The sequence below is a fragment of the Salvelinus namaycush genome, chromosome 4 (genome assembly GCF_016432855.1).
Source record: "Salvelinus namaycush isolate Seneca chromosome 4, SaNama_1.0, whole genome shotgun sequence".
Lineage (NCBI taxonomy): Eukaryota > Metazoa > Chordata > Actinopteri > Salmoniformes > Salmonidae > Salvelinus > Salvelinus namaycush.
Window position 1 is genome coordinate 58,911,935 of NC_052310.1, and position 144,179 is coordinate 59,056,113.

At 42.2% G+C, this 144,179-nt stretch overlaps 2 protein-coding genes across 3 annotated transcripts in view; both read right to left on the reverse strand.

The window, feature by feature from the left end:
• Positions 1–62,695: 62,695 nt before the first annotated feature.
• On the reverse strand, positions 62,696–117,401 carry rab40b (RAB40B, member RAS oncogene family). Its single transcript, XM_038992097.1, has 6 exons — positions 116,605–117,401; positions 81,274–81,334; positions 77,163–77,223; positions 64,478–64,555; positions 63,707–63,929; positions 62,696–63,558 (listed from the first exon to the last, which is right to left on the reverse strand). The coding sequence occupies exons 1-6, from the start codon at positions 116,744–116,746 to the stop codon at positions 63,251–63,253; spliced, it is 873 nt and encodes a 290-aa protein (XP_038848025.1). The 5' UTR covers positions 116,747–117,401; the 3' UTR covers positions 62,696–63,250.
• Positions 117,402–135,279: 17,878 nt separating this feature from the next.
• The window catches only part of LOC120046685 (cytochrome c oxidase assembly protein COX11, mitochondrial), an 11,669-nt gene continuing 2,769 nt past the window's right edge, over positions 135,280–144,179 (reverse strand). For both annotated transcript variants that reach the window (XM_038992098.1, XM_038992099.1), the window contains exons 2-5: positions 142,644–143,040; positions 142,106–142,261; positions 141,537–141,662; positions 135,280–136,121 (exon numbers count right to left, since the gene is read on the reverse strand). In XM_038992098.1, the coding sequence (XP_038848026.1) occupies positions 135,921–136,121; positions 141,537–141,662; positions 142,106–142,261; positions 142,644–142,976 (816 nt within the window). In that variant the 5' untranslated portion in view covers positions 142,977–143,040 and the 3' untranslated portion in view covers positions 135,280–135,920. The remainder of the gene's footprint in view (positions 136,122–141,536; positions 141,663–142,105; positions 142,262–142,643; positions 143,041–144,179) is intronic.

Here is a 144,179-nt window from a genome sequence, read left to right on the forward strand (position 1 = left end):
TCTAACATCAAGTTATTTAATAGTGAACTACTCCTTTAATGTTTTAATATCAGATTTCTTTCTCCCCAGTATGCATTAGATCAAACACTACAGTATGAAAGGGAACAATCTAACATCTCATGACAATAAAAAAAACTGTTTGACATCTGAGTTATAATCAAACTAATATTTGAAATGGTATGGGTATTCTATTCATTAATAAGTGGCGGATCTTTTTGATAAAAGTTTCATGTCTAAGTTGAATTGATTTGGATCGCTTTGAATAAATTTTATTTACTTCGATTCAAATTCTGCTTCCTGTGGGGTGTATAGTCAATTGAAATTCAATTCAAATGTATGGTTTGAATTGAATTAAATTCCGAAAGAACCTCAACCCTGACAGCCACAGACACACACACTGGGCAGCTTGCCAGGTGGGGCCTAAACTGCCCTAATGACAGTGAGAGGACAAACAGAGCCTTTAGAGTTCCAGCTCAAACATGAGCTAACATTCCAGACATAGTACACCCACCACCACCTCCTACTCTCTCTCTCTCTCCTGATCTCTCTCTCTCCACCACAATCTCCTTCTCTCTCCCTCTATTCGTCTCTCTCTCTCTCACACATTCCCTCCCTTTATCAATGACTATCTATCTTGTGTTCTGTCAACCCCTCTCTTTCTCGTCATCCCTCTATCCACTCCCTCTCTTCATTCTCTGAAAACAATTGCTTCCCTCTCAATAAACGTTGGTGGGCTGTGGTTGACATCACAGTACAGTAAATTACTGCATGTGGACAGACTGTGTGTGTCTGTCCGTCTCTCCCCCTATAGTGCCCCACATACAGATTATGATATTGGGTGTGTGGTAACGCAAAACCCTGCCAACAAAACCACTCTTTTACCATGGCCTGCAGGTGTGTTTAATACTAGGGGGTTCAGACAGACAGACACACACACACACACACACACACACACACACACACACACACACACACACACACACACACACACACACACACACACACACACACACACACACACACACACACACACAGAGATGCCCCCACATACTATCTATAGAAATCCAGCATCAAAAAGGTCTGTTGAATACATAACTTACTGGCTACAACAGGGCAACAGAAATGGCACCCAAAACAGTAGAGCATAACGAGACAGTGAAATGTAACCCAGTCAAGCGTCATTGGCCTTCAATCACCTCCCCTAAAAGGCTGAGTGCGTGTCAGGTTTGGGCGGTATAACGCATATACCGTATACCTGGAGATTTGGAAATAGCCACAGGATTATTTTTTTCAATACCGTTGAAAGTTTTTTTTTTTTAGCTACTTTTTAAATTCCTGCAGTCAACTTGTGCAATACGTTAGGAGATAAAGCAGATTGAGTTGTTCATTACACCTGTCATATTATTTTTCATTATGAAGCTTACCGGTAGTCCCCAGTCACATGGTGTTTGATTACAAGCACACAAAGACGAGAGACCCGGAGCCTTGTGACTCACTCACTGTTGTGCAGCACACGCCAGGTGATCTAGTTACAGTATGTTAGTCATAACTCAATGTTTGCCAGCTAGATATCTTATAACTATTAAGTTAACTGTCAAAAATGTGCTAAATGCTCCGCAATTGTGCATTTTGTTTGCTAATTTAGTAGCTAGTTATCTAGCTAAGTGGTTAGCTTCTTGCAAAAATAAAGCTTCTCTTGGTAACAGAAGAGAATCCCCTCCTGGATCTAATATGTGTGTTGTGCAAACTGTGAGTAGCTTTTTGAGTTTCTTGTATAACTTTGAGCTGAGATGTCTGTGCTGCAAATAGTTTATGTCAGAGACTGTATAAAATGTTTGCAATGCGCTCGTTAGCATTTAACTAGCATTTGCTATGGGATTACACAGGCTCAGTGGGGTTCGAAAATAGCACCCCCTTGTGTTCAGTGCCGGCATTACAGAATATCCCGGCATGGCACAATGTCGGTTTTAAGGTATGATACTCTGGATACCGCCCAAGCCTAGTGTGTGTGTATGTGTGTGTTGGTGCGTGCGTGCGTGCGTATGTGTGTGTATAACCCACAGTCTTTATGTTGGCGCAGCAGAACGATCACTGGTTTCCAGTGTCTCTCCATGCAAATGCATGGCTGTAAACACGGCATAGCACATTACTAACACCCACACACACACAAAAGCACTGGGCACCACAAACAGTCAGACCACTGGGGCCCCTGCAAGGAGTACTGTAGCCTAGAGACTAGCCATAGAGATGCTATTCATGTCTACAACCACACATTGAAAGAAATCATAGAAAATCATTTGCATTTCACATAGGGCTACAGTGACTGGGTGTTTCTCAACTAGGGAGTTTTTCCTTTGCCAGGATACGTGATCAGCAAAAACGATTGGCCCTAGTCAAAACACATGTTGCAGAAAATGTTAACAAGCATATTATGTCCCTACACTATTCTAGTAGGCTAGCCTATAATACATCATTGTCATCATCTTCCTTGTGGTTTTTAATACACAACGACAGGTGTAAATGTGTTCAGAGCTGGACAAAATATATGTCTGTACTTTGATCTTTAAACAGAACTCTTTAAAACACCGTGTCACATTGAAAGAGAGCAGAAAGAGAGTGGAAAAACCCATTGGAAAGAAACGGAAGTATCCCTCTCTTATCCATTCATCTCTCTATTCAGACCTATGGCATTCTCTGTCAGGTGGGTAGACAAAAAATAACCAAGGTTGCATCCCAAATGGCACCCTATTCCCTATATAGTGCACAACTTTTGACCAAAACTAGTGCACTATTGGGAATAGGGTGCCATTTGGGCACAGAAAAGGCTGAAAGATGGGAAACGATCTCTCGCATTATGAACAAACTGTATAGCCTAGCTACAGAAATGTGTTTTAGCACTGAAGCACCCAACTGTTGCTCTGCAGCTGAAGTAGACAGGCAGCCCTCAGACAGTTGACCTTTGCCCTTTTCTTTGCCTTAAGGGTATGTCTGAGCTGCCCTGTTAGGGTCAATAACAGTACACAACAGAAGGGCTGCCTGGATGTATGGCCTCGGTATGGTTTCTGTAGGTTCTCTCCAATTCCTTGTTTTGATGTCTAACGTCGTCTCCATTCACACTAAGCATCTGAGACTCTATTATGGCGGTTTTGCTAAAGAAACATATGCTCCAACACACACACACACACACACACACACACACACACACACACACACACACACACACACACACACACACACACACACACACACACACACACACACACACACACACACACACACACACACACACACACGGTTTGAGAAAATAGACTGGATGGCTTTCTTTGGCCACATAGTAAACCACACAGACATCCATTCCGGTTTCTACTGTTTTAAGGAAGAGAAACACCACAAAAGCAGAAACGACAGAGGCCTTTCTACACAGAGAATACCAAACATTAGGAACACCTTCCTAATATTTTCATGACTAACAGATCAATCGAACTTCACTAATTAGCCTACTAAAAGATGAAACACTCTCCAACCAGCCCTCAGGAATCTGTCCAGGTGCAGCTTCCTAAAGCTAGCTTGGTGGGCGTTCTCCGGTCCGCAAAACTGTTTCTGGATCTGCTCCAGTCTGCGATGCGGAAAAAGGTCAGGAACCCCTGTTCTATAAGAACCTTCTCCAAGAGCAGCTGTAGCTGAATATCAGCCTGATACAGACTCTAGGCCATACGCAGATCCAGATATGACTAAAGAGTCCATGTAAAAGATGATGTAGCACCTGTAAGGTCTCAGGGTCTAAGAAGTGTTCTGAGCCACTCTAACAACGTGGTCCGTCCTTCAGGCTAGCTGCATATCTCTTGCAGATTAAATTTCTTCAACCTTGATTGGATTATGAGGTAGCAAGAGGATACCTTCTCCTTTGAGTGAATTAATGAAGCACTTTCAGCCTAAACGAAACTGAAGGTCAGACACTGACAAGAAGATCAGAAAATTCAGAATTCAGCCAGGCAAAGCAGCTAGGACGACGTTGTCCTTACTTATGAGAATATGCTATGCACTTGCATGCACTGTAGCTAACCTAAAATGTTGCACGTAGCTAGCCTATATACAGTAGCATACAGCCTATATAAGGACACAGCCAGGCAGTGCCAGCCAAATGCCAAGGCAGGTGATAGCACTAAGTGGTGCTGGGCTGGCTGGCATGACTGTGGGCAGACTGAGTCTCAGACCTGGCTGGAAGCCTGGAGAAGTCACAAAATCCCTGTGGCTCTCTGGCAATGTGATTATACTGTAGCCTAAGCCTTGTACAAAAGTATGTGGACACCTTGCTCGTCGAACATCTCATTCCAAAATCATGGGCATTAATATAGAGTTGGTCCCCCCTTTGCTGCTATAACAGCCTCTACTCTTCTGGGAAGGCTTTCCACTAGATTTTGGAACATTGCTGCGAGGACTTGCTTCCATTCAGCCACAAGAGCGTTAGTGAGGTCGGGCACTGATGTTGGGCGATTATGCCTGACTCGCAGTCGGCCTTCCAATTCATCCCAAAGGTGTTGGAGTTGATGTCAGGGCTCTGTGCAGGCCAGTCAAGTTCTCCACACCGATCTCGACAAACCATTTCTATATGGACCTCGCTTTGTCCACGGGGGCATTGTCATGCTGAAACAGGAAAAGGGACTTCCCCAAACTGTTGCCACAAAGTTGGAAGCACAGAATTGTCTAGAATGTTATTGTATGCTGTGGCGTTAAGATTTCCCTTCACTGGAACTACAAGGGGCCTAGCCCGAACCATGAAAAACATCCCCAGACCATTATTCCACCGAACGTTACAGTTGGCACTATGCATTTGGTCATGTAGCATTCTCCTGGCATCTGCCAAACCCAGATTTGTCCGTTGGACTGCCAGATGGTGAAGCATGGTTCATCACTTCAGAGAACACATTTCCACTGCTCCAGAGTCCAATGGCGGTAAACTTTACACAACTCCAGCCAACGCTTGACATTGCGCATGGTGATCTTAGGCTTGTGTGCGGCTGTTCGGCCATGGAAACCCTTTGTGGCAACATTTCACGAAGCTCCCGATAAACAGTTATTGTGCTAACGTTGCTTCTAGATGCAGTTTGGAACTCGGAAGTGAGTGTTGCAACCGATGACAGAATATTTTTTACACGCTACGTGCTTCAGCACTCGGCGGTCCCGTTCTGTGAGCTTGTGTGGCCTACCACTTCATTGAAAGTCACTGAGTGTGTGTGTATGATGTGTTGAAAGTCACTGAGCTCTTCAGTAAGGACATTCTACTCCCAATGTTTCCTATGGAGATTGCATGGCTGTGTGCTCGATTTTATACACCCGTCAGCAACGGGTGTGGCTGAAATAGCCAAATCCACTCATTTGAAGGGGTGTATATATAGTGTAGCTACCAAAGCACTAGCTATGTCTCAACCAAGGGATAGGAGTTAGCCTAACACAATATACAGGCAGACATTCTATTGGGACAATACGTTGTCCTTTCCATAAGGATATTGAAGGACAGGAGCAGAGAGAGTGGGGGGAGGAGATGCAGAGAGAGAGAGAGACGCAGAGAGAGAGAGAGCGAGAGAGATACAGAGAGCGAGAGAGAGAGATACAGAGAGAGATACAGAGAGCGAGAGAGCGAGAGAGCGAGAGAGAGAGAGAGAGAGCGAGAGAGAGAGAGAGAGAGAGCGAGAGAGACAGAGACAGAGACAGAGACAGAGACAGAGACAGAGACAGAGACAGACAGACAGACAGACAGACAGACAGACAGACAGACAGACAGACGGGAAAGATAAACAAGGAGAAGGAGACAGATAGTAAATTGTCAAACTTGCATGGCCTAATTGCCATTCTGCCTCATTATCCTCCAATGGTTAGCTAGAGTCATTATTAGGATAGAGTCCTCCGTCTGTCTGGGACTGGTTGTTCTGAGTCTGATCGATCGCCATGATTGGCAGCCTGAGTGTCACCATGGTCAAGGGGGACCAATGAAAACATAGACCTCTAGTATCCCAAAAACCCTTTCAGTGCTACACAGGCGCTCCAAAACTGAGAACCAGACAAACCAGGATAAAATAGTTACGTCATGAATCAACTCTGTTAACTGGGAATCTGGAAACTAGATTATTCCAGAAGTAGGATATATCTGTGAGCCAAACAGAACTCCTACTGAATGGAACTGAATGAAACGATTAGAACAGTTGACTCACATATGCATTTCCTCTGTAGAAATAGAATCATTGATTCTATTACTGGCCGTGTCTGAATACCCGTACTTGCATTCTAAATAGTAGGCATTTTGGGTATGCGAAAACATTTTTTATATAGTTTGTGTCACGCCCTGACCTTAGTGTTCCTTTTTTATGTCTCATTTTTGGTTTGGTCAGGGCGTGAGTTGGGGTGGGCATTCTATGTTTTGTTTTCTATGTTTTCTATTTCTGTGTGTTTGGCCGGGTGTGGTTCTCAATCAGAGGCAGCTGTCTATCGTTGTCTCTGATTGAGAACCATACTTAGGTAGCCTTTTCCCACCTGTGTTTTGTGGGTAGTTGTTTTCTGTTTTGTGTTGCTGCACCTTACAGGACTGTTTCGTTTTCGACTGTTTCGTTTTTAAAATAACTGCGCTTTGGTCCGATGACTACTCTTCATCCGAAGACGAATTTCGTTACAGTTTGTGAAATTAAAAACAATTGAGTATGCTTTAAATGCCTGGATGTCATACTCATTTTGGCTTTTCATTTAGTAAATTTGCTGCACACTATTAAGGAAGAGAATCATATTTCGAGAGGTACATGTGTCTGATAACAGCTGTACCAAAATGAACAAACTGTGGGAATCAACATAATTGCGTGACACATTCTGAGTAGGATGAGCCTAACATGCTGTTATTTGTTTCTTACTACGTTCATTTTTACAAAACAGCACATTTTATTTACATTTGAGCAGATGCTCTTATCCAAAGCCATTTTCAATAGTGAGTGCATACATTTTCATACTGGTCCCCCATGGGAATCAAACCCACAACCTGGGCATTGCAAGCACCATGCTCTACCAACCAAGCTACACAGGACTAGTACAGTCTAAACAGTACAGTAAGCAGTTTAAGTAGTAGGCAAGCCAGATTTCAGACATAGCTACTGTGATTTCCTTACTTGTCTCTTTTATACACTGCTCCAAAAAATAAAGGGAACACTTAAACAACACAATGTAACTCCAAGTCAATCACACTTCTGTGAAATCAAATTGTCCACTTAGGAAGCAACACTGATTGACAATAAATTTCACATGCTGTTGTGCAAATGGAATAGACAAAAGGTGGAAATTATAGGCAATTAGCAAGACACCCCCAATAAAGGAGTGATTCTGCAGGTGGTGACCACAGACCACTTCTCAGTTCCTATGCTTCCTGGCTGATGTTTTGGTCACTTTTGAATGCTGGCGGTGCTCTCACTCTAGTGGTAGCATGAGACGGAGTCTACAACCCACACAAGTGGCTCAGGTAGTGCAGCTCATCCAGGATGGCACATCAATGCGAACTGTGGCAAGAAGGTTTGCTGTGTCTGTCAGCGTAGTGTCCAGAGCATGGAGGCGCTACCAGGAGACAGGCCAGTACATCAGGAGACGTGGAAGAGGCCGTAGGAGGGCAACAACCCAGCAGCAGGACCGCTACCTCCGCCTTTGAGCAGGAGGAGCACTGCCAGAGCCCTGCAAAATGACCTCCAGCAGGCCACAAATGTGCATGTGTCAGCATATGGTCTCACAAGGGCTCTGAGGATCTCATCTCGGTACCTAATGGCAGTCAGGCTACCTCTGGCGAGCACATGGAGGGCTGTGCGGCCCCACAAAGAAATGCCACCCCACACCATGACTGACCCACCGCCAAACCGGTCATGCTGGAGGATGTTGCAGGCAGCAGAACGTTCTCCACGGCGTCTCCAGACTCTGTCACGTCTGTCACATGTGCTCATGTGCTCAGTGTGAACCTGCTTTCATCTGTGAAGAGCACAGGGCGCCAGTGGCGAATTTGCCAATCTTGGTGTTCTCTGGCAAATGCCAAACGTCCTGCACGGTGTTGGGCTGTAAGCACAACCCCCACCTGTGGACGTCGGGCCCTTATACCACCCTCATGGAGTCTGTTTCTGACCGTTTGAGCAGACACATGCACATTTGTGGCCTGCTAGAGGTCATTTTGCAGGGCTCTGGAAGTGCTCCTCCTGCTCAAAGGCGGAGGTAGCGGTCCTGCTGCTGGGTTGTTGCCCTCCTACGGCCTCCTCCACGTCTCCTGATGTACTGGCCTGTCTCCTGGTAGCGCCTCCATGCTCTGGACACTATGCTGACAGACACAGCAAACCTTCTTGCCACAGTTCGCATTGATGTGCCATCCTGGATGAGCTGCACTACCTGAGCCACTTGTGTGGGTTGTAGACTCCGTCTCATGCTACCACTAGAGTGAGAGCACCGCCAGCATTCAAAAGTGACCAAAACATCAGCCAGGAAGCATAGGAACTGAGAAGTGGTCTGTGGTCACCACCTGCAGAATCACTCCTTTATTGGGGGTGTCTTGCTAATTGCCTATAATTTCCACCTTTTGTCTATTCCATTTGCACAACAGCATATGAAATTTATTGTCAATCAGTGTTGCTTCCTAAGTGGACAATTTGATTTCACAGAAGTGTGATTGACTTGGAGTTACATTGTGTTGTTTAAGTGTTCCCTTTATTTTTTTGAGCAGTGTATAACAAGATTATCTCAATCTGTCTCATTCTAGTCCAGAACAGATCGATGTAACACACTATAACAGGAGCGCCATTTAATGAACATTTAAGGTTTTGCCAAGTCTAGATCATCATTTAACTGCTCCTGTTTCAGCGCTACATGAGCTCAGGTAGCATCACAAATGGCACCCTATTACCTAGTGCACTACTTCTGACCGTGACCCATAGGGATATGGTGCCATTTGGGACGTAGATATTTCCCATAAAAACACACAACTGTTGACTGTTCTGGCAGTGGCTCTTAAACGCCGTAGTAAGGCGTGTCAGTGCCACTGAGGAAAGACATGTCCGATAAACTGGTGCAGATTCTGGAGCTAGTTCTTCGTCTACCTCGTCAGCGTCCCAAATTGCACCCTATTCCCTTTAAAGTGCACTACTTTTGACGAGGGACTCGGCTGTGCTCAAAGGCAGTGCACTAGGGAAAGGGTGCCATTTGAGGAGGAGCCCTTGTGTCTTTTACCTGTACATGGTGTAGCTCGGTTGGTAGAGCATGGTGCTTGCAATGCCAGGGTTGTGAGTTTGATTCCCACGGGGACCAGTATGACGATGCATGCACTCACTCCTGAAAGTTGCTCTGGATAAGAGCATCTGGTAAATGACTAAAATGTAAATATAAAAATGTGTGTGTATGGAAAAAGGGGCAGGCCAGTGAGTGTGCTTGTTATTGTTATGGTGTCAGTATAAACAGAGAGAGTCCTAGTAGGGGGAAGAGGATCTGTTGATGCAGCTGGACTTTACTGACAGAGACCTATTAACACCACAGAGACAGAGAGGAACACTTTGCAACGTTCAGACTTGTAAGCGCAAACACACACCAGAAAGCAACAGAGGCCTGCCACGGGAAGAACACTTGGAAGGCAGAAGAGATATTTCAAAATGCAGGAGCCTTTAATCAGAGAGACACACGTCTAATATCTGCTCCCAGAGACAATGAGCTTCTATTGAGAACATGTCCTTTATCAATTGTTTATCAAAGTCTTGATCATTCAGTAGCCTAAGACGGCACAATAACACATGTACACACACACACACACGCACACACACGGGCACACAATACATTGAAAACTTTGGTTTGCTGTACTACCCTTTTGCCGAAATCATAACGTGGCTCGAGCACCTTCACGAGGTGTTGAAATGCCCTATTCTCAACCCCAGAGAAAGTGAGAATGGGTGAATATCCGCAGCTATAAACCAAAGACAGTAAAAAACACAAACATAGCCTACAAATCGCTCTTGTAATTTGGCGCGGTCAGAATCAGCTGCCAAGGAGAGACGGTGTTGTGTTGTTGTTTATTTGTGTTTCAGTCTTGCTCCAGTTATACCGGGATGATGTCGGCGTAAATGTATCAACATATTTGAGGTGTTGGAAGCTGCATAGGCTATTCTCGTTGAGCGCGGAGACTTAATGTTAACGTTTTATCCACGACTCTCTGCCCATCGTCGTTGTAATCTACTGAGAAGCCAAAATGTTTCCAATCTAGAGATTTAAACAATAATGGAGGATCCTCCAGTCGACCGCACCACTCGCCATCGAACAGAACTATACTGAACAAAAATACAAACGCAACATGCAACAATTTCAATGGTTTTACTGAGTTACAGTTCATATAAGGAAATCAGTCAATGGAAATAAATTAATTAGGCCCTTTCAAAGGGAATGACGGATCTATAACTTACATTTATTTCTATGTTAATTTGGTCGGGTGCCCAAAAAGTTACATATTGCAGCTTTAAGAGTAATATGTATTGGTCCAGAGGGAGTAGTGATGTTTTTACTGGCTGTACTTAGGCCTGTAGAGATTAAACAGGTGATCGGCAATGATTTAAGGCTGCAATGAATAATACAATATATGATTTATAGGTGAAGTTAACTACTAGCCAATATTTATTATAGCGGGAGAGAGAGAGGGAGAAAGAGATAGAGGGAAATAAAAGAGAGAGATAGAGAGAAACTGAGAAGGGGAAGATAAACAAGGAGGAGACAGATAGTAAATTGTCAAACTTGCATGGCCTAATTGCCATTCTGCCTCATTATCCTCCATTGATTAGCTAGAGTCATTATTAGGATAGAGTCCTCCGTCTGTCTGGGACTGGTTGTTCTGAGTCTGACCGATCGCCATGATTGGCAGCCTGCGTGTCACAATCAGGTCAAGGGGGACTAATGGAAACATAGACCTCTAGTATCCCAAAAATAAGAATAGTTCAAGGAGAGTACATTGTGTTTTTTTTCCAGTGATCATCATGTTAGAACATGCTAGGACAAATGCAGATTATCGTGTTGACAAGGATACAGGATACACTCTTGTACACAAGCTACATCTTATAATGATTTTATTATTCTTTCCTTTTCATTGGATTCGTCCCAAATAGCACCTTATTCCCTATATAGTGTACTACTTTTAGTGTACCCTGGGCTCTGGTCAAAAGTCATGCACAACAGCGCATTAGGAGTATGCAGATTCCTTCAGTTTGTCCACATTTTTTACGTTACAGATCTAAAATGTTTTATTTTTTAAAATCCCCTCATTGACCTAAACATAATACCCAATAATCACAAAGCACGATTTTTAAAAATGTTTGCTAATTTATTTAACATTTTAAACAGAAATACAATTTTACAGTTGAAGTCGGAAGTTAACATACACTACGTTGGAGTCCTTAAAACTCGTTTTTCAACCACTCCACAAACTTCTTGTTAACAAACTATAGTTTATGGTAAGTCAGTTAGGACATCTACTTTTTTTTTTCAAAGGACCTTGTGAAGATGCTGGAAGAAACAGGTACAAAAGTATCTATATCCGGGCCTCCCGGGTGGGGCAGTGGTCTAGGGCACTGCATCGCAGTGCTAGCTGCGCCACCAGAGTCTCTGGGTTCGCGCCCAGGCTCTGTCGCAGCCGGCCGCGACCGGGGGGTCCGTGGGGCGACGCACAATTGGCCTAGCGTCGTCCTGGTTAGGGAGGGTTTGGCCGGTAGGGATATCCTTGTCTCATCGCGCTCCAGCGACTCCTGTGGCGGGCCGGGGGCAGTGCGGCCCCAAGGGGGCCAGGTGCACGGTGTTTCCTCCGACACATTGGTGCGGCTGGCTTCCGGGTTGGAGGCTCGCTGTGTTAAGAAGCAGTGCGGCTTGGTTGGGTTGTGCTTCGGAGGACGCGTGGCTTTCGACCTTCGTCTCTCCCGAGCCCGTACGGGAGTTGTAGCGATGAGACAAGATAGTAATTACTAGCGAATGGATACCACGAAAATTGGGGAGAAAAGGGGATAAAATGTATTTAAAAAAATAAAAAAATAAAAAAGTATCTATATCCACAGTACAACGAGTCCTATATCGACATAACCTGAAAGGCCGCTCAGCAAGGAAGAAGCCACTGCTCCAAAACCGCCATAAAAAAAGCCAGACTACGATTTGCAGCTGCACATGGGGACAAAGATCGTACTTTTTGGAGAAATGTCCCCTGGTCTGATGAAACAAAAATAGAACTGTTTGGCCATAATGACCATCGTTATGTTTGGAGGAAAAAGGAGGAGACTTGCAAGCCGAAGAACACCATCTCAACCGTGAAGCACAGGGGTGGCAGCATCATGTTGTGGGGGTGAAGTGCTGCAGGAGGGACTGGTACACTTCACAAAATAGATGGCATCACGAGGAAGGAAAATTATGTGGATATATTGAAGCAACATCTCAAGACATCAGTCAGGAAGTTAAAGCTTGGTCACGAATGGGTCTTCCAAACAACATCTCAAGACATCAGTCAGGAAGTTAAAGCTTGGTCACGAATGGGTCTTCCAAATGGACAATGACCCCAAGCATACTTCCAAAGTTGTGGCAAAATGGCTTAAGGACAACAAAGTCGAGGTTTTGGAGTGGCCATCACAAAGCCTTGACCTCAATCCTATAGAAAATATGTGGGCAGAACTGAAAAAGTGTGTGTGAGCAAGGAGGCCTACAAACCTGATTCAGTTACACCAGCTCTGTCAGGAGGAATTGGCCAAAATTCACCCAACTTATTGTGGGAAGCTTGTGGAAGGCTACCCAAAATGTTTGACCCAAGTTAAACAATTTAAAGGCAATGTTACCAAATACTGATTGAGTGTATGTAAACTTCTGACTCACTGGGAATGTGATGAAAGAAATAAAAGCTGAAATAAATCACTCTACTATTATTCTGACATGTCACATTCTTAAAATAAAGTGGTGTTCCTAACTGACCTAAGACAGGGAATTTTTACTTCGATTAAATGTCAGGAATTGTGAAAAACTGAGTTTAAATGTATTTGGCTAAGGTGTATGTAAACTTCCGACTTTAACTGTATATAAGTATTCAGAAACTTTGCTATGAGACTCAAAATTGAGCTCAGGTGCATTCTGTTTCCATTGATCATCCTTGAGATGTTTCTACAACTTGATTAGAGTCCACTTGTGGTAAATTCAATTGATTTGCCATGGTTTGGAAAGGCACACACCTGTCTAAATAAGGTCCCACAATTTCCAGTGCATGTCAGAGCAAAAACCAAGCCATGAGGTCGAAGGACTTGTCCGTAGAGCTCCGAGACAGGATTGTGTGAAGGCACTGATCAGGGGAAGGGTACCAAAACAATTCTGCAGCATCGAAGGTCCCCAAGAACACAGCGGCCTCCATTATCTTTAAATGGAAGAAGTTTGGAACCACCAAGACTCTTCATTGAGCTGGCCCCCCATACAAACTGAGCAATCGAGCGAGAAGGGCCTTGGTCAAGGAGGTGACCAAGAACACGATGGTCACTCTGACAGAGCTCCAGAGTTCCGCAGCACTCCACCAATCAGGCCTTTATGGTAGAGTGGCCAGACAGAAGCCACTCCTCAGTAAAAGGCACATGACAGCCTGCTTGGAGTTTGCCAAAAGGCACCTAAAGGACTCTCAGATCATGAGAAACAAGATTCTCTGGACTGATGAAACCAAGATTGAACTCTTTGGTCTGAATGCCAAGCATCACATCTGGAGGAAACCAGGCACTGCTCATCACCTGGCCAATATCATCCTTACAGTGAAGCATGGTGGTGGCAGCGTCATGCTGTGGGGATGTTTTTCAGCGGCAGGGATTATGAGACTAGACAGGATCAAGGGAAAGATGAACGGCACAAAGTGGAGAGAGATTCTTGATGAAAACCTGCTCCAGGCTTTGGGATAAGTCTCTGAATGTCCTTGAGTGGCCCAGGCAGAGCCCGGACTTGAACCCGATCGAACATCTCTGGAGAGACCTGTGCAGCAACGCTCCCCATCCAACCTGACAGAGCTTGAGAGGATCAGCAGAGGAGAATGGGAGAAACTCCCCAAATACAGGTGTGCCAAGCTTGTAGCGTCATACCCAAGAAGACTCAAGGCTGTAATCGCTGCCAAAGGTGCTTCAACAAAGTACTGAGTAAAGGGTCTGAATACTTATGCAAATGTGACATTTCCTGGGGGGGTTATACATTTGCAAAAATGTATAAAAACCTGTTTTTGCTTTGTCATTATGCAGTATTGTGTGTAGATTGATGAGGGGGGAAAACTATTTTAAGCAATTTTAGAATAAGGCGGTAACGTAATAAAATGTGGAAAAGGTGAAGGGGTCTGAATACTTTCCCAATGCACGGTATATAGGGAATCGGGTGCCATTTGGGACACAGACATTGTCCTCTCATTGTCCTCTGCATGTCTCTGTGTATGGTTGCAGGCAAGCAGCACAGGCTTTGTTCCAGCACAATAACTCCATCAGTACCAGAAAAGATAGAAAGAGAAATAGTGAAAGAAAGAAAGAAAGAGAACAAAGAGAACAAAGAGAGAGAGAGAGTTCAAGGAGAGTTCACCTGTCTACCAAACTCTTGTTTGGACTTGTCCTGGTTATTATAGTTTGTCTGTCTGTTGTAATACGGTTGCTTTTCCTAAGTGTATCTGTAAACAAGTCTGGTGAAACAGTGCTGTCTGGTTTTTATCTCACAGAAAGATCTCATGTCATAGTACTAGGGCTACTACCACCCAGACAAAACTGGGTTAAAACCAAGAGTTTGCTATAACATCTGCATGGGGACTTCAGATAAGAACTAATCTGACTTTAGGTTATACATTGATGTCAATTCTGAATATTGATTGTCCCTGTATCCCAGGATTTAACGAAACTCTGTCTTCGAGACCCCAAGCGGTGCACGTTTTGGTTTTTGCCCTAACACTTCACAGCTGATTCAAATGATCTAAACTTGATGATTAGTTGATTATTTGAATCGGCTGTGTAGTGCTAGGGCAAAAGCCAAAACGTGCACCCCTTGTGTCTCGAGGACAGAGTTTGGGAAACGCTGCTGTATCCTATCATAAGACGTATCTAGAATATCTATTTGGGGCAATTCCACGGTAGACTCAGATTTTTCCCTTAAAATGTATGCCAAACAAAAATCATTGATTTCAAAGTTCAACAAACCATACAACTCTATGCCACAAGCACTACTTTTAAGAATGTACAGTGACAATTTTACAAAAACACATTTACTGGAAGAACTGTGCAGATGCAAAGTTTGGTAACAGAATTTTGGTGAATCTCCCGCTGTTTTTTATGTGACCACGTTTTCCCAAAGCCCTGACCTCAATCCCATAGAAGATTTGTGGGCAGAACTGAAAAGAGTGTGCAAGCAAGGAGGCCTACAAGCCTGACTCAGTTACACCAGCTCTGTCAGGAGGAATGGGCCAAAATTCACCCAACTTATTGTGGGAAGCTTGTGGAAGGCTACCCGAAACGTTTGACCCTAGTTAAACAATGTAAAGGCAATGCTACCAAATACTAACTGAATGTATGTAAACTTCTGACCCACTGGGAATGTGATGAAATAAATAAAAGCTGAAATAAATCATTCTCTCTACTATTATTCTAACATTTCACATTCTTAAAATAAAGTGGTGATCCTAACTGACCTAAGACAGGGGATTTTTACAAGGATTAAATGTCAGGATTTGTGAAAAACTGAGTTTAAATGTATTTGGCTAAGGTGTATGTAAACTTCCAACTTCAACTGTATTTATTATTTTTAGTCACTTTAACTCTACCTACATGTACATATTACCTAAAATTACTTTGACTAACCTGTACCACCGCACATTGACTCGGTACCGGTACCCCCTGTATATTGCCTCGTTATTGTTATTTTATTGTGTTACTTTTTTTTCAACTTTAGTTTATGTCGTAAATATGTTCTTAACTCTTATTTTTCTTAAAACTGCATTGTTGGTTAAGGGCTTGTAAGTAAGCTTTTCTCGGTAAGGTCTCCTACACCTGTTGTATTCGGCGCATGTGACCATTAACATGTGACCATTTTATTTTATTTTGATGTGGTTTAAGCATTGTTGTGGACTTAGAACATCCAATTTCTTGGTTTTTCTATTTAAAAAAATGTGAACGAAAACTTTTAAAATAAGAAGACGGTGAAAACAGAAACCTGGAGAAAAAAAACCTGGAGAAAACAGAACTTGGGAAGGAAACGGAATCTTAGCCCCCCCTCCTTTACTAAGGTAAAGTAGCCTAATTATACAGTATGTCTAAGCTGAGAAGAGCCCTGAGTGGATTCCCATCAATGCCTGACTTCACTGTACCCTCCCCTTACACATGATGTGTGTACTGTACTAGGCCTACCACAGAGATAAAACCATCCATCACCCCCTTTGGAAATGACTGAGGGAATAAGCAAAAGTGTGTCGCCCCCGCAATATGTTACTCAACACAACTATGCAGAACGCCATTTTGTGTAGCTAATTGCACTCTCAAGTTACGTACTTGTGAAGGGTATAAATTTGGCTTCAGTCAGACTCCCAATGTTTCTCATCCTTTATCAGAACAAGACAAGAGATTTTAATAACCTCCGTCTCTATATCTAACATCAAGTCTGAGTAACAGAAGAATCAGAGGGCATAGCAGATCAAAGCAGCAGCTCTTCTACAACAACAAAAGCAGCATCCTGCTGATTCTCATTAAAATGACTGATACAGTCCTATTCCCTAAGGAGCACACATGCACACACAGATGTACGCACACACACGTATCAGTCTTATCAAAGCTATTTTGTCAGACAATAACATAAACCTAGTCCATCCATACATGCATAAACAATACCAAAATCACTGTATACCACGCTTACAGACAGGGTTTTGGCTTTGTCTTTCCCCAGCCGTATCGGGCAGACAAATCATGAAAACAGTTCTAGGGCAAGTACAGATAGGGGCTACAGAAATTGGTGACTTAGTTTTTGGCATACAATGTGACTGAGTGCTAGTCAGATACTGGAGAGAGAAAAAAGAGAAGAAGAGAGAGAGAGGCTAACCTAATGAAGAGAGAGAGAGAAAAGAGAGACTAACCTAATGAAGAGAGAGAGAGAGAAAAGAGAGACTAACCTAATGAAAAGAGAGAGAGAAAAGAGAGACTAACCTAATGAAGAGATAGAAAAGAGAGACTAACCTAATGAAGAGAGAGAGAGAGAAAAGAGAGACTAACCTAATGAAGAGAGAGAGAAAAGAGGGACTAACCTAATGAAGAGAGAGAGAGAAAAGAGGGACTAACCTAATGAAGAGAGAGAGAGAAAAGAGAGACTAACCTAATGAAGAGAGAGAGAGAGAAAAGAGAGACTAACCTAATGAAGAGAGAGAGAGAAAAGAGGGACTAACCTAATGAAGAGAGAGAGAGAAAAGAGAGACTAACCTAATGAAGAGAGAGAGAGAAAAGAGAGACTAACCTAATGAAGAGAGAGAGAGAGAAAAGAGAGACTAACCTAATGAAGAGAGAGAGAGAGAAAAGAGAGACTAACCTAATGAAGAGAGAGCGAGAAAAGAGAGACTAACCTAATGAAGAGAGAGAGAGAAAAGAGAGACTAACCTAATGAAGAGAGAGAGAGAAAAGAGAGACTAACCTAATGAAGAGAGAGAGAGAGAAAAGAGAGACTAACCTAATGAAGAGAGAGAGAGAGAAAAGAGAGACTAACCTAATAAAGAGAGAGAGAGAAGAGAGACTAACCTAATGAAGAGAGAGAGAGAGAAAAGAGAGACTAACCTAATGAAGAGAGAGAGAGAGAAAAGAGAGACTAACCTAATGAATAGAGAGAGAAAAGAGACTAACCTAATGAAGAGAGAGAGAGAAAAGAGAGACTAACCTAATGAAGAGAGAGAGAGAAAAGAGAGACTAACCTAATGAAGAGAGAGCGAGAAAAGAGACTAACCTAATGAAGAGAGAGAGAAAAGAGGGACTAACCTAATGAAGAGAGAGAGAGAAAAGAGGGACTAACCTAATGAAGAGAGAGAGAGAAAAGAGAGACTAACCTAATGAAGAGAGAGAGAGAAAAGAGAGACTAACCTAATGAAGAGAGAGAGAGAGAAAAGAGAGACTAACCTAATGAAGAGAGAGAGAGAGAAAAGAGAGACTAACCTAATGAAGAGAGAGAGAGAGAAAAGAGAGACTAACCTAATGAAGAGAGAGAGAGAAAAGAGGGACTAACCTAATGAAGAGAGAGAGAGAAAAGAGAGACTAACCTAATGAAGAGAGAGAGAGAAAAGAGAGACTAACCTAATGAAGAGAGAGAGAGAGAAAAGAGAGACTAACCTAATGAAGAGAGAGAGAGAAAAGAGAGACTAACCTAATGAAGAGAGAGAGAGAGAAAAGAGAGACTAACCTAATAAAGAGAGAGAGAGAAAAGAGAGACTAGCCTAATGAAGAGAGAGAGAGAAAAGAGAGACTAACCTAATGAAGAGAGAGAGAAAAGAGAGACTAACCTAATGAAGAGAGAGAAAAAAGAGAGACTAACCTAATGAAGAGAGAGAGAGAAAAGAGACTAACCTAATGAAGAGAGAGAGAGAAAAGAGAGACTAACCTAATGAAGAGAGAGCGAGAAAAGAGAGACTAACCTAATGAAGAGAGAGAGAGAAAAGAGAGACTAACCTAATGAAAAGAGAGAGAGAGAGAAAGAAGAGAGACTAACCTAATGAAGAGAGAGAGAGAAAAAAGAGACTAACCTAATGAAGAGAGAGAGAGAAAAGATAGACTAACCTAATGAAGAGAGAGAGAGAGAAAGAAAAGAGAGACTAACCTAATGAAGAGAGAGAGAGAAAGAAAAGAGAGACTAACCTAATGAAGAGAGAGAGAGAAAAGAGAGACTAACCTAATGAAGAGAGAGAGAGAGAAAAGAGAGACTAACCTAATGAAGAGAGAGAAAAGAGAGACTAACCTAATGAAGAGAGAGAAAAGAGAGACTAACCTAATGAAGAGAGAGAAAAGAGAGACTAACCTAATGAAGAGAGAGAAAGGAGACTAACCTAATAAAGAGAGAGAGAGAAAAGAGAGACTAACCTAATGAAGAGAGAGAGAGAAAAGAGAGACTAACCTAATGAAGAGAGAGAGAGAGAAAAGAGAGACTAACCTAATAAAGAGAGAGAGAGAAAAGAGAGACTAGCCTAATGAAGAGAGAGAGAAAATAGAGACTAACCTAATGAAGAGAGAGACTAACCTAATGAAGAGAGAGAAAAAAGAGAGACTAACCTAATGAAGAGAGAGAGAGAGAAAAGAGAGACTAACCTAATGAAGAGAGAGAGAGAGAAAGAAAAGAGAGACTAACCCAATGAAGAGAGAGAGAGAGAAAAGAGAGACTAACCTAATGAAGAGAGAGAAAAGAGAGACTAACCTAATGAAGAGAGAGAGAAAAGATAGACTAACCTAATGAAGAGAGAGAGAAAAGAGAGACTAACCTAATGAAGAGAGAGAGAGAGAAAGAAAAGAGAGACTAACCTAATGAAGAGAGAGAGAGAGAGAAAAGAGAGACTAACCTAATGAAGAGAGAGAAAAGAGAGACTAACCTAATGAAGAGAGAGAAAATAGAGACTAACCTAATGAAGAGAGAGAAAAGAGAGACTAACCTAATAAAGAGAGAGGGAGAAAAGAGAGACTAACCTAATGAAGAGAGAGCGGGAAAAGAGACTAACCTAATGAAGAGAGAGAGAGAGAAAAGAGAGACTAACCTAATGAAGAGAGAGAGAGAAAAGAGAGACTAACCTAATGAAAAGAGAGAGAGAAAGAAAAGAGAGACTAACCTAATGAAGAGAGAGAGAGAAAAAAGAGACTAACCTAATGAAGAGAGAGAGAAAAGATAGACTAACCTAATGAAGAGAGAGAGAGAGAAAAGAGAGACTAACCTAATGGAGAGAGAGAGAGAAAGAAAAGAGAGACTAACCTAATGAAGAGAGAGAGAGAGAAAAGATAGACTAACCTAATGAAGAGAGAGAAAAGAGAGACTAACCTAATGAAGAGAGAGAAAAGAGAGACTAACCTAATGAAGAGAGAGAAAAGAGAGACTAACCTAATAAAGAGAGAGGGAGAAAATAGAGACTAACCTAATGAAGAGAGAGAGAGAAAAGAGAGACTAACCTAATGAAGAGAGGAGAGAAAAGAGAAACTAACCTAATGAAAAGAGAGAGAGAGAGAAAGAAAAGCGAGACTAACCTAATGAAGAGAGAGAGAGAAAAGAGAGACTAACCTAATGAAGAGAGAGAGAGAAAAGAGAGACTAACCTAATGAAGAGAGAGAGAGAAAAGAGAGACTAACCTAATGAAGAGAGAGAGAGAGAAAAGAGAGACTAACCTAATGAAGAGAGAGAGAGAGAAAAGAGAGACTAACCTAATGGAGAGAGAGAAAAGAGAGACTAACCTAATGAAGAGAGAGAGAGAAAAGAGAGACTAACCTAATGGAGATAGAGAAAAGAGAGACTAGCCTAATGAAGAGAGAGAAAAGAGAGACTAAGTGTGTGTGAATGTGTGTGTGATAACGTCACTTAATCCAGCATAACTGTTATTTTATTACCTACAGTAGCTAGCATTCCAGTAGTGGATACATCCATTCAGTCTTCCCCTATTTTCTCTTAACCTTCTTTAGTCTCTCTCTCTCTCTCTCTCATATATAAGAGTCTTACCATTAATCAGACAGTAGAGATGTATCATTCAGAAAGTATATGTCGGGAAACTCAGGGCACCTTGCCTCCAGGCAGCGTATTCACCCTTCTAGTCTATTTTCTCTCTTCATTAGGTTAGTCTCTCTTTTCTCTCTCTCCATTAGGTTAGTCTCTCTTTTCTCTCTCTCTCGCTTCATTAGGTTAGTCTCTCTTTTCTCTCTCTCTCTTCATTAGGTTAGTCTCTCTTTTCTCTCTCTCTCTTCATTAGGTTAGTCTCTCTTTTCTCTCTCTCTCTTCATTAGGTTAGTCTCTCTTTTCTCTCTCTCTCTTCATTTTAACCCCTTCTGTTAAATTCCTCGGCAATCCCAGACAAGCTCCTCCATCTGTCCCGGGAAGAAAGGGGTCAGGATTAAAGTGTGTGTGTGTGTGTGTGTGTGTGTGTGTGTGTGTGTGTGTGTGTGTGTGTGTGTGTATGTGTGTGTGTGTGTGTGTGTGTGTGTGTGTGTGTGTGTATTTGCTGTACTAGCATGTTTGGCTGACATGTAGACAATGAGTCGACAACCTCAATTATATCTTTAGCCCAGTTAGCTAACAAGCTGACTACTGTTAGCTAATAATAAGATAACTACTGTCAGCTAATAACAAGCTGACTACTGTTAGCTAATAATAAGATAACTACTGTTAGCTAATAATAAGATAACTACTGTCAGCTAATAACAAGCTGACTACTGTTAGCTAATAATAAGATAACTACTGTTAGCTAATAATAAGATAACTACTGTCAGCTAATAATAAGATAACTACTGTTAGCTAATAATAAGATAACTACTGTTAGCTAATAATAAGATAACTACTGTTAGCTAATGATAAGATAACTACTGTTAGCTAATAACAACCTGACTAATGTTAGCTAATAATAAGATAACTACTGTCAGCTAATAACAACCTGACTACTGTTAGCTAATAATAAGATAACTACTGTTAGCTAATAATAAGATAACTACTGTCAGCTAATAACAAGCTGACTACTGTTAGCTAATAATAAGATAACTACTGTTAGCTAATAACAACCTGACTACTGTTAGCTAATAATAAGATAACTACTTTTAGCTAATAATAAGATAACTACTGTCAGCTAATAACAAGCTGACTACTGTTCGCTAATAATAAGATAACTACTGTTAGCTAATAACAACCTGACTACTGTTCGCTAATAATAAGATAACTACTGTTAGCTAATAACAAGCTGACTACTGTTTGCTAATAATAAGATAACTACTGTTAGCTAATAACAACCTGACTACTGTTCGCTAATAATAAGATAACTACTGTTAGCTAATAATAAGATAACTACTGTTAGCTAATAATAAGATAACTACTGTCAGCTAATAACAAGCTGACTACTGTTCGCTAATAATAAGATAACTACTGTTAGCTAATAACAAGCTGACTACTGTTCGCTAATAATAAGATAACTACTGTTAGCTAATAGGGTACTCTAGTTGGCGACCCATAGCTTCATACTGTAGGATCAATGGAACAGTGGTATTAGTGGAACACACACACACCACACACACCCCTCTGTCCAGTAATCTCACCCTGGGCCATCTGGGATATCCCTGATTTGAGCAGAGGAATGAGGGAGCGAAGGAGGGAGGAGGTAAAGATGAAGAGAGGGAGCTAGAGAACTAGCAGATGTTAAAAAGAACAGGATGGTTTGTAAAGGAGTGTGAGCTTTAACATGTGGGGTTATGTTGCATAAGAATGTGCAGGTGAAGGACTGTGTTGTGAAGTTTTGTTTTCAGATTTAAAATTCACCTCTGTTCTGCATGAAACTTCAGTCATTTGTATAGATGTAGTGACAGACTACTAGGGTTATATAGCACGGACACCAGCATGTGTCTAGAAGACAATAGAAATGGTAATATGAGGAGCTATACTAACAATAGTCTTCCTTTAAGGAGGCGTTTTAGGGCAATGGGCGAACAGCACCCATGAGGGGCAAGAACCTCCCACAGCCATATAATTCAAGCTGTCACTGGGGTCATGTAAATTCAAATCAAATTAAATTGTATTTGTCCATGCACTGAATACAACTGGTGTAGACTTTACTGTGAAATGCTTGCTTACGAGCCTTTCCCAACGATGCAGAGTTAAAACATATGAAATAGTAACACAAGAGGATAAAATAAAATGCACAAGAATGGAGCTACACTATATACACAAAAGTATGTGGACATCCCTTCAAATTAGTGGTTTCGGCTATTTCAGTCACACGTTGTTGAAAGGTACATAAAATCGAGCACACAGCCATGCAATCTCCATAGACAAACATTAACAGCAGAATGGCCTTACTGAAGAGCTCAGTGACTTTCAACGTGGCATCATCATAAGACCTTTCCAACAAGTCAGTTTGTAAAATGTCTGCCCTGCTAGAGCTGCCCCGGTCAACTGTAAGTGCTGTTATTGTGAAGTGAAAACGTCTAGGACAGGGATGATCAACTAGATTTATCCATGGGACAATTTTTTGTTGAGCGGATGTTCGGGGGGCCGGAACATAATTACAAATCATTTGTAGACTGCAAATTGACCGCAAGAAGCCCAAACAGATATAATGTTTGACAAAAACATTATCATTTCAAACCTTGATTACATTTGTATATGACCACTTGTCTCTCTATTATGCGTGGAAATACTTGGGAATAGATTTCTTAAATTAAAATTACTTGGAGCTGATTTCCTGGTGTTTTTACAATCTTTTATGTGCAACAATTAAAATGTATTAAAACATATTATTATAAAAAGATTTGCTCAGAAATCTTGGGGGGCCAAATAAAACCACCCATGGGCCAATAGTTCGGGAACCCTGGTCTAGGAGAAAAAACGGCTCAGCCGCGAAGTGGTAGGCCACACCAGCTCACAGAACGGGACCGCCGAGGAGTGCTGACCTCAACCCTATCGAACACCTTTGGGATGAATTGGAATACCGACAGTGAGTCAGGCCAATAACACTCATGGCTGAATGGAGGCAAGTCCCCACAGCAATGTTCCAACTTCTAGTGGAAAGCCTTCCCAGAAAAGTGGAGGCTGTTATAGTAGCAAAGGGGGGACCAACACCATATTAATGCCCATGATTTTGGAATGAGACGTTCGACGAGCAGATGTCCACATACTTTTGGTCATGTAGTGTATATACAGGGAGTACCAGATCAATGTGCAGAGGTTCAAGGTATTTGAGGTAGATAGACAACAGGATAGATAATAATAAGAGTAGAATTAAAAACAGTAGCAGCAGCAAATGATGAGTGTAATAGTGTGTGTAATGTGTATGTATGTCTGTTTGTGCTGTGTCAGTCTGCTTGTGTGTGGGTATGTGTGTGAATCTGTGTAGGTTTTGTGTGGGAGTGTCAATGTAGTGTATATGAGTGAGTGTGTATATACTGTATAGTCTAGTGAGTGTGTATATACTGTATAGTCTAGTGAGTGTGTATATACTGTATAGTCTAGTGAGTGTGTATGTACTGTATAGTCTAGTGAGTGTGTATATACTGTATAGTCTAGTGAGTGTGTATATACTGTATAGTCTAGTGAGTGTGTATATACTGTATAGTCTAGTGAGTGTGTATATACTGTATAGTCTAGTGAGTGTGTATATACTGTATAGTCTAGTGAGTGTGTATATACTGTATAGTCTAGTGAGTGTGTATATACTGTATAGTCTAGTGAGTGTGTATATACTGTATAGTCTAGTGAGTGTGCGTAGGGTCAGTGCAGATAGTTTGGGTTCCATAAATGGACTATTTAGCAGTCTTATGGCTTGGGGGTAGAAGCTGTCTTGGAGCCTGTTGGTCCGAGAGCCGATGCTCCAGTACAGTTTGCCGGACCCTAGTAGAGTAAACATTTTATGGCTTGGGTGGCTTTTTTCGGTTCTTCCTCTAACACCGCCTGATATAGAGGTCCTGGATGGCAGGGAGCTCGGCCCCAGTGATGTACTGGGCTGTCCGCACCACCCTCTGTAGCGCTTTGCGGTCAAGGGCGGTGCATTTACCATACCAAGCAGTGATGCAGCAAGTCAAGAAGCTCTCGGTGGTGCAGCTGTATAACTTTTTGAGAATCCGAGGGCCCATGCTAAATCTTTTCAGCCTCCTGATGGGGAATAGGCGCTGCCATGCCCTCTTCACGACTGTGTGGGCGTGTGTGGACCATCTTTGTTTTTACACTGCTGCTACTCACTGTTTATTATCTATGCACACTTTACCCCTACCTACATGTACAAATGACCTAGACTAACCTGTACCCCCGCACATTGACTCGGTACCAGTACCCCCTGTATATAGCCTCATTATTGTTATTTCATTGTGTTCATAATTTTTAATAAAAAAAACATGTATTTAGTAAATATTTTCATAGCTATTTTCTTAAAACTGCATTGTTGGTTAAGGGCTTAAGGGCTTGTAAGTAAGAATTTCACGGTAAGGTCTACACCTATTCAGCGCATGTGACAAATACAATTTGATTTTATGTTAAGTACTTAGTGATGTGGACGCCAAGGAACTTGAAGCGCTCGTCCTGCTCCACAACAGCTCTGTCGATGTGGTTGGGGGGGTGCTCTCCACTCTTTCTCCTATAGTCCACTATCAGCTTACTGAATAAAATAGTTCACCGTGAGTATGTCTATCGCCATGATGAATCGGCCACCTCCACAAAAATGTTGTGCCTGCATTTATTGGACCTTCTTTAGGTCAATAATAGCGGGTCTTAGTGGACGGCCAGACTAGAGTAGTGTACCAAATGACACCCTATCCCCTACATAGTACACTATCCTATGGGCCCTGGTCAAAAGTTGTGCCCTATGTAGGGAATAGGGTGTCATTTGGGATGTAGCCTGGGCTAGTCTAGGAGAGGACAGAGAGACAGGACCTGTCAGCAGATGGTCAGTCAGACTCAGGATAAAGCCAGACCTCAGCTCCCCATCTATCAGCTCTCTGACCACTGGGCTGCATCCAAAATGGCAACCTATTCCCTATTTAGTGCACAACTTTTTACTAGAGCCCTATGGGCTCTCAATAGGACACGGGTCAAAAGTAGTGCACTATATAGGAAATAAGGTGAAATTTGGGACGCAGTCCTGCTCTATGGCCCTATGGTGACCTACTACCTGTTCCCTTTCTTTCCATGCCTGTCTGATTGGCCCTCACACCTTGACTAACAGTTAAAAATGGGTTTGAACCCCAATCCATCAGACAGAGACAGACAGACAGACAGACAGACAGACAGACAGACAGACAGACAGACAGACAGACAGACAGGAGACACACACACACACACACACACACACACACACACACACACACACACACACACACACACACACACACACACACACACACACACACACACACACAGAGAGAGAGAGAGAGAGAGAGCTTTTACAGCTCCACATAATCAATAGGCATGCTATTCAACTTCATTGACAGCTAACCAGGGCTATACCAGCAAGTGTAGACCAGAGCATCTGGGATTCTGTCATTCTTACAGCTCTCCTGCGGTGATGAACGACTGTAGCATTGACCACATCCTTAACCCCTCCACTAGGGTCAATGGTGATGACATGGTGTATGTGTGTGTGCGTCAAATCAAATCAAATATTATTTGTCACATGCACCAAACACAATGGGTGTAGACTTTTCTGTGAAATGCTTGCTTATGAGCCCTTCCCAACAATGCAGTTAAAAAATATATAAAATAACTAGTAACACAAGAGGAATAATATACACAAGAATGGAGTTATATACCCGGCGTACCAGTATCAGATCACTGTGGAGCTATTTACAGGGAGTAACAGTACCAGATCACTGTGGAGCTATATACAGGGAGTACCAGTACCAGATCACTGTGGAGCTACTTACAGGGAGTAACCGTACCAGATCACTGTGGAGCTATTTACAGGGAGTAACAGTACCAGATCACTGTGGAGCTATATACAGGGAGTACCAGATCACTGTGGAGCTATATACAGGAAGTACCAGTATCAGATCACTGTGGAGCTATATACAGAGAGTACCAGTACCAGATCACTGCGGCGCTATACACAGGAAGTACCAGATCACTGTGGAGCTATATACAGGAAGTACTAGTACCAGATCACTGCAGAGCTATACACAGGAAGTACCAGATCACTGTGGAGCTATATACAGGAAGTACCAGTACGAGATCACTGCGGCGCTATATACAGGAAGTACCAGCACCAGATCACTGTGGAGCTATATACGCTGATAGGGATATTTAAGACCAACCAAAAGCTGGTTTTAGCGTCAGCAGTTGGTTATGGCATGAATTTTGACAGCTGAAACACAGCCTATCCAGCTGTGACACACACTGCCCATATGCGCATGGAACAAGAGCATTCTAATTAGCTTTTTATGCCTGTATACTTCGTATTTAGAAACATTTTATTACAACCAAACTTATTAGAATGGTTCACCTTCCTGGTTTTATGGTGCCAACTCTGTGGTGCGCATGCAATGCAACTCCTGGAGATGTGTGAATACGATCTGATCTGTAAGATCCGATTATGTTCATAAAATATATTTGGGAGCAGTATACAGACTTTCTCTTTATATTGGATCTATATTGGATCCAGCTACTGTGAAAAGTTTGGATGTCCTGTACATAAAACCCTCCATAGTCTGCTCTGTTTTAATGTTACATACCCACAGGGTGTAACGGCTGTCCTCCTCCTCATCTGAGGAGGAGAAGTTTGAAGGATCGGAGGACCAATGCGCAGCGTGGTAAGTGTCCATAACGTTTATTTTAAAACATAAACTGAACACTATGAAATACAAAACAATAATTGTGAACATGAACGAAACCGAAACAGTACCGTGTGGCAACAAACACTCACACGGAAACAAACACCCACAAAACCCAACAGAAAACAGGCTACCTAAATATGGTTCCCAATCAGAGACAATGACAAACACCTGCCTCTGATTGAGAACCATAACAGGCCAAACGAAAACCCCACATAGAAACACAACACATAGAACCCACCCAACTCACGCCCTGACCAACTAAAACAAAGAAAATACAAAAGAACTAGGGTCAGAACGTGACACAGGGAGAAACTATGGTGCCTGTAAGTGTATTTAGACATAGCCTATTTAAAACAAGTTGTTGTTTATTTTTGTTTAGAATTTGATTAGAATTATTCGTTCTCTTTTTAGGCCTTATCAATAATGAATAGAATCTTGCTTATTGACAATGTTTGGCATGTCCATAATCAGCCATAATGTAATTTACAGTAGGAGCCCCTATATCAGTGTGAACGCTATTGAAGCCATGCAATTACTTAGAACAATGTGGACTGCAAAATGGGTTCAAGTTAATGTATTTAGCAAAGATAGGATAGCACTACATTTGGTTATTTCATTTCGGTAAGCCATTTAAAAAACTATAAACGGACTAACATTGGAATTGGAGTTGATTCCAAGGGAATACATAAAAGACTGGAAATACACAACTTGAAGCAACCACATATTTAGCCATGGAGCACGTTCTGATTGGCCAGTCAGGGGCCAAGCCTTAACACACCCACAACTTGTTTGTTCATGAAAACCCAGCCCTTTCACGCTGATAATTGTAGTTGTGAAAATAGCAAAAATATTTCTGACACACCCCTGAACCTATAGCGCTAACGCCTGCGCTTAGATTTACCATTGCATTAGGTTTGTTAAAATAGAGCCCTTCAAATGTTAAGTCTTATCACTCTGAGATACTAAACTACTCGTTTACAAATGGAAAATATTACAGACGGACCATTGCAAAGCATCAGAAAGTAGCCTATTTTTTCAGTCAGGGTAGAGTACTTACACAAGCATCTTCCAAGAGTGAAACTAGCTAAGTTCACTTTGATGAATGCATTACATCCGGAAACTTGGTAAAGTAAAATAAACCACACTGCAAATTAAAAGTGACGGGGGGAAAAATCGAAACAGTTACATATTGGGATATTATTTTGGATGATATACCGTATCGTTTTGACAATATCTCGATATTATTTTTGCGTTAGTTTGCTGTGCCTGCACCAAAAGGCCAGTATTTTTTCTTCATGGCTTGTTCACCATCTACTTTTTAAAAAGGTAGCCAATTTGTTTTCAGCAATTTTATTAACATGACTGATCAACAACAACAAAAATATCATGGCTCCCTCTTGTCCCTGTGCAGCAGACATATGGTGAGCAATATATTTGGAAGTTTGTGGTCATACGCACATCCTTAAAAACATAGGTGCTGGGCTAATAAAGAATACTAGTATAGAAAAAGAAGGCCCGCACACTGTTAAAGCTCCCAATTCACTGCTTTATTGACAACGTTTCGGTCTGAAACGCATCTTCGTCAGGTCAAAAAAACAATATATTTGGAACATCGAATTGCAATAAAATCCCAGTATTGAATCGTATAGAATTGTGACAATCGTAAGAATTGCAATACATATCGTATCGGCACCTAAGTATCATGAAAATATAATATTGTGAGGTCCCTGGCAATTCCCAGCCCTACAAATTCCCAGCCCTACAAATTAAGAAATGAATGCAACAACTAGGCCACTAATTTCCTTTCCCGAGCATTGAAACATTTAGCCCATGAGTGTTTGACTGTTGAAAGGCATTAGCAGCATGTCATGATGTGTAGGGATAACGCTAACCCCATGTGCTACGGACAGTTCCTCTGAGCCTGCCACCGAACAGAGCAGAACAGCAGACACGATGAAAGCACAGCACAGGCACATAACAGCAAGAAAGAGGTTTCATAGAGAGAGAGAGAGCGAGAGAGAGAGGTTTGACTTTCTCCTGGCCTGGATAAGGAGAATACTGTGATTAGCAACAATGCTATGGTAGGCTAACCTCGCGAGCAGTTTGACAGAAATCTATAGAGATAAGCAACACTGAAGCTCCACACTGTGAGGGTGCATCCCAAATGGCACCCAATTCCCTATATAGTACACTACTTTTGACCAGACACACCCTGAGACATATTGTACAGTACCAGCATCTGTGTTTTGGAGATTAGGTCATATTGTTGGGGGTTTGACTACATTTAAATTCAAATTGTCCGACCCCTAGATGGATCATTGGTTGTGGTGGATGGTTGAACCTGATACTGCTATTTTAAATACAACGTTTTTCTTTTGATATAGATACAGAGAACAATATCACTCAGATAAGGGACAGGCTATCAATGCTTCTGCTGTACATTGCATCAAGCCAACAGATACCCATGCTCTGAACACAAACACAGGCAGACGGGCTGCATCAGGAATTGAAAGAGAAAGCAGATGTGTGTGTCTAGGTACTCACTGGTTTTGTTGCATTTAACCTTGGCCAGAAGTTTGTTTGCCAGGAGGATGTCTCCACTCTTCACTGCCACCAGGAAGTCCTGTTCCTTACCCATGACTGACCGCCACACCAGTGACCAGTAACCACACACGGTCCTTACGAGGTCAGTTGTCTCAACCGCGTCTAAGTGGTCCTTGGCAGTCGAGGCCTCAACCTTACCCAGTCAGGTGCATGTTGATTCCTTCGGATACACAATGATGATGAACGTACAGAAGAGCGTCACAAAGCGCCCAAACCAGCCAGTCTGTCTGCCTGCCTGTGTCAGTCAGATAGGAATCAACCAGAACAGCCAGCAGAGAACATTTTTATCTCCGGGCCTAGGTTAGGCTAGGCATCAACTGGGTGAGATGGTGAGATAGGTGGGGTAGTTGGTTGTTAGAGGCTGTGTTCCTCTGCCTTCTGTTGGTTGCTTGGTTTCCAGAGTGTGTGTTTGTGTATGGGGCCTGGTTGTCTGTCCTGATGTAAATCAAATGGAGTCTGCCAGGAATTGTCCTTAGGGCAAGGTGTGTGTCGGGTTCTCAGCTGTTTCCGCCAACCTGAAACAGTAAAACCTACCATTAGAACACACAGACATGTCATCATGAGCTGGGCATTCACTACTATTTAATAAAAGCATTAGCAAAGCACTGAGTGTTATTACAAGTTGTAACTACAACATAATTAAGGATGGGTGGCTCTCTAAAAACCAATCTAATGTGTTTGTTTTTCTTTCACTCAGGAAGCCTATTCACCATGGAATGTTATCTTAGGATCATTCCATGTCGGAATACTACTCCTTAACTCCTTCCACTCTCCTTCAACTTCTAGGAAGTATCTTTTTCACTAGGAGCTGTCTGGAACTCTGCCAATTGTCAGGGAAAAAGCTGCAAACTTTTCCCGCCAGAAGTAAACTGGGGGCTCTGTCCCAAATGTCACCCTATTCCCTACATAGTGTAAGCCTACTACTTTTGACCAAAGCCCTATGGGCCCTGGTCAAAAGTAGTACACTATAATAGGGAATAGGGTGACATTTGAGACGCACACTAGAAGGCAGAAGTGACCGCATCTTAATACCATCCCCCGAATTCTACATCACAGGGGACACAGCCAGCAGCACTTACGGGACAAAACATATCCAGGATAAATGTTTTAGGAGAAAAATACATTAGTCTGGTTTTTGGATTGTGTACAGCTGCAAGTGAATGAGGCATATCTGAGATCACACACAGAGCTGCAGCCACAGATCCAATTAAAATAGGAGTTTTTCTGGGCAAAACAGCAATTACGACGCCCAATGGAGCTGAGAGGCAAAGTGTTGGGCTAAAACACAAAAATATTGTACCGCCATTGTACCTCCAACTGAATGTGTTTTTTTGTGTCACCTGTGCAAGACTTTGCAAAGAAATGTCCTTCTGAAGGGCAATGTTTTCTATTCTACTCTATCCCATTCTATTCAATTCTATTCAAATTCCTCCCATTCTTCTGAAAGGTTGTGCTGGGAGGGACTGTTATTGGTGTGTCTCTCTGTCTACAGCAGGGCTTCTGTTTACCATCAGGTTGTGGGGCTAAGTTATCACATATGCTGTCATTGTAGAGGCTACACAATAATAGGCAGTAGACGCGGTCAAGTACAATAACAGATCACATCATGTTAGCTATGATAATATGGAATGATAGGCGCTATGTATGTGAAGGGAGGAGGCATCATGTAAGGCAGAAATCATGAATACATTTTTATTCCAATCAGAAGTTACCCCATACGATTGCTGTTCTGGATAGCTAGTGGCTAGTAATGGCATGCATGTCAATCTGACACAGACTCAGTCACCTTGCCTGCCAGCTAGTATATGACCATCCTCTTGATTGCCATCAAGCCCAGTACACAGAGTTCAGAGGGTGTCATAACAACATCATACATCATAACAAACTGAGCAGCTGTCCATTGAGGGAGGCACATGACCATTTGTAAACAAACACAGAGCGGCTATAGCTAGAGGGCTTCCCTGTAGTTAGGAAAACAAACTGGTACAGTAAAGTTAGATCAAATAAATGGAACGGCTGGGGGTCCCCGAGGAGAGGTTTGAAAACCCTGCTACACGTCGAAGGAATAGACTAGAACCCCAATAGAATAGAACAGAACATGATATAAATTATTATATTATATTATATTATATTATAATAACGGTAGATCTAACTAGATAGAAAATAACTAATTAATAGAACGTCGGACGTTGCTGCTAGCTAGATTTGGGCTAGTTTTTTCGACAAGTTGTATCAAATTTGCAAATTGGTTAGTCCGATTTTGATTTGTGGTCTTCCAAGACCGCTCAATAATAAACAAACGAAGAGGTCAAAAACAGAACATCTTACCAGTATTGTAAATGTGTTCACAGGTTTTCCGGTCCCTGTTGAAGGATTGGCGGAGTGTAGAGTAGTGCTCAGCTAGCGTTTGTCAGGTGCTTGGAGCCGAGGCTCAAGGAGCAGACCGCACAGAAGATGTGTGTATGAAGAAGTTATGCTGCTAGCGAAACAATATCCAGACGACTTTCTGATAAGTGGTTGAAAGTCAAACTCTGACTTCATTCAGCTCTTTTCCTAATCCTTGTTTTACTGAAGGTCAAGAAAATAATGTGATCCTCGCCAGGCAGTTCGACAATTGTGCGCGCTAGGAGACCTGATCTGACACCTTTTCAATTTAGACTAATCCCTCTGCGACCTCGAGCGGAACGAGCGACTCCTCAACATTTTGGCTCCGCCTCCGCACGCATCAAAACTCTGGGGGAGAATTTCGGAGGGAGACGACTCGTATGCTACTGTACCACATATCTAGGTTAGGATTACCTTACTCCCATACTATCCTTAATCACCAGGGGAGTGAAAAGGTATCTGACTCCGTATCAGTAGTTAGGCTATATGGATAATTTATTGGAGACAGAATGAAGTTGTCCAGTAGACAAGACAAGGTCGGTTTACCATATTGTACCGATCCTTGCTATGAGCCACTTTACAATTCATACCAAGTTTGTTAACCTTATGGTGTTTACCTTTCATGCCTGAGACACGGGTTCGCTTCCTGCTCCGTCAGTTCGCTACAATGGTGTCAGAAGTGGAATGGTGGCCGTGGGGTCTTCGAAGCGCACAGCCCGGTATGTGTGAGGGATCTGAGGTTAGTCAAAACACTGGGACATGCTTTCCGGTTCGGAGGGGCAGGGTACTGATCCTCGCTATATGAGCCACGTTTCCCACCAAATGTGTTAACCCTATTGGTGCGATGTGTAGGATTTTTGCCTTTCACGCTGATGCGCGTTCGCTTCCCACTCCCTCCGTTTGCTACAATATACACGGAGTATACGCACACCCTCAAAACAGCCTCAAATCGTCGGGGCATAGACTCTACAAGGTGTCAAAAACCTTCCACATGGATGCTGGCCTATGTTGACTCCAATGCTTTCCACAGTTGTGTCAAGGTGGCTGGATGGCCTTTGGGTGGTGGACCATTCTTGATACACGCGGGAAACTGTTGAGCGTGAAAAACTCAGCGTTTCAGTTCTCGACACAAACCGATGCACCTGGAACCCACTACCATACCCGGTTCAAAGGCACTTAAATATTTTGTCTTGCCCATTCACCCTCTGAAAGGCACACATACACAATCCATGTCGATTTAACAAGTATCATCAATAAAGGATCATAGCTTTCACCTGGATTTACCTAGTCATTTTATGTAATGAAAAGAGCAGGTGTTCTTAATGTTTTGTATACTCGGTGTATATACATCTTCAAAAGCAGCGTCTATATTCCAAATGGTATTAAAATAGTCTGAAAGAATTTGGAAAGGAATTTATGTGTATGTAACCCAAAAAACATGAATCGACCAGGCCACAGTTTGAAGTTGTGTTTGGTTTTAGCGACACTTGCTGGTATGACGGGGTATCATGAGTAATGCACATGTTGCAGACAATACTGCAGTGTGTGCTTTTAAACAAAAGTAACAAAATAAAATACATGTATTATAATCTTGTTTGAACAATTAATAATTTATAGCTTCTCTTACAGAGAGAATAAACGGTCAGAAGCAGATTCATTAAACCATTTTAACATTTTAACATTTAAAACAACAATAGTTCTTGTATCACTCAAATAATGTTCTGTGTCCCGAACTCAAACATGAGTGTTCTGTGTCCCGAACTCAAACATGAGTGTTCTGTGTCCTGAACTCAAACATGAGTGTTCTGTGTCCCGAACTCAAACATGAGTGTTCTGTGTCCTGAACTCAAACATGAGTGTTCTGTGTCCCGAACTCAAACATGAGTGTTCTGTGTCCCGAACTCAAACATGAGTGTTCTGTGTCCTGAACTCAAACATGAGTGTTCTGTGTCCCGAACTCAAACATGAGTGTTCTGTGTCCCGAACTCAAACATGAGTGTTCTGTGTCCTGAACTCAAACATGAGTGTTCTGTGTCCCGAACTCAAACATGAGTGTTCTGTGTCCTGAACTCAAACATGAGTGTTCTGTGTCCCGAACTCAAACATGAGTGTTCTGTGTCCCGAACTCAAACATGAGTGTTCTGTGTCCTGAACTCAAACATGAGTGTTCTGTGTCCCGAACTCAAACATGAGTGTTCTGTGTCCTGAACTCAAACATGAGTGTTCTGTGTCCTGAACTCAAACATGAGTGTTCTGTGTCCTGAACTCAAACATGAGTGTTCTGTGTCCCGAACTCAAACATGAGTGTTCTGTGTCCCGAACTCAAACATGAGTGTTCTGTGTCCCGAACTCAAACATGAGTGTTCTGTGTCCTGAACTCAAACATGAGTGTTCTGTGTCCTGAACTCAAACATGAGTGTTCTGTGTCCCGAACTCAAACATGAGTGTTCTGTGTCCCGAACTCAAACATGAGTGTTCTGTGTCCTGAACTCAAACATGAGTGTTCTGTGTCCTGAACTCAAACATGAGTGTTCTGTGTCCCGAACTCAAACATGAGTGTTCTGTGTCCTGAACTCAAACATGAGTGTTCTGTGTCCCAAACTCAAACATGAGTGTTCTGTGTCCCGAACTCAAACATGAGTGTTCTGTGTCCCGAACTCAAACATGAGTGTTCTGTGTCCTGAACTCAAACATGAGTGTTCTGTGTCCTGAACTCAAACATGAGTGTTCTGTGTCCTGAACTCAAACATGAGTGTTCTGTGTCCCGAACTCAAACATGAGTGTTCTGTGTCCTGAACTCAAACATGAGTGTTCTGTGTCCTGAACTCAAACATGAGTGTTCTGTGTCCCGAACTCAAACATGAGTGTTCTGTGTCCTGAACTCAAACATGAGTGTTCTGTGTCCCGAACTCAAACATGAGTGTTCTGTGTCCCGAACTCAAACATGAGTGTTCTGTGTCCTGAACTCAAACATGAGTGTTCTGTGTCCTGAACTCAAACATGAGTGTTCTGTGTCCCGAACTCAAACATGAGTGTTCTGTGTCCCAAACTCAAACATGAGTGTTCTGTGTCCCGAACTCAAACATGAGTGTTCTGTGTCCCGAACTCAAACATGAGTGTTCTGTGTCCTGAACTCAAACATGAGTGTTCTGTGTCCTGAACTCAAACATGAGTGTTCTGTGTCCCGAACTCAAACATGAGTGTTCTGTGTCCCGAACTCAAACATGAGTGTTACAATGGCTCTTATATTCTTGACTCATTGTTTTCTCTTTCAGTGCCATTCACAGTGTATTCAACACAGAAACAGGAGAAACTTTAAATGTCCAGAAATGTCCGGAACTACAGTATGTTCAGCTCTTTTCCTTTAGCCCCTGGTTGAAAGTAGTGCACCAAAAGGGAATAGGGTGCCATTTCGGACACACAGAAGAATGGTATTTCCTCTTCATTCTCCCTGTCATCATCAGTTCTCCACATGTTCCCTCCCCTTATGGAAAACCATTTCACATGTGACATTTCCACATGTTTTGCACAAAACCTCACATGTGATGATGTGTGAAATCATGTCAAACCATGTGTTTTTGGAACACTTCACATATGATGGACTTTCACATGTGATCAAAAACCTTTCACATGTGGATTAACATTTTCACATGACATTTCACATGTGATGAACTGCAAATAAAAAATAGTTGTGATCAAATCAGATTTTATTTGTCACATGCTCCAAATACAGCAGATGTAGACCTTACCGTGAAATGCTTTCTTACAAGCCCTTAACCAACAATGCAGTTAGAGAAATAGTTGATAAAATATTTACTAAATAACTTAAAATTTAAAAAAATGTAATCAATGTAACACAATACATAACAAGGCTATATACACAGTGCTTTCAACTTACATTGTGTATGTTTATACAGTAATTATTATTCAACATGTCTTTACTTTGGGTTTGAACTCACAACCTCTTGGTTCACCTCATGCCAATATTCTTGCTATGCCACCATATCTGTCAGTTACTGATTTCACCTATATTCCTACACTTTAGACTTCAAAGTAAATCTCAGCTTTGTTAAAAATACACTCAAGAAAAACTATTATATTTATCACAGTGATTCAGGAGTATCATTAAAACAGAATAATATGCCACACCAACATTAGACAACTATACAGAAAACCCTAACATTTCTGAAATAAGTCAATGAAATCAATGATGATAGAATAGTCAGAATAACTGATAACTAAAATAGCAGTGCAGATGGCACGCTTCTGATAAGTGCAGAGATGTATTATAGATAATGGATGTTTAAAGGACTGCTAAAGGCTTTGTGGTGCTGCAGAAAGATCAGCATACGTCAAATCCAGCGGTTGTGAGTGAGTTCAAATCACAGGTGGGGTAATATTTTAGCTAAACAGCGATAACAGCGATAGCCTCCCGGGTGGCGCAGTGGTCTAGGGCACTGCATCGCAGTGCTAGCTGCGCCACCAGAGTCTCTGGGTTCGCGCCCAGGCTCTGTCGCAGCCGGCCGCAACCGGGAGGTCCGTGGGGCGACGCACAATTGGCATAGCGTCGTCCGGGTTAGGGAGGGTTTGGCCGGTAGGGATATCCTTGTCTCAGTATGTAAAATGTAATAAAAAAATGTATGCACTCTACTGTAAGTCGCTCTGGATAAGAGCGTCTGCTAAATGACTAAAAAAAAAATATAAAAAAATAACATGGAATTGCACATTTAAAAATATGTAAAGTGCTTCAAAAGCACACGCTTTCACCACATGTAAAGTGTTCCAAAAACACTTTTTCACATGTGAAATATCATGTGAAGTGTTCCAAAAACGTGTTTTCACATCTGAAATGTCTGGTGAAGTGTTCCAAAAACACGTTTTCACATGATTTTAGATTCGATATGTCACATGTGAAGTGTTCCAAAAACAAGTTTTTACATGATTTCCCTTGTGAAATTTAATGTTTCACGTGTGAAATCATGCAATTTTCCACATGTGAAATCATGTGGTTCAACATGTGATAACATGAAACTACACTGTTAGCCATTGCTATTAATTTTGGGGTAAATGTTGTGGTCATTATAAGTTACATTTTTACAGTAATAGGATAATGTATTAGAGTTTTTCTATATAAATTCAGCAAAAAAAGAAACGTCCTTTTTTCAGGACCCTGTCGTTCAAAGATAATTCGTAAAAATCCAAATAACTTCAAAGATCTTCATTGTAAAGGGTTTAAACACTTTTTCCCATGCTTGTTCAATGAACCATAAACAATTAATGAACATGCACCTGTGGAACGGTCGTTAAGACACTAACAGCTTACAGACGGTAGGCAATTAAGGTCACAGTTATGAAAACTTAGGACACTAAAGAGGCCTTCCTACTGACTCTGAAAAACACCAAAAGAAAGATGCCCAGGGTCCCTGCTCATCTGCGTGAACGTGCCTTAGGCATGCTGCAAGGAGGCATGAGGACTGCAGATGTGGCCAGGGCAATAAATTTGCGCAATTTGCGTTTATCGTCAAAGGAATGAGCATTACACCAAGGCCTGTACTCTAGAGCGGGATCGATTTGGAGGTGGTGGGTCCGTCATGGTCTGAGGCGGTGTGTCACAGCATCATCGGACTGAGCTTGTTGTCATTGCAGGTAATCTCAACGCTGTGCTTTACAGGGAAGACATCCTCCTCCCTCATGTGGTACCCTTCCCGCAGGCTCATCCTGACATGACCCTCCAGCATGACAATGCCACCAGCCATACTGCTTGTTCTGTGCCTGATTTCCTGTAAGACAGGAATGTCAGTGTTCTGTCATGGCCAGCAATCCCATTGAGCACGTCTGGGACCTGTTGGATTGGAGGGTGAGGGCTATGGCCATTCCCCCCAGAAACTTGCAGATGCCTTGGTGGAAGAGTGGGGTAACATCTCACAGCAAGAACTGGCAAATCTGGTGCAGTCCATGAGGAGGAGATGCACTGCAGTACAGCTGGTGGCCACACCAGATACTGACTGTTACTTTTGATTTTGACCCCCCCCTTTGTTCAGGGATACATTATTCCATTTCTGTTAGTCACATGTCTGTGGAACTTGTTCAGTTTATGTCTCAGTTGTTGAATCTTGTTATTTTCATACAAATATTTACACATGTTCAGTTTGCTGAAAATAAACGCAGTTGACAGTGAGAGGACGTTTCTTTTTTTGCTGAGTTTATTTACTGTCAATTGCAATGCACTTGGGTACTTTTTGGCCCTTCCTGCAAATTAACTTGGTATGCCTGACTTGCAATTGTATTTAAAGGTAGATGCACAACATTTTTTTTTCTATCCTGTAATTTTATAGTAATTTTCCAGCTACTGCGTTGCGGTGAAAATAGTGGAAACAACTGTTAAGGTATTTCTACAGCTGAACTGTATTTTGTCAGTAGATATACAACAACAAACTGTATTCAGGAAGTACACATCAATTCAAATTCTAATTCAATTCTAAATACTGTAAAATTAGGAAAAAAATCAAATTCTAAATACTGTAAAATTAGGAATAGGAACATAAATGGAAATAATCTCAACATCGGTTAGCACACTTGGGATGCAACCCCATCTGGGATTTGAACTCACAACCTCTTAGATGACAGCAAATCTGAATTTCCTGCTTCGCCATCAGGTTTTTGGCCATGACAGAAATAGCCCACAGATGTATTGGCAAGAATACATTTCTGCACTTTGTTAAAAGTAGCCCGGAATCAAGTCATTAATTCTGTGATTATCTGATAACACCAACTAAAAAGTAGCAGTGCTCAGGGACACTTGACATTAAGGCCTAGATTCAATCAGATCAAGCATAAACACGTGATAGCTGACACTTGCATAGCTGGTGTCTTGGCAGTGTCGGAGATGTACAGTGCATTCGGAAAGTATTCAGACCCTTTGACTTTTTCCACATTTTGTTACGTTACAGTCATATTCTAAAATTGATTAAATAATTTTTTCCCTCTCATCAATCTACAGACAATACCCCATAATGACAAAGCAAAAACAGGTTTTTAGAAATGTTTGCAAATGTATATATATATATATATATTTTTTTTTTAAAGAAATATAAAATGGACATAAGTATTCAGACCCTTTACTCAGTACTTTGGCGGCGATTACAGCCTTGAGTCTTCTTGGGTATGGCACTACAAGCTTGGCACACCTGTATGTGGGGAGTTTCTCCCATTCCTCTCTGCAGATACTCTCAAGCTCTGTCAGGTTGGATGGGGAGCGTCGCTGGACAGCTATGTTCAGGTCTCTCCAGAGATGTTCGATCTGGTTCAAGTCCGTGCCCTGGCTGGGCCACTCAAGGACATTCAGAGACTTGTCCCAAAGCCAATCCTGCCTTGTCTTGGCTGTGTGCTTAGGGTTGTTGTCCTGTTGGAAGGTAAACCTTACCCCAGTCTGAGGTCCTGAGCGCTCTGGAGCAGTTTTTCATCAAGGATCTCTATGTACTTTGCTCTGTTCATCTTTCCCTCGATCCTGACTTGTCGCCCAGTCCCTGCCGCTGAAAAACATCCCCACTGTAACGCTTGTCGTGGTTGGAAGAAGAGGAGGACCAATGCGCAGCGTGGTAAGTGTCCATATTGTTTTAATACGAATAATGAACACAGAACAAAAACAATAAAACGACAAACTAACACTCCTGTACGGTGAAAACAAAACACAGAACAGAAAATAATCACCCACAAAACACAATGAAAAACAGGCAACCTAAATATGGCTCCCAATCAGAGACAACGACTGACACCTGCCTCTGATTGAGAACCATACTAGGCCAAACACATAGAAATCTACCAACAGAACAAAACATAGAAAAACAACATAGAATGCCCACCCCAACTTACGCCCTGACCAAACTAAAATAAAGACATAACAAAGGAACTAAGGTCAGAACGTGACACCCACAGCATGATGCTGCCACCACCATGCTTTACCGCAGGGACGGTGCCAGGTTTCCTCCAGACATGACGCTTGGCATTCAGACCAAAGAGTTCAATCTTGTTTCTTATGGTCTGAGAGTCCTTTAGGTGCCTTTTGGCAAACTCCAAGTGAGCTGTTATGTGCCTTTTACTGATGAGTGGCTTCTGTCTGGCCACTCTACCATAAAGGCCTGATTGGTGGAGTGCTGCAGAGATGGTTGTCCTTCTGGAAGTTTCTCCCATCTCCACAGAAGAACTCTAAAGCTCTGTCAGCGTAACCATCTAGTTCTTGGTCACCTCCCTGACCAAGGCCCTTCTCCCTGGATTGCTCAGTTTGGACGGGCGTCCAGGTCTAGGACGAGTCTTGATGGTTCCAAACTTCTTCCATTTAAGAATGATGGAGGCCAGTGTTCTTGGGGACCTTCAATGCTGCAGGAATGTTTTGGTACCCTTCCCCAGATCTGTGCCTCGACACAATCCTGTCTTGGAGCTCTATGGACAATTCCTTCGACCTCATGGCTTGTTTTTTTCTCTGACATGCACTGTCAACTGTGGGACCTTACATAGACAGGTGTGTGTTTCCAAATCATGTCCAATCAATTTAATTTACCACAGGTGGACTCCAATCAAGTTGTAGAAACATCTCAAGGATGATCAATGGAAGCAGGATGCACCTGAGCTCAATTTCGAGTCTCATGGCAAAGGGTCTGAATACTTATGTAAATAAGATATTTCTGTTTTTTATTTCTAATACGTTTGAAAAAATTCTAAAACCCTGTTTTCGCTTTGTCATTATGGGGTATTGTGTGTAGATTGATGAGGGAAATTTAAAAAGAAATTAATTTTAGAATATGGCTGTAACGTAACAAAATGTGGAAAAAGTCAAGGGGTCTGAATGCTTTCCGAATGCACTGTAACTGCATTAGACCTGTCAAATCAGTGAGCGGCTGCTCAAGTGGTCAGTGTCACAAAGCCACACCCGTCCCACTCGCATTAGCAGTTCAGAACGAGGAAATGTAGGCTATATAGAAATAGTGACACTCAAATTGAAAATCTTATTCAATTACATATCACATTCCAGTGTTCCAATTTATAAACAAAAATTGAAAAAGCATGTGTTCTTAATGTTTGTATATTCAGTGTATATCCAATCAATCAATCAAATGTATTTATAAAGCCCTTCTTACATCAGTGGATGTAGAGGGTGCAACAGATCAGCACCTCAGGAGTAAATGTCAGTTGGCTTTTCATCATTCAGAGTATCTCTATTGCTCCTGCTGTCTCTAGAGAGTTGAAAACAGCAGGTCGGGGACAGGTAGCACGTCCGGTGAACAGGTCAGGGTTCCATAGCCGCAGAACAGTTGAAACTGGAGCAGCAACACGACCAGGTGGACTGGGGACAGCAAGGAGTCATCAGGCCAGGTAGTCCTGAGGCATGGTCCTAGGGCTCAGGTCCTCCGAGAGAAAGAAAGAAAGAAAGCAAGAAAGAAAGAAAGAAAGAAAGAAAGAAAGAAAGAAAGAAAGAAAGAAAGAAAGAAAGAAAGAAAGAAAGAGAGAGAGAGCGAAAGAAAGAGGGAGAAAATTAGAGAGTCTACTTAAATTCACACAGGACACCGGATAAGACAGGAGAAATACTCCAGATATAACAGACTGACCCTAGACCCCCGACACAAACGATTGAAGCATAAATACTGGAGGCTGAGACAGGAGGGGTCGGGAGACACTGTGGCCCCTTCCGACGATACCCCCGGACAGGGCCGTACAGGCAGGATATAACCCCACCCACCTTGACAAATCACAGCCCCCACACCACTAGAGGGATATCTTCAACCACCAACTTACCATCCTGAGACAAGGCCGAGTATAGCCCACGAAAATCTCCCCCACGGCTCAAACCCAAGGGGGGCGCCAACCCGGACAGGAAGATCACATCAGTGACTCAACCCACTCAAGTGACGCACCCCTCCTAGGGACGGCATGGAAGAGTACCAGTAAGCCAGTGACTCAGCCCCTGTAATAGGGTTTGAGGCGTAGAATCCCAGTGGAGAGAGGGGAACCGGCCAGGCAGACAGCAAGGGGGTTCGTTGCTCCAGTCCCTTTCTGTTCACCTTCACACTCCTGGGCCAGACTACACTCAATCATAGGACCTACTGAAGAGATTAGTCTTCAATAAAGACTTAGAGGTCGAGACCGAGTCTGCATCTCTCACATGGATAGGCAGACCATTCCATAAAAATTTAGCTTTATAGGAGAAATCCCTGCCTCCAGCTGTTTGCTTAGAAATTCTAGGGACAGTAAGGAGGCCTGCGTCTTGTGACCATAGCGTAAGTGTAGGTATGTACGGCAGGAACAAATCGGAAAGATAGGTAGGAGCAAGCCCATGTAATGCTTTGTAGGTTAGCAAAACCTTGAAATCAGCCCTTGCCTTAACAGGAAGCTAGTGTAGAGAGGCTAGCACTGGAGTAATATGATCAAATTTTGGGGTTCTAGTCAAGATTCGAGCAGCCGTGTTTAGCACTAACTGAAGTTTATTTAGTGCTTTATCCGGGTAGTCGGAAAGTAGAGCATTGCGGTAGTCTAACCTAGAAGTGACAAAAGCATGGATGAATTTTCTACATCATTTTTGGACAGAAAGTGTCTGATTTTTGCAATGTTACGTAGATGGAAAAAAGCTGTCCTTGAAACACTCTTGATATGTTCGTCAAAAGAGAGATCAGGGTCCAGAGTAACGCCTAGGTCCTTCACAGTTTTATTTGAGACGACTGTACAATCATCAAGATGAATTGTCAGATTCAACAGAATATCTCTTTGTTTCTTGGGACCTAGAACTAGCATCTCTGTTTTGTCCGAGTGTAAAAGTAAAACATTTGCCGCCATCCACTACCTTATGTCTGAAACACAGGCTTCCAGGGAGGGCAATTTGGGGGCTTCACCATGTTTCATCGAAATGTACAGCTGTGTGTCATCCGTATAGCAGTGAAAGTTAACATTATGTTTCCGAATGACATCACCAAGAGGTATAATATATAATGAAAACAATAGTGGTCCTAAAACGGAGCCTTGAGGAACACCGAAACTTACTGTTGATTTGTCAGAGGAGAAACCATCTACAGAGACAAACTGATATCTTTCCGACAGATAAGATCTAAACCAGGCCAGAACATGTCCGTGTAGACCAATTTGGGTTTCCAATCTCTCCAAAAGAATGTGATGATCGGTGGTATCAAAAGCAGCACTAAGGTCTAGGAGCACGAGGACAGATGCGGAGCCTCGGTCTGACGCCATGAAAAGGTCTTTTATCAACTTCACAAGTGCAGTCTCAGTGCTATGATGGGGTCTAAAACCAGACTTAAGTGTTTCATATACATTGTTTGTCTTCAGGCAGGCAGTGAGTTGCTGCCTGCCTGAAGCTTTTTCTAACATTTTTGAGAGGAATGGGAGATTCGATATAGGTTGATAGTTTTTTATATTTTCTGGGTCAAGGTTTGGCTTTTTCAAGAGAGGCTTTATTACTGCCACTTTTAGTGAGTTTGGTACGCATCCGGTGGATAGAGAGCCGTTTATTATGTTCAACATAGGAGGGTCAAGCACAGGAAGCAACTCTTTCAGTAGTTTAGTTAGAATAGGGTCCAGTATGCAGCTTGAAGGTTTAGAGGCCATGATTATTTTCATCAATGTGTCAAGAAATATAGTATTAAAAAACTTGAGTGTCTCCCTTGATCCTAGTTCCTGTCAGAGTTGTGCCGACTCAGGACAACTGAGCTTTGGAGGAATACGCAGATTTTAAGAGGAGTCCGTAATTTGCTTTCTAATGATCATGATCTTTTCATCAAAGAAGTTCATGAATTTATTACTGCTGAAGTGAAACCCATCCTCTCTTGGGGAATGCTGATTTTTAGTTAGCTTTGCGACAGTATTAAAAATACATTTTGGATTGTTCTTATTTTCCTCAATTAAGTTGGAAAAATAGGATGATAGAGCAGCAGTGAGGGTTCTTCGATACTGCACGGTACTGTCTTTCCAAGCTAGTCGGAAGACTTCCAGTTTGGTGTAGCGCCATTTCCGTTCCAATTGTCTGGAAGCTTGCTTCAGAGCTCGGGTATTTTCTGTAAGCAGGGAGCTAGTTTCTTATGACAAATGTTTTTTGTTTTTAGGGGTGCGACTGCATCTAGGGTATTACGCAAGGTTAAACTGAGTTCCTCAGTTAGGTGGTTAACTGATTTTTGTACTCTGACGTTCTTGGGTAGGTGGAGGGAGTCTGGAAGGGCATCTAGGAATCTTTGGGTTGTCCGAAAGATAGCACAGCTTTTGGATCCTTGGTTGGGGTCTGAGCAGATTATTTGTTGCAATTGCAAACAAAATAAAATGGTGGTCCAATAGTCTAAGATTATGAGGAAAAACATTAAGATCCACAACATTTATTCCATGGGACAAATCTAGGTCCAGAGTATGACTGTGGCAGTGAGTAGGTCCGGAGACATGTTGGACCAAACCCACTGAGTCGATGATGGCTCCGAAAGCCTTTTGGAGTGGGTCTGTGGACTTTTCCATGTGAATATTAAAGTCACCAAAAATTTGAATATTATCCGCCATGACAACAAGGTCCGATAGGAATTCAGGGAACTCAGTGAGGAACGCTATATATGGCCCAGGAGGCCTGTAAACAGTAGCTATAAAACTTGATTGAGTAGGCTGCATAGATTTCATGACTAGAAGCTCAAAAGACGAAAACACAGTCGTTTTTTTTGTGAATTGAAATGTTCTATCGTAAATGTTAGCAACTCCTCCGCCTTTGCGGGATGCGCGGGGGATATGGTCACTAGTGTAACCAGGAGGTGAGGCCTCATTTAGTAACACAGTAAATTCATCTGGCTTAAGCCATGTTTCAGTCAAGCCAATCACATCAAGATTATGATCAGTGATTAGTTAATTGACTATAACTGCCTTGGAGTTGAGGGATCTCACATTAAGTAGCCCTATTTTGAGATATCACAATCTCTTTCAATAATGACAGGAATGGAGGAGGTCTTTATTCCATTGAGATTGCTAAAGCGAACACCGCTATGTTTAGTTTTGCCCAACCTAGATCGAGGCACTGACACGGTCTCAATGGGGATAACTGAGCTGACTACACTGTGCTCGTGGCAGACTTCACTAAGCTGGCAGGCTGGCTAACAGCCTGCTGCATTGCCTGCACCCTATCTCATTGTGGAGCTAGGGGAGTTAGAGCCCTGTTTATGTTCGTAGATAAGATGAGAGCACCCCTCCAGCTAGGATGGAGTACGTCACTCCACAGCAGGCCAGGCTTGGTCCTATTTGTGGGTGAGTCCCAGAAAGAGGGCCAATTTTCTACAAATTCTATCTTTTGGGAGGAGCAGAAAACAGTTTTCAACCAGCAATTGAGTTGTGAGACTGCTGTAGAACTCATCACTCCCCCTAACTGGGAGGGGGCCAGAGACAATTACTCGATGCCGACACATCTTTCTCCCTGATTTACACGCTGAAGCTATGTTGCGCTTAGTGACCTCTGACTGTTTCATCCTAACATCGTTGGTGCCGACGTGGATAACAATATCTCTATACTCTCTACACTCGCCAGTTTTAGCTTTAGCCAGCACCTTCTTCAGATTAGCCTTAACGTCGGTAGCCCTGCCCCCTGGTAAACAGTGTATTATCGCTGGATGATTCGTTTTAAGTCTAATACTGCGGGTAATGGAGGTGCCAATGACTAGGGTTTTCAATTTGTCAGAGCTAATGGTGGGAGGCTTCGGCGTCTCAGACCCCGTAACGGGAGGAGTAGAGACCAGTGAAGGCTTGGCCTCTGACTCCGACCCGTTGTTTAATGGGGAGAACCGGTTGAAAGTTTCTGTCGGCTGAATGAGCGACACTGGTTGAGCATTCCTACAGGATTTCCTTCCAGAAGCCTTGAGAAATTGTGCTGCTGCGGGGACTGTGCGGGGGGGGGGGGGTTTATACGACTATATGTACTTATTGGTGGCACAGACGCTGTTTCATCCTTTCCTACACTTAAATTACCCTTGCCTAACGATTGCGTCTGAAGCTGGGCTTGCAGCACAGCTATCCTACAGAGGTAAAGACAGTTTCAAGTTGGATATTCGACGGATATTCACGCTTTCAAACATCAATAGCTTTCAAACCACTTGAGCCAGACTCCAAATAAGTGTCAAGATGTTGGAAAAATTGCGCACAACATTGCACAGGTCTTATTTTCACGATTGGGACATTAATTTCCATTAATGTGGAAATATGAGCAGCATTTTGTATTCCTACTGTAGTTGAATTAGTTAGGGAGCGTAAACAAAGTACAAACTTGTTTTACATTCAAATTTAAATTGGTCCTTGGTCATGTGACCTACTTGACCCAAACAAAGTTCAGAATGTTCGCTGACTACCCTTCTATATTGCACACCCTTTAGTTATTCCATTTTCATCTCACATGTTTTTACATAAATTTTTAAAACGTTCAAATTTCAATAGCTCATTGGTCATGTGACCTACTGACTTCAAACAAGGTTCAGAATGTCCACTCAGTGGGCCTACACATTGCACACCCTTTAGTTTGTCCATTTTAATCTCACACGTTTTTACATGAATTTTTCAAACTTTCAAATTTCAATAGCTCCTTGGTCATGTTACCTACTGACTTCAAACAAGGTACAGAATGTCCACTGACTACCCTTCTATATTGCACACCCTTCAGTTTGTCCATTTTAATCCCACACATTTTACATGAATTTTTCAAAATGTAAAACTTCAGTAGCTCCTTGGACACCTGAAACCCCACTTCTTTAAGGAATACCTAGGATAGGATAAAGTAATCCTTCTAACCCCCCCCCCCCCCCCCCCCCCTTAAAAGATGTAGATGCACTATTGTAAAGTGGTTGTTCCACTGGATATCATAAGGTGAATGCACCAATTTGTATGTCGCTCTGGATAAGAGCGTCTGCTAAATGACTTAAATGTAATGTAAATGTAAATGTCATGTGACCTACTGGACTCAAACAAACTTTAGAATGTCCACAGACTAGCTTTATATATTGCACACTCTTGTTTGTGTACTGTAAAATCACGCGGTGTAACGTACATTTTTCATAGTTTTACATTTCAATAGCTCCTTAGTCATGTCAATTACACATCTAAGAAGCGTGCAGTGGATATACACCCATATTGTCACGTTCTGACCTTAGTTCCTTTTTTATGTCTTTATTTTGGTTTGGTCAGGGCGTGAGTTGGGGTGGGCATTCTATGTTCTATATTCTATGTTTTGTTCTATGTGTTGTATTTCTGTGTTTGGCCTAGTATGGTTCCTAATCAGAGGCAGCTGTCAATCGTTGTCTCTGATTGAGAATCATACGTAGGTAGCCTGTTCCCACCTGTGTTTGTGGGTAGTTGTTTCCTGTTTTGTGTTTGTGTCACCATTCAGGACTGTTTCGGTTTCTTTGTCATTCACTTTGTTATTTTTTCGTGTTCTGTTATATTAAAGTAACATGGACACTTACCACGCTGCATTTTGGTCCGATCCTTCTCACTCCTCGTCAGAAGAGGAAGATAATCGTGACAGAACTACCCACCACAAACGGACCAAGCAGCGTGGTAACAAGGAGCAGCGCGATCTGGAGAAATGGACATGGGAGGAGATATTGGACGGCAAGGGACCCTGGGCACAGGCTGGGGAATATCGCCGCCCCAAAGAAGAACTGGAGGCAGCTAAGCGGCGGCGATATGAGGTAAGGCAGAGCAACAGGCACACGGGGAGATTGGTGGAGTCAGGCGATAGACCTGAGCCAACTCCCCGTGCTTACCGGAAGAAGCGCAGTACTGGTCAGGCACCGTGTTATGCGGTCAAGCGCACGGTGTCGCCAGTACGCGTTCATAGCCCGGAGCGCTATAGGCCAGCCCCCCGCAAGTGCCATATGAGAGTGGGCATCCAGCCAGGGCGTATTGTGCCGGCTCAGCGTGTTTGGTCTCCGGTACGCCGTTTCGGCCCAGGGTATCCTGCGCCGGCTCTGCGTGCTGTGTCTCCGGGGCCCTGGGAGGGTGCAGTGCGCCCTATGCCTGCGCTCCGCCCATGCCGGGCGAATGTGGGCATTGAGCCTAAGGGAGATGTGCGAGTGGTATGCACCAGATCTCCAGTGCTCCCCCACAGCTCGGTTCAACCTGTGCCTGCACTCTGGAGGGTCTGGGCTAAAGTGGTCATCCAGCCTGGAGGAGTGGTGCCAAGGCTGCGCACCAGAGCTCCAGTGCTCCCCCACAGCCCGGTCCATCCGGTGCCTCCTCCACGCACCAGGCCTCCTGTAGGTCTCCCCAGCCTGGTGGGTCTTGTGGCAGCCCCACGCACCAGGCTGTCTCTCCGTCTCCTCCAGGTTCTCCCGCCTGTCCGGCGCTGCCAGAGTCTCCCGCCTGTCCGGCGCTGCCAGAGTCTCCCGCCTATTCGGGGCCCGCTGTAAGGGTTCCCAGTCCGGGGTCGGCGGCGTGGGTCGCCACATAAGTGGGCCAGGGCTAAGGTGGGGTCTACGTCCCGCACCAGAGCCGCCACCGAGGTGAAATACCCACCCAGACCCTCCCCTATAGGTTCAGGTTTTGCGGCCGGAGTCCGCACCTTTGGGGGGGGGGGGGGGGGGGGGTACTGTCACGTTCTGACCTTAGTTCCTTTTTTATGTCTTTATTTTGGTTTGGTCAGGGCGTGAGTTGGGGTGGGCATTCTATGTTCTATATTCTATGTTTTGTTCTATGTGTTGTATTTCTGTGTTTGGCCTAGTATGGTTCCCAATCAGAGGCAGCTGTCAATCGTTGTCTCTGATTGAGAATCAAACTTAGGTAGCCTGTTCCCACCTGTGTTTGTGGGTAGTTTCCTGTTTTGTGTTTGTTTCACCATTCAGGATTGTTTCGGTTTCTTTGTCATTCACTTTGTTATTTTTGTATTTTTTTGTGTTCTGTTATATTAAAGTAACATGGATACTTACCACGCTGCATTTTGGTCCGATCCTCCTTACTCCTCGTCAGAAGAGGAAGATAATCGTGACACATATTGCATAACCTTTAGTCATGTATCTTCTATATTGTTGTACATTACAATTAGGGGGTTCAGTGTTGTGTTTACCCTTTTAATATTTATCTACAATAATTGGTAGTTCCAAGTACTTATTACTTAGTACTTATAATTGGTAGTTCTAAGTACAGTATACAGAGGCATTTTCCAGTTATGATTTTACCACTCAGAACCCAGAATGGATATGACAATAAGGCCAGCACAGGATTTAATACACCCTTAAACCAATCTACTTTCTGTTCTTCTTGACTTGTTATCTGGTAAACTGCTACTGTGTGTCAAGAAAAGAGCCCCAATTAGGGGTTAGTGTACTCCAGTAAAAAAAGGGCTGGTTTAGATTAAAAACCATTGCCCTGTGTCCCTGTTCATAGGGGCATGAGAGACTAGTCAGTGGTTGAGTTGGCACTTGATTGGCCCAAACACCCACAAGGTTGAGGTTACTCATGGACAGTAATTATTATATATATTTTTTTGCATTGACGCATTGTCTTCTAACTGTCCTAGAATAGGATCCAAAGTGTTAGGAAATACTTGTTCCCATAAATACAAAGGAGGATATCTCCTTATACCTTGGGTAATTTAGTCAGGCTGCCAGACTGTGTAAAAACTTTATGATGGGGCCAGCAACGGAGTTCCCATTAACTAAGCACCACAGAGCCAATCAGGAGAGAATACATACAGGTCAAGGGTGCCAATTGAAAGTCAAGGGGAGTGTCTGTGCCTTTTGGACTACTCTCTCTTTACAGAGAACCCCTGTTGTTCAAGTCAAGAGCTACGCTTCCCCTTTAAGTCTGCTCTGTGCATTTCTGAAAGTGACGAAGCCAGCAGCCAAGAGTTTTTCACAGTATGTCATAAACAATTATTACGTATATGAATGTATGTAAAATGCTAATATGTATTAGATCCAGTACAATGGAATAACTAAGACCTGAATTTGAATGCAGTGTGTTCCGATTCTTCCTCTTTCTGTCCAGCAGGGTCAACCAAAAACACTTGGCCTGATGGTTCATACAGATACTGGGGAAGCAATATAGAAATGTATTGATCCCTTAAATGATTTTACTATTAAATTACCCATATCACAACCCTCATACCCCTTCACAAAAATGTACCTAAATCAATTTTGGAAAAAGGATTTTACTCACAATGAACTTCCAGTGGTTGTGGTTCACATTCAAGAAACTCATGACAGCATTGTAGTTACCGAAGTTCACCTGAAATAAATCATTTCACATGCTTGCCACTAAGCCCAAAAAAATGTAGCAATAATTAATCCTTTAAAATTCCACTAACAGATTGTATTAGTACCTTGGGCAGACTTTGCTTGCGCACTAAACTTCTTTCTCCATTTAGAATGACTTGGGCTGAGTAATGATTTAGGATGTAAATCTTTGTCCCGTGACTGCAGCTTTTTGTGGTTGTGTCTAGGCTGGGCATTCCAGTTTCTTTATTTCTTTGTTTTCTATTTCTTTGTGTTTGGCCGGGTGTGGTTCTCAGAGGCAGCTGTCTATCGTTGTCTCTGATTGAGAACCATACTTAGGTAGCCCTTTTTTTCCACCTTTCTTTGTGGGAAGTTGACTTTTGTTTAGGGCACATAGCCTTTAGCTTCACGGTTTGTTTTTGTAGTGTTTGTTGTTTTGTTCGGCGTCTTTTTCCAAATAAAGAGAAAATGTACGCTCACCACGCTGCACCTTGGTCCTCTTCTTACGACAGCCGTGACAGAACTTCCCACCAACAAAGGACCAAGCAGCGTGGCCAGGAGAGGCAGCCCCCCCAAAAATTTGGGGGGGCACACGGGACAGTCGGCGGAGCCGAGGATGGAACCAGAGCCAGTCGGGGTGAACTTGGAGGGGAGCGAAGGTAGTGAAGCAGAGACAGTGAAGGAGTTGATGGAGAGATTGGAGGAGAGAGCTATGAGAGAGCTGCTGTGTTGGTGCATGAGGCACGACATTCGCCCTACGGAGCGTGTCCTCGGTTTGATGTCACCTGAGTCAGCTCTCCATACTCATCCTGAGGTGCGTGCTAGCCGTCTGGTGAAGACTGTGCCAGCCCCACACACTAAGCCTCCTGTGCGCCTCCCCAGCCCTGCACGTCTTGTGCCAGCTTGGCGCTCCAGACCTCCAGTGCGCTTCCAGAGCCCGGTGAGTCCTGCGCCGGCTCTACGCACGGTTTCCCCAGTTCGCCAGGAGAACCCAGTGTGGCCTGTTCCAGCTCCCCGCACGTGCCCGGCTAAAGTGAGCATGCAGCCAAGAGGAGCGGTGCAAGTGCTAAGCACCAGAGCTCCAGTGCTCCCCTACAGCCCGGTTCGACCTGTGCCTGCGCTCTGGAGGTGCCGGGCTAGAGTGGGCATTCAGCCTGGAAGAGTGGTGCCAAGGCTACGCACCAGATCTCCAGTGCTCCCCCACAGCCCGGTTCATCCTGTGCCTCCTCCAAGGACCAGGCCTCCAGTAGGTCTCCCCAGCCTGGTTCATCCTGTGCCTCCTCCAATGCCCAGGCCTCCAGTAGGTCTCCCCAGCCCGGTTCATCCTGTGCCTCCTCCAAGGACCAGGCCTCCAGTAGGTCTCCCCAGCCTGGTTCATCCTGTGCCTCCTCCAATGCCCAGGCCTCCAGTAGGTCTCCCCAGCCTGGTTCATCCTGTGCCTCCTCCAATGCCCAGGCCTCCAGTAGGTCTCCCCAGCCCGGTTCATCCTGTGCCTCCTCCAAGGACCAGGCCTCCAGTAGGTCTCCCCAGCCTGGTTCATCCTGTGCCTCCTCCAATGCCCAGGCCTCCAGTAGGTCTCCCCAGCCTGGTGAGTCCGGTGCCTGCTCCACGGGCCAGTCCGGAGTCTCCAGCGACAGTCCCCAGTCCGGAGCCTCCGGCGACGGTCCCCAGTCCGGAGCCTCCGGCGACGGTCCCCAGTCCGGAGCCTCCGGCGACGGCCCCCAGTCCGGAGCCTCCGGCGACGGCCCCCAGTCCGGAGCCTCCGGCGACGGCCCCCAGTCCGGAGCCTCCGGCGACGGCCCCCAGTCCGGAGCCTCCGGCGAGGGTTCCTAGTCCGGAGCCCGCAACGAGGGTGCCCAGTCCGGGGTCGGCGGCGAGGGTCCCCGCACCAGAGGTGCCACCAAAGTGGGGGGAGCCAGAGGCGGAGGGGGGTCTACGTCCCGCACCAGAGCCGCCGCCGTAAAGGAAGCCCACCCGAACCCTCCCCTTTAGAGTCAGGTTTTGCGGCCGGAGTCCGCACCTTTGGGCGGGCGTACTGTCACGCCCTGGCCATAGAGAGGCTTTTATTCTCTATTTTGGTTAGGCCAGGGTGTGACTAGGGTGGGCATTCTAGTTTCTTTATTTCTATGTTTTCTATTTCTTTGTGTTTGGCCGGGTGTGGTTCTCAATCAGAGGCAGCTGTCTATCGTTGTCTCTGATTGAGAACCATACTTAGGTATCCCTTTTTTCCACCTGTCTTTGTGGGAAGTTGACTTTTGTTTAGGGCACATAGCCTTTAGCTTCACGGTTTGTTTTTGTAGTGTTTGTTGTTTTGTTCGGCGTCTTTTTCCAAATAAAGAGAAAATGTACGCCCACCACGCTGCACCTTGGTCCTCTTCTTACGACAGCCGTGACAGGTTGCTTGAAAGTACCATTCGATTGTCAGTATAAGGAGAGAAAGTAAAACCACAAATGCCTTGAATGTGAAGAACATTATACAAATAATTAAGCATAAACTAAAATACATAGACATTTCAGAGAATATTGGTTAGTTAGAAGAATTGTTTATGGAGATTTAAAACAAATGTAATTACATTTGCCTTTGTTTTTATTTGTCTAATATATTCTGGCTACATGCAATTTAATGGGTCATTGTCACATATATATGCCTTGTTAGGGAGATTAAGTATCATACATAAGGTGTGATGTAGTCAAAAGTGTGTTACTGCTGACAATACTGTGTTTACATGATGACACATCTTCACTATTTACTTTAAAGTGACAGAATAAGGGCCATAAATATTCAAGTGTACGTCATCAGAAACATTCAACTACAATTCCAGTTAACTACATAATGATATTACATGTCCTTAGACTTGGTTAGGTGCACATCTAATGTACTTCTATGTTCATCCTTCATACTGTATGAATTTCAGAGTAAGGAGCTATTAAAATTTGAAAGTTTGAAGAATTCATGTAAAATCTTGTGAGATGAAAATGGACAAACTAAAGGGTGTGCAATATGTAGGCCCACTGAGTGGACATTCTGAACCTTGTTTGAAGTCAGTAGGTCACATGACCAAGGAGCTATTGAAATTTGAAAGTTTGAAAAATTCATGTAAAAACGTGTGAGATGAAAATGGACAAACTTAAGGGTGTGCAATATAGAAGGGTAGTCAGTGCACATTCTGAACCTTGTTTGAAGTCAGTAGGTCACATCACCAAGGAGCTATTGAAATGTAAAACTATGAAAAATGTACGTTAAACCGCTTGATTTTACAGTACACAAATAAGAGTGTGCAATATATAAGGCTAGTCTGTGGACATTCTAAAGTTTGTTTGAGTCCAGTAGGTCACATGACCAAGTAGCTATTGAAATGTGAAAGTTTGAAAAATTCATGTAAAAACATGGGAGATGAAAATGGACAAACTGAAGGGTGTGCAATATAGAAGGGTAGTCAGTGGACATTCTGAACCTTGTTCGAAGTCAGTAGGTCACATGACAAAAGAGCTATTGAGATTCAAAAATGTAAATAATTTAAATTAGTGCGAGATGTAAATCGACAAAAGAAAGTGTGTGCAATGTGTGTCTATGCCATCGGGTTAGCTACAACCAGTTTTGAAAATTTTAGGAGTAATGGTTAAAGAGCTATTGAAATTAGAAAATGTTGATTTGTCACTATGTTGACGGTCCCTAACTGCTGTTGGTGGACGGAAGGAAAAATACAGGCGAATATCAAATCAAATCAAATGTATTTATATAGCCCTTCTTACATCAGCTGATATATCAAAGTGCTGTACAGAAACCCAGCCTAAAACCCCAAACAGCAAGCAATGCAGGTGTAGAAGCATGGTGGCTAGGAAAAACTCCCTAGAAAGGCCAAAACCGAGGAAGAAACCTAGAGAGGAACCAGGCTATGAGGGGTGGTCCTCTTCTGGCTGTGCCGGGTGGAGATTATAACAGAACATGGCCAAGATGTTAAAATGTTCATAGATGACCAGCATGGTCAAATAATAATAATCACAGTAGTTGTCGAGGGTGCAACAGGTCAGCACCTCAAAATATCTGTTGAATATCCAACTTGAAAATATCTTTACCTCGGAAGCTATCCTCGCCATAAGGCAATCGTTCTCCTGTATATTATGAGTACAGCGACTGCAATTAGAAGGCATAATGTTAATGTTACTAACGTTACTTAGCTTTGGCTGGTGGAGGTCCTGACGAACCACGTCCAGATAAAGCGTCCGGGGTGAAAGAGTTGAATGAAAAAAGTTGAGCAAGGGAAAAATAAAAATACAAAATGGTAATTAAAAAGTTAAAACCGTGTAGTTGGCAGGTAGCAAAGTAAGGTAAACGTGTTGCTCTTCCCTCCTCCAGACCAGGTGGGCAGAGACTTGTGCCTGCTCGTCTTCCTGCTCCACACATCCACACACTCTCACAAATAAGGGTACGGTTACAGTACAGTGTTGTTCCCTGGTGTACAAAAAGGTGAAATGCACACATAAGGTACCTTTAGAGGTACACATAGGAACTCACATGGTACTGGTCTGTACCAGCTGGGTGCATTCGCATGCTTTGAAATCGTTTGGAGACACCACTTGGCTAATGGCCAATAAGCTGAGTCAACCATAAAGTAAAAGTACAGCTATCATGCTTGTAAACAATTTATACAGTTCAAAAACACATTAATAGATTGCTTTTTATAAATAATGTTTTGTTGTTACATTTAACTGCCGAAAATGCTGTTATCTAAGTAATTTCCTTAGTAGGTGATGTCAGAGGTCAGCATGTGGGAGATGTCAGAGCTCAGGAATGATAGACATGTTTCTCACTAGTAATTACCAAATGGAGTGCCGTACATTCCCACTTCCCACTAGGTTACAGACGCAGCATTAGGTACAATCATTACTACACTTAGAAATGTAAGGGTGTCGATGTGCTGTTCGGGGGCTCATTAGCATATTTGGGGGCACGGTGTAAAATATGTTGTATTTATGCCAACTGTCAGTGGAAATGTTGTACCAGTTTAAGTGGTTTTATCGTTATTTCGACATGATCAGTTTTGTAATCTTTGTAAGAACTTGTGACAATCAAGAGCTGTACTGTTAAGCGGTTACTGTGCAATTTCCAGTAGCTTATTGGCAGCTGGTTCACAGAAAGTTCACGTGTAATTTTCAATAACTTGCTGTCAATTAGTTACAAGTCGGTTATTGTAAAATTCACAGTAATTTACTGCAGTTAATCCATCACACTCACTGACGTGATAGGAAAGTGAGTGCTACAATTACATGAAGACTAGCTATAGATTTCATACCATATGGTTATTTAGTATCACATGGACTTATGTCAGCCTTTAACAAGGCTGTAGAACTGACAGTGTACAATCTGGATGACAGTGTACAATCTTGATGTCTTTGAACAGATGGCATTAAACTATGATGACATTCGCTCTCATGGGAGACCAAAAAGAGGTAGCTGAAAGCCACGCCTCGAATATGCCACTACTGCAATCTTCTGATAGGCTGCCGCTGCTACAGTATGCTGCCTATCAACAAGTGATGTGCATGTTGTCAACAGAAGAGTCAGTGAAGGTATAGTGGGTTACTGGCAAGATTGATAGTGGCATCAAGTTCCCTGTAGGTTACTGACGACATTTTACCAGTAAGCTATTGTGACTTTTACAATAACTTACAAGTAGTTTTCAGTTAAGCAATGACAAATTCACAGCAAAAAGTTACCATTAAGTTAGTGGAAAATGCACAACTGCTTCACAGTGCAGCTCATTACTGACACATTCACTTGCAGAGCAGACGGTGTCAAATGAGATGCTCGACTTACATCGGCATAACCATTGACCACTTAAACTGCTACAACACTTCCACTGATGACTGGCACAAATACACATATTTGACCACACCCCCTATATTCCCATAACAACCCACTATTACCTTGCCCCCACCTATCAAAGCACAGTGATGACCGTACCTTATATTCAAAATATTGGGTAGAACAATGTCCTATTATACCTATAAGGTACCGAACTGTATCATGTGAGTTCATATGTGTAGCTGTGAAGTGTACCTTTGACCTTTGTGTACCCCAGGTAATAACACTGTAGTGTACCCTAACCATACCCTTATTTTTTTAAGAGTGTGTTAATATATGTTCCAAGCAAGTAGTATTAACCTGGTGGCACTGCAGAAACATCAATACACTTTCAACCAAGAGGTAGCTAGTTGAAATCCGAATGAATGTATACATTAATTCTTTGGGGATTTCAACTAGCTACCTCTTGGTTGGAATACTCCGTGTCCTTGAATACTGCTAGTTTTATGTTGATGTTATGTTAGTGGTGATAATTTGACAATTATTTACTTGATTCTAGGCAGCTTTTAGCAAAGTGCAGGAATTCATTATTGCCAATAAGTCTGTGGCCATATTTATTTCACACTCACTATGGTGGTGTAGCTGCACTGTAGCAGGACATTTCAGTTTGCTAGCAACCAAGAGGTCATGAGTTCAAATATCATTTAAAGGGATACTTTGGTATTTTGGCAATGAGGCCCTTTATCTGCTTTCCCAGAGTCAGATGAACTAGTGGAAACCATTGTTATGTCTCTGTGTGCAGTTTGAAGGAAGTTTCTAACTAGCATTAGCGCAATTGCTAACTAGTGTAAGTGCAATGACTGGAAGTCTATGGGAATCTGCTAGCATCCTAGCAGATACCCATAGACTTCAATTCATTGTACCAATGCTAGTTAGCATTGGCTCAAGAAACTACCTCAAACTTCCTTCATACTGGACACAGAGATATAAAAATTGTATCCACAAGTTCATCTGACTCTGGGGAAGTAAGTAAAGGGCCTCATTGCCGAAATCCAGAAGTCCCAACTGTGGTCACAGTACAAGATTTTACAGTAATTGAAATAAGAATACAGCAGCATACTCATATTTTATAGAAATAACACCTTAAAGTGATTTACTTTATTTGTACTGCACCTTTAGGCAAACTGCAGAAATGTATTCTTGTCAATCTCCATTATGTCCACAGACCTGGTGCTGCAACAGGAACGTAAGGTAGCTAGCAACCAAAATGTTGTGAGTTCAAACCCCAAGTGAAGTTCTGTCCCAATAATCAGCATATTCTCCTTCAACATTACCACCTGAATTTAGCTGTATGATAACTAGTTGTACATTTACTGTATTTTCACCTCAAGAAAAAAAACTCCAGGGGACCTTGACACAATGTTCTAAGAATGTCCTAAAACGTACTGGGGGAAATCGATGGAACAAACCGGGAACTAAATAAAACCTGCAGGGAACCACGACTGTTTAAATTGAATTCATTTCAATTGTGCTTTTCAAAGTAAAATATTCTAAATTACATTTATTTCACATGAGATCATGTTATCACATGTGCTCACATGTCACGTGTCATATGTTGTAATCACATGTCACATGTTGCTTCACATGTTGTCAAATGTTATCACATTAACTTCACATTAAATCACGTGATCAAATGAGATCACGTCTTCAGATGTGAAATTTCAATAAGGGTCCCCGGGTACAGTTTGATTAATTTGTTGTCATGAAAATTCGTCCATATTTTCATCTCCTGTATATAATCGTGGATGGTGAAGAATACCATTGGTGAGTGGTGTTTGTTGTAGTTGTAGAAGTTTGGGTACTTCTTGTAGTCCAAGGTGCTGCACCTGGTTGAGCGAAAAGACAGGAATATCCTTTAGTATTATAGGATCCAATCTTAGCTCGAGAGAACAACAAAATATGATAATGTATTCTCAGGTAATAATATATTCTCATATACAGAGAATAGTATGATCAGTGATGTAAAGTACTTAAGTAAGAAATACTTTTAAGTACCACTTAATTATTTTGGGGGGGTATCTGTACTTTACTATTTATATTTTTGACAACTTTTACTTTTACTCTACTACATTCCTAAATAAAATATGTACTTTTTACTCCCGTACATTTTCCATGACACCAAAAAGTACTTGTTACATTTCTAATGCTCAGGCAAGACAGAATTATTCATAAACCTGTCAATATAACGCTTTGGCATCTGCTGGATCTGTCAGACTCACAAAAACGTCATTTGTAAATAATGCCTGAGTGTAGGAGTGTGCCCGTCTCTCTGTGCCCCTGTCTCTCTGTCCCCCCAAAAATAATGTGCCGTTTAGTTTGCTTAATAAAAGGAATTTGATGTATAGCATTTACTTTTACTTTGTACTTTTACTCAAGTATGACAATTTTATACTTTGTCCACCACTAAATATGATACAGATAACTGCCAAAATAAAGGAAACACCAACATAAAGTGTGTTAATGCAGCTTGGCATAGATTCTACAAGTGTCTGGAACTCTATTAGAGGGATGTGACACCATTCTTCCACGAGAAATTCCATAATTTGTTGTTTTGTTGATGGTGGTTGAAAACACTGTCTCAGGCGCCGCTCCAGAATCTTCCATAAGAGTTCAATTGGGTTGAGATCTGGTGACTGAGACGGCCATGGCATATGGTTTACATCGTTTTCCTGCTCATCAAACCATTCAGTGACCACTCGCTTCTCCTGTGGATGGGAGCATTGTCATTCTATTGGGGCATAGCCATGGTAGACAAAATAATGACCTGCCCAGCATTTGTATACATGACCCTAAGCATGATGGTATGTTAATTGCTTAATTAACTCAGGAAACACACCTGTGTAGAAGCATCTACTTTCAATATTCTTTGTATCCCTCATTTACTCAAGTGTTTCCTTTATTTTGGCAGTATGTTGTAGAACTGCTGTATGGCAGTTACTTATTTATTTACTCCTGAACTTATTTAGGCTTGCCATAACAAAAGGGTTGAATACTTATTAACTCAAGACATTTAATCTTTTCATTTTTAATTCATTTGTAAAAGTTTCTAAAAACATAATTATGGAGTATTGTGTGTAGGCCAGTGACACAAAATCTAAATAAAATAAATGTTAAATTCAGGCTGTAACACAACAAAATATGGAAAACGTCAAGGGATGTGAATACTTTCTGAAGGAACTGTATGCACACCCTGTCCACCTCCTGCTGCCATGGGTACAGGGTCAGGCGACTCGCTGGCATAGGGATCAAATCCACTGCTGCCTTTAAAACGACACATAAATACAGAGAGGTATACATTATAAACACAGTATAACACACAGTACTGGATATATTCACAGAAACCCATATAGTGTTGGAGCCAATTTGGGTTGATGTTATATTATGGTAATATTCGAGCATTACACTCCAGACCACTAGGGGCAGACAAATGGTGGTAAACACACATCATCTGATCTATAAACACGCAGGTGTTTGAACGTATGGTGTGGGTGTGGATGGTGGGAGAGCTCTTGGTTCTTACCGCAATCAAACTATTGCAAACAAATGCAAGAAAACGAAATAAACATCAAACAAGATACAAAAGATTGCTAGTCAACATTATGGATAAACATGCATTTATTCAAGGTAACCACTATTGCCAAGTTTGAGGTGCGTAAAGAACAAGTCTAATTGCTGACATTGGCTACTTAGAAATCGTATATTTTTCCGAAGCAAATTCTCATAACATTTATTATGTGTACCCACACTCAATCCAAGAGAGAGAGCGAGCGAGATTACCTATGTAGTTGTAACCCATGAAACTAAAGGGGTTGTTGAAATGGGCCAATCGGTTCCATTCACTAACACTACTGAGCTGGTCTCTGTCCAGGTAGAGCTGTATGTCGGTAATAAAGGTCTTCTGAAACTCTGGATCTATGGAGTCTTTGCTATGATGAGGACTTACCGAATGCTGATCCTCTTGTTGACACTCTCATTGAAGAACAACACATAACCAAAGAGACCAGAGTACAGACCAGACCAAAATAATCAGGAAAGCTTTCCATGGGTCAATTTCTCAGCATTTCTGATAGATTTTAAAAGCAATGTATTTACAGAACTTGTTCTTGCTCTATGGCTGAGCCTGTCACACCTCATTTGCAAACAGCCATGAGACCATAAAGGTCTTCATTAGATACAGTATGTAAAAATACTCATACCTCCTCCTTTGTAAAGTGCTCTCTAGTAAAGCTAGTGGGTGACATGGAATGCACCCATTGTTTTCAGGTTTTCATGAGGGACATGTGGGTAAAAACATGATCAAGTGAGATGAGGTGAGTTTCCCTCCTTACAGCGCATTCAGCATGTGGAAAAGTGTAATATAAATGCTATCAATTACTTGTATTTTTATTATTATAATCTGAGCAGAGAAGACAGTTCCTGTTTGTGAAGTTTATTGTAAATCCGTGTGGTGATATTTACTGTACAAAACCGCTTGTTCGTTCAGTAACGTCCTCAGTCTACTAAGTCTTTGGTGTTGGTGTCACTATCTGAAATAGTATAATCTCTGTCACTGTACACTTGGAAATGAATACAAACCCAAATAACAGAAAAAATACATTGTATCAAACAACATTGTCATAACTGTACATATCATACAAATTCATTACACAAATGGTTTCTCCAAAGAATTCCAGACTTGAAGTTCCAGATGACTTCGGCAGAAATAGTATTTTGCTGTAAAAAGTATGTGTAAAACAAGTAGCTAGATCTTAAAAAGGTTTTGTCCAGTATTTTTTTTAAAGGCAGAGGTGTGTAGTATACCATTTATAAGACCAGTCCAGTAATGTTTCTTTCATTGTGAAATTAGACCATATGATTAAAACGAATTTGAATGCTTTGTGTCATTGATTGCAGTGGGTGAGAAAACAGTGCAAAAAGGACCACAGCTCATCCACAAATATTGTACACAATAGTACTATTTAGTACTATATTTTTACACAGTACATATGTTCATCGTTTTTCTGGAAACATATTATGCACAATCAGAGATGGGCAAAAGATACATCAAAATGTTTCTTGTTCTAAATACAAGATACTATAAAGACCAATGTATCAAACTAAAATACAAAATACATTTGCAAGTATACGCCTTCACTACAACAACATTCTCAGTAACTGTAACAAAAAATTAACTTTTACCATTGATGTGATATGTGGTTGTTTATCTACCTTAGTTGAATGCACTGATTGCTAAATGACCAAAATGTAAATATAAACAATTGCAAAGCACACCGAGTATTATTACTATTGTTATTATTGGCCTTGTTTCGGGACGGAGCTCATTAGAATAATACCCAATAATACAAATTTTAACATTTACATTTCGTCGTCACTCTTAACACCATACTGCCATCAGACTTCTGATACCAATGCAGGATGAAAGGAGGCCACGAAATTGTGAACCACTATAAAAAAAAAAATGGTATAGAAATGTATTTTGTATTTTGAAAATACAAATTACAGGTCTCGAAAGTGTCTCGTTACAAAATACATTATATTGTAGTTCAGGCCGGTGAAATACAAATTACCAAATGAATTTAAAAAGTAATTGAAATATAGTCTGTGCACAATATAGTCATATGGCTCACATATGATCTAGCATCAAAACTTCCTTCTGGGTCCAAGGGCAGTGACCCATAGCGCTAATCCAAAATCTCTGAGCATGACATGTTCCTTCCCCATCTTTGTCACACCATGGAACTCCTGTGAGTACCTGTGGGAGACTGTTGTGCGTCTGGAGGCCTAGAACATCCAGTCCCTGTGAAAACTTCCTGGTTTGGGGGGGGGCTGTGAGGGGTCACCTCTCGTTGAACACTCCCTTGAAGCTCATGTGGCTGGCTCTTGGTGACCCTAGACGAGCTGCACCCATAGAAATAGATAGAAGACTCTCGTGCCCAAAATATTGTTTTAGCATGGGCAGCGCCATTGAGGACTTTCAGTACTTGGAAGTATTCAACTGGGTGGGACTTCCTATAGGTTAAGGAAGGATCACATTTCATCCAGGAGGTATCAGCCAATGAATTATACTCGTGAGCAAACATTCCATAACTGCAGGTGGCAGTAAATCACTAACCTTGGCTTTATACCTGTTTAAACCACACACTTCGAGTGGCAGTATGCACCCTTTCAGTTGTTTGCCAACTCATAGAAGTAGTAGAAGAAGAAAATGGACTACTTTATAATGGAGATGGCCTAAATGGCACTGCCCGTGCTCTCACAGATACTATAATGGGCAGGTGGCTTAGCGGTTAGTGCATTGGGCCAGTAACTGAAAGGTTGCTAGTTCTAATCCATAAACCGACAAGGTGAAAAATCTGTCAATGTGCCCTTGAGCAAAGCACTTAACCCTAAGCTCCAGGGTTCTTGTTGATAATGGCAGACCCTGGCCATGACCCTACTCTCTGGGGGTGTCTCGGGAGCATTGGGATATGCAAAAAAAAACATATTTCCAATTCACATTGTGAATTAAGCAGACCGGAACTGTGACCATTCTTTTCAATGGTAAACAGCCTCAGTGGGAGATCTTAATTTATCCACCATCTTTGGCTGCACTAGTGATCAACACCAACTTCCTGTTCATGTGATGACAACATCCTTCCCAAAGGACTTCCTCTTCCTGTTTCAACTGGTTGCTAGGAGATCTTGCAGCTGTTGCCAGTGCAGCTCTGTTCGGCCGCCGGGCTGAGCGGCGGAGGACGGAAGAGTTTTTTCTTTTTCAGCAGCTGGCATCCGGTCCTCTTGGTGGGGATGTGGGTGGTGTTGGCAGCAGTGGCGGTGACGGAGTAGGACCGTCCGTGCATCATGCGGGCATTGAGGCCGTTGGCCATGGAGAAAGACTTGAGGTGGGACTTGAGAGCCAGGGGGAGAGGAAGCTTGTCAACAAGGTGGACAGGGGTGCAGGACACGATGGAACGACAGCACAGGTCCTGAAGACTCAAAACTAAGAGAGAGAGAGAAGGTGGGGGGAGTGTGAGAGAGACAGAATATAAATATAGAAATATTACACCACGAGAGGGCACCATTGTGTAAAACAGTGAGAGAAAGAGAGTATGAACAAGCTGCTCAAGGCTCAGTTTACGCTGCCTCACCTTTGTTAGGCCTCCAGAGTCTCTCCATGCCATGCCTCATCAAGACTATCCTGGCCAGCTCTGTGAAGGACTCTGTGATATTAAAGTTGCACAGCGGGCTGACCTCAAAGAAGGTGACCCCTAACCTCTCGGCATACACCTGGGCCTGCTCTGTGGTCACCTGGCGTTTGTAGGCCAGGTGTAACCGGTTCCCCACCAGGATCTTAGGCACTCCCGGTGCATGCTGGGTTGACAGGAAGGGGAACAGAAAGTAGTGAGGTACAGATTCTGTTAGTACATAATAAGGGTGTGTGTATGCATATGTGTTACATAGTGTTCTTCCCTGTTCTTCCCAAGTCAAATAATAGAGTGGTAATAGAAGGTCCCAAGGTGGCAAAAAGGATGTCAGGAATCAATTGTTGAGCATATTTTTTTTTCAATTGAAGGTGAATAATATTATTCACATAACATGGGCTATCTTGAAAGTCTAACTGTGTGTGGCTAGTTAATGAGTGTGTGAGTTGATTTGGAGCAAAGGCCAGAGATGTGGGTTGGAGAAGGTTTAGTCATTATCACAAGCAGAAATTGAGCAACGTGTCTTACATCATAGAGCAATAGGAGCGATTCAGTGATGTAGACTGCAATTTACCATGTGGCGCCATCCCAAATGGCACCCTATTCTCTTTATAGTGCACTACTTTTGACCAGAGCCCTTTGGGGAATAGGGTGCCATTTGGGACACAACTGAGGTTCACTGTTTCTGAGAGAGAGCGATTGATCGATGTCTCTTACCTCATCTATCTCCTTAATCCATCTGTCAATACCATCAAACGACCATCGGTTGGTGATGTCATAGACCAAGATCACACCCTGAGAGATCAAATCAAAAATGGTATTCATCACATGCTTCATAAACAACAGATGTAGACTAAGAGTGAAATACTTACTTATTGGCCCTCCCCAAAAATGCAGAGATAAAGAAAATGGAGAAATAATAGAAAAGTAAAACACCTAATAATAAAAATAACAATAGATACACAATGAGTAACGATAACTTGGCTATATACAAGGGGTACCAATACCGAGTCGATGTGCAGGGGTACAAGGTATTTGAGGAAGATATGTACATATAACTAGGAATAAAGTGACAGATAGTGAACAGTAGCAGCAGTGTATGTGATGAGTCAAAGTTAGTGCAAAATGGTCAATGCAGATAGTCTGGGTAGCTATTTGGTTAATTATTTTACTAACTATTTATCATTCTTATGGCTTGGGGGTAGAAGCTGTTCAGGATCCTGTTGGTTCCAGACTTGGTACCTCGGTACCACTTGCCGTGCGGTAGCAGAGAGAACAGTCAATGAATTGGGTGGCTGGAGCGCATTACCCTCTGTAGTGCCTTGCGGTCGGATGTCAGGCAGTTGCCATACCAAGCAGTGATGCAGCCAGTCAAGATACTCTCAATGATGCAGCTGTAGAACCTTTTGAGGATGTGAGGGCACATGCCAATTTCAGGCTCCTGAGGGGAAGAGGTGTTATTGTGCCCTTTTCACAACGGTGTTGGTGTGTTTGGACCATGATACAGTGCCTTCAGAAAGTATTCATACCTCTTACTTTTCCACATTTTGTTGTTTTACAGCCTGAAATTAGAATGGATTACATTGAGATTGTGCGTCACTGGCCTATACACAATACCCCATAATGTAAAAGGTGGAATTATATTTTTTAGAAATGCCGGCAAATTAATTAAAAATTAAAAAGTATTCAACCCCTTTGTTATGGCAAACCTAAATAAGTTCACAACTAAAAATGTGCTTAACAAGTCAAATAATAAGTTGCAATAATAGTGTTTAACATGATTTTTGAATGTATACATCATCTCTGTACCCCACACATTCAATTATCTGTAAGGCCCCTCGGTCGAGCAGTGAATATCAAACACAGATTCAACCACAAAGACCAGGGAGGTTTTCCAATGCCTTGTAAAGAAGGGCACCTATTGGTAGATGTGTAAAAAAAAACAAAAAAAACAGACATTGACTATCCCATTGAGCATTGTGAAGTTATTAATTACACTTTGGATGGTGTATCAATACACCCAGTCACTACAAAGATACAGGTGTCCTTCCTAACTCAGTTGCCGTAGAGGAAGGAAACTGCTCAGGGATTTCACCATGAAGCCAATGGTGACTTTAAAACAGTCACTGAGTTTAATGGCTGTGATAGGAGGAAGCTGAGGATGGATCAATAACATTGTAGTTAACCCACAATACTAACCTAAATGACAGAGTGAAAATAAGAAAGCCTGTACAGAATGAACATATTCCAAAACACACATCCTGTTTGCAATAAGGCACTAAAGTAAAACTACTAAAAAATTGCTAAGAAATTAACTTTATGTCCTGAATACAATGTTTGGGGGAAAATACAACACAACACACTCTTCATATTTTCAACTATCGGCTAGGGAGTTTTTTAGGATAAAAAGAAACGGAATAGAGCTAAGCACAAGCAAAATCCTAGAGGATAACTGGTTCAGTCTGCTTTCCAACAGACACTGGGAGACAAATTCACCTTTCAGCAGGACGATAACCTAAAACACAAGGTCAAATATAAACTGGAGTTGCTTACCAAGACAACATTGAATATTCCTGAGTGGCCTAGTTACAGTTTTGACTTAAATCAGCTTGAAAATCTGTGGCAAAACGTGATAATGGCTGAGCTGGAAGAATTAAAAATAATAATGGGCAAATATTGTACAATCCAGGTGTGCAAAGCTCTTAGAGACTAACTCAGAAAGACTCACAGCTGTAATCGCTGCCAAAGGTGATTCTAACATGTATTGACTCAGGGGGTTGAATAATACTTATCTAATCAAGATATTCGTGTTTTATTTTCAATTATTTTTGACAGTATTTTGTGTAGATTGTTAAAAAAGACAATTAAATCCATTTGAATCCCACTTTGTAACAGAACAAAATGTGGAAAAAGTCGAGGGGTGGGAAAACTGAGGAACTTGAAGCTCTCGGTCTGCTCTACTACAACTCCGTCGACGTGAATGTGGGCATGCTCGGCCCTCCATTTCCTGTAGTCCACGATCAGCTCCTTTGTCTTGCTGACGTTGAGGGAGAGGTTGTTGTCCTGGCGTCTCTGACCTCCTCCCTATAGGCTGTCTCATCGTCGTCGGTGATCAGGCCTACCATTGTCATGTCGTTGGTAAACTTAATGATGGTGTTGGCGTCTTGTGCAGCCACAGAGTCGTGGGTGAACAGGGAGTACAGGAGGGGACTAAGCAGGCACCCCTGGGGGGCCCCTGTGTTGAGGGTCACCATTGTGATTGTGTTGTTGCCTACCCTCACCACCTGGAGGCGTCCCATCAGGAAGTCCAAGATCCAGTTGCAGAGGGAGGTATTTTGTCCCAGGGTCCTTAGCTTGGTGTTGAGCTTGGAGGACATTATGGTGTTGAACGCTGAGCTGTAGTCAATGAACAGCATTTTCACGTAGGTGTTCCTTTTTCGAAGTGGGAAAAGGCAGTGTGGAGTGCAATAAAGATTGTGTAATCTGTGTATCTGTTGGGACGGTATGCGAATTGGAGTGGGTCCAGGTTGTCTGGGATGACGGTGTTGATGTGAGCCATGACCAGCCTTTCAAAGCATTTCATGGCTACAGATGTGAGTGCTACGGGGTGATAGTCATTTAGACAGGTTACCTTGGCGTTCTTGGGCACAGAGACTATGGTGGTCTGCTTGTAGGTATTACAAATTGGGTCAGGTAGAGGTTGAAAATGTCAGTGAAGACGATTGCCAGCTGGTCAGTGCATTCTCTGAGTACGCGTCCTGGCAATCCGTCTGGCCCTGCGGCCTTGTGAATGTTAACCTGTTTAAAGGTCTTACTCACATCGGCTACAAAGAATGTGATTACACAGACGTTCGGAACAGCTAGTGTTCTTACGCATGGTTCAGTGTTGCTTGCCTTGCCTTGTAGTAGGATTCAATCTTAGTCCTGTATTGACGCTTTGCTTGTTTTGTTGGTTTGTTGGAGGGCATAGCAGGATTTCTTATAAGTGTCCGGGTTGGTGTTCCGCTCCTTGAAAGCGGCAGCTCTAGTCTTTAAGCTCAGTGCGGATGTTGCATGGCTTCCAGTTGGGATATGTACGTTTTTTTTACTACACCGTATTCCAAAGATTAGCCAGCTGGCTAAGCTGGTTCTGGAGCTGGATTTGTCATAAGCATAATAGGGAAAACTTTACCACAGATGGAAACCAGTATTTTTGACTTCTCAATTTTTGTTATCTCCAAAGTTTTGGCATCTTCCATAAGAGATGTGTTTTTCTACATTGTGTAATGGACATGATGCAACCTTTGGTAGGTAGGCTGGTGGCAGGCTTTGGCTGCAGTACAGCAAAGCCAAGTCAACCCGTGCTCATGGTTCTCACAAGGGAAGTGAAATGATAAGCTACAATGACTCATGTCGCAAATTACATGTAACAACACCCTGAGCGCTACGGACACGAAACAACAATACAAATGTAACAACAGAACAACAAAATAGATAAACAAGTTCCTTACATTTTCTTCATTATAGGATAGATACTTGTGGTTTAGCACCAACCAAAGCAGTGAAACAAGACTTTAGTGGTCAAAACCATTCTTCTTGGGACGACGGGGGTAGCAGGGTTACAAAATGCAATCATATCACGCAAGTATACTATTCATACTGAACAAAAATATAAATGCAACATGCAGCAATTTATGATTTTACTGAATTACAGTTCATAGGAGGAAATCAGTCAACTGAGATAAATACATTAGGCTCTAATCTATGGATTTCACATGACTGGGCAGGGGCGCAGCCAGGGGTGGCATAGCCCACCCACTTGGGTGCAAGGCCCACCCACTGGGGAGCCTGGCCCAGAAAATCAGATTGAGTTTTTCCCCACAAAAGGGCTTTATTACAGACATAAATGACTTTGCAGGTGTTTCTGATTATTAACAATGCCATGCTGGTGGGTGGTAACAATTAAATAAAACCCAGCCCTGAAAATGAACGTAGACTGAAAAGTATTAGCATGTCATATCATATGGGAAACACACGGCATTGCCACAGAAAAAAAGTCCCCATTTTGGATTTCCCACAAATATATCATACTTTGCCTAAAAGTATGACTTATTGACTTGAATTGTGCAACATCATGGGTAAGCTCTGGGCATCATCTTTCAGTTGAAAAAAAGTGGGCCTTTAAACACAAACACACACACTCTCTAAGTGGAGATGCACAGTAAAATATGTGATATTGTGTACAGTAGTTTACTCAAAATGAATTGAGACCAGAGACAATGAAGCAGACTGTTCAGTTAATTGGGTACAGTGTAAACTATAGAAAGTCTCATGGGAATAGCACATTCCTGTATAAATGCAATTAGCTGGAGTAGTCTGTCCAACTGCCAACTACTATTAAGTTTTACTGTCACTGGTGGCGCCAGTTGCTAACACTGAGGATTCAAGCTAACTCTCCATCAGTTTGCATTCCATAGAACTGTTACATGTTGACCAGACCGTGCATGCGTCCGTGTACGCCATTGCCCGCAAGTTGATTTTGTCCACCCAGACCAGACACGATCAGCACACCCAAGATGAAATATCAAAACAATCTCTGAACCAATTATATTAACTTCTTATGGCTGGGGGGCAGTATTGAGTAGCTTGGATTAATAAGTTGCCCAAAGTAAACGGCCTGCTCCTCAGTCTCAGTTGCTAATATATGCATATTATTATTAGTATTGGATAGAAAACACTCTAACGTTTCTAAAACTGTTTGAATGATGTCTGTGAGTATAACAGAACTCATATGGCAAGCAAAATCCTGAGGAGAAATCAAAACAGGAAGTGAGAAATCTGAGCTTTGTATGTATTCACCAGAGTCCCCAATGAAATCCCCTTGAGATATTAATGATGTTGCACTGCCTAGGGGTTCCACTAGATGTCAACCATCAATATAAATTATAATGAGACTTCTATGGTGTTGTGGGAGTGAATGATAGCAGAATCTTTCAGGTGTCTGGAAGGCAGCCATTTTCTGATCACGCTTATTCCTCATGGTACCCACTTGCGTTCCATTGCTCATGAAGACAAGAAGGAATACTCCGGTTGGAACTTTATTGAAGCTATATGTTAAAAACATCCTAATGATTGATTCTGTACTTAGTTTGAAATGTTTCTTCGACCTGTAATATAACTTTTTGAAGTTTTTGTCCGATGTAACGCTGACCAGAATGAGCGTTTGGATATGTATACCAAACGCGCTAACAAAAGAAGGTATTTGGACATAAATAACGGACATTATCGAACAAAACAAACATTTATTGTGGGCCTGGGATTCCTGGAGTGCTTTCTGATGTAGATCATCAAAGGTAAGGGAATATTTATCATGTAATTTCTTGTTTATGTTGACGTCAACATGGCGGCTAATTGTGACAAATTTTTCTGAGCGCTGTCTCAGATTATTGCATGGCTGGCTTATTCCGTAAAGTTTTTTTGAAATCAGACACAGCGGTTGCATTAAGGAGAGGTATATCTATAATTCCATGTGTATAACTTGTATTATCATCTACATTTATGATGAGTATTTCTGTTGAATGATGTGGCTATGCAAAATCACTGGATGTTTTTGGAACTAGTGAATGTAACGCGCCAATGTAAACTCATATTTTGATAAATATGAACTTTATCAAACAAAACATACATGTATTGTGTAACATGAAACAAAACATACATGTATTGTGTAACATGAAGTCCTATTAGTGTCATTTGATGAAGATCATCAAAGGTTAGTGATTAATTTTATCTCTATTTGTGCTTTTGGAAACTCCTCTCTTTCACTGGAAAAAGAAAATGGCTGTGTTTTTCTATGGCTATATGTGGTGACCTAACATAATCGTTTGTGGTGCTTTTGCTGTAAAGCATATTTGAAATCGGACACTGTGGTGGGATTAACAACAAGAATAGCTTTAAAATGGTATGAGATACATGTATGTTTGAGGAATTTTAATTATGAGATTTTTGATGTTTTGAAAATGGCGCCCTGCACAACTGGCTGCACAACTGGCTGTTGTCATATCGATCCCGTTACCGGGATTGCAGCCATAAGAAGTTTTAATTTGGGGACAGGTCGAAAAGCATTAAACATTTATGGCAATTTAGCTAGCTTGTTGTTGCTAGCTAATTTGTCCTGGGATATAAACATTGGGTTGTTATTTTACCTGAAATGCACAAGGTCATCTACTCCGACAATTAATCCACAGATAAAACGGTCAACATAGTTTGTTTCTAGTAATCTCTCCTCTTTCAGGCTTTTTCTTCTTCTTTGGACTTTATATGGCGGTTGGTAACCAACTTTAAGGTGCATTACCACAACCAACTGGAGTGGAGTGTGCTCCTCAGTTCATCTTTCAATCAACCACGTGGGTATATGCTGCTAAAAACCAATGAGGAGATGTTTTATCCTGACCTGACTCCACACATACATACACACGGTGCACACACACACACACACACAGTTGAACTGGACACAGTGTTCAAGAAGCACAGCCTGCTGCCTCACTATGGTGGGGGTGTCATTGTCACCATGGTCACACCCAGTCTGCGCTCAGTAATGGGCCGATAAGTAACAATCATAAAAATAATAACTTTATTCACCAAGTCATTTTTATTCATTGCCTAGTAGGTGAGAATTCTCAGTAGCTGATCAGCCGTGGTTTGGGATTCGGTAAAGCAAGTAGGGTTCAGTAGCACCCTATCATGGATAAATCAAATCAAATCATAGTTTATTTGTCACGTGCGCCGTATACAACAAGTGTAGACCTTACAGTGAAATGCTTACTTAACGGCTCTAACCAATAGTACAAAAAAAAGGTATGTGTGTGTGTGTGTGTGTGTGTGTGTGTGTGTGTGTGTGTGTAGGTAAGTAAAGAAATAAAACAACAGTAAAAATACATTTGAAAATAACAGTAGCAAGGCTATATACAGACACCGGTTAGTCAGGCTTATTGAGGTAGTACAGTGGGGCAAAAAAGTATTTAGTCAGCCACCAATTGTCAAGTTCTCCCACTTAAAAAGATGAGAGAGGCCTGTAATTTTCATCATAGGTACACTTCAACTATGACAGACAAAATGAGAAAAAAAAATCCAGAAAATCACATTGTAGGATTTTTTATGAATTTATTTGCAAATTATGGTGGAAAATAAGTATTTGGTCACCTACAAACAAGCAAGATTTCTGGCTCTCACAGACCTGTAACTTCTTCTTTAAGAGGCTCCTCTGTCCTCCACTCGTTACCTGTATTAATGGCACCTGTTTGAACTTGTTATCAGTATAAAAGACACCTGTCCACAACCTCAAACAGTCACACTCCAAACTCCACTATGGCCAAGACCAAAGAGCTGTCAAAGGACACCAGAAACAAAATTGTAGACCTGCACCAGGCTGGGAAGACTGAATCTGCAATAGGTAAGCAGCTTGGTTTGAAGAAATCAACTGTGGGAGCAATTATTAGGAAATGGAAGACATACAAGACCACTGATAATCTCCCTCGGTCTGGGGCTCCACGCAAGATCTCACCCCGTGGGGTCAAAATGATCACAAGAACGGTGAGCAAAAATCCCAGAACCACACGGGGGGACCTAGTGAATGACCTGCAGAGAGCTGGGACCAAAGTAACAAAGCCTACCATCAGTAACACACTACGCCGCCAGGGACTCAAATCCTGCAGTGCCAGACGTGTCCCCCTGCTTAAGCCAGTACATGTCCAGACCCGTCTGAGGTTTGCTAGAGAGCATTTGGATGATCCAGAAGAAGATTGGGAGAATGTCATATGGTCAGATGAAACCAAAATATAACTTTTTGGTAAAAACTCAACTCGTCGTGTTTGGAGGACAAAGAATGCTGAGTTGCATCCAAAGAACACCATACATACTGTGAAGCATGGGGGTGGAAACATCATGCTTTGGGGCTGTTTTTCTGCAAAGGGACCAGGACGACTGATCCGTGTAAAGGAAAGAATGAATGGGGCCATGTATCGTGACATTTTGAGTGAAAACCTCCTTCCATCAGCAAGGGCATTGAAGATGAAACGTGGCTGGGTCTTTCAGCATGACAATGATCTCAAACACACCGCCCGGGCAACGAAGGAGTGGCTTCGTAAGAAGCATTTCAAGGTCCTGGAGTGGCCTAGCCAGTCTTCAGATCTCAACCCCATAGAAAATCTTTGGAGGGAGTTGAAAGTCCGTGTTGCCCAGCAACAGACCCAAAACATCACTGCTCTAGAGGAGATCTGCATGGAGGAATGGGCCAAAATACCAGCAACAGTGTGTGAAAACCTTGTGAAGACTTACAGAAAACGTTTGACCTCTGTCATTGCCAACAAAGGGTATATAACAAAGTATTGAGATAAACTTTTGTTATTGACCAAATACTTATTTTCCACCATAATATGCAAATAAATTCATAGAAAATCCTAAAATGTGATTTTCTGGATTTTTTTTCTCATTTTGTCTGTCATAGTTGAAGTGTACCTATGATGAAAATTACAGGCCTCTCTCATCTTTTTAAGTGGGAGAACTTGCACAATTGGTGGCTGACTAAATACTTTTTTGCCCCACTGTATGTACATGTAGGTATGGTTAAAGTGACTATGCATATATGATGAACAAAGAGTAGCAGCAGCGTAAAAAGCGGGGTTTGCGGGTGGTGTCACAGAATGCAGATAGCCCGGTTAGCCAATGTGCGGGAGCATTGGTTGGTCGGGCCAATTGAGGTAGTATGTACATGAATGTATAGTTAAAGTGACTATGCATATAAGATAAACAGAGAGTAGCAGCAGCGTAAAAGAGGGGTTGGGGGGGGGGGGGGGGGGGCACACAATGCAAATAGTCCGGGTAACCATTTGGTTATCTGTTCAGGAGTCTAATAGCTTGGGGGTAAAAACTGTTGAGAAGCCTTTTTGTCCTAGACTTGGCACTCCGGTACCGCTTGCCATGCGGTAGTAGAGAGAACAGTCTATGACTGGGGTGGCTGGGGTCTTTGACAATTTTTAGGGCCTTCCTCTGACACTGCCTGGTGTAGAGGTCCTGGATGGCAGGCAGCTTTGCCCCAGTGATGTACTGGGCCGCACGCACTACCCTCTGTAGTGCCTTGCGGTCGGAGGCCGAGCAATTGCCGTACCAGGCAGTGATGCAACCGGTCAGGATGCTCTCAATGTTGCAGCTGTAGAACCTTTTGAGGATCTGAGGACCCATGCCAAATATTTTTAGTTTCCTGAGGGGGAATAGGCTTTGTAGTGCCCTCTTCACGACTGTCTTGGTGTGTTTGGACCATTCTAGTTTGTTGTTGATGCGGACACCAAGGAACTTGAAGCTCTCAACCTGCTCCACTACAGCCCCGTCGATGAGAATGGGGGCGTGCTCGGTGCTCCTTTTCCTGTTGTCCACAATCATCTCCTTAGTCTTGGTTACGTTGAGGGATAGGTTGTTATTCTGGCAACACCCGGCCAGGTCTCTGACCTCCTCCCTATAGGCTGTCTCATCGTTGTCGGTGATCAGGCCTACCACTGTTGTGTCGTCTGCAAACTTAATGATGGTGTTGGAGTCGTGCCTGGCCATGCAGTCGTGGGTGAACAGGGAGTACAGGAGGGGACTGAGCACGCACCCCTGGGGGGCTCCAGTGTTGAGGATCAGCGTGGCAGATGTGTTGCTACCTACCCTCACCACCTGGGGGCGGCCCGTCAGGAAGTCCAGGATCCAGTTGCAGAGGGAGGTGTTTAGTCCCAGGGTCCTTAGCTTAGTGATGAGCTTTGAAGGTACTATGGTGTTGAACGCTGAGCTGTAGTCAATGAATAGCATTCTCACATAGGTGTTCCTTTTGTCCAGATGGGAAAGGGCAGTGTGGAATGCAATAGTGATTGCATCATCTGTGGATCTGTTTGGGCGGTATGCAAATTGGAGTGGGTCTAGGGTTTCTGGGATAATGGTGTTGATGTGAGCCATTACCAGCCTTTCAAAGCACTTCATGGCTACGGATGTGAGTGCTACGGGTCGGTAGCCATTTAGGCAGGTTTGCCTTCGTGTTCTTGGGCACAGGGACTATGGTGGTCTGCTTGAAACATGTTGGTATTACAGACTCAATCAGGGACATGTTGAAAATGTCAGTGAAGACACCTGCCAGTTGGTCAGCACATGCCCGGAGCACACGTCCTGGTAATCCGTCTGGCCCCGTAGCCTTGTGTACGCTGACCTGTTTAAAGGTCTTACTCACGTCGGCTACGGAGAGCGTGATCACACAGTCGTCCGGAACAGCTGATGCTCTCATGCATGCCTCAGTGTTGCTTGCCTCGAAGCGAGCATAGAAGTGATTTAGCTCGTCTGCTAGGCTCGTGTCACTGGGCAGCTCGCGGCTGTGCTTCCCTTTGTAGTCTGTAATAGTTTGCAAGCCCTGCCACATCCGACGAGCGTCAGAGCCGGTGTAGTATGATTCAATCTTAGCCCTGTATTGACGCTTTGCCTGTTTGATGGTTCGTTGCAGGGCATAGTGGAATTTCTTGTAAGCTTCCGGGTTAGAGTCCCGCACCTTGAAAGCGGCAGCTCTACCCTTTAGCTCAGTGCGAATGTTGCCTGTAATCCATGGCTTCTGGTTGGGGTATGTACGTATAGTCACTGTGTGGACGACGTCCTCGATGCACTTATTGATAAAGCCAGTGACTGATGTGGTGTATTCCTCAATGTCATCGGAAGAATCCCGGAACATGTTCCAGTCTGTGATAGCAAAACAGTGCTGTAGTTTAGCATCTGCTTCATCTGACCACTTTTTTTATGGACTGAGTCTCTGGTGCTTCCTGCTTTCATTTTTGCTTGTAAGCAGGAATCAGGAAGATAGAGTTGTGGTCGGATTTACCAAATGGAGGGCGAGGGTGAGCTTTGTACACGTCTCTGTGTGTGGAGTACAGGTGATCTAAAAAAAAATCCCTCTGGTTGCACCTTTAACATGTTGATAGAGATTTGGTAGAACTGATTTAAGTTTCCCTGCATTAAAGTCTCCGGCCACTAGGAGCGCCGCCTCTGCGTGAGTGGTTTCCTGTTTGCTTATTTCCTTATACAGCTGACTGAGTGTGGTCTTAGTGCCAGCATCTGTTTGTGGTGGTAAATAAACAGCCACGAAAAGTATAGCTGAGAACTCTCTAGGCAAGTAGTGTGGCCTGCAATTTATCACAATATACTCTACTTCAGGCGAGCAAAATCTAGAGACTTCCTTAGATTTCGTGCACCAGCTGTTGTTTACAAATATGCACAGACCGCCCCCCTCGTCTTACCGGTGTGTGCTGTTCTATCCTGCCGGTGCAGCGTATATCCCGCTAGCTGAATATCCATGTCGTCATTCAGCCACGATTCCGTGAAACATAGGATATTACAGTTTTTGACGTCCCGTTGGTAGGATATTCGTGATCATACCTCGTCTAATTTATTGTCCAATGATTGCACTTTGGCGAGTAATATTTACGGTAACGGCAGCTTTCCTACTCGCCTTCTGCGGGTCCTGATGAGGCATCCGGCTCTTCGTCCTCTGTACCTGCGTCACTTCCTCTTGCGAATAACTGGGATGTCGGCCCTGCCGGGTGTTTGGAGAATATCATGTGAGTCTTGCTTGTTGTCTAAGAAATCTTTGTCTAATCCGAGGTGAGTGATCGCTGTCCTGATATCCAGAAGCTCTTTTCTGCCGTTAGATATGATTGCAGAAACATTATGTACAAAATAATTTACAAATGTCGCGAAAAAAACGCATAATAGCACAATTGGTTGGGCGCCCGTTAAACTGCTGCCATTTCTTCCGGCGCCATTGTGGTTGAACTAAATAGATTTCCTACATACTGGATCCACTAACATTGATCAACCATTAAAGTTTTGCTTTGAACAGTGCACACACCCATCCACTGTCCCTGTTTAGATAGGTGCACCCCCATCCACCCATACTGTACTGTTTCCACAGGAAAGGGTGCTGGGGTCAGTAGTGATGGTGCTGATATACAGATGGATGTGAAAACATGTACAAATAACTTGCATGCACCCACTCTATAATATTACCACAGCCAGTAAGACTTGTGCATGTGTAGGTCTACAGAATAGTATTTACAGGTTGTATGTGCTGATTCTAAAACATTCTCAAATGGGCTACTGTGTTCTTTATGTTGAAATTCTCAAGGCTATTCCTTTCCTCAGAGATGAAATCTGTTTTTTGAGTGAGGTTTCCACAGAACCATGTAAGGTTTTATACATTAGGGTTTACTATGCAGTGTGCAGCAGCAGCCAAGAGAAACATTCTCCTGCTGTAAACATGTTATTTGTTTTGGAATTGTGAAACAATAATGTGTGACCCATTATCAAACAGTGTACTGAAAAAAGAATGTAACTCAATCACACACAGGAACACACATACCTGCGCTCCTCTGGAGTAAGAGCGGAAGATGGTGCAGAAGCGCCCCTGTCCAGAGGTGTCCCTGAAACAACACACAGAGGTCAGGGGTTAAGGGGTCAGAATGTCAACCATATGTCAATCAAAACGCACAGTATTCCAACAACATTCCACCCCTATTCTAATGACTTTATAAAGGCAAGGCATCTATTGCTATCATTTGTCAGACAATCACAATTATCTATGTTTAGCTACACTAATAACTTATCAAATGTATAGTATATTTGGCTGTGAAATTCAGACAATTCATACATCCCTTACAAAGAGAGGATTAACTACATATATTCAAAACCTACTGTAGTGTAATAAACACCAAAACACTAAGATTAAGCCTGCATTTAAGAGAATGCAATTGGGTAAATTAGTGAGAGTACAGAGCTAGAACAATAACATGTATCCAGATTGCATTCTCCAGATCTGCATGGCACAGCAGTGTTTGGGTTCGCACACACACACACACACACGCCCCCCCACACACGCACACACACACACACACACACACACACACGCCCACACACTCTGGCCCTGACACAGCTGTGGCTTTGAGCTGTGTTTTTAATTCGATGAGAGTCATGCACATATAAAACATTGAACAGTTGTTTCTTGATATGATTTCATATTCTGACACCACATACCATATTTTACACACTAGCCTACTATGAAGGGAGAAGCTTTAGTTTTATCGTTATGGGATTTTTGTGTTTAATGACTAAAATATGTATACATTTGACTTAGAATTATAACTAAACAGAATACTACTATAATACTGTAAGAATGAATCTTATTATAATCATAATGTTGAATGTTATGTGTTCCTTGTTAGAAAGAATGGGTTTATCTTCAGACAGGCTAGAATGATCTCTACCCAGGGAGGGGAAAGACCTTGGGTTGGTTGCAGATAGTTGAACAGGTGGCAGACAGTAATGAGAACGCTGACTGTACTGCCATTGTATCCGAGAGGAGGATGGACATTAAAACCTATGACATCATCTTTATTATATAACCTGATGTAAAATGTATTATGATCAGTACTCTCGAGAATAAACGCTATTGATTGATTGATTTTAAGACTGGTTTCTGTCCATTTAATGCTGATAATTATCTTACAAATTCTTATGTATGGGCAGAGTGTTTTAATTGAATTGGTTGATAAACAGGAATTAAAATTCCTTTAACATTTATAGAGGATAGAAATGTCAACATATTAATAGTAATAATAGGAGAATAACCACATGTCGTTTAGATACTCATATTCTCCTTTCTTCTCACAAGCTGCAGATTTGCAATCATCTTATTGTGTGTATCCGTAGGCCTACTCCACCTGCAGATTGGATATCCTTGCCAAGTTCACAATTTTCACAACTGGCCAATTCTGCACGCTAATGCTTGTTATCTCTTTGTTAATATGTTAGCCACTCTATAATTTACCAATGTTCCACCATGCCACGCTAGCATTTTACCAATGTTCCCCTTACCCCAATGCCCCACTTGCTAGCTGTGATTAGCGTGTAGCCATGGTGAGGAGGATAGAGAGCATTACTAACAGCCATCCTGTTAAAGTAATAACGCGTCTCATCCTTTTAGACATCAAACAAAGTTTTCAGATGAATCATTTAATATTGACTTGACTAATAGCAAAGCCCTCTAAAAAATAAAAGTAGCACTCTCATGGTAAGGGTTAGGAGTAAAGAAGAGGAGGGCAAAGGACACACGATGGGAACCACGGAGTGTGTGTGTGTGATGTGGATTAGAGTACATCTGTGCATGTGTGTGTACAGTGCCTTCAGAAAGTATTCACACCCCCTGACTTATTCCACATTTTGTTGTGTTACAGCCTGAATGGATTACAAAAATAAACATTTCACCCATCTACACACAATACCCCATAATAACAAAGTAAAAACATGTTTATAGATATTTCGGCAAATGTATTGAAAATGAAATACCTAATTTACATTAGGATTCACACCCCTGAGTCTAATACATGTTAGAATCACCTTTGGCAGAGATTGCAGCTGTGTGCCTTTCTGGGTAAGTCTCTAAGAGCTTTGCGCACCTCGATTGTGCAACACTTGACCATTATAATTTTTTTATTCTTCAAGCTCTGTCAAGTTGATTGTTGATCATTGCTAGACAACCATTTTCAAGTCTTGCCATAGATTTTCAAGCAGATTTAAGTCAAAACTGTAACTCAGGTCACTCAGAACACTCACTGTCTACTTGGTGAGCAACTCCAGTGTAGATTTGGCCTTGTGTTTTAAGTTATTGCCCTGCTGAGAGGTGAATTAATCTCCCAGTGTGGTGGAAAGCAGACTGAACCATAGGATTTTGTCTGCTTAGCTCGATTATGTTTCTTTTTATCCTGAAAAACTCCCCAGTCCTTATCAATTACAAGCATACCCATAACATGATGCAGCCACCACTATGCTTGAAAATATGGAGAGTGGTACTCAGTAATGTGTTGTATTGGATTTTCCCCAAACATAACACTTTGTATTCAGGCCAAAAAGTTAGTTGCTTTGCCTCATTTTTTGCAGTATTACTTTAGTGCCTTGTTGCAAACAAGATGCATGTTTTGGAATATTTTTATTCTGTACAGGCTTCATTCTTTTCACTCTGTCATTTAGGTTAGTATTGTGAAGTAACTACAATGTTGTTGATCCATCCTCAGTTTTCTCTTATCATAGCCATTAAATTCTGTAACTGTTTTATAGTCATCATTGGCCTCATGGTGAAATCCCTGAGCGGTTTCCTTCCTCTCCAGCAACTGAGTTAGGAAGGACGCCTGTATCTTTGTAGTGACTGGGTGCATTGATACACACTTCACCAAGCTCAAAGCGATATTCAATGTCTGCTTTTTCTTTTTACCCATCTACCAATAGGTGCCCTTCTTTGTGAGGTATTGGAAAAACTCCCTGGTCTTTATGGCTAAATCTGTGTTTGAAATGCACTGCTCAACTGTGGGACCTTACAGATAATTGTACGTGTGGGGTACAGAGATGAGGTAGTCATTCAAAAATCATGTTAAACACTATTATTGCACACAGAGTGAGTCCATGCAACTTATTATGTGACTTTAAGCAAATTCTTACTCCTGAACTTATTTAAGTTTGACATAACAAAGGGGTTTTGACTTAAGGCATTTCAGCTTTTTATGTTGAATTAATTTCAGAACATTTCTTAAAACATAATTCCATATTGTGTGTAGGCCAGTGATAAAAAAACTCAGGATTTAACCCATTTTAAATTTCGGCTGTAACAAAATGTGGAAAATTCAAAGGATGCGAATACTTTCTGAAGGCACTGTATGTACTGTGTGTGTGTGTCTGTCTGTCTTTCCCTCATCCCTATTCTGCTGCTTTGACAAATCTGGCTACAATTCCTCTTAGTGTAATCAGACTCACATGTTTCTTATTGAGCCTATGTACAGAGCTCTCTCCCCCGTTGCTCTTCTCCTTACAACAACTCTCAGGAATGTCTCTCTCTCTCTCGCTGACAATACTCTATTATTCTCCTAATCTGATCAACATGATACAGTCAAATTGCACTCTATCACCTATATAGAGCCATATGGGACCTGGTTAAAAGTAGTGCACTACGGGGCCTCCCGGGTGGTGCAGTGGTGCAGAGACTCTGGGTTCGAGCCCAGGCTCTGTCGCAGCCGGCCGCGACTGGGTGGTCCTAGCGTCGTTCCGGGTTAGGGAGGGTTTGGCCGGTAGGGATATCCTTGTCTCATCGCGCAGTGACCAGGTGTTTCCTCCGACACATTGGCTTCCTGGTTGGATGTGTTAAGAAGCAGTGCGGCTTTGTTGGGTTGTGTTTCGGAGGACGCATGGCTCTCGACCTTCGTCTCTCCCGAGCCCGTATGGGAGTTGTAGCGATGAGACAAGACAGTAACTACTAACAATTGTATACCACGAAATTGGGGAGAAAAAGGGGGTAAAAAAAATAAATAAAGTAGTGCACTACATAGGAAACAGGGTGCTAATAGTGTAATTTGGATGAGTTTAGCATGGTAACGGCCGGGTGGGTGTGTTTGTGCATGCGTGCGAGTCTGTGTTGTGACTTCACTCACCAGAGCTGCAGTTTGACTCTTCTTCCGTCTAGGAGTATCGTAGTCGTCTTGTAGTCGATTCCTGCCAACAACATAAAACAAAAGAAACAGATGTTAATACCATCTCTGTTAGCCTACTCTGGATGTATCTAGGCCCTGACAGTATGTCTGAGCTGTCATGATTATTCTACATGACAGACAGAGAGGGGGGAGAGAGATTAATAACAGGGTATTAATAAGGCTTCAGGAGGTAACATGTGGAAGAAGCAGGATGGAGATTAAACTGAGTAAATTAACATGTCTGCAGCCATATGGGACCTGGTCAAAAATACTGCACTAAATAGGGAATAGGGTGCCATTTGGGAAGTAGACGAGGTGGGTGTATGTGTAAAGTAAGCACTGAGGCAATGCTGTAATCTCTATCCAGCACATACACAAACTGTAATCTCTATCCAGCACATACACAAACTGTAATCTCTATCCAGCACATACACAAACTGTAATCTCTATCCAGCACATACACAAACTGTAATCTCTATCCAGCACATACACAAACTGTAATCTCTATCCAGCACATACACAAACTGTAATCTCTATCCAGCACATACACAAACTGTAATCTCTATCCAGCACATACACAAACTGTAATCTCTATCCAGCAGTTACACACTGTAATCTCTATCCAGCACATACACGGATGAACGCATGCACAGATTACACGCACATGCACGCACAGGTCACTCAGATTAATCATAGAAAGCTGGGATGGAAATCTGATCCTCTGATCCTGTTGAAATCTACATCTTCTCACATTCTCTGTCTCTATGCCCTCTTTTCTCTTTACGTTATCTACCTACCCCCCCTCTCTACCCCCCACCTCCCCCTCACTCACTACCTCCTTCTCTCCAGCTGTCTACACCCCTTTCTCTCTCTCTGTCTCTCTCTGTCTCTATGTCTCTCTCTCTCTCTGTGTGTCTCTCTCTCTCTCTCTGTGTCTCTCTCTCTCTCTGTGTGTCTCTCTCTCTCTCTCTCTGTCTCTATAAGGCAGTGAAAAGAACAACTATCCCTAGAAAGATCCACATAATTCCCACATTCTTCTCACATTCTCTCCACAGGATTCCTAGTGTGTGTGTGTGTTCGTGCATGTGTGTCAAAGCTCAGGAATCCTGGTTTTCTCTGGATACCAGATCCATTATTAACCCATCACCCCATAGACATTACCTTATCACCATGGAATGACGTGTGTGAAGATGACAATAACATGTGTTCATTGAAATCAAGCTAAAACCATGACCATGTAAGGGTTAAGTCGTACAGTACTGGATGATGAAATCCCACACAGGATCTCACCCAGAGGGCATGACTCATACTGCACAGCACAAATACTGGAGCTACATAGTGACAGCAGCAGCATGCACACATTTTACATTAAAATGCCAGTCACTTAGCAGACGCTCTTATCCAGAGCGACATACAGTTGTGAGTGCATACACTCTCATACTTTTGCATTCTAGTCCACCTTGGGTATACGAACTCACAACCCTGGCGTTGAAAGCGCCATGCTCTACCAACTGAGCCACAAGAAACCACACACATCCAAACACGCGCAAACAAACACAAGGGTTTCTGTTAGATGGTAATAGCCAGCTTTTGGCTGAAAAAATATATATGGTAATGACACCGGCCAATTGTCCTGAGAAGAAGAACAAATCCCATTGCGAAATAATGCTTTTTTAGCCTATTCATTGATGGCAATGCCAGTTGATGTAAATACATTTGACTGGTCATGCTTATCGGTGTATAGGTTAAGTTTCATAATTTAGTGTAATTAAACTTCTTATGGCTGCAATCCCGGTAACGGGATGATATGACAACAGCCAGTGAAAGTGCAGGGCGCCAAATTTAAAACAACAGAAATCTCATAATTAAAATTCCTCAGACATACATGTGTCTTATACCATTTTAAAGGTAATCTTGTTGTTAATCCCAGCAACGTGTCCGATTTCAAATATGCTTTTCAACGAAAGCACTACAAACGATTATGTTAGGTCACCACCAAACCACAATAAGCACAGCCATTTTTCCAGCGAAAGATAGCAGTCACAAAAAGCAGAAATATAGCTAAAATTAATCACTAACCTTTGATGATCTTCATCAGATGACACTCATAGGACTTCATGTTACACAATACATGCATGTTTTGTTTGATAAAGTTCATATTTATATTAAAAAATCTGAGTTTACATTGGCGGGTTACATTCACTAGTTCCAAAAACATCCAGTGATAGTGCATAGCCACATCGTTTCAACAGAAATACTCATCATAAATGTAGATGATAATACAAGTTATACACATGGAATTATAGATATACCTCTCCTTAATGCAACCGCTGAGTCAGATTTCAAAAAAAAATTACGGAAAAAGCAAACCATGCAATAATCTGAGACGGAGCTCAGAACAAGAGTCAAATTAGCCGCCATGTTGGAGTCAACAGAAACCAGAAATTACATGATAAATGTTTCCTTACCTTTGATGATCTTCATCAGAATGCACTCCCAGGAATCCCAGGTCCACAATAAATGCTAAATTTGTTCGATAATGTCCGTTATTTATGTCCAAATAGCTACTTTGGTTAGCGCATTTGGTAAACAATTCCAAAGTCACAAAGCGCGTTCACTAAAACGTGACGAAATGTCCAAACGTTCCGTAACAGTCAGTAGAAACATGTCAAACGATGTATTGAATCAATCTTTAGAATGTTGTTAACATACATCTTGAATAACGTTCCAACCGGAGAATTACATTGACTTCAAATGAGCGATGGAACGGAGCTGCCTCTCACGTGAACGCGCGTGGTGAATGCATGGTCACCTCATGGCAGTGATTACTCATTCCTGTCTCCTTCGGCCCCTTCACAGTAGTCATCAGACAAAGTTCTATTAACTGTTGACATCTAGTGGAAGCCGTAGGAAGTGAAAACTCATCCATATCTCACTGTAATTTCAATGGGAGCTTGGTTGAAAATCTACCAGCCTCAGAAAAAATCCAAACAGGAAGTGGAACTTCTCAGGTTTTTGCCTGTCATATGAGTTGTTATACCCACAGACATAATTCAAACAGTTTTAGAAACTTCAGAGTGTTTTCTATCCAATAATAATAATATGCATATATTAGCAACTATGACTGAGGAGCAGGCTGTTTACTCTGGGCACCTCTGTGCACCTTTCATCCAAGCTACTCAATACTGCCCCTGCAGCCATAAGAAGTTAAAGTGCAGTATATTCGTCATGTATCTTATTTATCACACGCGTACAACATACAGATACAGAGCCTGTGAGCATTAAATCTGCCAGACAGCGCGAGAGCTGCTGCTACAGCATCTCAAACAGCAAACGCCTAGGCAACGGAAGGCAGGCTTCATCAGCCAGTTACACCAGTATGCATTTTGGTAACATACACTTAACTGTTTGAACCTGGACGTTTTACAACATATTATGAGGCATGTCTTACTTTGCTTCAAAGTAGTCTAGCCAAAATCAGACCATATCCTCGGAGGGAATTATTTTATATCAACTTTTTTTCATTGTCCAGTAGCCAAAGGCACATACTAGATCTCCCCTCTTTCAACATTTCCAACGAATATTTGAATCTCTGTCACATGAAACCACTCGCATGTGTGACAACAGTGTTTTCCCAATAATTGCATTATGGAAGGAACATTTGCTCGTAGTCTACTGTACTGCCTTGTGCGCATTGCTGCACTTAAATGTGAAGAAATAATAATTCATCAACATTTTAAGCTAAACATTCTGATCTGTGGTTTTAGACTCATTGCTTTAAAAACATGATGTATCCTAGGCCTACTGGTTGTATGAATTAGGGATCTATCGTCCCACAACTGTCCTAGAATCTGTTTGGGCTATTTCTTTCTCGACAAGCTTTCTACTATGGGGATAGTAGATTGACATAGGCCAGTGATTTTGCTGTTCGTTACTCGTCTTGTTGGCTGAGGAAAAGTCAGTGTGGAAAGTTATTCTAGCATCTTCAAAGTGTTCCTCAATTTGCATATTCTGTTAACATGAATTACCATAATCAAAATGTGATTTCTGTAATTCTGAGCCCCATGGGTGGGCGCCCTTATCAGGTTGCGCACCGAATGCATATGGGTCCGGTAAATTTCTCAAATGACCAGTAAATTAAAATGCTGCAGGTCAAATGTCCGGAGCAAAATTTTCCTAACAGAAACCCTGACACACACACATGGACGCAAGCATGCATGCACGCACACGCAAACAAACACACACGCAGACACACACGCAGACACACACAGATGCAAGCACGCACGCACAGACACACACACGGTATCTGTGAGCATTACTAAGATGAAGCTTCAGTATGTACTCGGAGCCTTACCATGTCTGGAAGCAGCAGTGTACTGTGTTTTTAATTCCAGTGAGATCAGACAAGTCCTGGTAATTACAGTAATCAGGGCAGAAAAGCCATTCTCTACTTTTGTTCACTGAGAGGTGTTTCTGACAGCAGCACAATTTTAACATGTTCATATGTGTGCGTGTGTGTGCGTGCGTGCACTCACAGATGCCAATGGCAGCTGACAAATGACATTTAATGCTTTTCCTCCATATGAAGATTTGGTTTCCCAGTCCAACTGTCACCCCTGGCAACCACCCTCCTCATGACCTGCACCCATAATGCATCCATCTAGGTGTTATTCCTGCCTTTAAGGGGGGTCAAGAATGTAGGTCTTAACACTGTATGTCTGTACTGGCCCAATTGTCTGGTTGGGTTTGGAACAGTCTGGTTCCGAGACGTCGTTTACATGCGGACGTGACATTGTAGGATTGGATTGGACATAGTTTGTGCTGACACCTTGAGGAAGATTCACGCAAAACATGGGTACAGTATGTGTGCATAAATGCATGCAGGTGCACACACACACACATACACACACACACACACACACATCTTGTACACTGTGGAGAGGCGATGATACATAAGAGGTTATTAAGATAATCCTTCTAATATCTGTTGATATACACTGAGTATAAAAATCAATAGAACCCCCCCAGCATTGCAGGTCTTGACATAAACCTACTACCACACCCCGTCCAAAGGCACTTACATGTTTTGTCTTGCCCATTCACCCTCTGAACGGCAAACATGTCTAAATTGTCTCAAGGCAAAAAAATCATATTTTAACCTGTCTCCTCCCCTTATCTACACCAGGTGTCAAACGCGAGCCCGCGGCCGAATCCGGCCCGTGACACATTTCTATCTGGCCCGTATACGGATTTGGGTTGTCAATTAATTTTGTCCCGCTTCAACACCGCCCGCGAAGTCACAGCAAGCACTGCCAACGTGCTGCACGCCAAATGTCAGCGCAGTGCCACACACGCACGCACGCACACACACACACACACGGTAAGGCTGGATCATATCATAACTAATGGCACTGATCGTATCTTCTACCAGACCGAAAGTTTAAAACTGTTGTAGGCTAAATGTCCATGCCACGTTTTGGTGCTAACGGGTCATTGCTCTAGTCTGCAGAAAATGTAATCTTGGTTGTCAAAATGTTATAAGATAAAGGATTCACACGCGGGTATGAATTACTACTAATGGGCAACATGACACACAAGCGAGTATAAATGATTTAACAGTTTAATCATTTACTTTATGAAATAACAGCCTGATGCGCTCGCATCGGCGAATTCAACATCAATTGTGCTACTTTCGTGTCCCGTACAGCGCATCAGATGGAAAGTGTAGGCTACTGACTGACACATGCCACTGTCCTAGCTAGGCTACTAAAATGTTGCAGTCTGGCTTGGGTTTTTAAACCTTGAAAATGAATAATCAAAAAACGAAAACCTGCAACAAAACCCATTTTAAAGGAGAAACATGAATGCCTATTACAGCAACATTTGAGCAGTAGCCTAGGCTGCCTACTCAACTACAATACATTTTGAGTGCAGCATAAAGCAATGCTGCATTCAACCACACCGGTGATCTATGCAGTGCAAAAAAGATTTTCAACATGTTTTAAGTTTAAATGTTACAACAACCTAGCTACGTTTTTGTTATTTGTAGTTATTAAATACTATTTGATTATACAGCATCCTATGTACCTAAGTGGACATTATAACGGGCCATATTTGTTCTAATAAACAATGGCCAGTTTGGGCCAGTTGTATGCACTACAAAAACTAAACATAATAGTCTATGTCTGTCCCGTGCTCAATATGGTCCATGCTCTGATTGACTTTGATATCCCTGATCTACACTGATTGAAGTGGATTCAACAAGGGCCATCAATAAGGGATCATAGCTTTCACCTGGATTCACCTGGTCAGTCTGTCATGGAAAGAGCAGATGTTCTTAATGTTTTTTAAACTCAATGTCCATCATAACAACAGTTCACTGTTGGCGCACAAACACACTCTCACAGTAAATAAATGCTTTATCTAGGTTATAATGTGTAAGTGTAATTGTGGTGTCATTAGTGCAAATGAGGCTACTCATCCAGACAATAAGAAACCGCTGCATTAACTTGGTGATGGTATAGTTCAGCCCTTTCTCTCATGCAGACGTTATGGTTTATACATCCCTGAACGATCTACAGTGGGTACGCCCCAAATGACACGCTATTCCTTATAAAGTTCACTCTTTTTGACCAGAGTACATGGGCCCTGGTAAAAAGAAGTGCCCTATAAAGGGAATATGGTTCCATTTGTGTTGCATCCAGTAGCCTAGTACAGTAAGGCTGAATGCTTCAAGTCACTCCTCCCTTTATGTCCATCTGCCAACCTTCATCCCTCCAGCTCACCTCTCTGCCATCTGTTACAGACACTGATGGCATGCCAGACCCAGTGCCAGGATAAAGTGACTAAGGGGGGCGTTGAAATCGGTGAGTGTCACAATTTTGGGAGATTCTTACATTGGAATTATATTGAATTCGGCTTTTCACATGATCACATAACCTTTCACATGTGAAATCAAATCAAATCAAAGTTTATTTGTCACGTGCTCCGAATACAACAGGTGTAGACCTCACATTGAAATGCTTACTTATAGCCTCTAACCAACAGTGTAAAAAAGGTATTAGGTGAACAATAGGTAAGTAAAGAAATAAAAACAACAGTAAAGAAGACAGTGAAAAATAACAGTAGCGTGGATATAACAGTAGCGAGGCTACATACAGGCACCGGTTAGTATGGCTGATTGAGGTAATATGTACATGTAGATATGGTTAAAGTGACTATGCATATATGATGAACAGAGAGTAGCAGTAGCGTAAAAGAGGGTTTGGTGGGTGGCGGGTGGCGGGACACAATGCAGATAGCAAGGTTAGCCAATGCGCGGGGGCACTGGTTGGTCGGGCCAATTGAGATAGTATGTACATGAATGTATAGTTAAAGTGACTATGGGTAGCCAAATGGGTAGCCATTTGATTACCTGTTCAGGAGTCTAATGGCTTGGGGGTAAAACCCTGTTGAGTAGCCTTTTTGTCCTAGACTTGGCACTCCGGTACCGCTTGCCATGCGGTAGTAGAGAGAACAGTCTATGACTGGGGTGGCTGGGGTCTTTGACAATTTTTAGTGCCTTCCTCTGACACTGACTGGTATAGAGGTCCTGGATGGCAGGCAGCTTAGTCCCAGTGATGTACTGGGCCGTACGCACTACCCTCTGTAGTGCCTTGCGGTCGGAGGCCGAGCAATTGCCGTACCAGGCAGTGATGCAACCAGTCAGGATGCTCTCGATGTTGCAGCTGTAGAACCTTTTGAGGATCTGAGGACCCATGCCAAACCTTTTTAGTTTCCTGAGGGGGAATAGGCTTTGTAGTGCCCTCTTCACAACTGTCTTGGTGTGTTTGGACCATTCTAGTTTGTTGGTGATGTGGACACCAAGGAACTTGAAGCGCTCAACCTGCTCCACTATAGCCCTGCTGATGAGAATGGGGGTGTGCTCGGTCCTCCTTTTCCTGTAGTCCACAATCATCTCCTTAGTCTTGGTTACATTGAGGGATAGGTCTCTGACCTGCCAGGTCTCTGACCTCCTCCCTATAGGCTGTCTCATCGTTGTCGGTGATCAGGCCTACCACTGTTGTGTCGTCTGCAAACTTAATGATGGTGTTGGTGTCATGCCTGGCCATGAAGTCGTGGGTGAACAGGGAGTACAGGAGGGGACTGAGCACGCACCCCTGGGGGCTCCAGTGTTGAGGATCAGCGTGGCAGATTTGTTGTTACCTACCCTCACCACCTGGGGGCGGCCCGTCAGGAAGTCCAGGATCCAGTTGCAGAGTGAGGTGTTTAGTCCCAGGTTCCTTAGCTTAGTGATGAGCTTTGAGGGTACTATGGTGTTGAACGCTGAACTGTAGTCAATGAATAGCATTCTCACATAGGTGTTCCTTTTGTCCAGGTGGGAAAGGGCAGTGTGGAGTGCCATAGAGATTGCATCATCTGTGGATCTGTTTGGGCGGTATGCGAATTGGAGTGGGTCTAGGGTTTCTGGGATAATGGTATTGATGTGAGCCATAAGCTTCCGGGTTAGAGTCCCGCTCCTTGAAAGCGGCAGCTATTCCCTTTAGTTCAGTGCGGATGTTGCCTGTAATCCATGGCTTCTGGTTGGGGTATGTGCGTACAGTCACTGTGGGGACAACATCATCGATGCACTTATTGATGAGGCCAGTGACTGATGTGGTGTATTCCTCAATGTCATCGGAAGAATCCCGGAACATATTCCAGTCTGTGCTAGAAAAACAGTCCTGTAGCTTAGCATCTGCTTCATTTGACCACTTTCTTATTGACAGTCACTAGTGCTTCCTGCTTTAGTTTTTGCTTGTAAGCAGGAATATTTGCCAGATGAAGGGCGAGGGAGAACTTTGTACACATCTCTGTGTGTGGAGTAAAGATGGTCTAGAGTTTTTTTCCCTCTGGTTGCACATTTAACATGCTGGTAGAGATTAGGTAAAATGGATTTGAGTTTCCCTGCATTAAAGTCCCCGGCCACTAGGAGTGCCGCCTCTGGATGAGCGTTTTCCTGTTTGCTTATGGCCGTATACAGCTCATTGACTGCGGTCTTAGTGCCAGCATCGGTCTGCGGTGGTATTATAGACAGCTACGAAAAATATAGATGTAAACTCTCTTGGTAAATAGTGTGGTCTACATCTTATCATGAGATAATCTACCTCAGACGAGCAAAACCTCAAGACTACCTTAGATTTCTTGCACCAGCTGCTGTTTACAAATATACATAGGCCGACGCCCCTTTTCTTACCAGAAGCCGCTGTTCTATCCTGCCGAAAAAGCTTAAAACCCGCCAGCTGTATGTTAATCATGTCGTCGTTCAGCCACGACTCGGTGAAACATAAGATATTCCAGTTTTAATGTCCCGTTGGTAGGATATATGTGCTTTTATTACCGATTGATTGTACGTTGGCTAATAGGACCAATGGTAAAGGTAGATTACCCTCTCGGCGACGGATCCTTACAATGCACCAGGACCGTTGTACGCGATATCTCCGTCTTTTCCTCCTGTGAATGATGGGATAAGGGCCCTGTAGGGCGTCCGAAGTAAATCCTTCCTGTCCGACTCATTGAAGAAGAAGAATTCCTCCAGTACGGGGTGTGTAATCCCTGCCCTGACATCAAGAATCTCTTTTCGGTCATAAGACATGGTGGCAGAAATATGTACAGAATGTCCTATGTTTTAAGGTAAGTGGTACACTGTTCAGCCGAAATAGTGTTAACATCTTTCATCAATATGATTGTATATTTGACATGATCACTTAGTGCTGGCTTTTCAATATGACCCCATCTGGGATTTCAGGGTGCCTTGATCTTTCGGTTGCGCCACAAGTCCCCTACAGATTCATTACCAATAATACATCTCTGAGTAGCATCTGCACTGCTATTTTAGTTATCAGTTAATCTGATACTCATCATTGATTTCATTGACTTATTTCAGCAATTTGAGGGTTCTGTATAGTTGTCTAATGTTGGTTGGGGCTTATTATTATTTTGTTTATGTTTCTCCTGAATCACTATGATAAATATAATAGTTTTTCTTATGGGATGTTGTGAATTCAAATCCCAAGTAAGGACATTTGGAATAACAATGACTGTATAAATAAACACACAAAATATAATCAAGTATGTCAAAGTGTGTCAAATATGTTAATTGAAAACACTGCGACTGTGTGGTGTTCTTTGGGACATCCTAAAGACTCATTTTGGTTTGCAGGGCATCACCTGTGAAATCTCATGTGAAATATATCCACATGTGAAACTTTATGTTAAGTATCATTGCATATGAAAGTGTTCCAAAACCACAGGATTTCACATGTGAAAGGTTATGTGATCACATGTGAAAATCCACATGTGAAATATCATCACATGTGAACTGAAGTGTTTTCAAAACCACCTGGTTATCTATTTTTATTTTTTACTTACATACACTTAGGTTGGAGTCATTAAAACTCATTTTTCAACCACTCCACAAATTTCTTAACAAACTATAATTTTGGCAACACGGTTAGGACATCTACTTTGTGCATGACACAAGTCATTTTTCCAACAATTGTTTACAGACAGATTATTTCACTTTTAATTCACTGTATCACAATTCCAGTGGGTCAGAAGTTTACATACACCTAGTTGACTGTGCCTTTAAACAGCTTGGAAAATTCCAGAAAATGTTGTCATGGCTTTAGAAGCTTCTGATAGGCTAATTGACATAATTTGAGTCAATTGGAGGTGTACCTGTGGATGTATTTCAAGGCCTACCTTCAAACTCAGTGCCTCTTTGCTTGACACCATGGGAAAATCAAAAGAAATCAGCCAAGACTTCAGAAAAAAAATTGTAGACCTCCACAAGTCTGGTTCATCCTTGGGAGCAATTTCCAAACGCCTGAAGGTACCACGTTCATCTGTACAAACAATAGTACGCAAGTATAAACACCATGGGACCACGCAGCCGTCATACCGCTCAGGAAGGAGACGTGTTCTGTCTCCTAGAGATGAACGTACTTTGGTGTGAAAAGTGAAAATCAATCCCAGAACAGCAAAGGACCCTGTGAAGATGCTGGAGGATACAGGTACAAAAGTATCTATATCCACAGTAAACAAGTCCTATATCGACATAACCTGAAAGGCCGCTCAGCAAGGAAGAAGCCACTGCTCCAAAACCGCCATAAAAAAGCCAGACTACTGTTTGCAACTGCACATGGGGACAAAGATCGTACTTTTTGGTGAAATGTCCTCTGGTCTGATGAAACAAAAATAGAACTGTTTGGCCATAATGACCATCGTTATGTCTGGAGGAAAAGGGGGGAGGCTTGCAAGCCGAAGAACACCATCCCAACCGTGAAGCACGGGGGTGGCAGCATCATGTTGTGGGGGTGCTTTGCTGCAGGAGGGACTGGTGCACTTCACAAAATAGATGGCATCACGAGGCAGGAAAATTATGTGGATATATTGAAGCAACATCTCAAGACATCAGTCAGGAAGTTAAAGCTTGGTCGCAAATGGGTCTTCTAAATGGACAATGACCCCAAGCATACTTCCAAAGTTGTGGCAAAATGGCTTAAGGACAACAAAGTCAAGGTATTGGAGTGGCCATCACAAGGCCCTGACCTCAATCCCATAGAAAATTTGTGGTCAGAACTGAAAAAGAGTGTGCGAGCAAGGAGGCCTACAAACCTGACTCAGTTACTACAGCTCTGTCAGGAGGAATGGGCCAAAATTCACCCAATTTATTGTGGGAAGCTTGTGGAAGGCTACCCGAAACGCTTGACCCAAGTGAAACAATTTAAAGGCAATGCTACCAAATACTAATTGAGTCTATGTAAACTTCTGACCCACTGGGAATGTGATGAAAGAAATTAAAGCTGAAATAAATGATTCTCTCTACTATTATTCTGACATTTCACATTTTTAAAATAAAGTGGTGATCCTAACTGACCTAAGACAGGAAATGTTTACTTGGATTAAATGTCAGGAATTGTGAAAAACTGAGTTTAAATGTATTTGGCTAAGGTGTATGTAAACTTCCAACTTCAACTGTATCTATTTTTTACTTAACACTTTTTTTTTAAATCTTAAAACTTCTTAAAGCATTGTTGGTTAAGGGCCTGCAAGTAAGCATTTCACTGTAAGGTCTACAGCTGTTGTATTCGGCGCATGTGACATTTGATTTGATTTTGGTCCCCTTAAGGTTTTTATTTAGATCCCGGCTTTGTTCCAGGGATGTCCGTAAATACGTTTTTATGACATTGCCTGATGGTCTCAAAGAAACGTCTCCCACCAAAATACATATTTCATTACACATCACCCCTTGTACCGTTGCAGAACCCATGTTTGGTGAACCACTGATCCATTCACAGCACTTGTCTGTTGGCAAGGTGTCACGCCCTGGCCTTAGTTATCTTTGTTTTCTGTAATATTTTGGTTAGGTCAGGGTGTGACAGGGGGGATGTTTGTGTGTATTTGTCTCGTCTTGGGTGGTTGTATTGTATAGGGGGTTTTGTAGAGGTTATGGGGTTGTGTTTAGTGTAGGTGTCTAGGTATGTCTATGGTTGCTTGAATGGTTCTCAATCAGAGACAGCTGTCTTTCATTGTCTCTGATTGGGAGCCATATTTAAGGCAGCCATAGGCATTAGGCTATTGTGGGTAATTGTCTATGTGTAGTGTTTAGTGTCAGCACTATTTGTTTGAATAGCTTCACGGTCGTCTGTTTGTTGTTTAGTTTGTATAGTGTTCGTTTTGTTTTCGTCTTCTTAATAATAAAGAAGTATGTATTTCTCTCACGCTGCGCCTTGGTCCACTCTTCTTCAAAGTTATGACGATCGTGACACAAGGTTAGGAACACCCACACACAAACAGTGCATTCAACTTACTTGACACACATTATTAAATGTTGTGCATGTTTATTTATACAGTAATTATTATTCAATATGTCCTCACCTGGGATTTCAACTCAGAACCTCTTGGTTCACAGCATTTGGATCTTGCTGCTATGCTACCATGTCTGTGTCACTAATCACATTTCCAACCACAGTTTTTATGCGAGGAAAGTCATACCATATAAAAAAAATCACAATAGCTGTGATGGAAACAAGAAGTTTCGGTACAATTTTATAAATGCAGATAGATAATTTGCTCGTTTGACATGGTGGGATCTTTTTGTGTCTGTAACATTTATTACACGAGAAATGGCAGTCACGCAATGGAGTCACGCGATGACATGGTGTGTCCTCCCACTATGACTTGGGAAACCATGCAGTTTAAATTAGGCTACAGATTAAATAAATTATGATGAACTTTACAGGGTGGTGAAAGTGCATGGAACTTGACACCCCTTTCCAATAAATGTCGAGGGTCTTATTCTGGTGACATGGTGATTGATGCTTGATTGCTGTTTTGACAAATAAAAACATTCTCGCTCTTAATCATAATGTCATCATTGCATCGTATCTGCGAGCTGTTGGCTAGAGCACACGTGCCAAGACCAGAGTAGACACATTTGCTATTTAACGCAAACATTTTTGTGACAAAACTATTGGTAGAGTTGAAAATGAGATGGAAGGGCCTCCCGGGTGGCGCAGTGGTCTAGGGCACTGCATCGCAGCGCTAGCTGTGCCACCAGAGTCTCTGGGTTCGCGCCCAGGCTCTGTCGCAGCCGGCTGCGACCGGGGCTCCGTGGGGCGACGCACAATTGGCCTAGCGTCGTCCGGGTTAGGGAGGGTTTGGCCGGTAGGGATATCCTTGTCTCATCGCGCCCCAGCGACTCCTGTGGCGGGCCGGGCGCAGTGCGCGCTAACCAAGGGGGGCGGGTGCACGGTGTTTCCTCCGACACATTGGTGCGGCTGGCTACCGGGTTGGAGGCGCGCTGTGTTAAGAAGCAGTGCGGCTTGGTTGGGTTGTGCTTCGGAGGACGCATGACTTTCGACCTTCGTCTCTCCCGAGCCCGTACGGGAGTTGTAGCGATGAGACAAGATAGTAATTACTAGCAATTGGATACCATGAAAATTGGGGAGAAAAGGGGGTAAAATCTTTAAGAAAGAAAAAAGAAAATGAGATGGAAACATATTGAACATTCGATTTTTATTTGGCACATGAAAACTTAAGCGAAAAAGTCAATGTTGTGTGCACTATGTCATCACACACTGATTTTTATTAGTGTAGCAGTAGCAGGTGACCTAACTTTGGTTTGTGGCTACTATGATTTTCCATTGTAGCCAAATCAATTTCAGAAATTCTGTTTACGACCAATTTTTTTAAACATTCTGTTACTGATTTAGTAATAGAATTGGAAGTTTTAATCACTAAATAATTCAGAAACAAAATTGATATCAGTAAAAACACTATAACTAATTGATAGTTCTAACTTTTCCATACCGAAGCCTAATATATTGACATATATTTCAAATACATATATGCCTGGTTCCTCTCTAGGTTTCTTCCTAGGTTCCGGCCTTTCTAGGGAGTTTTTCCTTGCCACCGTGCTTCTACATCTGCATTGCTTGCTGTTTGAGGTTTTAGGCTGGGTTTCTGTACAGCACTTTGGGACATCGGCTGATGTAAAAAAGGGCTTTAGAAATACATTTGATTTATTGATTGATAATATATGTACTAATATTTTAAATAAATATATTTAAAAACATGTATTACTCACATACACTACCGTTCAACAGTTTGGGGTCACTTAGAAATGTCCTTGTTTTTGAAAGAAAAGCACATTTTTTGCCATTAAATTGGCATCAAATTGATCAGAAATACAGTGTAGACATTGTTAATGTTGTAAATGACTATTGTACCTGGGAACGGCTGATTTTCTTTAACGGAATATCAACATAGGCATACAGAGGCTCATTATCAGCAACCATCACTCCTGTGTTCCAATGGCACGTTGTGTTAGCTAATCCAAGTTTATCATTTTAAAAGGCTAATTGATCATTAGAAAACCCTTTTGCAATTATGTTAGCACAGTTGAAAACTATTGTCCTGATTAAAGAAGCAACTGGCCTTCTTTAGACTTGTTGAGTATCTGGAGCATCTGCATTTGTGGGTTTGATTACAGGCTCAAAATGCCCAGAAACAAAGACCTTTCTTCTGAAACTCGTCAGTCTATTCTTGTTCTGAGAAATGAAGGCTATTCCATGCGAGAAATTGCCAAGAAACTAAAGATCTCGTACAACGCTGTGTACTACTCCCTTCACAGAACAGCGCAAACTGGTCTAACCAGAATAGAAAGAGGAGTGGTAGGCCCCGGTGCACAACTGAGCAAGAGGACAAGTACATTATAGTGTCTAGTTTGAGAAACAGACGCCTCACAAGACCTCAACTGGCAGCTTCATTAAATAGTACCCACAAAACACCAGTCTCAACGTCAACAGTGAAGAGGCGACTCCGGGATGCTCGCCTTCTAGGCAGAGTTGCAAAGAAAAAGCCATATCTCAGACTGGCTAATAAAAATAAAATATTAAGATGCGCAAAAGAACACAGACACTGGACAGAGGAACTCTGCCTAGAAGGCCAGCAGTTATATTGACTAGGTCCGTCCTAGCTCGCTCATTAATGCTTTAATCAAAATTACGGATTGCCTCTTATTCGCTTGTCATCCCCTTATGCCATAGTTTGTACATCTCAATTGTCAGCAAGTCAGCCATATCAGCTATGTATTTTTAAAGGGCAGGAAATGAGGCTGAATTAATTGTTTTGCTGCCAGACAAGGCTCAGCTGATAGCCAGGTGTAGCATTGGTAAGGTGTTGGGACTGCTGTTGGGAAAGATGTATGTTTGTGGGCACTGTTTGTCACCGTTATAGTGCAATTAATGTATTGTTTAGTGTTGTGTTGTGTAGTGGCTTTTTGGTTTGTTTGCCCCACCAAGATTTACATGCTAAAATCGCCACTGCACACAACACAATGCCACAAGTGTTCAGGGGGGGTACAATTGCCATGCTGACTGTAGAAATGTCCACCAGAGCTGTTGCCAGAGAATTGAATCTTAATTTCTCTATCATAAGCCGCCTCCAACGTTGATTTAGAGAATTTGGCAGGACGTCCAACCGGCTTCACAACCGCAGACCACGTGTATGGCGTTGTGTGGGTGAGCGGTTTGCTGATGTCAACGTTGTGAACAGAGTGTCCGATGGTGGCGGTGGGCTTATTGAATGGGCAGGCATAAACTACGGACAACAAACATTTTATCGATGGCAATTTGAATTCACAGAGATACCGTGACAAGATCCTGAGGCTCATTGTCGTGCCATTTATATGCCGCAATCACCTCATGTTTCAGCATGATAATGCACGGCCCCATGTTGCAAGGATCTGTACACAATTTCTGGGGGCTGAAAATGTCCCAGTTCTTCCATGGCCTGCATACTCACCAGACATGCCACCCATTAAGCATATTTGGGATGCTCTGGATCGACACCGTGTTCCAGTTCCTGCCAATATCCAGCAACTTCGCACAGCCATTGAAGAGGAGTGGGACAACATTCCACAGGCCATAATCAACAGCCTCATCAGTCTTTGCGAAGGAGATGTGACACGCTGCATGAGGCAAATGGTGGTTTTCTGATCCACGCCCCAACCTTTTTGTTAAAGTATCTGTGACCAACAGATGCTGATCTGTATTCCCAGTCAAATAAATCAATAGATTAGGCCTCAGATATTTATTTATATTGAATGATTTCCTTATATGAATTGTAACTCTTTATAATTGTTGCATGTTGCATTTATATTTTTGTTCAGTATAGGAGGGTCCAGATGCCTTTTTAGTGATTTCACATGTTTTAGAGAAACTTCCTCACTTCCTCATCCTCGTTGTGTAGACCTGAAAAAACATGAACAACAGATCCAAAAACACAAATACACCCTTTAATAAACAGCAAAGCTCTCAGTATCGTGAGGCAGGTCTTTGAATGCTGTTGACATTAAATTATGTTATTCCGAACTTTATCCACTGGGTTATATTCCATTTTGTTGCGACTCGAGCGATACCTCTCCGTCCATTTTACAGGTAACTGCAAAAATAAAGGAAACACTTGAGTAAATGAGGGATACAAAGCAGGGGGCGTTTCCACACAGGAAGGTCCAGACACTTGTAGAATCTATGCCAAGATGCATTGAAGCTGTTCTGGCAGCTCGTGGTGGCCCAACGCCCTATTAATACACTATACAGTGGGGCAAAAAAGTATTTAGTCAGCCACCAATTGTGCAAGTTCTCCCACTTAAAAAGATGAGAGAAGCCTGTAATTTTCATCATAGGTACACTTCAACTATGACAGACAAAATGAGGGAAAAAAATCCAGAAAATCACATTGTAGGATTTTTTATGAATTTATTTGCAAATTATGGTGGAAAATAAGTATTTGGTCAATAACAAAAGTTTATCTCAATACTTTGTTATATACCCTTTGTTGGCAATGACAGAGGTCAAACGTTTTCTGTAAGTCTTCACAAGGTTTTCACACACTGTTGCTGGTATTTTGGCCCATTCCTCCATGCAGATCTCCTCTAGAGCAGTGATGTTTTGGGGCTGTTGCTGGGCAACACGGACTTTCAACTCCCTCCAAAGATGTTCTATGGGGTTGAGATCTGGAGACTGGCTAGTGGGAGAACTTGCACAATTGGTGGCTGACTAAATACTTTTTTGCCCCACTGTATATGTTGGTGTTTCCTTTATTTTGTTAGTTACTTGTAGCAGCAGGCTACACGGAAAACAGAACCGCTCGAGACTTGAGTTGCGCAAAAGGGAATATAACATTGCAGGTAAAGTTCTAAATGACAACTTCATGTGTACAACATCTAAAGACCTGCATCACTATACTGAGAGCTTTGCCGTTTCTAAAAGGACGTTTTGGGGTGTTTTTTTAGATTTTTTAAAATGTTTTTTTTTCAGGGCCCCCATACTACACAACGAGGATAAGGTAGCAATTTTCTGTTTGGGGTAAGTTTCTCAAAACCCTGTGAAATTGCAAAAAAGTTGTCTGGACCCTTCTAAAACATGCCATTTATATCAAAAATAGAGATTTGGTTGTAAAAAATTACTTCTCCTTTAATAATTTCTTTGTGGATTTTGATTAGTGCTTGGGGTTAATGTCTTCCTGGATGATCCACTTGCGGCTAAGTGTCAGCCTCCTGGCAGAGGCAACCAGGTTTTTGGCTAAAATGTCATGATGCCGTTGACCTTAACAAAGCCCCATAATATAAAAAACCCACCACCATATTTTACCGTAGTTATGAGGTACAGGTAACTGCCAAAATAAAGGGAACTCTTCAGTAAATGAAGGATTAAACGTATATTGAAACTAGGTGCTTCCACACAGGTGGGCTGACACTTGGCTGCAATTGGATCTTCCAGCAAGACTATAACCCCAAGCACTAATCAAAATCCACAAAGAAATGGTTAATTGACCACAAAATCAACATTTTTCAATGACAATCTAGATAGATATCAAGGATCTGGGAAGATTCTGTATGGAGGAAAGGTCTAAGATCCCTCCCACCGTGCTTTCCAATCTTCAATGTTTTTTGTCTGTAACTAGTTGCTTGACAAAGTACAACATTTCAGAAGGATAAAAAAAAGGCTTTATTACATTTTTGATCCCTGTTGGTGCTTTTAGGGTTAAGTCTACTGTGTGTTTAGATCAGATGCTTCATACAAGTGTTTTTAATACGTTTGCCAAGGTCAATCTCTCTCTCTTTCATTTCTCTCTCTCGTTCTTTCGCTCTGTCTGAGTGGGATCAGATACAAAGATGAGTCATCCTCTCCTGGCATCAGCAGCCCCCACAGAACTGCCACACACACACACACACACACACACACACACACACACACACACACACACACACACACACACACACACACACACACACACACACACACACACACACACACACAGACACACACACACACACACACACAGTTTATCAAACATTTCTAAACTCATACAGTTCAAATACACTCTCTTCGACTCATTGGCTTTTCAAACATTCTGTTCTTTTGACCATTATTAGAACCTTCAGTGGTGGTTTTTGAAAACATGGACTCAATTGTAAGAAGTGCTATACAGATGTAGCAAGAAGACAAACAGAGGGCCATTTAAAACATGAACACCTCATCTTACTATACATTCATTTAAAAAATAGCAAATTAAAGTCAAAATGGAGAACTGTGTTCCAGACACTGTTCTTCAAAAATAATTATTCAAATCTGTGTGTGTGTGTATGTCTGTCTGTCTGTGTGCATACGTGCCTCTTTCCCTGTGTGTGTGTGTTCTGAACTATTATCAAGTGATTCATTTTGGTTTGGAACTGTTCCGTGGCTTGGGACTGGAATAACAGTTTATGGAAGGAATCCAGAATGTCTGTGGTCACTCCACTGTCTGTGTTCCAACTGTTCCACTGCTTCTGGAGTCTGTGGTCATTCACCTGTGAGCGCTCCAACTCAGGGTGCGTTCGTAAATTCAATCTGGAGTGCCAGAGTGCGCTCAGAGTGCCCACTGGGCGTTCGTAAATTCAGAGCATGCACTGGACACTCTGGCCGAGGAGTAGGGTTGATCCAAGCGTTCTGACCTCACAACGGCAGTCAAGCACCCAAGCTAACTGGCTAACGTTGGCTAGCTTGCTAGCTACTTCCAGACAAAAGAGAGAACACCTTAATCTGACCATTGGTGACTGTAACTGCGCCACAGGCACAATTTAATTACACTTTTATTGCCAATGTTTACTGACACCGGCCATATTCAACGGGTGTTGGGTGTTCGTAAATTCATCAGTTATTCTGCTGCTCTGGCACTCAGACGAGAGTCCTCTGAAATCGGAGTAGATAGCCAGAGTGAATTTACTAACGCACTCTCAGCCATCATCTCTCCCCGACTGCCCGGCAAATGGCACCCTATTCCCTACATAGTTCACTACTTTTGATGAAAGCCCCATGGGCCCTGGATAAAAGTAGTGCACTACAGACCTCCAACATTATTGCCAACCTTGATAAAGATGAGCAAAAAATAATTGTTTGACAATCAGATGAAAACATCATGACTGGTTGTGTTTATGTCACATTAAAAGGTAGGCTTAAATGACAAATCTTTACTATTAAGCCCAAAGAGGTCCTATTAAATTAATAGGAATTCTATATGTATTTCTATGATTAGGTCCATTAAAATTGTAATTAAAGTGTGTGCACACATAGAAGGTTCCCGAAGAAATTAAATATACACTGCTCAAAAAAATAAAGGGAACACTTAAACAACACAATGTAACTCCAAGTCAATCACACTTCTGTGAAATCAAACTGTCCACTTAGGAAGCAACACTGATTGACAATAAATTTCACATGCTGTTGTGCAAATGGAATAGACAAAAGGTGGAAATTATAGGCAATTAGCAAGACACCCCCAAAAAAGGAGTGATTCTGCAGGTGGTGACCACAGACCACTTCTCAGTTCCTATGCTTCCTGGCTGATGTTTTGGTCACTTTTGAATGCTGGCGGTGCTCTCACTCTAGTGGTAGCATGAGACGGAGTCTACAACCCACACAAGTGGCTCAGGTAGTGCAGTTCATCCAGGATGGCACATCAATGCGAGCTGTGGCAAAAAGGTTTGCTGTGTCTGTCAGCGTAGTGTCCAGAGCATGGAGGCGCTACCAGGAGACAGGCCAGTACATCAGGAGACGTGGAGGAGGCCGTAGGAGGGCAACAACCCAGCAGCAGGACCGCTACCTCCGCCTTTGTGCAAGGAGGTGCACTGCCAGCGCCCTGCAAAATGACCTCCAGCAGGCCACAAATGTGCATGTGTCTGCTCAAATGGTCAGAAACAGACTCCATGAGGGTGGTATGAGGGCCCGACGTCCACAGGTGGGGGTTGTGCTTACAGCCCAACACCGTGCAGGACGTTTGGCATTTGCCAGAGAACACCAAGATTGGCAAATTCGCCACTGGCGCCCTGTGCTCTTCACAGATGAAAGCAGGTTCACACTGAGCACATGAGTACATGTGACAGACGTGACAGAGTCTGGAGACGCCGTGGAGAACGTTCTGCTGCCTGCAACATCCTCCAGCATGACCGGTTTGGCGATGGGTCAGTCATGGTGTGAGGTGGCATTTCTTTGTGGGGCCGCACAGCCCTCCATGTGCTCGCCAGAGGTAGCCTGACTGCCATTAGGTACCGAGATGAGATCCTCAGACCCCTTGTGAGACCATATGCTGACACATGCACATTTGTGGCCTGCTGGAGGTCATTTTGCAGGGCGCTGGCAGTGCACCTCCTTGCACAAAGGCGGAGGTAGCGGTCCTGCTGCTGGGTTGTTGCCCTCCTACGGCCTCCTCCACGTCTCCTGATGTACTGGCCTGTCTCCTGGTAGCGCCTCCATGCTCTGGACACTACGCTGACAGACACAGCAAACCTTTTTGCCACAGCTCGCATTGATGTGCCATCCTGGATGAACTGCACTACCTGAGCCACTTGTGTGGGTTGTAGACTCCGTCTCATGCTACCACTAGAGTGAGAGCACCGCCAGCATTCAAAAGTGACCAAAACATCAGCCAGGAAGCATAGGAACTGAGAAGTGGTCTGTGGTCACCACCTGCAGAATCACTCCTTTTTTGGGGGTGTCTTGCTAATTGCCTATAATTTCCACCTTTTGTCTATTCCATTTGCACAACAGCATGTGAAATTTATTGTCAATCAGTGTTGCTTCCTAAGTGGACAGTTTGATTTCACAGAAGTGTGATTGACTTGGAGTTACATTGTGTTGTTTAAGTGTTCCCTTTATTTTTTTGAGCAGTGTACTTTCACCCCCGGTAACATGCATGTAAAATCACTTTGTCATCCATGGAGAAGAACTCACAAATGAAAAGAGACAAATGGTGGTTGAATTTCATAAATCAGGCAATGGGAACAAAAAAACTATTGAAAAACAAATATACCACTTACCACTATCACGGCAACAATTAAGAAGTTTAAAACCACTGAACAGTGGTAAACTCGCCTGGTAGAGGATGCAAGTGTGTCTTGTCCCCAAATGTTGTGAGGAAGATGATTTGGGACGCAAAGAAAAGTCCAAGGGCCACAGTTGGAGAATTCCAGAACGTGGCTGCATCTTGAGGTCAGCAAGTCTCCAAATCTACAATTAGATGCCACCTCCATGCCAATAGGCTATTTAGAATGGTTGCCATAAAAAAGCCTTTATTAAGAAACATCCAACACATGCATGTTAACTCCTGGAGTTTGCTAAACGGCATTGGCACTTGGACCGGAACGGGGTGGTATGATCATATAAGACGAAAATATAGCTCTTTGGCGACGCACTCCAGTGGTGGGTTTGGCCTTGAAAGAAGGATGCATACGCAGAAAATAACCTCATACCTACTGTCAAATATGATTGTGGATCTTTGATGTTATGGGTCTGTTTTGCTTCCACTGGACCTTGGGCCCTTGTTAAAGGGATTTTGGCATTTTGGATTTGGTATCCCCAGAGTCAGATTAATTTGTGGATACAATTTTTATGTCTCTGTGTCAAGTATGAAGGAAGTTAGAGGTAGTAGCCACAAGTTCACCTGACTCTGGAAAAGTAGATAAAGGGCCTCCTTGCCAAAACCCCAAAGTCTCCCTTTAAGGTCAACGGCACCACGAACTTTACCAAGTACTATGACATTTTAGACAAAGACCTGGTTGCCTCTGCCAGGAGGCTGAAAGTTGTCCGCAAGGGGATCTTCCAGCAAGACAATAACCCCAAGCACACATGGAAATCCACTAAGAATTGGTTAATTGATCTCAGTCTCTGGACTTGAATCCCATTTGAAAACCTGTGGTTTTAATTGAAGAGGGCAGTCCATAAGTGCAGACCCAAGGATATCAAGGATCTGGAAACATCCTGTATGAAGGAAAGATCCCTCCTAATGTGTTCTCCAACCTCATAAAACATTATAAAAAAAAGCCATGTGCTGTTATCCTTGGAAGGGTGCACAAAATATTGAAAACAGGGGTACCAATAATTTTGACACTTATTACTTGTTACAAACAACATTTTTCTCTGAGCAATTGTATTAGTATAAAAAAATATACATAAACACATTTTTGAGCATACAATATACTGTAGCTCAGTATTTCTAATGATTTAATACAGTCTTTTTGGCTCTATCTTCATCAAGGGTGGCAGTAATTTTGGAGGTGATTGTATGTAGGGGATCTCTGGCCACGGAGACGGTCTGATCTCTGGCCACGGAGACGGTCTGATCTCAGGCCACGGAGACGGTCTGATCTCAGGCCACGGAGACGGTCTGATCTCTGGCCACGGAGACGGTCTGATCTCAGGCCACGGAGACGGTCTGATCTCAGGCCACGGAGACGGTCTGATCTCAGGCCACGGAGACTGGCTGATCTCTGGCTACGGAGACTGGCTGATCTCTGGCTACGGAGACTGGCTGATCTCTGGCTACGGAGACTGGCTGATCTCTGGCCATGGAGACGGGCTGATCTCTGGCCATGGAGACGGGCTGATCTCTGGCTACGGAGACTGGCTGATCTCTGGCCATGGAGACGGGCTGATCTCTGGCTATGGAGACGGGCTGATCTCTGGCTACGGAGACTGGCTGATCTCTGGCCATGGAGACGGGCTGATCTCTGGCCATGGAGACAGGCTGATCTCTGGCTACGGAGACTGGCTGATCTCTGGCCATGGAGACGGGCTGATCTCTGGCTACGGAGACTGGCTGATCTCTGGCTATGGAGACGGGCTGATCACAGAAATGCTTCCACTCTCTCCTTCTATTTCCTCCTATTAGTAGAGCTGACCCAGAAAACTGAGATGCGCCTTGGATCCTGTTGATTCCACATTTAGTAGCCTAACATCAACAGCAATTATTGGCCAGAGTGCGGAAGGGGAAACACGGTCAACATCCCAAATGGCACCCTATTCCCTATACAGTGCACTACTTTGTCCAGAGGCCAGTCAAAAGTAGTGCACTATAAAGGGAAAAGGGTGCCATTTGGGAAGCAACTTTGTTTCATGCTGCTGAAAACAAGCCAAACCAGCCTGGAGGTGGAGGAAACTGTGGCTCTTATATAAACACACATCAGATTCATCATGTCCTGTGATACTAAAGAAAAACACAGCAGGGCCACAGACAACAAACCATGTCAGGGCAACCAGGATAAATTATAGTGTACAAACATCCAACAGATATCACTGGTCGAGCAAGAGAATACCCACACACTCTTCAGCTTGTGGATATTGTCCTCTATGTATAAAATTCAAGCTGCAACCCAGAAAAAGTCAGACAGAACTTTTTGTTTACAATCCTAAAGTAGCAATGTAGAGATCTCAAAATAATTTTGGAAAACATTTCTTAATTGGTAAAATATAGAAACTGAAATTCCTCAGAGAGAGCTTACCATGCCTCCCTAATTGTATTATCCAGAAGATCATTAATTAGATAACTTCCACTGTATAATCAGTTAAAGGTTGGTTTCTATTACACATTCTCAATGAGGGGTTTTATAAAGGAGTGCAATAACAGTCAGAGTATGAACACATACATACTACCACACATACAGTTGAAGTCGGAAGTTTACATACACTTAGGTTGAAGTCATTAAAACACATTTTTCAACCATTCCACAAATTTCTTGTGAACAAACTATAGTTTTGGCAAGTCGGTTAGGACATCTACTTTGTGCATGACACAAGTCATTTTTCCAACAATTGTTTACAGACAGATTATTTCACTTATAATTCACTGTATCACAATTCCAGTGGGTCAGAAGTTTACATACACCTCGTTGACTGTGCCTTTAAACAGCTTGGAAAATTCCAGAAAATTATGTCATGGCTTAAGAAGCTTCTGATAGGCTAATTGACATCATTTGAGTCAATTGGAGGTGTACCTGTGGATGTATTTCAAGGCCTACCTTCAAACTCAGTGCCTCTTTGCTTGACATCATGGGAAAATCAAAAGAAATCAGCCAAAGACTTCCACAAGTCTGGTTCATCCTTGGGAGCAATTTCCAAATGCCTGAAGGTACCACGTTCATCTGTACAAACAATAGTACGCAAGTATAAACACCATGGGACCACGCAGCTGCCACACCGCTCAGGAAAGAGACGCGTTCTGTCTCCTAGAGATGAACGTACTTTGGTGCGAAAAGTGCAAATCAATCCCAGAACAACAGCAAAGGACCTTGTGAAGATACTGGAGGAAACAAAAGTATCTATATCCACAGTAAAATGAGTCCTATATCGACATAACCTGAAAGGCCGCTCAGCAAGGAAGAAGCCACTGCTCCAAAACCGCCATAAAAAAGCCAGACTACGGTTTGCAACTGCACATGGAGAGATGTCCTCTGGTCTGATGAAACAAAAATAGAACTGTTTGGCCATAATGACCATCGTTATGTTTGGAGGAAAAGGGGGAGACTTGCAAGACGAAGAACACCATCCCAAACGTGAAGCACGGGGGTGGCAGCATCATGTTGTGGGGGTGCTTTGCTGCAGGAGGGACTGGTGCACTTTAATAAAATACATGGCATTATGAGGAAGGAAAATTATGTGGCTAAATTGAAGCAACATCTCAAGACATCAGTCAGGAAGTTAAAGCTTGGTTGCAAATGGGTCTTCCAAATGGACAATGACCCCAAGCATACTTCCAAAGTTGTTGCAAAATGGCTTAAGGACAAGAAAGTCAAGGTATTGGAGTGGCCATCACAAAGCCCTGACCTCAATCCCATAGAAAATTTGTGGGCAGAACTGAAAAAGTATGTGCAAGCAAGGAGGCCTACAAACCTGACTCAGTTACACCAGCTCTGTCAGGAGGAATGGGCCAAAATTCACCCAACTTATTGTAGGAAGCTTGTGGAAGGCTACCTGAAACGTTTGACCCAAGTGAAACAATTTAAAGGCAATGCTACCAAATACTAATTGAATACCAAATACTTAGTGCATGTAAACTTCTGACCCACTGGGAATGTGATGAAAGAAATAAAATCTGAAATAAATCATTAAATAAATCATAAGCCATGGGAGTTTTTTGAGCAAGAATAAAGCCGACATTTGAGTAGTAAGACATGTATAAAAGCAACAGATATCATTAATAAGAAGGGGCTAGAAGCGTCTTATATGGTGAGCTACCGAGTGGCTAGGACAGGCAAGCCCCATACTATTGTGGAGGACTTAATTCTTCCTGCTGCCGCGGATGTGGCTGGGACAATGCTGGGGGAAAAGGACCCCCAAAAATATACAGACAATTCCTTCATCAAACAACACTGTTTCACAATACATCAGTGACATGGCAGGAGATGTTTTGAAACAATTACTGCTTCGCATACAAGCCAGTGAATTATATGTGTTACAGCTGGATGAGCCAACAGACGTGGCGGGCCTGGCACAGCTCCTGGTATATGTCCATTACGTTTATGGGAGGTTAATTAAGGAAGACATCCTCTTCTGCAAACCACTGGAAACCAGGACAACATGAGAGGATATTTTTAAAGTACTGGACAGCTTTGTGACATCAAATGGACTTTGGTGGTCAAGATGTGTTGGTATCTGTACTGATGGTGCAAAAGCCATGACAGGGAGACATTGTGGAGTAGTAATATGCGTGCAAGCAGTTGCTCCCGACGCCACTTGGGCACACTGCAGCATCGAGAGGCTCTTGCTGCCAAGGGAATGCCTGACAGCTTGAAAGACGTTTTGGACACTACAGTGAAAATGGTTAACTTTGTTAAAGCAAGGCCCCTGAACTCTCGTATTTTTTCTGCATTATGCAATGATATGGGCAGCGACCATGTAACGCTTTTACAACATACAGAAAGAAGTGCTCTGGTTATCAAGGGGCAAAGTATTGACATGTTTTTTTAAATTGAGAGACGAGCTTAAAGTTTTATTTTCTGACCATTATTTTCACTTGTCTGACCGCTTGCATGATGATGAGTTTCTCACACGACTGGCCTATCTGGGTCATCTGAATCTAGGATTACAGGGACTCTCCGCAACTATATTCAATGTGCGGGACAAAATTGAGGCTCTGATTAAGAAGTTGGAGCTCTTTTCTGTCAGCATTAACAAGGACAACACAAGTCTTTCCATCATTGTATGATTTTTTGTGTGCAAATGAACTCAAGCTTACGGACAATGTCAAATGTGATATAGCGAAGCACCTGCGTGAGCTGGGTGCGCAATTACGCGGGTACTTTCCCGAAACGGACGACACAAACAACTGGATTCGTTATCCCTTTCATGCCCTGCCTCCAGTCCACTTACCGATAACTGAACATTTCTGGATAGGGCTGCGCTCAGAGTTTTTTTGCCTTGGCAAATCGTGCTGTTAAGACACTGATGCCCTTTGTAACCACCTACCTATGTGAGAGTGGATTCTGTATGTAAACTTCCAACTTCAACTGTAAATAAAGGTTAAAATTGGAAGAAGAAAAAGTCAAACCTGTGGTGAGTTATTCACAATGTTTGATGAACATATAAGGTTTTATATGTAAGATGGCTAAATAAAGAGCAAAATTATTGATTATTATTATATTATTATTTGTGCCCTGGTCCTATAGGAGCTCTTTGTCACTTCCCACGAGCCAGGTTGTGACAAAAACACACACTCATTCTTATGTTTAACAAATGTATCGTATATTGTGTGTGTGTGGCAGGCTTACAATGATGGCAAAAAACATTTGAGAGTGCGCTGACCCTGGTGTTGGAGGGTGTACACAGCTGGAGGTTGAATGCTTGAAGGGGTACGGGACTATAAAAAGTTTTGGAACCACTGCTCTAGATGATGACGCTTGGCATTGTTGTAATTAGAACATTAGGAAAAAACACTAACAGAGAAAATAAGGTAATTAACAGCTAACTAAGATCCTCTGAGGAAAACGGTGGTTGCATCCCAAATAGTACCCTATCCCCAATATAGTGCACTACTTTTGACCAGAACCCATAGGGAATAGGGTGCCATTTGGGACTCAGTCTGACTGCCTTTTATACAGCTCCCTCTAGGAATCAGTCAAACAAACATCAGTTAGAGACTAAAAACAAACACTGATGATGATTATAATGATGTCTTGCATTTATAGCCTATAACACTCCCTGAATCACAAAAGTACTTCACATTGAATGTTGGGAACCCCCTCTCAGAGGCATGTTAATAGGGTGAAACTTTCCAGACCCTGGTTCAAATACTATTTAAAATGAATGAATTATTTTCCCATACATTCCGAAGTAAGTATTCAGATAACCTACATTTGAAAAAAAAAGTATTTGAATTTTGGAATGTATTTGGAAATACTATAGTAATACACTTGGAAAGTATTTGAAAATACTCAAACACACTTCCATACATTTAACCATTTAACTAAGGTATTTGGAAATAGTATTTGAAATATGTATTTGAAAAGACTTTCAAATACAATTTGGAAGACATACAATTAGCAAGACATACAATTAGGAAGAATAAAAAAAAAAAATACAAATAACCATTCAAATACTCAAATAAAACTACTTGTTTTGCGCTGTGAATTTGAAAATACTCAAATACACAGAAAAAGTATTTTAAAAAAACATACTCAAATACACCCGTATTTGAACCCAGGTGTTACACTTTCTGACGGTTGCAGAGCAGAAAAAACACTACATAGAAAAAAAGACTGCCTGTGTCCCAAATGGCACCCTATTCCCAACATAGTGCACTACGTTTGGCCAGAGCCGTGTGGGCCCTGGTCCAAAGGAGTGCACTGTATAGGGAATAGAGTGCCATTTTGGGATACAAACACTGTATAACAATGTTCTGTGCTACATGCACAGACATGAGTCTATGCATAATAGACTCATGTCAGCTCGATAACATTCCATTGCTACTGGCGGGGACTCTGAACGTAAACAGACTGAAAGCTCCCCTGCTGGGCTGTGCTGCTCTCCACTTGCAACTAGCCAGCCAGTCAGACTCACATGCCACCATTTAAAAATACAAAAGTATGTGGACACCCCTTGAAATTAGTGGATTTGGCTATTTCTGCCACACCCATTGCTGATAGGTGTATAAAATCGAGCACACATCCATGCAATCTCCATAGACAAACATTGGCAGTAGAATAGCCTGTACTGAAGAGCTCAGTGACTTTCAACGTGGGAGTTCCAAACTGCCTCTGGAAGCAACGTCAGCACAGGAACTGTTCGTCAGGAGCTTCAAGAAATGGGTTTCCATGGCCGAGCAGCTGCACACAAGCCTAAGATCACCATGCGCAATGCCACAAGTGTCGGCTGGAGTGGTGAATCACGCTTCACCATCTGGCAGTCAAACGGACAAATCACACACACACACACACACACACACACACACACACACACACACACACACACACACACACACACACACACACACACACACACACACACACACACACACACACACACACACACACACACACACACACACACACACACACATATATAGACTGAGCTAACTGTTAATAAAGCCAGTATTCATCGAGAGGAGCAGCAAGTCTTTCCATAGTGTAAGACCCATCATCCAGGCAGGGGAGCAGAGGCAGCTACATTGTCGCTCTAGCAATTGTTGCTATGTATCAGAGTTTAAGCAGAGACAGAACTCCTCTCCCCTAACATCTAGACTCCTATCTCTCTCACCATATCCCTGTTCCTCTGCCTCTCTTTCATTGTCCCTCTCTCACTCAGACACCTTAACTGGGGTCAGTGCTGGATCAAAAAGTTGACGAGGTGACTCACACACCATTTATTACTGAACACTGGGCACAGTGAGCAGTCGTCATATCAACATATTTCAACACTCACTTACCTACTCTCATTCCATTGGATGAGACACTAAACCGAAGTCCAAACCTTTCTTTACAAACACTGGCCCAGACTGTCTTAAGTCATTGAATAGGCCCCGATATCAAGACAATGGCCACTATGGGGCCCATGGGGCTCTGGTCAAAACGGGGCCCATAGGGCTATGGTCAAAAATAGTGCACTACACTCCCCTACGTATTTATTTGAACAGTGAAGCTAAACTGTAGCGGTGCGTGGGTAAAATCACTTGGGAAGACAAGCCAGGAAAAAAAGCCATATTACAACCTACTGTATGTTTTGTGATAATTGCATTGTTTGCTCTATAACCTGTTAGTTCATATGCCTTGACACCGTGATATATAGGCCTAAAGGTCAAGACAATAAGAAGACAGTGGCAGAATAAATTCAATCACACCTTTGTTTCATCACAAAACCGGAGAGCAACCTCTGTTCAGTGAAGTCCACAAAACATATTGCATGTAACAAACAGTTACATGACCTACAACATCGTCAAGCAAGTTTTCGGACTACTAAACAGCTATTGATTTAGAACACCGGAGATTTACTGCAAGTCGCAAAGAAAACAGGAGCTGCCTCCACTATTCCAGCACCATTTCAACTTCAACGTCATCAAATCCCCTCTGCTTAGTCTAATACAGTGACAACTAAAAGATTCCAAAAACCATTTAGTCCAATCAACGTAGGCTAAATAAGTAGAAAAACATGTTGACTCACTCTACTTGCTGAGAAACGCCAATGCCATCCTCCACTTTTTCATGTTGCCAAAACAGTGTATGACTCCGTCATACAGTACACACTTAGTTTTTGTTGTCCTAAGCTACCTGGCTAAAATGCTTGCTCTCTAGCCCAACTTCCTTTCACGGGCAATGATTAGCCAGCTAGTTAACATTAGCCTACTACATCTAGCTACATATTGAACTTCCATCCTATGAATTTATGGTTGGATCAGAAACACCGTTATAATCATTGGCCAGTACAGAGAATTAAGTAAAACCACAAGTCCAAATCCCTATCTCCATCCATGGCTAAATTAGGAAAGGGACAATTTTAGCTAGCTAGCTAGCCACTGGAGGACAATTTTTCTGTCAATGACATTTGGCCTTTAATGTGATGTGATTGGTGTGAAGCCAAGTCCAAACTGGCTTCCCTTGACACTTGTTTTGGTGCGACAGGACCATTCACAGTTGAGCTCACTCAGTTTAGCTCAACGCTGATTGGCTATTATTGTAAAAAATTATCAAGGGAGGCTGGCTTCCCTTGCATTCAATGCTCCAGGCGGCAACAAAATCCTACTCTTTTTGACCAAACAGCATCAGATAGATGGGCTACACATACAAAGACAGAGGGGTGCTGTTTCACTTGCCCGGATACTTTCTCCGGGGAGATACATTCAGCCTCTTGCGAATTGAAGGAACATTATGAAACACAGAGACGAAAGATAAATTATTTTTAATGTTTTTTTCTTGGTCCGCTTTTTGGGGAAGCCTGGCTTCCCTTGGCATCCATGAATACATGTCACTGAAGCTACATATTTGAATGTGGCTCTATACTCAAGTATTTTAGATTTGAGATCAAATGTTTCATATGAGGTGATAGTACAGAATGTCACCTTTTATTTGAGGGTATTTTCATACATATCTATTTTACCGTTTTACTTTATGTATCTGATCCCCCCATTTCAAGGTGTATTAAAGCAGTAAAGTTTAGTATTTGGTCCCATATTCCTAACACACCATGACTACATCAAGCTTGTGACTCTACAAACTTGTTGGCTGCATTTGCCATTTGTTTTGGTTGTTTCGGATTATGATGCGCCCAATAGAAATGAATGGTAAATAATTGAGTGTGTCATTTTGCAACTTTCTCACTTATCATTATTCACGATTCATTCATCATGATCCATAATCCTGGAAACAGCAACATTAATGTAGAAGTGTTCAGAAACATATCATATTCTTATTTACAATAAAAGTGACTCCAAAATTGCACAATACATGTCTACTAATAAATAAACCACAAATAGGCCGACCATCATAGCCGCCACTTCATAAACGTACCTGGGTGTTTCCGACTATATCTAATAGGCCAGTGGTATGGGAACATTGTATATCAACCAGACCAAAGGACAACACGGAGGTTACCAGAGTACACAGAGAGGACTTCCCTTTGTAGTGCTCTCCCCAGGCCTGGAACTATAACAGTCAGTCCCTGAGGTAAGCTCTCTCTATCATGTACCTCATTACATTTTCCACAACAACCTAAGCTTAGTCAGCTACCTGCAAATGCAGGTAAACAACTAACAGAGTAGGATGACGTTTCCCCTAGACGCTGATTCAAGTTCAGTTTTGTGTTTCCCCTAATGGTTATGGTAGAGTTTTGGATAAGATAAGATGTACTTTATTGTGTATTAACAATGTGTCTTTATGTCCACAACACAATAATTGGTTCATGCCCTGCAGTAGCTGTTATTTTTCCCCTCTGAATTCTTCTGTCATTTTGTGTGCTGGATGTTGTGGAGATGCAGTAACTGACATATTGACTTATCAGAACACATTGGTGTGGGCTTTGCATGATTAGCTGTCTGATGCCTGAGCTGTCTTCGACCAACGCTGGAGAGTTTTCTCAAGGTTGCAGAAACAAGCTTGGACATGTTTCTGAAATCGCATCTACAGTGCCTTCAGAAAGTATTCACACCCCTTGACTTTTTCCACATTACAGACTGAATTTCAAATGTATAAAAGGTTGTTTTTTTGTCACTGGCCTACACACATTACCCCATAATGTCAAAGTGGAATTATATTTTTAGAATTTAGAAATGTCTTGAGTCAATAAGTATCCAACCCCTTTGTTATGGCAAGCCTAAATAAGTAATTTATTTTTATTTTTACAAATCATAAAATCAAAGTCACATACTAAGTTGCATGGACTAACACTGTGTGCAATACTAGAGCCATGACTACATGGAGCTCTATTCCACATCAGGCAACTGAATCAAGCATTAGAATCAGATTTAAAAAGCAGGTAAAAATATCAAATCAAATTTATTTATATACATTTATATAGATATTTATTTAAAATACACCTTATGGAACAGTGGGGACTGTGAAGTAACACAAACATAGGCACAGACACATGCATACACACACATGATAACATACACACCATACTGAAAGCTGTAATCGCTGCCAAAGGTGCTTCTACAAAGTATTGACTGAGGGGTGTGAATGGAAATTAGATATTTTTGTATTTCATTTTCAATACATTTGCAAACAGTTATAAAAACATGTTTTCCATTTGTCATTGTGGGGTATTGTGTGTAGATTGGTGAGATTTATAAAAATATTTAATCAATGTTGAATTCAGGCTGTAACACAACAAAATATGGAATAAGTCAAAGGGTATGAATACTTTCTGAAGGCGCTGTACCTACCACCTTTAGGGTGTTATACTCAAGTTACGCATTGTGGTGAAAAGCAACTGGTGGTGAGACATACAGCTACATGACCAAAAGTATGTGGACACGTACTCGTCGAACATCTCATTCCAAATTCATGGGCATTAATATGGAGTTGGTCCCCCCTTTGCTGCTATAACAGCCTCCACTCTTCTTGGAAGGCTTTCCACTAGATGTTGGAACATTGCTGCGGGGACTTGCTTTCAATCAGCCACAAGAGCATTAGTGAGGTCGGGCACTGATGTTGGGAGATTAGGCCTGGCTCGCAGTCAGCATTCCAATTCATCCCAAAGGTGTTCGATGGGGTTGAGGTAAAGGCTCTGTGCAGGCCAGTCAAGTTCTTCCACACCAATCTCGACAAACCATTTATGTATGGACCTTGCTTTGTGCACGGGGGCATTGTCATGCTGAAACAGGAAAAGGCCTTCCCCAGTCGGAAGCACAGAATCGACTAGAATGTCATTGTATGTTGTAGCATTAAGATTTCCCTTCACTGGAACTACGGGGCCTAGCCCGAACCATGAAAAACAGCCCCAGACAAAGTATTCCTCCTCCACCAAACTTTACAGTTGGCACTATGCATTGGGGCAGGTAGCATTCTCCTGGCATCCGCCAAACCCAGATTAGTCCGTCAGATTGCCAGATGGTGAAGAGTGATTCATCACTCCAGAGAACGCATTTCCACTGCTCCAGAATCCAATGGCGGCGAGCTTTACACCGCTCCAGCCTGTGTGCGGTAGCTCGGCAATGAAAACCTATTTCATGAAATTCCCGACGAACAGTTATTGTGCTGATGTTGCTTCCAGAGGCAGTTTGGAACTCTGTAGTTAAGTGTTGCAATCGAGGACAGATTTACGCGCTATGCGCTTCAGCACTCGGCGGTCCCGTTCTGTGAGCTTGTGTGGCCTACCACTTCGCGGCTGAGCCGTTGTTGCTCCTAGACGTTTCTACTTCAAAATAACAGCACTTACAGTTGACCGGGGCAGCTCTAGCAGGGCAGAAATTTGACAAACTGACTTATTGGAAAGGTGGCCTCCTATAACGTTGCCACATTGAAAGTTTCTGAGCTCTTCAGTATGGGCCATTCTACTGTCAATGTTTGTCTATGGAGATTGCATGGCTGTGTGCTCAATTTTATACCCCTGTCAACAACGGGTGTGGCTGAAATAGGCGAATCCACTAATTTGAAGGGGTGTCCACATGCTTTTGTATATGTTGTGGTACATATGGCCAAGCTTTTATTACACTCCTTTTATGTGGAACTGCACCAAATACCCTAATTTCAAACGCATAATTATCCTTACACCTCTGAAGACACTAGCCTCTTTCAAGCCGGTCAGAAGAACTTATGAGTTTTATTTCTGAACACTCAAAAACGTGTTTCTCCACCGACAATTGGATAAGGGGAACCATGGGGTGTTAACACTTGATGGAGACTAGAGATCCTGACTGCCAATGTGTCCACCCTGAGACATGCCATTACGTTAATATCCCCAGTAATAAAACACCTATGATTTTTTTTCCTAGAGTAGAGGTGACTGTCAAGCTCTGACACGGGTAGGTGACATCTAAGCCCATATGTCCTGTCACTCATGATGATCATCCACAATATGGTCCTAAAGGCACCATATTCCCTAAATAGAGCACTGGTCTGAAGTAGTGCACTATCGGGTGCCATTTGGGATGCAAACCTACTCTCAGATGTCAAAGATGACATGTCCAGTCTTGGTATTGGTCCACTAATCCTAAATATAACCCTTTAAACCTAAAGAATGTGCACTGGCTAGCTAAAGCATGACGACCACAGCGCTTTTCGGGGCTCTGATGACACGGACCATCCAGAACAAGCTGTGCATAAAACGTACTGTGTGTGACCACTTGTTTGTTGTGCAATAAAAACATTGAAAAAAGTTCTATATTATCGAGTCCTGGTGATCATAACATGTAATCTTCAATACTTTCTATAAATAAATGTTTGAAATGAAAATATGTAATTTGTTTGTTTATAGTTCTGGCTGCCGTTGTATACTGGACACTCACCCATGTTGTAGCCATACGGAGACTCGCTGGCTCCGTCCTGGAGGCTCGCCAGTATCTCCCCCTTTCCCACATCGCTGTCTCCCACCAGGAGAAACTTAAGCAGAAAATCGTAAGCCTTGGCGGGGCTGGTTCTGTGGTTCATCCTCGCGGTGAAGAATGATTATGTTCCATCATGGAACAACTTGTACAAGACTGTTCAATCACTTATATTTCTCTTCCAACTCAAGATTTGAGAGCTGTGTGACGCACGAATTAAAGTAGCAAAGAAGCGAGTCAAGTTGAATGTTGTGTTCTTTGACAGTTCATCTAGTGGATAGCCTTATATTATCAGTCATAATGAATATCTGGGAACTCACAATGTATCCATTTAGAATAAATGCATCAAACACAGATTTGAAGTCTCCTAAAATAGGAATTTGAATGAAAGCTACAAGTGTCAATTTTGCCAACGAAAGTGACAACACAATGTAACATAAACAATTATACAAATTAGCCTACATCTACAGTGTGTTCCACTGTAACATCAAAGCTTGCCGCTCACGCCGAACCTGTCCCAGTGTTCAAATCGTCATTCCATAAATCCTCCATTCCCGCTACCGTGCCTTGAAAGTACCAGACATCTGACTTGTTATAACGCTGTATTGTACCGCCAGCCACACTGTTCCGGAGCTCTCTCTGATCTCTGTCGTTTCCTGTCCCCAGTAGCGGCAGAGTCTCGAGTTTTACACGGTTATGGTTGGCTCATCCACCGGGTTGCTAGGGCAGTCTTGAGTCAGTAGTAGGCTAGTCGCTGCAAACGTCTATCAAAATCTCCATTTGGCCTACCCATTTGATTCAATAGAGGGGTGTGGCTACCGTGGGTAGCCAAGCTTTGTGAGGTCTGGAATCAACCCTACCACTGATTTGAGATCAGTGTTAGTGATTTTAACCCTGTAGGAAGGGATAGGATGGCGGCTGTTTGAACTGATTCCGGGTCAGTGTTTGCAGATGTCCGCAGCAGCCGCTGGCTTGGCAACGGACAGCATGGCTCGGTTTGTGTTTGTTGTTGTTGTTGTTGTTTTGTCTGGGCACGATTTCTGATGTAGCGCAGAACACCACGGAGGATTTAGGGACATTAGGCTATTCTATTCATACAATGGCGCAGTCAGCCACGCTCCAAAACAACAGCACATAACAGAGAAAAACAGTTACAATCATTTTGATAAGGGAATTATAATGAAAAAACGGATTAAAACGTGATCAATAATAGTATTACCTAATTTAATGGATTACGTTTTCCCTAAGAAAAACAGTAAGAGACAATAGGCTACATAGCCTATACAGTACACGATTCAAGAAAAATACAACTGCACCATTATTAATTGAAGGCCTGTTTACATGTGATCTAGTGCTCAATAGGAATACAACATATTAGGCTGCTCTTGTCCTGTAAATAGGCTATCATACAATGATGGAGGTATTCTAATACCAAACGAGACTGCAGTGTAGCCTACATTCATCAGTGAGTAAACATTGCATTGCGCAGCAGTACAATGTTGTTTACACAGTGTAGTGGATGGATGCCGCTGGTCTGTTGATCAGATGGGTTATGTAACTATAAGAGAGGAGCTGCCTTCTGGCGTCAGTTCCAACTCCACTGTGGCCATTGCGTAATTGCACACCAGGCACCAGACTATGGATGGATTCGAGGAATGAATACGGACATGGACATACTTTGTACCCTAATTACAAATTCGTTATTAGCCTACAACATCAATGGTATGGGACATAATGTACATGATAATAAAACATTGCTGGTAGCCTATTTTACTGAATTTATATAGTGAAATTTAGATAATTTAAAGAAAATAAGATGCGACTTAAATTTGACAGAATTTCTTAAATGTTCTGTTCATTGCTTTTATTTGCGTGGTAATTTTTTTCTTTGCTCATATTACATCAGATAATATCGTCCACTACACGAGTTCATTAGTGCGCCACAGTTTTTGAGTGCGTCTACCAGCAATGATTACGGGTAATCTACTGCTCTCGGGTGGTGTATTGTCGGTAGTACACATAATACATTTGCAACATTCTAGATGCAAAGTTCAAATGGATACGTGTACGTTTTTTTTCATATACAGTGCCTTCAGAATCTATTCACACCCCATGACTTTTTCCACATTTTGTTGTGTTACAGCCTGAATTTATAACATTGAGATTTTGTGTCACTGATTTACACACAATACCCCATAATATCAAAGTGGAATTTTGTTTGTAGAACATTTTCTACATTAATACAACATTTAAAGCTGAAATATCTTGAGTCAATAAGTATTCAACCCCTTTGTTATGGTAAGTCCTGTGTGGGGGGCCTGTTTTACATGTTATTTTGGCATTAATACTTGTCTCATATCAGTTTGCAAACAATGTAATTTTTTTTTTTATATATAATTGACTAAATAAAGCTGCATACAAACATGGTCTCTTTTTTTCTTTCTTGAATAAGGCAGCTCCAAAATGGAGGTGTTTCAGCCTAGCTCAGTGCTTTCTGTGGTGGTGGGGCAGTCAGCAGAAAATACGGAGCGTAGGGGTTGATAATGTTCTCTAGTTGCGCCGTGATTGGCTCAGTGTTCTGTCACTCATGGGGACACTACGTCACCGCAAAATCTACGGGGAGAGCTCAAAAATTCAAGCCCCTTGGGTGCTGCCATAGAGTTACATTAGAAGTGCCGATCCAAGAAGGCTCAAGGTCATTGGCCACAGATAAAATTATGTCAAATCACGTGATATCTACAGTAGCTTTGATTGGACATCATACTTTCAAAATCTTAGCTAGCAGTCATCATCATGAATCAAGTCGACACTCTACTGGCAAATCCTTTTCAATCCTTGTCATTTGAAGATAAATAATGAAGAGAAATTATAGATAAAACTTATCGGTGCTAATTGGCCATTGGATATAAACATTACACAACAAGTTGGAAATCACAAATTCAACAATACGTGGTTTGGCTAACTGCAAGCATTGCAAAACAATCACTAGCCTGCTATTCAATAATGTGGATGTGCGGTACAAGTCTGGGTATAAGGGTCTCTTTTCCAAGCTTAAAAGGATAAACATTCAACATTGGCCATGCTGTCAACCCAGCATGACTTCTGCCGCTTTCAAAACTGGAAACTTGGAACTGGGAAATCTCAGACTTCAGTGAGTTCAAGACAAGGAACTCTGATAAAACTAGCTCTGACGGGGAAAATATGTTTTTAACGGTCATCCAACTCGGAATTCCAAGTTGGGAACTCGGGCCTCTTTCTAGAGCTCCGACCTAAAGATCACTAAAGTCATCATTCGACCTTGTTTTTTTTCACTGTTCATAAATCCAGAGAATGCCAGACTTTGATGACAAAGTTTGATGGCAAAATTTGCCCACGATGGACCGCCGCACCACCTTCCTGTTCAAGTGAGCACAGCACAACAAGGTGAGTCCAAACATGGCTCAGGGATTTCACCATGAGGCCAATGGTGATATGAACAAGGCCAGCGTCATCTGATTTACATCTCCAACATTTGCTGTCGGTTGTCATTTTTGCCTTGTGCATTTTAGAGGGAGTCCAGTAAGATCTATTCATTATATTATACGAAGCCATTTGTGTTTTGGACTCTGCCCTTTCTAAAATAGTTTTTCCCATTCAATTTCTTGTATATTAATCTTCACCCCATTTTTCCCTTAAGGAAATTGAATGGGATCTTAAGCACTTACACATTCGTAACTTATTGTACTAATTCAAATTTGTAACATATAAGAATTTCAGGATTTACCTTTTTTTTTTGCAGGGCGTTACATGCCATACGAATTGGATGACGTAGTACCCAATTGTACACCATTTTTGGGGACCAGTTTTGGCTCGTGAGGGCTATTTTCCAAACTACTGGCTAAAATTATATAAAACCTCTGTAGCATCACTTTAAGGGAAGATGTAGTCCCCTTGTTTTTTTTGTTTAAGAATTTATACACCCTCAATACCAGGTGGTTTTTGGAATGGAAATCCTTTAGAAATTGTTCAAATCCTGTTTAAATGTAATTGTTCTATCTCCGACTTGACTGCCTATACAATCAGAATGATTCTAAAATGGGTTGGTCGAGCCGGTCTTACAATTTACTCAGATCCATCACTTAACAATCTTTAAACAAATCAGACACGGTCCAAACTCCCATCTGTAGCCAATCTTTCCAAAATATTGGTCTCTGATTGATTAATATGCATTAATTGCTCCAGATGTTTGCTTGAATCTAAAATAGAAATGGAGAAATATCACCCGATCTTGGCATTAATAGATTACTTAATAGATATTAGATTAATAGAATTAAAAAGGTGAACTGCTATTTTGGAGGGACCGGAAGTGTTGGCTGTGCATTTGGCCAATGACAGGCATTCCACATTTAACCCCACCACATGTGAAAATTTAAATATAAAGTTGTTTTTTGGATTTTATGCAATAAACAAGATTATTGCATAAACAAGAAAGAAAAAACAAGAAAATTACGTTTTTTTATCTTGTTTTTTTTGCATGTAAACCAAAAAACAACTTGAGATGTCAATGGGGTTTAAACGCTTATACAGTGCCAAGGTAAGATTTCTCAATTTCTAGGTAACAGGCAAATGTCTCCATAAAAAATAGAACACTTAATAATAATGTTAATTTAGGTTTTTCTACTTTTTGGTGAAGATGTCATTTTCTGACCATAGAACGCAAGAATGACATCATTATTAGGCAAAAAGACTAGTTATAGCCAATGAATTCCCAATGTGATTCGGCTGCAGTTCAAAACAGCCAATACTAAATAGGTTACATTTTGAGTTAAGAAATTATTGGATGATATGACATGTAAAATTAATGTTAGCTAGTTAGTTGGCTAGCTAATAAATTTAACAGAAATATCTAGCTATTGTTTTCCAATAAGTAAACAATAGTTAGCTTGCTAGCTAGCTAGACAGCCATTGACGCTGCAGGCAGCTAACTAACTAACCAAAACGTGGCTAAGTACTGTGGGGTTTTATAAGGTTTGACATGCTTAACTAACTATAAACTAGTAGGGCTTTTTATGCATTAAAGTTTGAATTTCTGACTCATGTGAACCTACATTTTACATTGTTCTCAGGCTTACCAGTGCTCAAGGCCTAACCCTAAAGTATGTGTTTTGTATGCAACAGTGTATCTGAGTGTAAGAGATGAGCAGAAGTGTGAAATAATGTGTGTGTGTTAAGAAGGGCGCTGTACTGTGTGACCGAAACTGTGCTAATCTTAGGGAGGCACATGAGGAGCTAGAGGGAGGGGGGTGAATCAGGAGACTGCTGACTATGGTGTACAATAGACAATAACAGATAAACTATACACACGAAGATCATCTGTGAGGTTCTGAATTATGCACTACAACCCAATACTACATGTGATTGTGATTGAATACTCAATGTGATTGAATATTAGCAACTGTTGGCCTGGGCGCCTGGGTGTCTGTGTGTGTGTGCTGGAAGTAACAGTTAGCCCCAGATAAGTGTGCTGGGAAGCTGTGGTTAGCCTTGAGCGAGAACAGTGGGCTTTGTATACAGGTGCAAACAGCTCAGACAATGTTGCAGAGCTGTCTGACCTCAGTCTCTGGGGTGAGGGAGCGTAATCTACACAGCAACAGCGTCGGGACATCACATGCGCTAAGGGGCTAAGACTAGCTTAAGCGCCAACACCAACGATAGGCTGGGTGAGTCTAAACCACGGCCAGTCTCTACTCTGACAGGCCGGCTCGGAAGCGGGAACTATCTCTGTCATGAGTATATTATAATATCTTTGTCAGGAACAAGTCAGTTCCTTGTTCCACCCTGCGGGGTGGTGCAGTGAACCCGTATATACGGAAATTGCATTTGCCATTTATTAACTTTTGAATTAACCTGTCTAGCCCCAGCGTTCCGCTAGCGGAACTCCTCCCACATTCCACTGAAAAGGCAGAGCGCGAAATTCAAAAAATATTTTTTTGAAATATTTAACTTTCACACATTAACAAGTCCAATACAGCAAATGAAAGATACACATCTTGTGAATCCAGTCAACATGTCCGATTTTTTAAATGTTTTACAGCGAAAACAGCACGTATATTTATGTTAGCTCACCACCAAATACAAAGAAGGACAGACATTTTTCACAGCACAGGTAGCATGCACAAAGCCAACCTAACTAACCAAGAACCAACCAAACTAACCAATAAACAACTTCATCAGATGACAGTCTTATAACATGTTACACAATAAATCTATGTTTTGTTCGAAAAATTTGCATATTTGAGGTATAAATCAGTTTTACATTGCAGCTACCATCACAGCTACCGTCAAAAATAGCACCGAAGCAGCCAGAGTAATTATAGAGACCAACGTGGAATACCTAAATACTCATCATAAAACATTTCTGAAAAATGCATCGTGTACAGAAATGAAAGACAAGCATGTTGTGAATCCAGCCAATATTTCAGATTTTTTAAGTGTTTTACAGCGAAAACACAATATAGCATTATATTAGCTTACTACAATAGCCTACACACAACCGCATTCATTCATCAAGGCACGTTAGCGATAGCAATAGGCACGTTAGCGTTAGCGAATAAACCAGCAAAAGATATCAATTTTCACTAACCTTCATAAACCTTCCTCAGATGACAGTCCTATAACATCAGGTTATACATACACTTATGTTTTGTTCGAAAATTTGCATATTTAGAGCTGAAATCAGTGGTTATCCATTATGCTAATGTAGCTTCTTTTTCCCAGAATGTGCGGATATTTCTATTAGACTCTCACCTATTCTGACCAAATAGCTATTCATAAACATTACAAAAAAATACATGTTGTATAGGAAATGATAGTAACACTAGTTCTTAATGCAATCGCAGTGTTAGAATTCTAAAAATATCTTCATTACGACATCCACCTTACGTTATAGCGAGAGAGTGCCCAAAATCTGGGCGCAAAACTACTAGTATACAGTTCGACAGATATATGAAATAGCATCACAAAATGGGTCCTACTTTTGGTGATCTTCCATCAGAATGTTGGACAAGGGGTCCTTTGTCCAGAACAGTCGTTGTTTGGATTTAGAACATCGTTTTTCCCTCCTGATTTAGCAAGCACACTGGCCAAGTGGCTCGAAGCTCTCCTTTCTGAACAAAGGCACACAACGCAACACGCCTAACGTCCCGAATAAATTTCAAAAATCTAATAAAACTATATTGAAAAAACATACTTTACGATGATATGGTCACATGTATCAAATAAAATCAAAGCCGGAGATAGTAATCGCCTATAACGACAGCTATTCTGATGGCAAATCCAGGACCAACTTCGCGCCTTCCTGAAAACATAAAATGGGTGACACGTCATTCCAAGAGGACGTATTCCATCTCAGACCAAGATAATCACTCCATTTCTTCTCTCACTGCATCTTGACATCCTGGGGAAGGTGTATGACGTGCATGTATACTCATACGTGTCATGCCCATTTATAGGCAGGCCCTTGAACAGAGCATAATTTTCAGACTTTCCACTTCCTGGTCAGAAAGTGTGCTGCCAAATGAGTTCTGTTTTACTCACAGACAAAATTCAAACGGTTTTAGAAACTAGAGAATGTTTTCTATCCAATAGTAATAATAATATGCATATTGTACGAGCAAGAATAGAGTACGAGGCCGTTTAAATTGGGCACGTTTTTCCCCCAAAGTGTAAATAGCGCCCTCTATCCTCATCAGGTTAAACAATTATTTTAACCAAGTTCAGGTGTGCTATTGTTCCTATCTCAGTTGAACCTTCGCAGCCTTAACAATTGGTGACCCCGACGTTGAACTGAGGGAACTTCGCTGGACAGGGCGCCAGCCTTTGGCCGAGACTGTCGCCAGACGGGGTCCTCTCACAAAAAGACCGGTCTACTAAAACAGGTAAGCAGATGCCTATTGTTTCAAAACTAAAATTCTGCACATTGGCGTTAACCAAATTTATTTTGTGAGAAAACCTAACTGGTGTAAGTTACTCAATTTTCGAACCATATGTTCATTACAGTAAAGTAAGGGTAAAACTAATTACGTATTATTTAATTACGTACTACTTAATGGCGAATGCATTTTCAGTTGGCCAACAGAATAACAATGGAATGACTGTATGTGTATGAAGTGGAATTAAAAGCCTGAATGTGTGTATGTATGTATGTAAGCTAGGGTTGTCTCAGCAAATGTCTATAAGATTAGGGAAGTGAGTGAGGACAATGGCAACATAACCACCGTGAATGGCGGAATATTGGATATAAGATAAGTTCTAATAATTGAGCGGCAATATACAGGGTTCACGGATTTTTATGTATTTACATGGTGTGTTGGATATAAGATAAATTGTCGCTTAATGTTAAAGTGGACGGCAACATAGTCCAGGGAAAGGCAGAAGTATTGGATATAAGATAAGTCTAGGTCGACCCTCGACGGCAATACACTGTATAAGACAAGTTCCCTGTAACAAGTGAACGGCAATTACGCTGGATATAAGATAAGTTGGGTTCTATGCGCATATGACCGAACGGCAGTGTTTTTGGAAATAAGATAAGTTCACTGATTGAATAAGACGTGTTGGATATAAGATAAGTCACACTGTATGCTTGTTTTGCTTTATGATTGAACTTTTATGTATGTATTGTTTCAGGCTTGTATGTGAAAGGGAGTAAGGACATATGTATAAATAACATAACCAGATATACTTAAGTAAAACTATAACCACGTAATACAATCACATATCTTTAATTACAGTCTAACTAGGTAATAACAGATAAAAACAAAAAATTATAAAACAAAAAGATATAATAAGAAACAAGTATGGCCCAGATAGAAAAGGTGGTGAAGACATTGAAATCAACCCTAGAGATAAACGGAGGAGAGACTGGGTGAAAAGCTATACAGAGAATGGACAGAAGAGGGCAGTATTGCCGCGCTCAACGGGCTCCCAGTCGACGGGGAGCCTGGTTGAATGCTGGTGACATAACGAAAAACTTAAAACCAATTCGGAGTAGAGAGAATACAGATAATCCTCGCTGGGGGAAAGCTTGGACCTTTGAATTGTAATATTTTCTGGGAATTGTCTCGGTGCCGGAGTTTGCGACTACAGAAAATTGTTATAATAGGGTTATTGGCTCCTTTATTCCAAAAGTGATGGTAGTTCAGGGGTTAAATAACTGCCTCCCAAGCTTGAGACCTGACTTCGATTCACTGTAAATGCTCTGACTAAAATCGGAGTCTTTTAATTGTAATTAAACCATTTGTATGTTTTGCCTGAGAAAATATGGTCATTAGTGTCGGTATAGGATATAAACTGAAACGTTTTAATAACTTGTTTAGGTTAAAATGAAAGACTAATCTAATTCTAAATGATAGCGATGCTCTTTCGATGTGATAGAAGTGACAGTTACCTAAACCTGATGAATTCTAAAGAATAACGGAGAAATACGATAAAGTTGTGCCCATCGGAATGTTATAATTATTATGGATGATTGACATGCAATATAAATTTAGCGAAGTATATGGTACGTTTACACTTTGGAGTAGAGAAAGTTGAGAAGTTGATTTTACTTATACGATAGTTTTGATGCAAAACTCAGTTGGAGTAAGTAGATGTTTTGCCTAGAGGCATGAATAAGAGAGTTAGTTTTGGTATTGTATCGGCTACTAATTTTCAGGGTACGTTGCTAGAGACAGGATGATTTGTTGTGTAACGACGTAAAACAACGTCATTAGGTGGGATACACAATTACGTTACTCGAATGGATTTGGCCATTGTTCAGGTACACTATTTTCTGTACTTCTGGCAGTATAGTTTTGATTGAGAGATGTTGATTGACGTTGTAAATTCTATTCAAGATCCAACCTTTGTGATAAATTGGGTTTGGTTTATCGAACCCGTACTATTGCCTGTTGCAGTTAGTCAACAATGATTTACAGTTCGTTGAAAGTTGCTGTGTTCTGAACACAGGTTGAGCGCTAGTAAACGCATATCTTGATTTGAACTATACTAATCTATTTGATAAAATTACTAAACCTGTATATTCAACATTTGATAATGATTGGCAAATCCGTATATTTAACCACAACGTTGAATTTAGCATTGGGTATTATAGGAGGAACGGGATACAATTTGTACTTTCCCCACCGGGTGTGGTCGTATCAAATTATGCCAGAGAAAATTGGTTGTGTCATTTAGAGGGAAAATGTGTGCATTATAGCTTTGAGTCACTTTTCAAAAGTGGCTAAAAGTTATTGGTTTTTGGTTAAGTAACACCAGGGAATTCGAACAAGAAGTAAACGTATTCTAAACGTGATCTGTTTTCATTATGGGGAACAATGAACGGCCCGCAAACTGGTATGGTGGGAGTGTTTTATTTTAGAGGGACAGTACACGTTTATCACAGTTGTGTGAGTGTAATGGCAGGGTATAAAGTATTTTGGGGAGAAAATTTGGTGAAAGACTGAATGAGTTACATGAAACATCGAGGAAATTTAAAACAAATGATTTGAGGGTATTATCATAATTATTAGGTTTTGTTTTTGTAGTAAACGTTTGGGTTAAGGGGATTTCCGTGTTCCCAGAGACAATATATCTTAAAGGGGTACACTCATATATGGAATATTATGAGTTTTATTTTCTGAGTTTTATTTAGACAAGGGAATTTTTTAAGATAAAGGGTTCTTTAGTATGTCTAGACATGGTATGGAACACGAATGTAAGGGGGTGGTGTAACCTTTGACCGGTTTTCATTGCATTCCCAGGTGGTCTGATCAGCCACAGGGGGGGGCCGTGAAGATAATGAATTTGTGGTCATTTGGGATACTAGTTTTGAGGTAAATTAATTATAATAGAGTTTATAGCTCTTGAACATAATTGTAGTTTGAACCACAGAGGAAAAAGTGGAATTGAGGTAGGACAAATTATGGGGAGCAGGGGAATAAACTCTAAGGAGAAAGAGGAAGTGGTTCAGGATTCTGTTTTTAAACATTGGCTATGAAGGTTTTGAATTGGCTATTATTGATTTGGTATTACAACAGAAAAAATCCCATTTGTCATCGATAATAAATGGGGGAAGATATGATACATTGAGGTTTGAACAGGAGATATTTTAAGCCAATAGGGCAGGAAAATACATAAGCATTTAAATTATTAATGAAAAGAAATAAGTTTCAGTTCTTAGGAGTGGTAATTTACTGTGGATAAGGTATCCACACTGTAAAACATATATTAATTATTTATGAGACTGAGTTTAAGGAGAACCAATGTTATTGTTAAATAAAATATAGTGGACTCTTGGGGGAGAGAGCTTATTAGTAAAGAAAGGATTTGATATGGTTAGCATTTGTTTTGGCCATTAGAAGATTTTTATTTAAATAGTATTAAAATTGACAGGGGTATATGACATATGTGATGATTTAGGATTATTGATAGGATGGAGATAGGTTGATTAAGGTTATGTAAGGACTTTAGAGTTTGACACTATAAGACATGTTGTTGTTTTTTTTTTTTTAAATCCATGATTTTAGATAAAGTCAAAACAGTGAGACACTTAGTTAATATTTCAAAGGAACACATAGTTGTTATTGACTATTATGAGAAAAAGGCAGACAGAGGGGTCTACCCCGCACTGTTGAGACCTTGAAGGTTTGAGAGCAGAGTGGAGAGGGGGGACCAGGAAATGAGCAAGGTAGGCTGTGAAATAAGATGGGAGAGAAAAGGGTTAACATATATAAGCAGCACAGATACATTTTAAAGTAGATAAGTCACTTGACAGAGAATTGGAAAAGGATAGATATGAATGGACGCCCAATGGAGAATTGGATATGCGGCGAATGAAAGGTGCGTTCCTACATGATAATGTAGAACATAAGAATATTTTACTAATCTTACCTAAGTCATTATTTAGAATAGGTAAGGTTGTTACCTGGGCAGAGCCAGGTATCAAAAGGGGGATGGGTACATTGTGGTCTAGGATAGGATGCCTATTGGATAATAAACTAATAAAAAAAAAAAATAATAATAATAATAATAATAATACAATTCTAGCTAACAAATAGGCATAGAAGTTAAATATATAATCAGATAGAACAAATGAGAAACTGTTTGTTAACCAAACCTGTATGTCCAAGATTTTATGCATTACAGGTGAATTAAAGGAGAAGGTGATTCACTCAACCTGGGGGCATATCGCACTTGGAGGGTGAGACACACTGACACTGTCGAACAATTACAGGGGTAGGAGCAGAACCAGAACCAACAGGGTACTGGGGGCCAACTCTCTACTGAAGATTCCCTGACCCCGCCCTCTCATCACTGTGTACGTTCATAGAAGTGAAAGTGTTGCTTGATCTCTGGCTGATGATGTGTTCTCTGGGAGAGGGTGGGGCTTTACAGGACTGTGGGTCGTACTGAGCTATCTAATTGGGATACGATGGGGATGGTTGCTGTCACAGTGCTGCCAGAACCACCACCAGTTCCAACGGGCCAGGTTCAGCCGGCCTCCTCCACCACTTCAAGACCAAGTCCCACACCATCACCTAAGCTCTCCAATCCGGTACAGGTAATAAATGTAAAAGACATCTCAGATAGTGACCAATTGGGGACTGAAACTGGTTATGAGGGAAGGGAAAATATGTGGTTGGCCTATATGAGATACACAGCCAAAACACTTCATAGAAAGGACTGTGTCGTATGTGGACATGCCAGACCTATTCTGGCTGCTCACCCATTTGCCCTAAGTAATGGGGAAGGTTGGATGTGCATATTGGAAAGTTTAAGCCAAATTCAACCCTGTGTAAAACTCTGAGTCTTGTGTTCCCAGAAGTCCCTCCCCAGAAGACACCATGGGGGGTTAAGGCATATGGGGGAAATTACAGCTGTAACACTGGTACAGGTAGAGGTATAAACTATGGGAGGCTCCCTACTACTGACTGCATCACTAATGTCACTATTAATGCCACCTGGCCCATTGAAGGGCTGAACCAAACTAGAGGTGTTGCTGATGTATGGTGGATGTGTGGACCTGCCAGGCGGTTGACCCCCATTTTGAAAGGAGACTGGCAGGGCACATGTGCTTTGGCCAGTCTGATAACACCATTGACTATTATTGAGGTTACAGCTAACCAACTCCTGGGAGCTGCACGTGACACAGAGGCTCGGGACCAACCCAGGAGACGGCAGAAACATGACGCTCCTTGGTCCGAGGGTACAGATAACATCCACACCAACCTGTTGGGGTCCCAATAGGGGTCCCCCACGAATTCCAGGCATTAAACAGGAATGATGGCCTGTGGCATTTATTGCCCATTATTGGCCCAGCTATTGTTGATGCTAAGCAAACTGCCTGGATCAATTATATCTACTATAATCAACAATGATTTGTTAACTACACCCACACAGCACTTAAGGGGATGGCTGAACAATTGGATGCCACCTCTCGAACCGCTAGACAAAATAGACTAGCACTAGACATGATTCTGGCCAACCAGGGGGGTGTTTGTACAATGTTTGGAGAACAATGTTGCACGTTTATCCCTAACAATACCAGTCTGGATGGGAGCATTTCAAAAGCTCTGAGCGGGTTGGAAAAGTTATCTGTGGAGATGAAGGGTCTTGCAGGTGTGGAGGAGAGTGGACTGTTCTCCTGGCTGGGTGGCTGGTTTGGTGAGTACACTGCATTGATGGTTACTGGATTTCTGACCCTAGTAGTCGTGTTTCTTATGCTACTATGTTGCGCTGCTTGCATTTTACCTTGTGCCAAGAAATCCATTGCAGATGCGGCCAAGGCCTCTGGCATGATGCCAAGGCCTCTGGCATGATGCCCCCATCTGTTCGTGGCCAACTACCACGAACAGATGGGGTTGACTGAGGATGACCCATGGTTTGCTGTAAAAGAGGTTTATGAATAAAACTGTTCTCCCTAAGAAGGTTATAAGTTCCTGGGTGGTAACGAGCCCACCTAGTATATGGAAAAGGGATGAAATGTTTATTGTATGTGACACCTTGCAGGTGTCAAAAGGGGGAATCAAAAATTTCTATGTTGACACCTTTTAGGTGTCAAAAGGGGGATTGTGGGGTTTTATAAGGTTTGACATGCTTAACTAACTATAAACTAGTAGGGCTTTTTATGCATTAAAGTTTGAATTTCTGACTCATGTGAACCTACATTTTACATTGTTCTCAGGCTTACCAGTACTCAAGGCCTAACCCTAAAGTATGTGTTTTGTATGCAACAGTGTATCTGAGTGTAAGAGATGAGCAGAAGTGTGAAATAATGTGTGTGTGTTAAGAAGTGCGCTGTACTGTGTGACCGAAACTGTGCTAATCTTAGGGAGGCACATGAGGGGCTAGAGGGAGGGGGGTGAATCAGGAGACTGCTGACTATGGTGTACAATAGACAATAACAGATAAACTATACACACGAAGATCATCTGTGAGGTTCTGAATTATGCACTACAACCCAATACTACATGTGATTGTGATTGAATACTCAATGTGATTGAATATTAGCAACTGTTGGCCTGGGCGCCTGGGTGTCTGTGTGTGTGTGCTGGAAGTAACAGTTAGCCCCAGATAAGTGTGCTGGGAAGCTGTGGTTAGCCTTGAGCGAGAACAGTGGGCTTTGTATACAGGTGCAAACAGCTCAGACAATGTTGCAGAGCTGTCTGACCTCAGTCTCTGGGGTGAGGGAGCGTAATCTACACAGCAACAGCGTCGGGACATCACATGCGCTAAGGGGCTAGGACTAGCTTAAGCGCCAACACCAACGATAGGCTGGGTGAGTCTAAACCACGCCCAGTCTCTACTCTGACAGGCCGGCTCGGAAGCGGGAACTATCTCTGTCATGAGTATATTATAATATCTTTGTCAGGAACAAGTCAGTTCCTTGTTCCACCCTGCGGGGTGGTGCAGTGAACCCGTATATACGGAAATTGCATTTGCCATTTATTAACTTTTGAATTAAACAATTATTTTAACCAAGTTCAGGTGTGCTATTGTTCCTATCTCAGTTGAACCTTCGCAGCCTTAACAGTACCACATGAAAATTATACAGCTATGGTAATCCTGGTTAGCTAAATGCTACCATATAACTAGACCCTTTCTGCTAAATGTACTGGTTAGCTAACTATCGAATGTTAACTAGCCCAAATGTGTTTGATAGCTAGCTAAGTAGCTTCTTCTGTAGCATAAATCAGATTGGCCACCGAAGGGTCTCACCACAGACAGAAAGGGTAACTCAGACACATCACAGGGGCTAGCTATAAAGCTGAAGCATCCGTTTAGAACGTTTTCTCACCACCAAATATGGTAGTGAGAGGAAGTCAAGACGCGGGTGGTGAGAGAGGATGGAACTAGGTGAAACTGGGTTTACATTCAGCTAATTTCTCATCGATGAAACATCTGATCACATTTTATGTTCCCAATACTATTTTACCCCTATATTGTTTTATGTCCTCCCCGGATTCAAGAAGAAAGATGACGAGTCCAACGGTGATCCGTTGATTTCGTCACCCTAATCTTGGCCATCCCCACAAGGGTAAATAACTCCAATAATGTTTGAATGCATGATGATAGAAACATACGATTTGGACCATTTGTTTTATTAGAGGAGTATCTACACAATTAACATATTATTTTACCCATTGGCCAAAATATGCGTTCTTTATTGGACACCCTACTAAATCAGATCATTTTGAACCTTTTCAGATTATGGAATTTTCACAATGCCTAGTAATTAGGTGGCTATGCCTCTCTTAGTGTTATATCTAGAATACAAAATCTACTCTGACCAAAATATTATTGCAGATAATTTTATGATGTTATTAGCTGTTGTATAAAGAAAACCTTTGCCTGTCACCTTTTAAGCACAACAATGATAGTGTATTGACTTACAAAAACTGCTGTTACTGTAAATTGTTAGCTAACTGATATATCTTAGCTAACTATTGGCAATCTCATTCAATGATGCCATACAGCCAAAACAACAGTATGTATTGCTAGACTAAAGATATGCCCCATGGAATAGTTAGTCAGAGGTTGCACAACTAGTGTGTGGTGTCAGGAAGTGTGGTGTCAGGAAAATAACCTCACACTCAACGTCAACAAAACAAAGGAGATAATCGTGGACTTCAGGAAACAGTTGAGGGAGCACCCCCCTATCCACATCGACGGGACAGTAGTGGAGAAGGTGGAAAGTTTTAAGTTCCTCGGCGTACACATCACGGACAAACTGAAATGGTCCACCCACACAGACAGCGTGGTGAAGAAGGCGCGACAGAGCCTCTTCAACCTCAGGAGGCTGAAGAAATTTGGCTTGTCACCAAAAACACTCACAAACTTTTACAGATACACAATCGAGAGCATCCTGTCGGGCTGTATCACCGACTGGTACGGCAACTGCTCCGCTCACAACCGTAAGGCTCTCCAGAGGGTAGTGAGGTCTGCACAACGCATCACCGGGGGCAAACTACCTGCCCCCCAGGACACCGACACCACCCGATGTCACAGGAAGGCCAAAAAGATCATCAAGGACAACAACCACCCGAGCCACTGCCTGTTCACCCTGCTGTCATCCAGAAGGCGAGGTCAGTACAGGTGCATCAAAGCAGGGACCGAGAGACTGAAAAACAGCTTCTATCTCAAGGCCATCAGACTGTTAAACAGCCATCACTATCATTGAGTGGCTGCTGCCAACATACAGACTCAAATCTCTAGCCACTTTAATAATAAAAAATTGGATGTAATAAATGTATCACTAGTCACTTTAAACAATGCCACTTTATATAATGTTTACATACCCTACATTACTCATCTCATATGTATATACTGTACTCTATACCATCTACTGCATCTTGCCTATGCCGTTCGGCCATATATTTATATGTACACATTCTTATTCATTCCTTTACACTTGTGTGTATAAGGTAGTTGTTGTGAAATTGTTAGATTACTTGTTAGATATTACTGCACGGTCGGAACTAGAAGCACAAGCATTTCGCTACACTCACATTAACATCTGCTAACCATGTGTATGTGGCCAATAAAATTTGATTTGCATATCCTTTCAGCAGGTCTCCTCCAGCTATCCACAACCATACTCTGAGGTGGAACCAGATCTGCCCCGCCTTATTATTGAGCAATTCCACGCCAGCGTAGGCCGAAAATATTTTTGGTATGTCAGATTGTTCTGGCAATTCACCGACTGGTAACTTAATTGGGAGGAAGGATGTTTGACATGCTTTTTACATTTGAATCACAAACCATTTTTAATCATGTTGAAATTGGACATTTTAGACCCCTTTCCACACCCCCATGTAAGATCTTATGATCCGTAAACCAAACATGATACAGATAACTTTGTGCTGTCATTATACTCCTTATAGTTTGCTCTCAAATATGGAGTATGTCAACATTCTGAAATAAAATTCAGTAATTTATTAAACATTACAAATGTTAATATCTCAAAAGTACCCTTTTTGATTTAGCTGTTTGGAACAATATACTCTACAAGTATATCAAAGTTATGATAAATTTTATGAGCACCACCACAATTTATTTGACTCCGTCTGCTGGTGATTTTCTAATGTGCAATCCCAAAGGTCTGTGTTTGGTTAAAGACCTACATTGTCAATTGCTATGTATAAAATGGATCAAATCTACAAAAGTACCAAAGAGCCAACTCTGGAAATTTGTTGTGTTTGAAAAGTATATTGTTCCAAACACCTGACAGATGAGAGTGCTGCCAAGCTGAAGAAAGCCTTCCAAGAGTCCCACAAGCAGACACTGGACGACTTGCAAGGAGAGAAGGACAAAGTCAACATTCTGACCAAGGCCACAGCAAGATTGAGGATAAGCAGTCTCTGGGAGCTTAGCTCCAGAAAGAGATCAAGGAACTCCAGGTACAGTATGGGATCTAAACTCAAGTACAGGAAAGCACACCTGAATAATTTCCTGAAAAAAACAGACATTTCTTCAGGTAGCACACGTTTTTCCTGGTGGCTTCTGATGGCTCAGTGGCTTGAAAGATGGTGCTTTTTACAGTATTGTAGAATTCATCCCCCCCTACTCCTGCCCCCTGTTCTAGGCCCGTATTGAGGAGCTGGAGGAGGAAATTGAGGCTGAGCGGGATGCCAGGGCTAAGGTTCAGAAGCAGATGGTCGATCTCTCCAGGGAACTTGAAGAGATCAGTGAGAGGCTGGAGGTGGTGTCTGTGTGTTATTTCATAGTTTTGATAGTCTTCACTATTATTCTACAATGTAGAAAATAGTAAAAATAAAAACCTTTGAATGAGTAGGTGTTCTAAAACTTTTGACCGGTAGTGTAAAGTGTTACCCTTACCTCTGTCTCGTTTCTCATCCAGGGTTGAAAATCATAGGTGGCTACAGATATCAAACACAGGAAGAGTTTGGGATCTTCATCAAGCGGGTGTAAAAAAAAAAAAAACTCTTGAATGAGTAGGTGTCCAAACTTGACTGGTACCCTATAGGTGTTTTTTTTCCCCCTTCTTTTTTTAAACACAGATTATTCCTGTATGATGAAAAGCACTTTACAAATGTAAATTGTTATATGGACAGGCCCAAAATGAAATGTTTCTAAAAGAAAGAATAAGCACAACCATGGTAGCAATTGAAAAGGAAAACTTTAAGAGATTGTGGGGAAATTCTCAGATGAAAGTTCTCAGAGAACAACACATTTTTGTCTTTGAATTGTCACCGATTATGAGCAGGTAAATGGGAAAATAAACGGCAAACATGATATTGATGTATCATTCGGCAGATATACGCTTCCATAATGATTAGTGATGACCTCTAGTGGTGAAATTGCAGAAATACAAAAACACAAGGCATTTGGAAGGTTCAGAGGGATAAATTGACCCTTAAATGGGGGGGGGGGGGGGGAGGAAATTAGAACAGTCTGATTAGTCCTCAAAGCTCAAATCATAATTTATTGGATTGAAGAACACTGTGCAGTCTTAAAGACACTTGATAAGTTAACTATTCATCACATGGACAACATTTTTACATAACCCCTTCTCTGTACATGATCATTTTCGTATATTATCTTTGCATTCTCTGATTCAGGGATGGATGACTGATATTATAGCAATCATCTGTGTCTAATACACACACCTCAACATTTTGTGTAACATCCTGTAGTGACGAAATGTGTCTCAGCACTAAATCCAATCTATGGATTGAATGCCTGTATATATTGGACTAACTCAGCAGCTCTGAGAACAGTAAATAGTATGAGGCCAATCTTCAGCTGTGTAGGGAAATCGGACTATATCCGGGGAGGGGTAGTTTCTGTCCCTCCTTGGCCTCGAAGAAGGTGTATGAGAGGGTGATGGTGTCGACACGGGCCATACGCGGGTCCTCGTCAAACTCAGGGTCGATGTAAAAGAACACGGGCATGTCCACTTCCTCTTTAGGGTTCAACCGCTGCTCCTCAAAACAGAAACACTGGGAGGAGAGAAGAGATACACATCTTAAACATCAGAGATACTCAATATGGAGGTAAATAGAGGTTAAATTTAGGTCAGGAGTCCCCACAACAAACTAAATAATGTAGATGAAGCTGTATGTGAGCCAGTGTTGTGTTCAAGACCACCTAAAGTGAGACCTGTCTCAAGTACTACAACACTGATGTGAGCTGCAGTGCTTACCCCAAAAAAGTATTGCAGACTGAAGATCAATGAAGAGATGCACACAGCAAAAATGTGCACATGGGGGGGAAAAATGCAAGTTTGTTCTTACTTTGAATTTTACTTTTGGTGAATTACGTATAGTTCAGCCAGCCTGAACTATACTGATTGCCATTGGCGATAATGACTCAACACAAGTGTGTAAAAATCAGACAGGCTCAATATGCATGTCAATGTCCGGCCTTGCCCGTTTACAGTGTGATGTCTGGCAATGCAAGGCTTGTCAATGCCTGACAGACTATTTTTCATAACAGACTAGTAGGCGAGGAGATACTTTACTTAATCAACATTTCTTTATCCAAATAAGTAATTTAGAGCAAATAGTCCTAGTAGTGGCGGCAGGTAGCCTAGTAGTTAAAAGCATTGGGCCAGTAACCGAAAGGTCGCTGGTTCAAATCCCCAAGACGACTAAGTGAAAAATTGTTGATGTGCTCGAGCAAGACACTTAAGCCCAATTGCTCCTATAAGTCACCCAGGAAAAGACAGTCTGATAAATGACTACACTGTAAAAGTTGTGACTCTGTCGAACAATGTCATAAGGCAACTCAACACACTAGAGGTCGACTGATTAAGATTTTAACGCCAATACCGATTATGGGAGGACCAAAAAAATAGTTTTTTAACATTTATTTGTAATAATGACAATTACAACAATACTGAATGAACACTTCTTTTACCTTAATATAATACATCAATAAAATCAATTTAGCCTCAAATAAATAAACATGTTCAATTTGGTTTAAATAATGCAAAAACAAAGTGTTGGAGAAGAAAGTAAAAGTGCAATATGTGCCGTGTAAATGTTTAAGTTCCTTGCTCAGAACATGAGAACATATGAAAGCTGGTGGTTCCTTTTAATATGAGTCTTCAATATTCCCAGGTTAGAAGTTTTAGGTTGTAGTTATTATAGGAATTATAGGACTATTTCTCTCTATACCATTTGTATTTCATATACCTTTGACTATTGGATGTTCTTATAGGCACTTTAGTATTGCCAGTGTAACAGTATAGCTTCCGTCCCTCTCCTCGCCCCTACCTGGGCTCGAACCAGGAACACATCGACAACAGCCACCCTCGAAGCATCGTTCCCCTTCGCTCCACAAAAGCCGCGGCACTTGCAGAGCAAGGGGAACAACCACTCAGAGTCTCAGAGCGAGTGACGTCACCGATTGAAATGCTATTAGCGCGCACCCCGCTAACTAGCTAGCCATTTCACATCGGTTACACCAGCCTAATCTCGGGAGTTGATAGGCTTGAAGTCATAAACAGCTCAACGCTTGAAGCATTGTGAAGAGCTGCTGGCAAACGCACGAAAGTGCTGTTTGAATGAATGCTTACGAGCCTGCTGGTGCACACCATCGCTCAGTCAGACTGCTCTATCAAATCATAGACTTAATTAAAACATAATAACACACAGAAATACGAGCCTTTGGTCATTGTTATGGTCGAATCCGGAAACTATCATTTCGAAAACAAAACGTTTATTCTTTCAGTGAAATACGGAACCGTTCCGTATTTTATATAACGGGTGTCATCCCTAAGTCTAAGAAATTCATGTTAGCAGGCAATATTAACTAAATATGCAGGTTTAAAAAATATATACTTGTGTATTTATTTTAAAGAAAGGCATTGATGTTTATGGTTAGGTTTGGTGCAACGACAGTGCTAAATCATCACCCGTTTGGCGAAGTAGGCTGTGATTCGATGAGAAATTAACAGGCACATCATCGATTATATGCAACGCAGGACACGCTAGATAAACTAGTAATATCAACCATGTGTAGTTAAGTAGTGATTATTCAAGATTGATTGTTTTTTATAAGATGAGTTTAATGCTAGCTAGCAACTTACCTTGGCTTCTTGCTGCCCTCGTATAACAGGTAGTCAGCCTGCCTTGCAGGCTCCTCGTGGAGTGCAATGTAAGGCAGGTGGTTAGAGCGTTGGACTAGTAACTGGAAGGTTGCAAAAACGAATCCCCAAGCTGACAAGGTAAAAATCTGTCATTCTACCCCTGAACAAGGCAGTTAACCCACCGTTCCTAGGCCTTCAATGAAAATAAGAATGTGTTCTAGTGCCTAGTTAATTAAAGGTGTAAAAAAAAAATCCCTCTTAACAGACTGGCACAATACATCAACAGTTTGGTACACATTTTCCGACAAGATAGAACTGCCAAAGGGGGCGGAGTTGCAATCTACTGCAGAGTTCTGTCTTACTATCCAGGTCTGTACCCAAACAATTCGAGCTTCTACTTTTAAAAATCCACCTTTCCAGAAACTAGTCTCTCAATGTTGCTGCTTGCTATAGACCACCCTCTGCCCCCAGCTGTGCTCTGGACACCATATGTGAACTGATTGCCCCCCCCCATCTATCTTCAGAGCTCGTGCTGCTAGGTGACCTAAACTGGGACATGCTTAACACCCCAGCCATCCTACAATCTAAGCTTGATTCCCTCAATCTCACACAAATGATCAATGAACCTACCAGGTACAACCCCAAATCCGTAAACACGGGCACCCTCATAGATATCATCCTAACCAACTCGCCCTCTGCTGTTTTCAACCAAGATCTCAGCGATCACTGCCTGCATCCGTAATGGGTCTGCGGTCAATCGATCACCCCGCATCAGTCAAACTCTCCCTAAAACACTTCAGCGAGCAGGCCTTTCTAATCGACCTGGCCAGGGTATCCTGGAAGGATATTGACCTCATCCCATCAGTAGTGGATGCCTGGTTATTCTTTAAAAAGTGCCTTCCTCACTATTTTAAATAAGCATGCCCCTTTCAAAAAATGTAGAACTAAGAACAGATATAGCCCTTGGTTCACTCCAGACCTGACTGCCCTTGACCAGCACAAAAACATCCTGTGGCTTTCTGCATTAGCATCGAATAGCCCCCGTGATATGAAACTTTTCAGGGAAGTTAGGAACCAATATACACAGGCAGTTAGGAAAGCTGAGGCTAGCTTTTTCACACAGAAATTTGCATCCTGTAGCACAAACTCAAAAAGGTTCTGGGACACTATAAAGTCCATGGAGAATAAGAGCACCTCCTCCCAGCTGCCCACTGCACTGAGGCTAGGAAACATTGTCACCACTGATAAATCCACTAGAATTGAGAATTTCAATAAGCATTTTTCTAGGGCTGGCCATGCTTTCCACCTGGCTACCCCAACCCCGGTCAACAGCCCTGCACCCCCCACAGCAACTCGCCCAAGCCTCCCCCATTTCTCCTTCACCCACATCCAGATAGCCGATGTTCTGAAAGAGCGGCAAAATCTGGACTCCAACAAATCAGCCGGGCTAGACAATCTGGACCCTCTTTTTCTAAAATTATCTGCAGAAATTGTTGCAACCCCCATTACTAGCCTGTTCAACCGCTCTTTCGTATCGTCTGAGATTCCAAAAGATTGGAAACCGGTCGCGATCACCCCCCTCTTCAAAGGGGGAGACACTCTAGATCCAAACTGCTACAGACCTATATCTATCCTACCCTGCCTTTCTAAGGTCTTCGGAAGCCAAGTTAACAAACAGATTACCGACCATTTCAAATCCCACCGTACCTTCTCCGATATGCAATCTAGTTTCAGAGCTGGTTATGGGTGCACCTCAGCCACGCTCAAGGTCCTAAACGATATCATAACCGCCATCGATAAGAGACATTACTGTGCAGCCGTATTCATCGACCTGGCCAAGGCTTTCGACTGTCAATCTCCACATTCTTATCGGCAGACTCAACAGCCTTGGTTTCTCAAATGATTGCCTCGCCTGGTTCACCAACTACTTCTCTGATAGAGTTCAGTGTGTCAAATCGGAGGGCCTGTTGTCCGGACCTCTGGCAGTCTCTATGGGGGTGCCACAGGGTTCAATTCTCGGGCCGATTCTCTTCTCTGTATACATCAATGATGTCGCTCTTGCTGCTGGTGATTCTCTGATCCACCTCTACACAGACGACACCATTCTGTATACTTCTGGCCCTTCTTTGGACACTGTGTTAACTAACATCCAGACGAGCTCCAATGCCATACAACTCTCCTTCCGTGGCCTCCAACTGCTCCTAAATGCAAGTAAAACTAAATGCATGCTCTTCAACCAATCGCTGCCCGCACCTCCCCGCCAGTTCAGCATCACTACTCTGGACGGTTCTGACTTAGAATGTGGACAACTACAAATACCTAGGTGTCTGGCTAGACTGTAAACTCTCCTTCCAGGCTAACATTAAGCAGCATCTCCAATCCTATTTCGCAACAAAGCATCCTTCACTCATGCTGCCAAACATACCCTCGTAAAACTGACCATCCTACCGATCCTCGACTTCGGCAATGTCATCTACAAAATAGCCTCCAACACTCTACTCAACAAATTGGATGCAGTCTATCACAGCACCATCCGTTTTTGTCACCAAAGCCCCATTTACTACCCACCACTGCAACCTGTACTCTCTCGTTGCCTGGCCCTCGCTTCATACTCGTCGCCAAACCCACTGGCTCCAGGTCATCTACAAGTCTTTGCTAAGTAAAACCCCGCCTTATCTCAGCTCACTGGTGACCATAGCAGCACTCACCCGTAGCACACGCTCCAGCAGGTATATCTCACTGGTCACCCCCAAAGCCAATTCCTCTTTGGCCGCCTTTCCTTCCAGTTCTCTGCTGCCAATGACTGGAGCGAACTGCAAAAATCACTGAAGCTGGAGACTCATATCTCCCTCACTAGCTTTAAGCACCAGCTATCAGAGCAGCTCACAGATCACTGCACCTGTACATAGCTCATCCAACTACCTCATCCCAAAACTGTATTTATTTATTTATTTATCTTGCTCCTTTGCACCCAAGTATCTCTACTTGCACATTCATCTTCTGCACATCTATTCACTCCAGTGTTTAATTTGTATATTGTAATTACTTCGCCACCATGGCCTATTTATTGCCTTATACCTCCCTTATCTTACCTCATTTGCACACACTGTATATAGACTTTTTCTACTGTATTATTGACTATGTTTGTTTATTCCATGTGTAACTGTGTTGTTGTATGTGTCGAATTGCTATGCTTTATCTTGGCCAGGTCGCAGTTGTAAATGAGATCCTGTTCTCAACTAGCCTACCTGGTTAAATAAAGGTGAAATATATATATATTTTTTTATAAAATAAATGACATGGACTACATGTTCATTAGTACCTGTATCTTGTTGAAGTACTGTCCAGCCTCAAAGGGCACTACGTTGTAGGTGGAGATCCCAATAACAGGTTTGTCTGTGGGGTTCTTGGCTCTGTAGAAGGCCAGGGCAGTCTCTCCTGGAACCACCTGGAACACAACATACGCAATAAAATACCTCTATTGTAACACACACACACAATAAAATACCTATTGTAACACACACATACTCGTGACCAATGTCTTGACTTCATTGTGGAAACGCATCTATATGTCCATATATAATGTTTTTCTTGTTTAAATGTTCACCTGCTTGGGGACTGCCGATGGATATTAGCTGTTGGCTAAATCTGGTACAACGTATCTTTTCTCAAAGTGTACTGAAAGTTATGTTTTGTTGTTCATTGTCCCTGTTCAAAAAACATAATAAGATAACTAAAACACACACAATAAAATACCTCTATTGTAACACACAATAAGGATTTGTTTTCTGCTAAAAGTAATGGTTTTGATGTCAGTCGTCTAATGGATCCTCCTTACTGGGTATGTGTGTGGAGGGAGAGCGAGTGAGCACTATATTAAGCATGTCTTACGTATATCTCGGACTGCTGCGGGCGGAAGTTCCACTGCATGCTGGCGTGTGTGTCAGCGTTGAAGGTGATCTTGATGATGCGGTCCATCACCGGCGTCATCGTCTCCACCTGCTCTGCATCGTGACCTGCCACCGCCGTCCCACCCAGACCGGACGCCTAGAGACAGACACACAACAGATGAGACACTCAGCTATCTAATAAATCCATCCATCTTTCAACCACTATTTTCAGGTCTTCTTGTAATACTTTGCTCCAGATTTCATGAAGGCTTCTATAATGACTTGTAAGCAAACCAACAATTTGCGATGTGCTACTATATCTACCTCCACAAACAAAACCTCAAATAATACATAAAAAATCTTCAAGTGGCAGTACTACTGTATCAAACATTGTATGTCTCTGGGTCTATCTCTGCTCTCCTACCCGTCCCAGAGCCATATAGTTTAACATGGATGCCATTTTGAATTACAGTGTCATGTAAATACATAATTCAGAAACCTTAATGTCCATACTCTTAAATATATGATTCTGCTCCTACCTGACAGTAGAGTCTGTAGAGGGGTACAGCAGCGTAGGACATGCCGATCATCCCCACCCCCGCAGCAGCGATATAAGTCAGCACCGTCTTGTTCCTCTTCCTCCACTCATCCTCCTGCTGCTTGGTCTGGCTCTTCCGACTCTTGGCCCCCCGTATTTGGGTGTTGAGGCGTGAGGGGACCCTCCTACAGAGGAACCACTGGGCGTAGCTGTGGAGGCCCCTGGCTCCCTTGCCCTGAAGACCCCTGATACAGGTCTGTATGTTTGAGGATGTCAGTAAGACAGAGTTCTTGGAGCAGCATAGAGACTCACGGACAAGGATGGGAAGTAGCATGACTGCAGTGGGTTTATAAGTTCAAGCTTCAGTCGAGTCAGATGCTGCTCCTATCTGGGTTCACCTGGGTGTGAAAACATTAAAATGTGTTAACGTGAATGTTTCTGAACTAACTAAACCTTCATGTTGATAACTGATAGGTTCAGGGATAGATTGGGCTAAACTGACAGCACCACTTCAGCAATGTTAAGGCATAACAACCAGTCTAGATACAGTTGAAGTCGGAAGTTTACATACACTCAGGCTGGAGTCATTAAAACTTGGTTTTCAACCACTCCACAAATGTATTGTTAACAAACTATAGTTTTGGCATGTCGGTTAGGACATCTACTTTATGCATGACACAAGTAATTTTTCCAACAATTGTTTACAGACAGATTATTTCACTTATATTTCACAGTATCACAATTCCAGTGGGTCAGAAGTTTACATACACTAAGTTGACTGTGCCTTTAAACAGCTTGGAAAATTCCAGAAAATTATGTCATGGCTTTAGAAGCTTCTGATAGGCTAATTGACATAATTTGAGTCAATTGGAGGTGTACCTGTGGATGCATTTCAAGGCCTACCTTCAAACTCAGTGCCTCTGCTTGACATCATGGGAAAATCAAAAGAAATCAGTCTCTGGTTTTAAGTCTGGTTCATCCTTGGGAGCAACTTCCAAATGCCTGAAGGTACCACGTTCATCTCCACAAACAATAGCATGCCAGTATAAACACCATGGGACAACGCAGCCATCATACTGCTCAGGAAGGAGACTGTCTCCTAGACGTTCTGTCTCCTAGAGATGTACGTGCTTTGGTGCGAAAAGTGCAACTCAATCCGAGAACAACAGCAAAGGACCTTGTGAAGATGCTGGAGGAAACAGGTACAAAAGTATCTATATCCACAGTAAAACGAGTCCTATATCGTCATAACCTGAAAGGCCGCTCAACAAGGAAGAAGCCACTGCTCCAAAACCGCCATAAAAAAAGCCAGACTACAGTTTGCAACTTCACATGGAGAAATGTCCTCTGGTCTGATGAAACAAAAATAGAACTATTTGGCCATAATGACCATCGTTATGTTTGGAGGAAAGAGGGGGAGGCTTGCAAGCCGAAGAACACCATCCCAACCGCGAAGCACGGTGGTGGCAGCATCATGTTGTGGGGGTGCTTTGCTGCAGGAGGGACTGGTGCACTTCACAAAATAGATGACATCATG

Excerpts from the sequence above, each read along its gene's own strand:
- rab40b (XM_038992097.1), bottom strand. The coding sequence starts at position 116,746 with ATGAACCACAGAACCAGCCCCGCCAAGGCTTACGATTTTCTGCTTAAG. Across the intron at positions 77,224-81,273 it reads AGAGTCAAACTGCAGCTCTG|GGACACCTCTGGACAGGGGC; the intron begins GTGAGTGAAGTC and ends GTGTTGTTTCAG. Across the intron at positions 63,559-63,706 it reads ACTCTGGAGGCCTAACAAAG|TTTTGAGTCTTCAGGACCTG; the intron begins GTGAGGCAGCGT and ends TCTCTCTCTTAG.